This window comes from Diadema setosum, chromosome 18 (assembly GCF_964275005.1).
Source record: "Diadema setosum chromosome 18, eeDiaSeto1, whole genome shotgun sequence".
NCBI lineage: Eukaryota > Metazoa > Echinodermata > Echinoidea > Diadematoida > Diadematidae > Diadema > Diadema setosum.
The window spans coordinates 27,910,097-28,054,275 of NC_092702.1; the positions used below are offsets into that span (position 1 = coordinate 27,910,097).

General features: G+C 38.7%; 5 protein-coding genes across 6 annotated transcripts in view; 2 read left to right on the plus strand and 3 right to left on the minus strand.

The window, feature by feature from the left end:
• The first annotated feature begins 2,318 nt into the window (after positions 1-2,318).
• On the plus strand, positions 2,319-62,311 carry LOC140241760 (high-affinity choline transporter 1-like). The gene is made up of 8 exons (XM_072321510.1): positions 2,319-2,518; positions 49,310-49,423; positions 52,976-53,131; positions 54,975-55,123; positions 55,980-56,105; positions 56,771-56,924; positions 57,858-58,075; positions 61,567-62,311. The coding sequence occupies exons 1-8, from the start codon at positions 2,353-2,355 to the stop codon at positions 62,230-62,232; spliced, it is 1,749 nt and encodes a 582-aa protein (XP_072177611.1). The 5' UTR covers positions 2,319-2,352; the 3' UTR covers positions 62,233-62,311.
• A 13,575-nt stretch (positions 62,312-75,886) lies between these two features.
• On the minus strand, positions 75,887-90,448 carry LOC140241732 (uncharacterized). 2 transcript variants are annotated; one of them, XM_072321480.1, is made up of 7 exons: positions 90,159-90,448; positions 89,366-89,728; positions 88,680-88,844; positions 86,493-86,698; positions 83,114-83,216; positions 79,255-79,526; positions 75,887-78,400 (listed from the first exon to the last, which is right to left on the minus strand). In XM_072321480.1, exons 1-7 carry the CDS (start codon positions 90,304-90,306, stop codon positions 77,540-77,542), a joined length of 2,118 nt encoding a protein of 705 aa, XP_072177581.1. In that variant the 5' UTR covers positions 90,307-90,448; the 3' UTR covers positions 75,887-77,539. The 2 variants fall into 2 exon arrangements, with proteins under 2 accessions (XP_072177581.1, XP_072177580.1); XM_072321479.1 differs by having other exon boundaries at positions 79,255-79,544.
• Positions 90,449-102,733: 12,285 nt separating this feature from the next.
• Positions 102,734-112,663, plus strand: LOC140241425 (alpha-(1,3)-fucosyltransferase 7-like). Its single transcript, XM_072321155.1, has 2 exons — positions 102,734-102,748; positions 110,304-112,663. Exons 1-2 carry the CDS (start codon positions 102,734-102,736, stop codon positions 111,801-111,803), a joined length of 1,515 nt encoding a protein of 504 aa, XP_072177256.1. The 3' UTR covers positions 111,804-112,663.
• Positions 112,664-122,944: 10,281 nt separating this feature from the next.
• LOC140242115 (alpha-(1,3)-fucosyltransferase 7-like) lies at positions 122,945-124,410 on the minus strand. The gene has a single exon (XM_072321878.1). The coding sequence runs from the start codon at positions 124,314-124,316 to the stop codon at positions 123,030-123,032; it is 1,287 nt and encodes a 428-aa protein (XP_072177979.1). The 5' UTR covers positions 124,317-124,410; the 3' UTR covers positions 122,945-123,029.
• Positions 124,411-137,118: 12,708 nt separating this feature from the next.
• The window catches only part of LOC140241426 (uncharacterized), an 8,438-nt gene continuing 1,377 nt past the window's right edge, over positions 137,119-144,179 (minus strand). Inside the window, exons 2-4 of the mRNA XM_072321156.1 lie at positions 143,948-144,179; positions 142,430-142,610; positions 137,119-141,029 (exon numbers count right to left, since the gene is read on the minus strand). The exon at positions 143,948-144,179 is cut by the window's right edge and continues 37 nt beyond it. Of these exons, the coding sequence (XP_072177257.1) occupies positions 140,621-141,029; positions 142,430-142,610; positions 143,948-144,179 (822 nt within the window). The 3' untranslated portion in view covers positions 137,119-140,620. The remainder of the gene's footprint in view (positions 141,030-142,429; positions 142,611-143,947) is intronic.

Consider the following 144,179-nt stretch of genomic DNA (forward strand, 5'->3'; position numbering starts at 1 on the left):
TGCATTGATATAAAACACGTGTATTCTTCGGCACTATAAGTGGGCATAAAAAGAGAAATAAAATACACTTTTTAAGTTGTTAGCCTGACAAAATTGCGAGAAAACAGGCTTTGAAGATTCACCTCTGTCTCAAAGACAATGTCCGAGCGGCGATGCGAGGGGAGAATCACCCATCCGTACAATGGTGCCAATCGATGTTAAGCTCCGCCTCTAGCAACCACATCGCCTTCTGATTGGCTCACTGAGAGAGTCAAATTTCCCGGGCACCTTCCTCGGAGCTCAGCGTATGGAGCCGAAAAACAATGCGTTTCTCTTGGGTTTGTTTACAAGTACGTCTTTCAAGATGGCGAATACCATAATTGCACGTATGGTGCACATGTACATGTGTATGATGCACGCATTATGCAATGGCATCCACACGCCATGACAGTGTGCATGTAACAGGAGCTGCGGTGGCGAATCCACACATTTACAAATCGCGTTTTCATTGTGGTTGATTTGTCTTTATCATTGGCGACCCTTTTGAAGGCAGAACATTGCTAGTGCTGGCAAGGCTCATGCTTCCTGTTTGTTTTGCTTTTACAAGACATGCATATGTTGCTTTGTTCGGTTGTGCTAATTAAATTAAAACAAACAAACAAACAAACAAACAAACAAACACGCAACTTGTTAGTTTGGTTCGATCTTGACGTGTAGTATTTGAATATAATTGGTCACATGTGACCGCTCCTTTCCTCTCATCTACCTTCCATTGAGTCAGTCTGCTGTCATAATTTTTACTACATGTACAAGTAGACAAATTTGAGAATATTGAGTTTTCTTTTTACACGATTATGTCATGCTACATGATTTTTGTTTCACTTCCGTTGTCGAACATTGTGGTAGAATAGTTTGGATAGAAAGCCAAACGAAGAGCACGCACTACAGAGTGAGCGTATAAACCACTGTAGCAAGAACAATGGAGCATGTAATCGTGCACGCGTGGACAAAGCATTCCACAAACGCTGCAACTGGTGTCTCCGAAAGCCGAATTATGTAAATGTATGCGACGCACCAGCCAATCACATGTGAGACCCTGCGCCGTAGCAACACCGGGGATATTGGCGCGGCGTTCGAAAGAAGCTCGAAACTGACGAGTGCGATCCAACATAGGGTGCTTAAAATTCCATTTTCGATAGGAAAAACTTAGTCTTATGCTATAAAATTTAAGTGTAGATGTAGAGAACATATCAAAGATTCTATTTCTGCAAAAAACCTATATCGACAAAAGCAATGGTCAAAATCTTTGTACCGCGCCTAGGAGGGAATTTGCTCTTGCGACTTTTGCCTGAAACCGTTGTCGCGGGTCACATATTATTAAAACACAAAAAGAAATTTTATGTCCATGCCATGATTCAGGTCATGAAATACAGTTTTCCTGGAATTCACAGGAAGTCCTACATATGAATTTTTCTGTAGATGCTTCAGAGGTATTAGTCGGATGCAGTGATAATTGGATAATTCTTTAAACTATTCAAAATGTCTATCCAAGCATTAAAACTAGCCTTCTAGCCCAATTCTATGGAAGAGACTTATAGCCTTTGATCCTGTGGTTACTGTGGTAATGAGCCTTCAGGTACCTCCATGATGGCACTGTATAGTTTCATAAAGTTTGAAAGTTTTTGTATGTGTGTTAAAGGAATCGTATAGTTTTGGTTGAGACCTAATTTCAGGTTTCTAACATTTTTTGGTGAGATAATGAGAAACCTCTTATGAAATATGAAAAAGCACGTAATTTTGAATTCAACGTTTATTTGATGAAAATTGATTTTGAAATGGATGAGATATCAAAAAAAAGATCAATTCTGATAAAGTGTGGGACCCACACTTTATTATGATTGCTTTGTTTTACTTTGTTTTTGAATGTTTCAGACATTCCAAACCTGATTTTCATCATATAAACTTTGAATTTCTCTTCAAATGGTATGTTCTGTACTATATCATAAGTGTTTTCTTGGTATCTCGCAAAAAGTTAAAAGCCCAGTTCTCATCTCCACCAATACTGTACCATCCCTTTAAATTGAAAAGCACCTAAAGCTTCGCAAAGCATTGCTACTACCCAAGAAAAATATCCAGACCATCACACTGTATTTCCTCAACAGACATGTCCAGTGTCATTTTTTTTTTTTTTTGTGCCAGTTATGTTTTAGTGCATTTTGATCAACTTCATGTGCAAATTTTGACCACTGGCAATCTGTATTGGCCTTCTTGCCCACAGACTGACATCACCAGCATTTACTCCACCACTCAAGACAACAAGGAGGTAGAAGGCAGCATCTTTCCACGTCCAGGGAGACTTCATACATTTCCAAGATGGCGGTCCACTGGGGAGGGGTCGTCGCCATAGTGATCTTCTATCTGCTGATCCTGGGTGTAGGCCTATGGGCCGCCAGGAAGGGCAAGGGGAGCAGTGACACTGAAGATGTCATGGTGGCGGGGAGGAATATCGGTGTGGCTGTCGGCATATTTACCATGACAGGTGAGTCATGTACTGAGCCTGGAGTATCAGTGAGAGTTGCTTTTTTTCACTATTTTTCCTTCTTTTTTTGAATATCAAGAAAACTTCTCCATCTGCAGCGCACGCACCTCTACAATAGCCACCTGCTATTGATCCAGCTGCTTCAATGACAACTACATGTACATGTATATATCATGAATGCTTGTATATATGATAGATTAAAGGGGAATGAAACCCAAATATACACATGGATTGAGTGAATGTCAGCAAGAGTCAAAATCTAGTGAACTCTTGATTGCTCTGTACATTTTCATACAAGTGTAATAGCATAACAGGCATACTGCCATGTTTGGAAAGGTAAATTAAGACACAAATACACATAGTTTTGATGCAGAAAAAGAACAGATATTGATAGAATAAACTCTTAATCTTTCGATCAAAGTAATTCTTCTGGCCAGCAAGACACAAATAAACAAGAATTTAGGCCACAACTGCAGACACTCTAGTGCAGATTTGGGGAACTTGATGTACCAGGTTTCCATCTAATATATGAGTTGAGGGTATGGGTTTTAAGACAACTCTGTCGTTCTCATTTCTAAGTGGATTTCATTGACTATCATTGAGATGCATCATGGGAAAAAAATCCTATCACTGTTAATGCAGGGGCCCTCGGTGTTCTGACTTTTTGACCCAGACTGATAATTGAATTGACTTGAATATTTACTTTGCCCGTAAACAAGAGAGGGAATGTGTTTTCAACTGGCATTCAAACAAAGAAAACAAGTAAAAATCATTCAAATAACAGGAGGGCCTACACGCACTTATTTCAAAATTCTTGCAACACCAAAATCAAAATTCACCTCTCAAAATTGTCATCTCTATATCCTTATACACTATGCTGTTCAGTTCTAATAAAATTTTTCTTGTAACGAAACCGCCAGTCCCAAGGCGGGAGTACACTGCACGTAATATACTACAGAGAACATCTGACAAGCATCTTATTGATGCAGAACAAATTGGGGGAAAAACTGCAGGAAACTTCATAACGGATGAAAACAGGGCAGGAAGAAATAATCAGTGCAAATAATGTAAGGTAAGTTGTTGATACAATGAATATGCCATTGCTCCATTGAATACATTTATTTGATAAAACTTTAGTAGCATTTTTCATCAGTGTGGCATTTATGGGAAAGCCCAATATCAATTCATCTGTGTGTTTGTTTGTGTCTTGTTTCCACCTGGTAAAGAGGTTACTCATTTTGGGATGCAGTATGGTCACAATGTGCTCGTGTGTAGACATGTTTGGACCATCATGGAACTGAAATTTCTATTCCTGAATTGATGAATTGTTTGACTGGTCTGATTCCATCAGGAAAGAGGGGCTAATCCAATCAGACCAGTGAAAAGGTCGCACAATGCCCTTTCAACATTCTCACATCAGCAGTAGATGTGAAGTGGGCTGATGTATACCGTCTGCCTCATGGGAGCATTACAACCCATCAGCTTTTCATTGAAAACATTAATGATTAAATCATATTTACAGGGTTCTGCATATCTTTTGGAAAATAGCTTGCTCAGTGCTTTCAAGTTGGTATGGTATCTTGGAAAGGTCATTTAGTTTTTATTTGTCAATTTCTAGGCCTGTTTTTAAGATGATAGTCATGATAGTGACTCATTTTACATACATTATGTATATTACTTGGTGAGTAGAATATTAGTTTTGCATGTCAATGGGCAGGTGTCTATAGTTAGCAGGCCTGCTATATATGACGTTGACATAAATCATTTGTGAAAAGAAAGTGAATCGGCCTACAATGTAGAGACATTTTTATGCATTGTTACAGAAATGCATATGTTTGTGTGCATGTGTGTGTGTGTGTGTGTGTGTGTGTTTGTGTGTGTGTGCATGGAATACAGAGGCCTACATATCTAGGCAAGTTTCTGCCCACCATCAATAACTTGAATCGATTTTCGCAGGACTTTTGGAGCAGGCCCATTTGAGTGCTCTGCATGCGTGCCCTGTTTGATTCACAAAGGAGCAAGTGCAAGAGGGAGAGATAGATAGATAGATAGATAGATAGATAGAGAGAGAGAGGGGGGAACACAAGACAGACATAGATAGAGAAAGAAAGTGGGAGAGTAGAGAGACAGAGCAATGTTAATTTCGTACATCTCTATACAGGGCTGAAGTTGACAGGTTTTTTGTTTACCCAAACACAGTCCCTGAAGGACTGAGGGAAGATCATGTCTGCTGCATTTCCTCGTACTTGGGAATGCAAGCAGACATTCTCTCTGGAATGATGCCATACTAAGCAACACTCAATGTTGTGCTCAGGTTACATGTGCCCGCGCAGTGCCGAGCTCTTCCTCTGCATATTTTTGTCCGTCTATTCAGACAGACAGTGCAGTTGGGTTGGCGCGCATATTTTTTCAGCCTTTTTTCAAGTATTTGTTCAGTTTTTGTGATTAGCGAGTCACCGAATATACCATGCATTTATGCTTTTCTACTGCCTAATAAGACTACTTGCTAGGTCAGTGCTTATGTTGAAATCTGTACACTTTTCGTTTTTGACATTATTCTATAATGTGCAATAGTTTGTGACTCCAGTTGTCAATAATCAGGAGCAATTTAAAATAGAATATATGACCAAAGTGGTGCATTTTGCAAAATTCACAGGCAGTTATCATTTCATGTTTGTTGTTCTTGATAGTATTGTAATTTTAACAAAACAGGAGAAAGACAAGACCAAATAAAATGTTGGTAATCTTCATGGAAACGGGGTAATAAGTGCTACTACAAGTATGTCCTTACTTTTCCATTTGAGGCAAATAGGGACAACTGTCTGATGTAGTGAATAATGATGTATTTGTATATGCGCATCCTGCAGAGAAGTAAAGACAGCGTACATGTGGCCTTCTTCCGGAGAGTACTGTCACCCTGCCTCACGTACCGGTATGCATTATATACCCCAGATCGCAGGACAGGTTGGTTTCTGTGGGAGACCACGCATGTTTCTGCACCGTGGGGAGGAGGAGCTTTTGTTTGTGGGACAAACAGTGGCTAGTCTCCCTCTCTCTGAGATGCAGGCAGGTGATAGTGTTGAGTTACAGTGGGCATGTTTTCTGAGAATCTTTCTGGCAAAATTGAGAATAGGTCTGCCATGACATGTGATCAATACCTACAAGCATTATACTAGTGTCACAGTGTGGCATAGGGCCACCAACACATCCACAGACTGTATGAAAGCCATACTGATGCTTAGGAAAACATGATATGTTCTGAAGGTAAAAACATATTTTAGGTTGAAAAATTGGCAGTCTGCATATGTACAAGTATACATAATCACAAAATAACTCAAAGAAGTAAATAAGATGCTGCATTCTGGGGTAGGATGAATGTATCAGACAGTTGGTGTAGATGAATCAGGTATATGTGCATCTATTTTGGGAGTCAGTGATTCAGGATGTTGTTTATTGCACAAGTTATTTCCAAAGTCATAAAAGTAAAACCCCCATGTATTCAGTATTATGCATGAGAAACACTAAACATGATCTTCAAAATTATTTTTCATGAAAAGCATTCATTTCTTCAACATGTGGCTGACATGTGGTAAGGGTATTATCATCCCCTTTGCCTCCTGAATGATGTCAAGTCAAGTGCTTCTTTACTATGCTAAAAAAAATAGTAGTCACAGGGGTCGCACTTAACTTTTTTTTAAACTAGCCAGGCGGACTACTTAGAATCAATTTTAACACTGAAGAAATATTTTGGCTAGCCAGACGGACTAGTAACTTCAGAATTTTATGATTTTTAGCTAGTCCGTCGTGATTTTGGGTGGCCAATGGCCAGCGGACCATCGCCAATTTCGAACCCTGAGTCAGCACTCAAATTGAAAACATCACATCATGAATAATAGCCATGCTATAAAAAGATGCAGACTTGTGCTAAGTTATGATATAAAGATTCATCAATTGTATTTCTTAGAAGAGAGAATATATCCATGCTGAGATTATCATCACTTTGATTTTAACATTTAAAAAGAATGGCAAACTTTTATGAAACTGGTATCGTAGTAGGTGTGCTACATACAAATCAAGACAAATACAATGGGTGAAAAATGTTCATGTATCATAATGATTCTAATATTTCTTCTTTCATATCCAGCTCAGATCTTTTCATTTTGGACAGCTCTAGAATAATGAGGTGTAACTGATCCTGGGAGTGTCAGATTCATGCCAAACTCAGGATGGGGCTAAGACATTCGGACGTCGTTTCCTGTTGACCAGTTTTGTCCATTTAGCGTTTCTTACATGCGTGCATATCCCCAGGGCAATGTCGCAAGATCGAAGGAAGAATTCTGTATCATGTGACAGCAAATGGACAGACTGCCTCCAACTCCGAGTCTCGGGGACAGTCGGGAGAGATCTTATCCTTTTTACAACTCACTGTCCGCACTAGTAGGCGACTCTTCCCAAGCTGCCAGAACAATTCATCCCCTGCCCGGCAGAAGGGCCCTAAGGCTTGCACGATGAAAAAATTACACACACAAAAAAAGACAGAAATGATGATAGCATTACATAAAAGGGCTTTCAAAACTCTTGTTGAATTATATCACAATCAAAAGTCATATTTTGGGATGAAATTTCATGCTAGGGCCCTTCTGCCATGCAGAAGTGTCGTACTATTTGACAACAGAGTTCATGAATGTGCACATTTGATGAGTACAGCTATTAAGGGCTATCAATTACAAACTCATGGAAACCCCACAGGTTTCGTGGAGATCCTGTGAGAAGACCCCTGAGCATCCGCACAGTGATTTTGGAAGGGAAATTTCTGCAGCGTGGGTCTTTCCCCGTGACATACATGTAGAACCTATAGTCTGAATGTCAGGATAGAAGCTCTGTCTTTATTTTATTGTTACGACCAAAATCACTCTGAGAATGATCGCACAAAAGAAACAATCAACTAATGTTCAGGCGGTTTATGAATAGTGATATTGTGGGTACAGACTCGTAATCGGTTTTCACATCAGTACAATAATGATCAATAAAACAATTATAAATCAGTAGTGGAATCACTTACACGTATCTGATATCAGGTAATCCTTTAATTGAAAAGGTCCAAATGCGATGTTCGGTGCACAAATGAATAATCCTTGACGTGCCGATGAATGACGTAACTCCAGAGGCACAGGTTGCGTTAATCCACAGTATAAATCCGGGGTAAAATCCGCGATATATGTCCACGGTATAATGTTCACAGCCAAAGGTGCAGAATCCAACGTCCAGTTGATATGTTGAATGATGATTCACTTTGTAATGTCCAGCAAGGAATCCAGCCCGTCACAGCTTTGCCGTAACAATGTCCATTGACACTAAAATATGGAGTCTATCTCCAATGTAGGCGTATTAATTCTCTGCAGGCAAAATGTCTCCCAGGCCTTATCTCCACAAACACAGTTTGTATAGCAGGTCAGCAGGTAACACAGGACCGACTATAACAAGTCGCTTCAGAGCCAGAAGTGACGTAACTCTCAGAGCAGTGGTGTTAGGTACTCTGCCTACTGCAGAATTTCTCCAGCTTATATAATACTATCCATTCACCCCTTTCTAGTACATTCTGTAATTTTCTCCAACCTGGGGCCACATACCTGAACATACTAGCAAGTCCAAATTCCAGGAATCCTGGATGACTCACTGCCTAACTATGTGCATAACATCATTGCCAAAATTAACTACCAATCACATTGGGCTACAGGGACAGTGCCTCACTCAGTCAAATATGTAAGCACTTCCTAGAATATTCTGGAATGGGTTAAATCATTCTAGATTGAGTGAGCTATAATGTATTTCCTGCGACATGCATACATGTACTATAGCTACATTTTATACCACGTAGAAAATTCTCCACTGATCTGGTCAGCCTGTATGTACTACAATATCTATATCATATAGAATGTTCTCCATTATTCTGGTCACCCTGTGTACATACACATTAAAACAACCATGCATACAGCCTTGATACATGTACATAACAACTTGTGTGTACATTTGTGACATTATGACTGTTCATGCCTCATGCTGTTTAGATAATTGTCTTGTTTTCACAAGTTCTAAAGGATTCTGTAGCACGAGTAAGTATACTTATAGACTGTACATACCCAAAAACCTTGAGATATACTGTCAGTAAAACTATTCTGTTTTCCATTTCATGAGAAAACTGAAGAAATCAAGAACTCAGTATTCTGTGATATCCCTTTTAATACCTCCATGCACTGAAATAATTTACGTGCGTTCCTTATTGATGCATGATAGTCGATTATCTATAAAAACTCAACAGTAAGAGGCAAGACGTTGGACCTCTTTGTTACTTTCTAACAAAGTGAGACAATGAATTTTGCACATTTTCTACATTTAGACCTCAAATAGGAGCCACATCTATTGTCTCATTTGTGTTGAGGATTAGTGATATAAAATCCCATCATTTCACACCTAGACCAAAGCCAATCCAAACAGTGGTAGAATTGCCATAGCAGATGAATAGAGGGCTGTCTCATGGATGATGGCATGTGTTGAGGCTACACATGGCAGGTTGGTCAATGCTTGGCAAGCAAGGCTGCATCAAGCCATAGCCAAATAATTTTGCCATTGTTTATGCTATCTGCATTGCATATTTGTGAGCCTCGCAGAGTTCACACTTAAATGATAATGATAACGAAAACTTCAGGAAGTGTTTTGAATCATATTCTCATAGATCAGTTGGTCTTGCTTGCTTAGGACAAGCCCCAGCAAAATGAATATGCGTCTCCACCTCATAAACAAGAAGTGCATGCTAGCACAGTGTGGAGTGAGGAAGGTAATGCTAGTAGCATAATTGCATTTGGTATCATGGGGCGGCCACGTTGACGCATGATGCAGTTTGTTTGCCACGGCCAAGAGAAGTAAATGACATTCCCAGTCCGTCCCGATCCTCGGGCGCGGGGTTACCGTGACAATTAGCAATGGAACTCATGAATCTGATTTTCACGATGCACCTCCCGGTAGAGTCCTCGCAAGTGCAGGCAGCATGCAGAAGAACATGCAGCGAACCTGCACCTCGGGGATTGACAGATTCCATGAATAGGAAAATGGGCGGCAAGACTGTTCTTGATATGTGAGCGTCCATCCCCAGCACTGGGAGTCCGTCTCCGTCATACGGGAGCGGGCTAACTACATGCAGATCACTTGACACACATCCAGAGTATTTATTTGCACGAAGTGAGTACCTCCATCTGGAGGCAAACGGGGAGGGTGGGGAGAGGGGATTGCTCCTTTAGGGACCAACGAGCCAAACAGCCTCCCCACTTAGCCGGCCACTGCCTTGGCTCACCTACACCATGTTTGATGAGTCCTACTTGCAGTCTGAGGACACGTTCTGACTTAGAGCTAGAAGAATCATCGCTGCGATAGTGAAGGCTTCGCTGTGAATAGATGTCAGAGGAGAAAAAGGTTCATTGTACACCTTATTCCAAGTGCCACTTGTCCAAGCAGTGACATTGTGCTATCTACGTTATATACATGTACAACAGGCCAATTAGGAGCCACCCAGATGACAACTTTGTGTCAATGTCATTTAGTTTCTAACTTTTATTTCAATTGCAAAAAGGCTTACCCATACTTGTCTTAAAGCTTTGGTTACATGCCAATATTAAATGTACAAACCAAAAGTGGATACTGGTCTTTTTAATGGTCATGGAATCATTATTTTCCTACAAATGGCTAAAAGTTATTAAAGATTCCAGTTTCGTAGTGATGTTAATAAATTCTGCTTTTGATTACAAATGTTCTCCTTGTGACCCCTTTAATTTTGTGAGCATCAGAGACGTTGAATAACTGCCTTTTTATTTCTACCTAAAGATCTTTCAAAATTATTCTAAGGTCTTTTAAAATCTTGTAATATTTTCCACACTTACAAAAGACAACACTTGTATGATGTGATGAGCAAGTGACACTAGCTTTACTGGGTTATATTTATTTAAGTCATTAAAGACATCTGAGACCATTTCATGGAACAGAAATGTATCACATACAAATCAATATATAATACATTATCTTAAGTGCAATACATCATATACAACGAACATACACCTTGCAGGTATCCATAACATTCAACTGCGAAACAAGATGATTTTTTTTTTCTGTCATGCCAAGAAATAGGGTTTGAGGATAAATTCCACCCCCAACTTTTTAAATGATTGAGTGCCAAAACCAACTGTACATCTGAGCGAGACATGAATGATGAGGAGGCATTTAAGTCCACAAACATGTCATCAGGCTCCCATGCTAGAGGTTTGAATGCAGTCATTGATTTGAACTGACTGAATGAGCCAGGCCCTCCTGAATGAGATTATCAAAAATAACTCCCAGATGAGAGCGAGACTGTTACGTACGTACTTGTGTCGTCATAGATGCCGGTTGTGGAATCGGGAAGTGAAATATTCTCCATCAGCGTACCTCCTCTGACTCTCCACGCTTGAGCAGTGACATATCACCACTCCTTATGAAACAGAGTGGAACAGAAAGAAGATAGGCCAAAGTGTAGAATACAGGATAAAAAGAAGAAAAAAAAAAGTTCATAAATGTGCGATGGTATTCTGTACATGGATGACGATGAGGATAAAATCTTTGTATGGTTGAAACAAAGATATGTGTGTATCCTTGTGTAGTCACTGTACACTACCATTTTTTTGATACTTTCTGCCTCCCCCGCAAAGTGTTGCTGGAGGCAACGTGTTTTCAGGGTGTCCATCTGTCTGTCCGTCCGTCCTTCCGTCCTTCCTCTGTCCTTCCTTGGTGGTTCTTTCTGAAGCATGTCAACAATACTTTTTAGGTCATAACTTTAAAGAGGAATTCACCCCAAACAATAATGTGGATTAATCAGAGTAGAGAAATACTAATAGAACATATTAGTAAAGTTTGAGGAACATCACATAATCCATTCAAAAGTTATGATTTTGTTAAGATTTGTTTAAATCAATGTGCTGTCATCACTGAATAAGAAGTGTACAACAGTATGTGATTTAACATTAGTGGAACAATGTAAAAGAAAAAAAAGTGTATATAATGATATCTAAAGAGAATCCTTTTCTACCATAAACACTGAGCTCTTGACTTGCCTCCTTTAAAATGCAGGGGGAATGATATTATCCTGATCATTTTGTAAATAACAAAGAAAGGGAGCTTGTAATATATATCCGGAAAAAAAATATATATCTTCTTTTCTCTTCTTCTTCTTCTTCTTTTTTTTTTTGGCCTTATATCATTGTAGCACTGTGACATCACATATGTAGTAGTTTTCCCATCCAGCAATGACAACACATGGATTTGATAAAAAATGTAAACATTCATAACTTTCAACTTGATCGTTCAATTTTCCTTACTTCATTTCACTGATTGGTGTTAACATATTTCACTGGGTTTGAGATACTGTATATTTAGGAGAATTTAGACAGTTTGTTGTCTTTGTTTTCCTTATTTCATTTTGTTTTGAGAAAATTGGATTGTTAAGACTAGTCAGTAAAATGGTGCTATTTCTGCAGTGAGATAGAAAATAAACTCTCTCTTTTACAGTACCAGTAAGAAAGACTCACATTATGATTTTTAGGAGACCAATTGAATTTCCTACAGTGATATTGGTTTGCGTGTTTCTGCTACATCATTTAATGACAGGATAAATTTGACAGCCATGTCAAAATGTATTTGCCAAATTAAAGAGACGGTCATTGGGTGTCCAAGAAAAAAAAAGAGAAAGTCTGATGTAAGTAGCCAAATTATATGTTCAAATATTCTGCCACAGTTTTGTCCATTATTGCAGCTGCCTCTGTCTCCTTTGTACATGACATTGCTATTTGTCTATTTTTATTTGTGGCAGTCTTGTAAGAATTCAGATCCCTGTTTCTTGTCTGCCGCCTTGTAATGAAATTGATTTGTATGCAGGAGGATATTCGTGCTGACGTGACATGAGCTTGTTTCCTTCGTTAAAGGCAAATAACAAGCTTACCACATGGAGATACATCGTGTCTGGCGAGGCGGTGTGAAACTTGCATCTTTACAGTGCACTGCAAGTACCCGCAAAGGCCTTGTGTAGTCAGAGCTGGTGTTCCCGAATAATGATATGCCGAAATCCCATCCAAATTTGTTCTTCCCCCCCCCCCCCCCCATTGCTGCATCAGTAAAAAACACATTGTGCATGCACAACATTGTGTATTCATAATCTGAAAATAGGTGTCTTATATCTCTCATTCCTCTGAAAAATTTGTACTTATTTCAGTTGTTGGTTATCACAAATTCAAGTGAAAAAAAAAGAGGAAAAAGAAGGTTCTGCCATACTCATAAAGATAACAGCATTTACTAATGTCTGCAAGGTAAGGTTTCTTCAGTGTTCTGTTTAATACTGTAGATTTAAGTATTGGTATTTGTTACCGCTTAGAAACATATACATGAGTTGTGGTGTTTACACATGAAGTGAATTCTGTATGAATGATTGATGTACGTCATTTTATTTCATGAAATATATGTGATCATTCACCATTTTCATGATTTTTTTTTTATTTGTAGATCTAGTGATGATTCATTTGTTGTTGTTGTTTTTTTCTTGAATCTTGCTGAAATATGTATCCCTGTATAGTGCAGGTGTTGCCCCGTCATTCAGTCTGTAAAAATTAATGACTTGATAAAACAGTGAAGTCAGATATTAATACACACACACACACAAAAAAAACCCCAACAAAATCATAAATTCAGAGCAGGAACAGGAAGCAGATTGCTAGAGATCAGGGACTGTGAGAAGATCTCTCGTGACAGATACTGATATATCATGCACCTGCATGCTAGCACATGGAATGTGTCTTTTGGGGGATGGCTTTGATGGTCTGTTATCAGTCGGCACTAATGAAATTGAATGAAGATGTTTATGTGACTGGAGTGTCTTCGGGATGAATTGTAAAGGGTCATCCCAGTTGTATGCCATCCACTGGTGCACAAATCTAGGCAGAAAGATGTGTATATTTGTGTGTTTGTACGTATGTGTACATGTGTCTGTATGTATGTATGTGTGTGTTTATGTTTGAATCTGTGTGTTTATAAGAAATATATATATTGAAGGAGAGAACGGAGACAGATATATTTGAGAGGGAGCTTTCACTGGCAGTCATACACCTCTTATCTGATATGTAAACATTTTGGATGGTGATCACTTATGGAGAGTGGTTTGTTCTTGAAAAGAGAGGGAGAGTCAAGAGAGCCTACTATAAATATGTCACAGAGTGACAGCTTTATAATCCTAGCAAAAGATTACAAGTATTGTTGTTCAGGTTTCTTCTTTTTTTTTTTGTTCTCCCATACTTACTGCATTTTCTTAGGAAAATGAATTATTAAAAAAAGAGACTCCCGTGAGCATTTTCACAGTATTGCTGCTAATGAGAGGATATTTTTAGTTTTGATTATGATAAATGAAGGCTTTGACTTGAATCTATTATCTTAATGAATGGATGTGAAATTTTTGATGATGCTAACTGGTTATGACTTTTCTTAAATTGTACAGTTCCTTGTTTTTGTACTTGCTACATGAACACTTTTGAAGAACTATTTTGGTACAATTTATATCAAATTGGAAGGGGGAAAAATCAAATTTACCACCCACTTGAGAAAGGTAGTGTCTTTAAATTCACTTATTTTTACATCCCGGGGGAACAATGGTATCTTTCTTTACCAAATTTGAAGGTTCACAAAAATATTGTTGAGTAAAGAGAGCGAACCATGCGCAAAATTAGAATCTTGCAGTCGCTACAAATTAGCTTTTCATAACTCAATTTCAACACTTTTTCATCTATAGTTGTTATAGTTGACAGATACTTTGGAAGGGTGGAGTAATAAGAAAAATCATCTTTTTCTCTTGCCTCTCTTGCCGTACCCTTCGTGCCTTCTCAAGTATACACTTCCAACGCAAACAGAGGAAAGTGTAAAATCGATAGCTATCGATTGCAGTCTGTGAGCAAAATCGAGTGGCCGAGAGGTCACGCCAGTCCCCAGCAACCGTTGGGAGTTGCCAGGAGTGTTAAAGAGAGACGTGCACCCAAGGGATGTGGGGGGAAACTTGAGAGGATTGTGGGACGCTCGGTCAGAGTTAGTTCAGAATTTTCATTAGCCCCTGTAATGGGAATTGCCAAAAACCACACGAAAATTGCATCCTCCCATGGAGAGGGAGTTATTTGTCAGGGGAGGAAATAACAAATCCCACAAGGAGAGCAAACTTTGTATATCTCAATTCTGGCTCTCTCCATGGCTGCTTGACCACAAACCAAACTGCGGACAGATCCCAGTGGATGTCAGAAAAACTGCTTTCACTGGGCCTACTGGGTCAAGTGAATGTGTATGTAGCATGTTCTGCCTGGTGTCTACTGGAGAAAAGTCTCGAGTTTTCTCTATATTGTATTCTTTTTAGATTGACACAGTATATACTTCAACTGGTAATACTGATATTGGTTGCATTTGTAAGGTTGCAATATGACAAAGGGCATTTTTAGCAAGCAGCACAACAAAAAGATCATGACTTACCACTCATGTTTTTGCTTTATATATTCCGATCATGAATTGATTGGGAAGTGTGTGCATCATATGCAGTAAAGATAATTGTAAGGTATGTTAGTAGCATGATTTGTGTTATTTTGTTTCATTTTGACAGCATATACGGGTATATCGCTCATGGATCTCCCTTTTCACCAAATCTATGCAAGAATGTCATTGTTGCCATTGATGAAAAACATGGCAACAGTTACCTTATTGCATGAAATCAATCCCCCTCCCACCCTGTTATAACAGCTCAGCTCTGTATTGGATAAGAAGCATGATCACCTTATCATCCTGTTACACAGCACATTTTGAAACATCACAGTGTTTTTGTTTTGTTTTGTTGTTTGTTTCTTTCTAGCTGTTTCATTTTTGTCTTCACCCCAGTAATTTCTTTCCCATTGTGAGCAGCATGCGGTCATAGGTCGCTAAGTGCTGAATGAAGACATGGGGGTTCCTATCCCCGCATGTACAAATGCCACTACTTGGAATGGACTGCATCAATGCATGGACATCAATAAAAGCGATTAATCTCACCCACACGTAGGCCAAAGTAGTTCCCTGTTTATGGATCCTAGGCCCATAAATCATTTGTATTTATTGCATTTGGCTGTTGTGAGAGAATCCTCTCTCTCTCTCTCTGTCGCACACACACACTCTTTCTATCAGCGAAGCTTCATTTGTGGCATGCATATTGCATCACTCAAGACGTTTACTGCACTACCAATGAGCTCTCCGGACTAATTAAAACACATCATAGTAGGAGTCTTTCATGAACCACTCCACTTGCCTCTGTTAGCATCTGCAAACACACAAATATAAACTCACACACAGTTGCTCTCACACCCACAGAGGCACACTCATGTTCACACACACGCACTTACTGAGTAGGCCTCAGTTATCCATGGAAATGTGTTACATAATTTACAAGTTTTCTACTTTTGACTCACCTTAATGCTTTGGCCAGACATTTGGGACAGTAGTTGTTAGGGCACAGGGACACTTATGAGTTTTCTTTTATGCCCTCTTCTAAAAGAAATTTTGATAGAGTCCTTTGAAGACTCACTTGAGACAGCCATTTTAGACGGCAGAGATGATGGTCCGAATCGAAAGTTTCACTTCTGTGAAAGCAAGAAATGTTTGCGCAATTATTATTATTATTATTTTTTTTTTTTTGCGCTTTGCTAGGTAAGATGAATTTGGCACTTTGTTAATCTTATGGACAGTCACAAAAAATGAGCAAGCACTTCAAGTTATGTACCAACACTACCTACACTGCTGCCATGGTGGTTCAGCTCTGTGGCAGCCCATATTATAAGATAAAGGTAGGTGGTCTGCACTATGTGCTAATGGTACTGGCAAATGTGAAGGAAACTTCTAGTAGTAGATAAAGCAAAACAATAAGCAAAGTTTTGCACACATTTTTGTCCACAATGGACTGTTCATGGTTTGGGCTGGCATAGCCACAGTCCATATAGGAGACCAAATGTATTATTTGATCAGTAAAGCAGAAGTGCTTACTGTGGCATTTAAAGCTAAAAAGCAAAGCAAAAGTAAAAACCAAAAACAATGGAGTCATTATATGCTCTACAAAAAGTCGTCATACTGAGTCATAAGTGGCTACCACTTCATAGTTTATATTTGAAGATTCCAAAATGGTTTAGATGCATATGCAGTAATGCACTATTCCATTAACTTCACTTGTTTGCCTTTGTTTGTCAATGGCTTTGTGTACACATTAAGCACAATAATTTATGAGACCTTATCATAGACTTTGTCATGCTAATGGCAATCTAATAAGGTCTTAACTGTAGCATGTCATGTGAATATGAACCAATTCCCATTAACTGTTAAGGGCTTTTTACACTTGTAAATTTTTGCTTAGTCCCGTACCAACGGTGGGGCTAAGGGGGGGGGGGGGGGGCCTTAGCCCCACCGTTGGTACCGGACTTTCCTTAGCCCACTTTCTGTTTACACTTGTTTTTGCCAAAGTGGGCTAGCCCCACCGATAATCCCGTACTATCTGGCCCTGCAAAAAAGCAGGGTTAGCACCGCAATTGCGGTGCCAAGCAAGCGAGTGTAAACAAAATGAAAAAATAATCCGGGGCTAAGCAACAGAGACGAAGTCCGACCCCCGGCCCACTGACCAATCAGAAACAAGGTAATCAATTGCTGCAGGTGCGTGCGTGTACCTGTACAGTGCACAGCGTAATCATGAATATTCATGTGGTTTGGAAAGTACGGGACTAAAAAATACGAGTGTAAAAAGGTCAGTTTTCTCCTTAGCCCAGGACAAGAGCTTAGTACGGGATTTATTGGCGAGTGTAAAAAGCTGAAAAAATTGGTACGGGACTAACGATAGTCCTGGGTCAGAGAAAGTACGGGGTTAAGAAACACAAGTGTAAAAAGGGCTCTAATGTGCCAGGCCCAAAACCCCTAACGTGCCAGAGGTTTTTACCTAACGCCAGAATGTTTCGAAACTTGACTGATAATGAAATTTAAAACCGCCATATCTCTGAAACTATTGACTGTTTTGAATTGCGTTTTACACAACATATATCAAGAAATGTTTGTTCTTTCGTGTCATGTAGTCACTTTGCCTATCTGAACCTGAAATATTGCAGAAATAATTGATACATCAAAAAAATTATTAGAAATGTTTGTGTAGTATGGAAAAAAAGAGTCAGTCGTGTTTTTTCTTCAATAGAACGCTCCCTTGACTCTGTGAGAAAGTTTTAGAGGACCATCTCCTCTTTCAAATGATAACAAAATTGCTTTGTAGAATTGTATGATTCCAAAGATACTAGCAGTATATTTTGTCATGGCAATTTCTCTTTCTGCCTCAGTAATTCATTCCCAAATCTGAGTCCTTTAGTCCCAGTTCCTGTATTTGAAACTAAAGCAATTGTCCCGGGCCCTGGAAGAGTGTCTTGTCCACTTGAGAAGGAAGGACCTACTAATCCTTCTTTTGTCTATTAAAGCGGACCGACCACTGGTGGAGGAGGGGGGTACTCTATTGAAATCGGCAGGCCTTTGTCCGCACACAATTCCTATGCTAGGCGTGGGGACGATTAGTGACGTTCACCAAAACAAAAGGATGAAAGACTTGACCGACGAACGAAAGCTGACCCTCTTTGAGGGACAAAATGAAAGCAGCTTCCCACAGGACAGCATCCAAGTAGAACCGCATAGACAATACACGCAGATTCAATAGCATACACACGCGTGGTTTACCAATGAGACTTTTGATCCATACACATCTCGCAGAGGGTGCGCTCGCTGCGGATTTTCCCGACGCGAAAAAAATACATCTAGCTGAAAAATCATGTATTTACTCAAAATTTTCCAATGTGAGCATGCTCATATTTTAGTGGAAACGATGGCTATGCTAATCAGCTACCAGTACATATCATTGGCAGTTTCTTGGTGTAACACATTACGGTACCACAAGAACTTAAATGATCAATACTTCTCTCGCTCTTCTTAGTCGGCGATCGGCGACCATGGCACGTCAGGACTAAGGTCGCCGTTCGGCGACCATGGCACGTTAAGAGTTAAGAACATTTAAAATGAACATGAAGGAGATGATGTTAGCTCATCACATATTTCTTTAAAAATTGGCATCATAGTCATAAACTTTTAGAATATGATGTCATTGACTGGCAAATATGCTATCTTTTTTTTTCAAAATCTATTGCCTGAAAAAGACATCTTTGCAGATGTATTTGTCTGCTTAATAAATCAGATGGAATTGACTTTAATGGGAGGGATACTTCTTTGGAATAATCCAGTGTCCACACATGCTGCTAGTTCAAAGAAAAAGAAAGTTCTGTCAAGAGTATAAACATGAATTTATGCCTGCTATTGACAAAATCTTCATAGCGATTGCTCTGAGATTGCAGTACTTATGGTGTACCTTTGGGAGGGTCATATTTGCATTTTTGTCACTATCCAACTGAAATTGTGGTATCACAGCTTTATTTTGCACATTTCTTACGAATGTGTCTCTATTTTAAAGCAAAAAATCAACAGTTTCTTCAGATTCAGATTCAATGATATTTATTTTCAGCCAATATAGATACATATTATTACAAGTAACAATATATCAGTTTGAAAATGCTGGGGGCACATCTCTAGAAGTACAAAAAATTTGTGACATGTGTGCCCTTAAACATAAATGAGTATGGCATTCCGTAATGTGCATTATCATAGTAAACAGAAATACAAAACAGAGGAAAGGACAAACAAAGACAAAGACACAGACACAGTCACATGGAAACTGTCTTTTAGCTTAGCAGTCAAACTGACTTGCAGTCCCTTTCTTTTCGCATGACTATCACATGAAAAAAAAACAACAAACAAACAAACAAACAAATAAACAAACCTGTAGAGATCTCAGTATGATGTGAAACTATTGGATTGGTTCATACGGTCCAATAACAAAACCCCCATTGATCTCTCAGCTGGATTTCTTTCTCCAGACTTGGATTCATCCTATAGCTTCACCCAACAGATTTCTCCCACCCTCTGAGACGTTTTCGGAGGAGGTGTTGTTGAACCAAACCGGCCATGATGACATCCAGTGACAAATATATATTGCCGGGATCCTAATGCCATTACTATAATGGAATCATTTTTAATCCTGTGCCCCAGATGAGGCTGCATGGCAGGGGCTGGAGCTGCCTGCACTTCGTGATTGGATACTCCCCTCTAGAATGAATAGGGTTAGCATTAGGATGGGAGGGGGAGGGGAGGGGGGCTGTGTTTGGACATGAAGGTACCACAAAGTTCATCCCAAACAAGTTGATCATATATCACTCCAGAATGAGAAGGAGCCTTAATTGGCAGGCTGTAAGAAGTCCCATCTTTGACATTTTTGGACATCCTGTTTTTAAACAGGTATATTTCTTTCCCTGTTTATTTCCTAAGACCTACCCCCCCCCCCCCAACACACACTTCTTCATCTGTCACTAGGTTTTATGCATCTTTATATTGAAGAGTATGAATCATTTATTGTTACTATGAAAGCAGCCAAAAAAGGCCTGAGCTCATGCATTTTTTTCTTTCACTTTATCTATAGACACTGTTCTCTGTTGCCCAAAGTTATTCAATTTTTATTCAGTTTCGTAACTATAAAGGCAGACAGAAAAAAAAAGTAATATGCAAGTGTCTTGGTGTTCCATTATGAGCCAAAAAGCCACTAATGAAAGTGGAAAAGACAAGGAGTCATGCTAAAATGCGAGCTGATCTGTGTTCAAACTTGTTCCCCATAATAGTAACAGCCAAAACATGAGACCATTAAAGAGTGCTTACAGATGCATGTGTGCAGCACATTCTTTATTGTAGAAATAGTTTTACAGCTGATTTGGTCATAGAATCGTCTTGCATTCTCTGGTGATACTGATTTCTGCTCTATCATTTGAAGATTGAACAATCATCCATGAGGGCATTGTCTGCCCTCTTTCAAAAGCAGAGACATTTCAAACTATGGGGTTACATTGACCCTTCAGAGGGGTATCTCTGGAGATAGTAGAGTAGCAAATATTGATAAATGCCAATTAAAGGGATGGTTTAGTTCTGGTTGAGATAGAGATTCAGGTTTTAACTTTTTGTGAGGTAATTAGAAACTATTTATATGAAATATTAAAAAGCATGTGATTTGGAGAGGAATCAACAGTTCATTTGATGAAAATTGGTTTTGAAATGGCCGAGATATCCAAAAACAAATTGGTCCTAATAAAAGATGGGTCCCACCTTATATTATAAAGACTGTGTTTAACATTGTTGGTTGTTTTTTTTTTTGGGGGGGGGGGATATCTCAGCCACTTCAAAACCAATTTTCATCTTGTAAATATGTAATTCCTCTTAGAATTGTATGCTCTGTAATATTCATATAGGGGGTTTCTAATTATCTTGCAAAAAGTTAAAACTTGAATCCCCATCTCAACCAGAACTATAAAACCATCCCTTCAATGACTGTTATCGACTTTGTGTGATTGACAGACCCCCTTTAAATCACGGTGATAGATTGAACGATACTGTCTTCATAGTTTCATTCAGAATGTAACATGAGTGAGCAAGTTCTACAAGTGGGAGTACCTTTACTCCCCAATGGATGTCAATATTGCTCCTGATGTTGTTGCTTTGGTAATCTAGGCAATCAAGGAGCTCTCACAAACTTGCCCTGTGGCTCGGATCAGAGAGCATGGAGCTATAACCAATGGGTATACATGTAGTTTAACTTGATATTGCTTACAGGACTATGAACGAGAGATTCAAATTAGGAAAATCATACGAAAAAAGGTATCAAAGCAGAGGGAAATATCTCCTGAATCAGATTATCATCATGACTTATTAAAAGATATTTGCGCCATTGAGAAATCACGAGTTAAATCTGATCAATTCACTTCACCGATTTTCTCTCTGGAACAGCCGTCTTTTTCGAGCCCTAAATTATGACGTTACGAAAGGATCAAAAGCCTTTACGAGTGCAGCAGGACATTGAGGCCGCCATTCATAAAGCACATATATCCAGGCGAGCAGATGTAATATCTGGCCTGTTTTTCTTAGCATCGGATTTCTCGGTTGAGCCATTAAAACATCCAATTTTTACCTTATATTGTACGGAAAGACTTTGAGTTTGATGTCGAGGGTGAAATGAGTGATGGCAGTAACAAATGACACTGAGAGCGACAGCAACGAAGTCGAGTAGGTAGAGGAAGCAAGGACAATGCGATGACCGAGCACGGTGATCAGATTTTTTTGTTTTACTTTTAAGTTCATGTTGATATCTGCGTGCTTCACAGCTGCAGCGCGCATTGAACTGTTGTGGCGTGTTTGACACCAAGCACGGTGCAGGCAACAGACCGGGTTTTTTATGCCACCGCCACGAAGTGGTGCCGGAGGCATTATGTTTTCGGGTTGTCCGTCCGTCCGTCCGTAATGAATTTTGTGGACTACGTAATTAAAAAACCTTTTTAGGTATCCTAATGAAACTTGGCATGTATGTGTATTAGGGGGAAGTTGTGCCTATCAACTTTTGGGTTCACATGCTCAAGGTCAAAGGTCAAAAGGTCAAGGTCAAATGCTTAAAATTTCAGTATTTCCCCCATATCTATGCAATGCCTGAAGATATTTTCTTTATACTTAGTGTATACATGTATTACCCAATTAAGATTCTCTGGTGAAAGTTTGGGTCATGAGGTCAAAGGTTAAAGGTCAAAAGGTCAAGTAGAAAAGTTGAAATTTCACTTTTTTCTCTGTATCTTGGAAATAGTTCAAGGTATCTTCATGGAACATAGTATATAAACATGTACTGATGGGCAGTGGTTATCTAGGGAATTTGGGGTTCATGAGGTCAAAGGTCAGGGGTCAAAGGTCAAGGGCAATACTTTAAAATTTTACTATTTCCCTTATGTATGCAATGCCAGCAGGATCATTATTTTGAAACTTGGTGTATGCATGTATAACCCAATAGAGATTCTCTGGAATTTTTTTTTTTTTTTTGCCAAGAAGGTCAAAGGTCAAAAGGTCAAAGATCAAGTGAAAGTGCTGAACTTACTTCTTTCTCCATATCTCGGAAGTGGCTCAAGTTATCTTGAAACTTAGTACGTATTTATGTATATTCTGCCTGACAGTGATTCTCTTATAAATCTTAGGGTCAAAGGCCAGATGAAAATGATAACAATTTACTGTTCAATACAGAAATTGCACTTTTTCTCCATACCTTGAAAATTACTCAATGCATAAACTTATGAAAGGGTCAAAGTCAAGTTAAAGTTCTTAAATCCCCAAATACATGCTCTCCTATTCATCCAATTAAACATAGGTCAAGGAAGTTGAACATTCAACACATTTGTGACAAACATGTCATTTCAATATTTTGCTAATTTTGTGCAAATGTAATCACACATTGTCCACATGTACTAAAGACCTATTAGAAGAATCATGCATTATGGCGGAGGCATACCAGTCGCCATAGCGACATTTCTAGTTGCTGTATGAGGTGAAGCACCCTCCCACAAAAGGGAGATTTTTTTTTTTCAGACCTAAAAATCTCAGGGTTTATGCTGCACATTGTTGATGAAATGGTAGATTTTTGTTTCTATTAAAAGTGTAAGTAGAATAAAGACTAGTACATTCAAGGCAATGAGCGAGTGGAGGATGGGGGGGGGGGGGAATGACCCCTTTCGACTAGAGGGAGTTCTTGCATTTTTATGATCATCATTAAACAGTGCACCCTTTGTGCCATATTGAGAAAATTGTCCATCCTCAAAGAATAGATAATTCATAGCCTCAGTATCCCCAACCCCTCCAACAACATGAGGGAGCTTTTACACTTGAATTGAAATGAAAATAATTATGTCATTTGCACAAAGTTGATGTAATAGTTGATTGTAGGAAATGTTAATCAAAGGGTTATTTAATTTATATCGGGGAAGTGCACGGTGGAAGGTTAGGAATTGCAAATCACCCTCCAATATGAGGGAACTAACTTTTGCATTTTGTAAGTGAAGGATCTGGTGCACACTTTAATTACATACTCGGAAATTTGTCAATCTCAAAAGTGTACAAAGTCTATGGAAAACGGGCTGAGCGAGGGATGTTTTGCATTTTTATGATTGCAATTCAGTGACAAAGAGTATATACTTCAGGCTGAATATTTTGAAAATAATGATTGTACAGGCCATCCTCCCTCCTTCGGGGGGGGGGGGGGGGGGGGAGATGCAGCCTACCCAACCTGTAGGCTGACCCATGTTATGCACATTTAAGGGAAATATTCCACTGGACCTTCTGAGTTGTTGAATCTCTAACGTTATATTGAATTTCTTCGTCTCTTGAAACAGGCTTAAAACAGCAATGTTTTGATAAAACAAAATGGAGGCCATTTTGGGCAACATTTGGTTTTCGGGAAGAACTCGCATGGTTTTATTGGTACTTACGTGCTTCATGATCTCTGAATAAGTAATTCATTGGGTTCCTTATGTCTCAAAGTATATATTTAGACATTTCAATGTGTATCGCGGTTACATAGTTGCAGGGTTATGAGAAAACAGGAAATGGCGGCCATTTGGACACCATTTTTTATTTCTGAAAGTGCTTAAGTGCTTTATGTGTGTTTCAAAATCTTAGAATAAGCATTATATTTGGTTCCTTGTGACTCGATTCATATATTTTGACATTCCAAGTGTGTACAGGGGAAATCTATTTTGTAAAATCATGAGAAAAAAAAATCAGGAAATGGCGGCCATTTTGGACGCCATCTTGGATTATGGTACTTGCGTCCTTCAGCAACTCTTAGTATGTACTTTGTTGAGTTCTTCATCCTTAAAAACATATATTTAGACATTTAAATTTTGTATTTGGGTTACCTGGTTGAAAAGTTACAAGCATTTCCGGAAGTGGCGGCCATTTTGGACGCCATCTTGGATTATGGTACTTGCGTGCGTCAATATCTCTTGAAATGTATTTTATTGAGTTCTTCATGCTTCAAAACGTATAAAGACATTTGAATTTTGTATTTGGGTTCTGTGGTTGGAAAGTGATAAGAATTTCAGGAAATGGCGGCCATTTTGGACACCATCTTGGATTGCGGAAAATGCTCAAGGAGGATTTATGAGGACTTTTAGTATGTTATTCTATACATTTTTCTGGACCTATCCTGAAAAAATCAGCTTGTTACCAAAAAAAATGTCCAGGTTAAAACTAATACGCCTGGACTATATTCAGAATGTCAGTTGAAAGGAACACAGTATAATGGAAGAAGTACAAGCATAAATTGCATATCATGAAAGAGAGTTGAATTTCCCAGCGCATTGTCTCAGTACGTGCAGCTAATAGGCAAGGCAGAGAAATCCTGCACTCCTGAACAACCCAATCCAATTTGTATGCCTCGCTGTATGTCTGGACAGAATGTTATGACATTTCATTTTTCTATTTGAGCATCAAAAAAACAACAACAAAAAAACAAAAAAAACACTGGAACAATCTCTCATTCTGTTCTCAAAAGACACCACATGATTGGAATTCATCCTGCATTCCTGCATGACATTGTCGAACAAGATTTTTCTAACCCTTTTTCTAACTCAAGGAGGGGTAGTTAGGCAGTGACGTCAGTGAACTGAATTTCATCATCATGCAACGCATCGTGATGTTTTAAAGTCCTACTTATTATGCCGTTCCTGCATACTAAATACAGACTCTGATGTAGTACACTGCATAAATCTCATAATAGAAAAAAACCTCGTGAGGAGAAACCTAGAGGAAGGATTTGAAGATATATATTTCATGAAAGCAAAAACAAAGATCACAAAACTGGAAGAAAAGATGTATAAAGGTAAAACATAGTTCCAATATGACTGCAGAAACAGTTAATTTTTGCTCTACAGTGGAAACTTGTGCATGAAAGATCTGTGAAATAAAGCTGTGATAACATAATATCACATGGATAATGATGAAAATATGAAATATTACTCATAATGGTATACTGGAAGTATTGCAATCTCAGACTTTGTCAAAGCATACCCAATCATGGTTGCTACGTGATGTTGTATAATCGATAATTTTTTTAGAATTTTCTGGTTGGAAATATAGAGTGTTATGAACTTCTTACTGGAAGGAAAAGGGGAAAAAGAATCCATATCTGTTTTCGTTCTTTTCAAAAGTATTACATCTTGATCTCTGTGTCTTATTTTCAAGGTTTTGATATTCTGTTTGACTTTTTTTTTTTTAAAGACTGTACATTCTTATTTCTTTTCTGATTGGAAGGGATGGAAAAGAGTAGAGTAATTGGGGACAAAAAGAAAAGTGGAATAGAAAAGGAATACTGTCCACTTAGGATGTTGTGTAGAGACCCCATACCACCCCCCCCCCCCACACACACACACACACCCACACACACACACACATACATACAATCACATAACAGAAGAATGAATAAAATGTCCACAGGTGTGATGATTTAAAGTGCAAAGGTAGGAAAGAGCAAGAATTGGCATATATAATGTAGTGGCAGTGGGAAGCTGGCATCAATGTTCCCCGTTACAAACTCTTGAGCATCTCGAGTAATAGCACTGCTCGTGATGAGCTGCAGTCTCCCGTTGCCTGGCTGCAGGAGTGCTCCTGGAAGAGGGAATTCAATTAGCAGGTGGGAGTGGACAGCATCCTAAGATGTTTGCTTTTTGGGCATTTCTCTCACCTGGTGAAACGAAAGACGTCTGGCTGTACAAACCGCTTCTGTGCTTCTGTGTGTAGGGGTGTGTGTGTGTCTGTCTGTGTGTCTGTGTGCACTTTTTCAATTTCTTTCTTTTCCTGTGATTTTCTATCATTGGATGATAGTTTTCATTTCATGAGAAGCAGTTGCTTTAGAATGGGATGTAGTAGGCAGAGCATCAATGTCATTCTTTTGCTTCCTGATTAGCAGTCTGTGTTTTTAGGTGTACAACAAAGTGGAAAGATATCACTGCCTGGAGGTTTGACAATGAGAAGTGAAAACAGGTGTTTGGTTTCCATTTAATTTCTCTCCATGCCGAAGGTATCTTCCTTTCGCCATGAGATGAACCATTTAAAGTCTCACAGAGATTTCACACTGGCATGTCTTTGCATGCTTTTTACTTGTATTGCTGCATCAAAACTTGAACTGTAATGTTTTAGATAACTTGTGATACATTGTATAGACATTGGACAACATCAGTCACAGCGGACGACTATAATTAACTCCCCCGAAACCCACGAAACGTTTTGAATTTTCAACCGTCGAGGCAGTGCGAATCGGGCGTTCTCATTTTCACCAAAATTTCACCTTCTCATATCTCCGCTATACATTGACCAAAATTGCTCAAACTTTCAGTATCAATGCAAAATCATGATTTCTATCTACATACGAAAAATCATGAGAAACGATTGAGAACTTATTAAGATATTCAACATTTCATGTTTCGCTGTCTCGGAAAACTACCCTCCGATTATTTCCAGACACATCTGGTCGCACCACTTAATATTCATGAAACTTGACATACATATTCATTAGACATGGGCGGACGTTAGCAGGGTGGTGTTCGCTTTGCCGAAGACCTATTTTTGAAGTTACAAGTGAAAATAAATGAGGTATGCTGTCAGAAATCTCAAATTGTATGCGAGCAGCAAATGAGAATAATGACGTCATATTCTAAGAAAAACTGATTTGCTCTTGCGCAATGAATGGACTTTCCCATGCTGCTTCGATCCAGCAAGCTGATTGGTCGATGCAGTGCAGTGTACTGTCACTGCGCGAGATGCGAGGTGGCTGCATGCTGTGGGTGCCTAGTACACTGCACATGCATGCTACGCTGTGAGAGTGGGCTGGGTGGTGTTGATGTTACAGTACATGTAGCAGTGTGCTGCAGGGGACTTCGCCACCTCAAAAACAAGTACTTACGTTATCAGAACTGGCCTACTAAAAAGAAAGTAGCCAAAATGTGAATATACTCCAGATCAGCTATGATACCAGTTGCAAATTCATGACATTGGATTATTCGGACTTTACACAGATTTTACTGCACTAGTAAGTAACATTACAACTACGAATTCCCGGTACGAGTTACGATCGGAGTAAATTTTACTGCAGTGCCGTACGGCACTGAAGCACAGGTGACGTGAGAGCAACAAAGATGTGGGTACGTGGGACTGTACCCTGTCTTCCCGTGCTCGGAACGAAGGTAGAAAGTGCACCTCTTTCGATTATTTCCAGACATATCTGGACGCATGACTTTTCGAATGTGATAGTTAAGAGTTCCGTAAAGAAATACATACTTAGTAACATACTTGAAAGTTTTTTGTTGTTCACGATGTCAAAATGTGAAATTTTAGCAACGATTTTTGACAATTATTTTACGTTTTGAGAGTGAAGTTATGCTCCATTTTGGAATATTTTATCGTCGTTATTTAAAAAATGTAACATAATGGCAGGTTAAAATGAGGTTTTTACTTTTCATAGCCGTTTGGATTATCAAAAAATATGAATAAATAGTAAAGTTACAGCAGTTTTGCTACGATACTTTCCTAGCGGTTTTCGTGCGAAACGTGTTCACTCAAGAGGAAAGCGAGGTCAGGTCAAAATGAAAACAGTGAGTTAATTGCACCCGTCCGCTGCGACTGAACATTTGCATGATCTTGTCAGCTTTATTTAACTCTTGGATAAATTTAATTTGTCTGAATAGTAAAAAGTCAAGCAATATCTTGTCAGTTCAGTGTAGCTCTTAGATGGATTTTAATCAACAGAACAGTTGGTACATTGTTGAAATATCATACACAACACTTCTCCTTTATAGAGACTTTGAAATTTGCTGTCTCCATCAGCAAGTGTGCATTAAGCAGTTTACCAGACTCGTGGATGATTGCAGATTCCCTTCTCTCATCTTTTGTTTGTTATTGTTTTTGAGTTGTGACAAAGGCATGAAGCAAAGTGCAAAACAGTGGTTGATCTCACTTCTGCATGTGGCAGCACTGTTTCAACTCCTGTACAAGTCTGTTGTGCTTTGACTGAGTCAGGAGTGTAACCCATTGAACCAAATTACCGCTCAACTCAAATCTTACTCAACATGAACTCGCTACATATTATCATGAATGCTCAATTACGCACGTTCCTGCATGTTCTCAGTCATTGTGCATGATAAATTCTGCTCAGAGCTCAAGTGTTTAAAGTATCAAAACCAAGTCTAGAATATATAGAGATTTATGACAAAGATCTAGGATTTTTTATGCTTTTATGACTTGCTTTATTCTTCATATTCAGTAAGTGTCTCAATCTGCCAGTTTGGAAAATTGATATTTATATACAATGTATGTTTATCTTTCTGTGATTATGTGCCATTATGAATGTACTAGTCTATGGTGCATGTGTGTGTGTGTGTGTGTTTGTAAGTGCCTTAAAGGACAAGTTCACCTTCATGTACATGTGGATTGAGATAATGCAGCAATATAAGTGGAACACATCAGTGAAAGTTTGAGGAAAATTGGACAATTCGTTCAAAAGTTATGAATTTTTAAAGTTTCTGTGCAGTCACTGTTGGATGAGAAGACTACTGCAGTTGATGATGTCACATGCATACAACGATATAAGGAAAATATAAAGAGAATTCCACAAAATTTCATTTTTTGAAAAAAGTACACATTCCCTCAACTTATAACTGATATATGTTAAGGGTAATATTACTCCCCCTGCCTTCTGAAAGAAGCAAGTCATGTGCTCTTCTATTATGCGAGAAAAGTGAAAATATGTTGAATGTTCTTTATAGTTTCTTTATATGGTTGTACACATATGACATCACAAGCTGGTGTAGTCTTCACATCCAGCTATCGCGTAACTTCCGAAATTCATAACTTTTGAATGGATTGTCCAATTTTCGTCAAACTTTCACCTATATGTGTTCTACTAATATTGCTGCATTCTCACAGTCGTCATGATTATGAAGGTGAACTTGTCCTTTAAATTGTAAATGATTACTTGGGCACAAGCAAGGTAACCATGGATACACAAGACAAGATGTGCTTGGTTAATGAAGAGATGCCAGGGTCTGTTAATAACATATTTTTCATGAATGTCCAAGCTTGTATGGAATAAACATTTTCTGGAGAAAAAATGTATACGTTGTAGAGTCAAGTACATATGACAAGCGCATGGGCTTTTTTTACATTCTGTATACGCTGAATATTTTGTGAGGTTTTTATTTTCGCAAATTTCGTGAGTCAGGTGTTATTCACGAAATTAAAGACACGCGAAAATGTTGACTGTGATCCCGATGTGAATATGATGTAGACGTGTGTACACTTCTCTGTTCAGTACAGGACTCCGCGATCGCAAATTTAACCACTCATGAAATTGTCGGGAATTCCCGATTCGCGAAAATTTAGACTCGCAAAATATATGGCGTATACAGTACCTTTCCGTATGCGCCAAAATTGTGTGGTAGAATACCTTCACATAGTGGATAGTTCCATGTCAGAGGCCTGTAGAAATATGTGTGTGCAGCGGTTATGTAAATGTGTGTGTGTTCTGGAATCAGTGTGTTCAATGCAATAATTTTAACTTTGTTCTAGTTTCAGAAGGGAAATATCTGTTGTTGATTTGAAAACAAAAAAAAGAAAGAAAAAAAGAACACATTGATAGGCATGTGTCCATATGTGGCCTGAATATGCACTCTTTATAATCATGGCCGTGGTCTTGTTATGAGTAACATTAAAGGTAGGGGATACCTTTTACAGACCTCCCAAAATGCAGCAAAACATTAAATATGAACCTCAGGGGACTTGTTTAGGCCACTGCTGAGAAATTTGGAAGTCAACAGTTATCTACAATTTGAATAATGCACAAAACTCAACTGCTCAGTGGTTCTGTGTGTCAGCCACACTTAAGCCCTTTTTGTTGCAGTCTTCTGTATTTTTTTATCTATAAACACAAATCTAAAAGTATAGGAGCTGATGTAATAACATATCGAGTGTGTGGCAAGAATGTATATAGAAATGTTTGTAAGTTTTGAAGAACTTTCTTCACAGAATATACATGATGGACATGCACACATGCAGTGCATGGGTCTGCAAAGGTAGCCTAGTAATGTACTGGAATTTACGGTGAGCCCCGAAAAAAATTCAATTCAAAATCTAACGGTCAATAAAAATGTACTAAATGTTACCTTCCACTTTCAAAACTTTATGGGAGTTTCTAAAATGATACTCTCTTCAACATACCACTGTATTTATACAACTCTTCATTTAAGGCATGCAAATGGGATTCCCTACCTTTAACTGGAGTGCATCGGGGATGAAATATGCTCAGTGCAGGTAGAGAGTACATTATTGGAACTGCACCCTGAGGGCAGCTTTGCCTTTTTACCCTTTTTTCCCCTTTTTTCCAGTAAGCGGAATGTAGCTGAGCGAAATTCCGCATCTGGCAGGGCAAGGAAGTGCGTGCCAAATTAGATGCAAGGGGAGGAAGATCAGATATCGTCATGTACGGTATCATGCTCAAAATGCATCATTTATAACGGAGGGTATGATGTCTCCATCATTTGGGGTTACCGATACGCCCGTCTCGTCTCGATCTCACTGCCGTCTCGATCTCACTGCCGTCTCGCCAATCTTCTGTGGCGGCCCCTTTGCTTTTTTCTTCTTCTTCTTCTTCTTCATCTTCTTCTTCTTCTTCAGTTGTCTACATTTTCTTGGAAAAGAAGACAGTATAGGAAGGAGTAGGAGGCGGCATCATACTTCTGCGGATGATGCTGAATGGAATGGACTGCAACCATTTTGATTACAGATATGAACGTGTGTGGTCGAGTTGGCAATTTCATGTGTATGTTGTTTTCACATCACTTGATAAAAATAGATGCATGGTGTAGAGAAAAGTTCCAAAAGTCTCGGCAGTATTTTCTTTTCCCTGTAATGTCTCTGAGTTCCCAGTAATTTTTATTTCCTGCAAGGAAAGGAGGAAATTGAATTCTTTTTCTATCTTCATACAATAAATGACTATTGGATTTGTTTTCATTGGGTATATGTATGTACTGCTTTCATGTTGAGATTGTACATTTGATATGTCCCCTGTAATGAAAGCTTTCTTCCTTGAGAGAAGATAATTGAAGAATATATGACATATTTTTCCTGATTCCACTTACGTGTAGCACAAACAATGAAAGAATGTCTGTAAACACTTCTTAACCCTCCCCCCCCCCAAAAAAAAAAAAAGAGGAAAGGAGTAATATAATCCTTGCCTTCTGCTAGGAGAAAAACTCAAATAGGTTCATTTATCCATTGAAAATTGATGTATCGGCAGTCTGAATAGGAAGACTACACAAGTCCAAACATCATTTCATTTTGGATAATTGCTCGTTGGGAGCTGCGGCATTTTGCTGTGGAATAATGGGAATAGATTGGAAGTCAATGCCACTTGAGCTTCACAGAGAATATGTAATAATCACAATTGCTCGTGGGATAGATTTGTGGATTTACGGATCAGATAGTGGTCTGTGTAAATGAGGACGTTTGCATTTTCTGCGACATTCATGGTGTTATAAAGTCTTGGTCAGGATTCATTATTATCGTCCATCTCATCTGAGGCAATATTGAAGCAATGGCAAATCAGAACTTTCCAAAATTTATCAAGTAATCACATTGCCTGAGTTATTATACATGTATGCATTTCTGTTCATTATCCCCCACAGTACATTAGCTCGTCCATCTTGCCAAATCTCACATATTTTAATGATAAATTACTTGATTTTAACAATGTGGCTCATGAGTAAAGTGATCCAAACTGATAAGTGATCTGTGATCATTTAGAAAGTAATCATGACTTTGTGTTGATGACCAATTCGGCATCACTTCCCAGGATGGTATATTATGTGTATCAGTGAAGCATTTGTATGTGCTCCATCTATAGCATTCCATCCCCTCAAAAGTTTTCACTTCTGACCTACAATATGATGATTATAGAAAAGGGAAACATAGGTATACCATAATTATGATGGGTATACAGTATGAAATTTGTAATGGAGAACATGGTCTTGTTCCGATGCGGAAGCAGTCTTCTCCACACATCTCGTCTCGACTCCGTGAGGGATGCGTTGCTATATCGGGATTAGCCATGAAATATTGAAAAATGTAAACATGGGGGAGGTGGCTTCACAGGGGGCATTTTGAATCAGGTACCTGTCTGAGAGACTGTCTAACCCATTATGGCGGCTAATGGCGGCCTAAGTCTCAGGATACGGTCGCCGCCTCGTCAAATAATGAATCAAATTACATCCCCATTAGGCGAAAGGGGGCCTGTGTCAAACAAACAGTAGTGTGGCCCCCAAAACCACCTTTTCCCATCTATCTGGGATGAACCAAAATTCTTGCTGCTGCTCAGTAGTGAGGGCACGGTGCACTTGAGTGGTGAAGATTTCTTGGTTACTACTGTATGCATCGTTACTGGCTTTGCTTTCGTAAACCCAAAGTCCTGTGCTGATTTTGCTTCCAAAATCGTCTCCTTGTCCTTATTAAATCGTGTATTGAAAGAAGATTAGATGGAACTACTTACATCGATTGAATCTATACCAAATCAAAGATAGACCTCAAGAATTTACTGATCTGAGAGAGAAATGTTAGCTTTCATCTCGTAATGGATTTTAACAAATTAAATGTTTTTATAATTCTGCAACTGACGTGAAACACATAGGCATCAAAAGAAAAGGGAAGTTTTACTATATGGTATGAAATACTTATGCTAGATTAAGAATATGAAAATAGGTTATTACATACCATACATTAAATAAAAATATACAGCACCAAACTGCAGAATCCTGTTGCTGTTTTATGATGGTTGTGGTCTTAACCAATTGAGCGCTGTCAGTGCAAAGTGTCAGAGAAAACCCCATAGGCCCGAATTCACGAAGATGGTACAAATGAAACCATGGTTTAAACCATGGACAAAAACCATGGAGCGCCAAGTGTTGCACGGAATATTTCGTTACGAAATTGGTTATTTCGTCGATAAAATTACCGTTTCGTTAACGAAATTATCATTTCGTGGACGAAATGTTCATTTAGTTACAAAATGTTGTCATTTCGTAACAAAATAATCATTTCATCGACGAAATGAATGATTTCATAACGAAATATTCCATGCGACACTTGGCGCTCCATGGATTTTGTCCATGGTTTAAACCATGGTTTCATTTGTACCACCTTCGTGAATTCGGGCCATAGTGATGTATACACTATCCACAGTCCCCAACACAGAAAGGCTTAACCCATTGTTTAAGATGACCTGGACGAGTTCTGTTTAAAATGATGTGAAATTTCAGACTCTTCTGCCCCACCTACATATAGGTAGAAATCACTCACAAAACAGGCAAGCGCAAATACAACTTTGTATTGCATAAATCATCCCAGAATGGAGTTTGCAGTATTGTGGGGAGAAAGTTGCCCAATGCAGTTGATGCAGGGTGGAAATCAGCAAACATTAAAAGCCATGTGGTATTATGGCACATGTAGCAAGGTTGTCATGAACCAATACAAAACATGACAATATGTACCCCCCCCCCCCACTTTTTTTGTGCATTTAATTGTACACCCACACTTCTCTGGCTGTAATGGTTCCGATGGCACATATCCTGTGATTATAATTAGCACAAGCTGCTGCAATAGTTCATTGGTATTCTACAGTGATAATTGCTATCACATGTGTTATGTGTGACGGGAAAATCAAAGTCACCTGCCAAGTTGAGCAGGAAAGGCTTTCAAAGTGACCTACTACTAACTGTTTATCCTTGGCTAATTCACTGTATCATGGAGTCATTCGTTTGTTGATACTCCAATCTGGAATAGAGAGGTTATAGTGCACTGAGGTTTATCTCATATGATAAGGAGACCAAGAATGACTGATAATTATGTATTCCCCTTGATAGTATGAAGGAAAAGCAATCCTTTTTTTAAATTTTGTTTGTAATGCTATGTGTCTGTGTAGTCAAAACTGAGAGTTCAAATAATGACGCAATTGTTTTCAACCTTCATTGCTTTTTTACGTTGTCAGACCTGCTTTTTTAACATTGTCAGAACTGGTCTCCCTGGATCTTTAGGAGTCTTTCTGAAAATTCAAAAGGGAGTTGAACCCAAATATGCATGTGGATTGAAATGAATGTGGCAATATTATTTGAACACATTGCAGTGAAATTTTAGGAAATCGGACTATCCGTACAAAAGGTATGAATCTATGAAGTTAAAATGCTGTGATTGCCGAGTAAGAACACTAGAACAGTTTGTGATGTCACTGCAGCACTATGATATAAAGAAAATGTAAGAGAATTCTGCAAAATGTCCTTTTTCTAGAATTATAAATGAGCAATACACCTACCTTTTTAAAAAGCAATGGAAATAATGTTACCCTTAACATATCTCAGTGACCATTCAATTCAATTATATACAAATCAAAGAATGTGTAATTTCAGTTTTTCTTAATTATATTTTGTTGAATTCTCTTTATATTTCTTTTTTATCATTGTTTTGCAATGTCATCACAAATTGTCAAAGTCTCTGTGATCCAGCAGTGGTGGCGCCAAAACTTTAAATATTCATCGCTCTTCAATGGAATGTCTGATTTTCCACAAACTTGCAACGATGTGTTCTTCTATGATGTGGCTGCATGCACTCTATCCACATGTACGTTCTGGGGAAATTTATCCTAAGTTAATAACTCCTCACTCCATGACCAGAGTATCATTTAGCTTCTCTCATACGGAAATTTTTGTCATCTTTTGAGATGTATGTAAAACACATCTGTGAAAGTTGGCAGCCCTGCATTGTTGGTGATCTTTCTTTTTATGATTAAATGTTAATGATTCACTCTTGTGTCTGGATTGATTTAAAGATGATGATTGCAATTATGATGGTAGTGATGATGACAGTGACCATGATGTCCATATTTCAGTTAGGCATGTGATCATGCAATTATGATGATTTTGGTGATGACATCTTTAGCAGTGATATGCTACCCATGTGATGGTGTTGGTGTTCTAATTGTATGGTGATGATGATGAAATATGAATTGCAATATTTACAATGATGTTGATGATGATGCTGATGATGATTATAATGGTGTTAGTCATCTATACGGTTGTAATGGTAGTGATTTTCATTATCACTTTTATCGCAATGGTAACTACTAATATCAATATTAAGAAGAAAGAAAGAGAACTGACAAAAAAAAAACTTGGCTGACAGAATAAAAATATAGCTTCCTTTTTTTAAAAGTTATCTTCTGCTTCAGTCATGAATATTTCTTATAACTTTGAATATTTCCAGAGACTCTTAATCCTTTTTCTGGAGCTATTTGGGTCATTGGGGTAAAGTGTTCTTACATGCATCCCATTTAAGTACAGCAAATGGCTTCTTCAGTCACAAGTTAGAGACCCATGCATTCTCAGTGGCGCTATTCCAGGCTTCCCGTAAACTGATACACCCTCCAATATAGAATGACTTTGGCTTCTTGAGAGATCATTTTTCTCCCGCTTCCGACAAGTGCGCTGCCTCCAACTTCCTGTGTCATCCAGCTTACTCGCTTTCCAGCCAGGATCCGTATGTGTAGGTGCCTGTGTGACGTGCCCATGATCTCTATGACCGATCCTGCTCATCCTCAAATTGGCAATTGGGACCGATTAGTGAGAAAAGGTCACACCTGCTTGGATGATGAGAGCAAGATGAAAGTTGCGTCTGGAGATCCGTAATACTCTCTCTCATCTTTATACGTCATCATCCGCGTGGGCTGAGATACGGTGTGCTGCCTGTGCTCCTGTACAAATGTGCATCTCGCGTGCATCTTGTGGGAGATGCCGCATTCTAGTGTTCTCATTTTTAGTCGCAGAAGAGATCCGCAAAAGCCTGAATGACAGGAAAGTGGGGGCGGACTATGTTATTCACAACCTGCAATAACAATTACAAGTATGAGAGCATTAAAAGATGTTGTGGAAGGCTTGAAAGATGGCAGCATGGATCGACATACATGCAAAAATGTCAATAGGAGGGACTACACCTCCTAGCATCTAGTTCTTGCGATCACAGAATCTGGCTCCTAGAAAGGAAATTTGCCGATCGACGATCACCATAATCTGGAGATCCACAAGAAATAAAATGTGCACACCTTAGATCATTTTCAAGTCCCATGTATTGATATTTCAGATTAGGTTTTGTTTTGGTTTGTTTGTTTTTTTGTCACAAATGAACATCAAACTGCTAAACTTAGAATTCATCTATATTGCAAAAAAAAAAAAAAAAAAAAAATCCATTCTGTTTCTGTCAATATACCTCTCAATGTTAGAATTTGCAGAATGTGATTTTTGAAATGAAAGCCATTTCACAATTTTTCTCTATTATGAGTACACACACACACGTGCACACACACACACGCCCACACAAAGCAGTTGCTTAGGTTATCGGCTAGATACAGGGACAGTCAAATTTCTGCTTTAGAATGTAACATTGTATGCTCTTTCTCTTGTGGGCTCTGAATGGTCTGCTGTGCAACAAAGTGATGAGCTGTTCAAAAATGTATTATATTGTCACCACAAATGACGTGAACTTTATGAACAGACTTTTGCTGACCCAGAAATAAAAGTAGCAAGGTCTCCAGTGAATCCTGGTGTGGGACAGTAGTGATCAGCATATTGTGGCTTTGTGGAAGTTAGGGCACAGTTCAAAAGTACTATATAGTACATAAGTTTGGTGCCAGAAGGTTGCCAACTCTATAGAAGGTGTACAGTGTCATATACCCTCTATCTTTTTAGCAGCAAGCCACTTCGTTGTGGGTCCAGTAAGAGTGTACTCACCTTATGTGCATGATTTGACGACGAACTACCCTAAAGAATGCAAGACTGAATGACTTGAAAAAAATGAAAGCTCAAGATGCCTACCATTGCCATGGTAATCTATTCACAGTGTTGGTGGCATTTTGAAAAACATGGTTCTTGGAGGGTTATTTAATTTTTTTTTTTTTTAATAGAAAAAAAACAGTCAGCAGATTCAGGAAATGAGAAGTGACCCTGGCCTTACGCATCCTTGACATCTTATTTAGCATTTGGTTGAAAACTGCTGCTGGTCTAAACATATTCTATCGTGCAAATTGATTATGATGCTGTCATTGTTGGGAGTTGCAGTGGCTCAGACTCCGAAATGCGACAGTGGGACATGAACCAGCTGTCATTCAAATTAGATCAGGCAACTTCGTCCCTCCGCATAACTCATCAGCTATTATGATGTCGATGAGGATGCGTGGAGTCATAGCTCCTCACGCGATGCGTTGGAACAGATCCCATAATTCCATGCAGCCTGTGCAGAATGGAGTCTTATCAGAGCAAATCGATCAATTAATGATTATATCGCCCTGTACCATGTAGATGTAAATGAAAGCTGATCTCAGAGCTCACAGTATTTTGAAAACACTATCTCAGAGATTGATTGTATCACAGGTTTGTATCCTTTTTACTGATATTTATTGTCATCATCATCCTTTTGCTTCTACCCATTTGTCAAGATGTACAAAGTTAAAATCATACACTCATTCTGCTATAATGGTACATTGCCAGCTCCACCCCCCCCCCCCCCCACTGCCTGTTCCAGCTCTCCGTGTAAGACTTTGTATGATGAATTTGTTAAATGTCTAAAGCTAAATGTGTGTTGTTCTGTTTATGTGAAATATCATTGTAGGTAAGTCTGGCATTGCATTCTGCTATAAAGGCTAGTATTAAAATTATTTTGCAGGAAATACAACCCTTCCTCTCACCTTAAAGTAGAATGCAAGAAACAAGCCAAAAACAAAACTAAAAAAAATCACAAAATTTTACAGATATAAATGTATCAAATTATGAAACATATTTGCGATGTGTATTTTCCTGTCATTTTATTGAACACTGTATCTTGTTTATGTGGAAATATTCACCTTGTGGAAATATTTGCAGCATTTGGAAACTTTTGCACATTTTGTGCGGTATAAAATTGAGTGCAATAATAAAAGCATGCAAATATTTTTGCTTCTCATACACAATGATATTTCATCTCTTTTATTCTGCAGGATTAAAAAAAAATGAAGTTGATTTTACCCTACTGATTGCAAAAAAAAATACAAAAATTTCCGCTTTTACGATGCACAATGTATTTTGTGGGAATAATATTCTGCAAATTGGGATGCGTAGGACAATTTTGCAAGTGGTCAAATTCATGATCAAGAACCACATTCAAGAGAAAAATTTATGTTACAGGAGGCACTTTTTGTGAGAACTGTTTTTAATTTCCTCAATATCTGTTGATGTGTATGAAAGGGTGACACAACATTTCCTCCTGTGACAATTGCTCAAGTCTTATTTTCTCCAAGGACTTTGTAAGGGTTAGGTTGAGAATTGTGATAGGGTTTAGGTTTAGTTTGATGTGAGGGTTAGGATTCGAATTGTGGTTTATGTTTGTGGGAAGAAATTATGTTTGGCTTAGCATGCAGATATTTCGTGGAAGTGATTGTTGCAGGAGCAGATGAAATGGTATGAAGAACAGTTAATACCACAGTAAGAAACGAAGATATACACTTGCTAAAAAGACACAACACCTTATTGGCTGTGACTAGAATTATGACTAGGTCTCATACTGTGAAAGTCGGCAAATGAACAAATGCAAGGCGCCTGCTCCTGGCCTTTTGTACAGTTGGGCTGTTTCCATAAACATGCTGTTGTCACTGTTGATTGTTTGGACAACTCCATCCAATTTCTGACATGCAGACTCATCTACCAATAATCTTCACACGAGTTGTCGCTGCTTTGCCGAAATCCATTTCCCCGTTTGAGGGGGCATGCCCTTCTGAATGCAAGTGTGTGATTAAGGAGCATCAAATGCCCACCGTCATGTTTGCCCTTCTACTTTGTCATCCAGCGTGAGTCGTTGCCACGGTGAAAAGCAAACTCCAGTGTGATGAGATATATTGCATATATATGTAGTTTGCTTCTCCGTTTTTGATGAAGCAAACTAGATCATTTTTTTTGCTTTTCTTTTTTTAAACATTTTTAACGTGTAACTATAAATCATGTGAGAAACTCTGTGTGATAGCTTTTTTCCTCATGAGCAGAGGAGAAATATACTTCAGTAAAAGTTCTAAAGACAAATTCCAAGCAATTTTTTTTTTTTGTAAAAAGGTCATTTTTGCCCATTACGAATCTCCTAAAAAGCAAGACCCAGCACTGCCTTAAAATCCCACAAATCATTTTCCAGCAGACCTCTTAAGTTTAGAAATTAAAGGTACATAGTCCCGGTAGTGTAGAGGGCACTGTTGATGATACTACCGATCACCGTTAGCATTGATACGAAGATTGCCGAAGTTGAGCTGTCATCAAGAGTAAAGCGCGTAGGTGTTGCAAAGTAACGTTGCCTTTGTTGTCTTCTCTGCGTATCACGCAGTCTATAGTAATGCCAGGGTGCGTGCATATGTGCTTCTTATTATGACATCACAAAAGAAGTTTGCTAAAGCTGTCTTCCCCCTCAGCCGAATCATGAGCCGAACTGTGATCGGACCACTGACTACAGTGGATCCGACTTCTTCGGACTCGGGGAAGTAGGCCACAGTGTAAGCGCCAAAGAGGAGTCAATAGCATAGGTCTCTATAGGAAACTTGCGCCGTGCGCCCGTGTACACATTTGACTAAAACACCAGGACCATGCACCTTTAACCCTACCTGAACTTCACCTATTTGGCATTAAACTTCATAAAATTTTATTTATACTAGTTGCAGTTTCTTTAGCATTTATACATAGAGCCAAACTTACAAAGATTGACTGCCATGTTCTATTATGTTCACAATAATTTATTGTGCATCCTAGCAGGATATTGTGTTTCACTTTATTTTACTATATTTGATGTATATTCCTTCATTGAGAAATATGAAAATAAATTGAATTTAATTTAATTGAATATACTGTTATGTATAATCTCTTCAGAGCTTGACCGCCCAATAGCATTGTATTGAGTTGCTATGATGTGATCATGGGATACATACTAATGATTTTGAGCATATTAGAACTAAAGATGTTTTCCAGCTGTTGAGTGACTGTTGGATGGTGACTTGTTTTACAGTTAGATCTAGATTATTTATATTTCATGAATTTCCCCAGCCACTTCATGCTTTTATAGATGTCATGCTATGCCCATTCTCTTGGATAGGCCAGGGTCTGATATCGTCGCTGGGGCGACAAGACCTCGTATCTACAAAATGTCAAATGTTCAGGAGAGCCAAAAAAACATGGCGGCCAAAGCACTGTGGTGAATGGGATAGCCTTTCCTTTGACATGCTGTGGTGGCTTCATTTTTGGGGTAAGACAGTGTGTTTCACTGTAACCCTTCTGCATTCACTGATTCTACTATGAATGGGAAATCTTCCCCTGTAAATGACAAGAGTGAGAGGCATCAATGAGATATACAAATTGGAGAAAATGCACAACTCCTTGCCTGCGACTAGTCCACCTACCACCAAGATGCTCTGAGCTCATTTTTTTTTTTATATGAATAGTTTTACCTTGTATTTACAGGTGAGGGAGTTTGTGATGTTAATTGCAGTCTTTATGCAAAACTTCACACTTAAAGGTTACCAGGATAAAGTACCTGTTCATTAATGACATGAAATGATGACATTTAGAAAACCAGGACATATATTTTTGCAGGAGAACACAGAGACATCAATTTAGAGTATCAATGTCTTAAAGCTTTTATTTCATGGCAGTAATCCACACTTTAGCTGAAAGTTTCTCTTGACAAGTTTCTATAGCTGAATATACAAAGTGTATGTAGATGATGATTTTAGGATCTGAATTTTACTTTGTTGTATCTGAAATTTCATTACAACAGTGTTTGTTATAATGGGAGTGCACTGTTGTTGAAAAACAAACTTCCCCCGTCAAAGAGGGAGCAGTTTTCTTTTTATAGTCATGTGGACAGAGGATGTGGTCAGGAGGTTGTCCAAACACTGAACAGAATGATGCTTTTCCAGTATATATATATGACAGCACTGTAAAGATCAGCTGGTGGGTGGATAGGTACACTTCACTTGACTTAACTTCCTGTCATCATATTGCCCCACCTCCCCCCCCCCCCCCCCCCTCCACCACCACCCACACCTCTCCTAGGCTGAAGTGTTTGCAGAATGAGGATACTGCAGCAGGAGCAATCTCATCCTTTTAGCCTCCCATTCATCGCACGGGACACGACTGCATCGATTCTGGTGCCGAGGAAATCAATACAAGCAGCCTGTGATTATCTGCACGCACAGCCATGAAAACTGTCATAAACTGGGGGAGGGGGAGGGATAGAGGGCTAAGCTGATGGAGGTGAATGGTCCAAAGCAGAAGAATTGAAAAGTAGCAAGTGAAGTAAATAGAATTATAATATGAGCAATCAAGGTAGACAAAGAGGGTTTGGATGAATAAATCATCAGTTTGCAAACATTGAAAAATTTGGAAAGAGAAGGAAAATGAGCAGAGTAGAAGGATGTTCTTAGTGTTTGTAGAATTAGGAGACAAAATTTTTGGGAAGTTTGCAGAGATATGTAGTGTAGCAGCTGTAAGAGTAGAAATTCTTCTGCTGTAGTGATGTAGGAAGAAAAAACTGGGGATGTTAGAGTTTTGTAAATAGAAATATATGTGAGAAACATAATGGCATGGAGATAAATAGCATATATGTTCATATGTCACCTTGCAGTGCAATGTAGTAAAGCATCGATAGGCAGGTTTTTTTAAATGACATAGAATTAAAAAAACAAAACAAGAGATGAATAATACGTGACATAAAGGAGGCTTTACTGTCATCCTGATATTTCTCAGTCGACATCAGAGATAAAGTCAATGTCTGTAGATAAGCATTCTGTTTTCTTAGCTTATGTCCGTATTTAGCATATTTATGCTATAGTTCAATGGGAAACTCATTGACTTGAAAGGTCAGACGTATAGGATGTGTAAACTAGCATTTAGCTTTTTGCCTCAGCTGCCTGCCTGTACTCCAAATACCAAACATTTTCCACGCTCGGGTAGTCAAATCATAGTGTAGGAGCAATTACGCTGTAATGGAGTGGGCAGACTCCTTATCCATCATTCATGAGTCGTGATGATTAGACTCTCACCGGCTGGTGACGCCGCTGTGCCAGTGCAGTCTGCACGATGTGCATGACATGTTTCCGTGGTAACGGGAAGAAGTCAAATATCGGTGGTAGTTAGGGATGGGGGAAAGTTTAAAAACTATGGGTGATTTGTCAAAAAAAAATAAATTACTCATTGATTGGGCAACTGTGAATTGAACAGATTTGATGATGTAATTTAAAGGTCCTGTTTACCTTCGGGAGCAGTGATTTAAAAAATGTTCAAGATATCATATTTGATGCATATGTGTAGGTCAGCTGTATCACAAAACATCCTGCCATATGAAATTTTTGCAGTAAAGCCTAAAATATAAGAAGGCATCACTATTTTTCGCATTAAACGATAACTGTAGATGGTTTAGTCTGAAAACATTTTTACTATAACTATTGTTCACATTTTGTATATTTAACAATACTTAACATCGATTATACTGGTTTAAATTTTTACATTGGTTGTTTCTATCCCTAACTCACATTGTAGAACTATTTTGAAGTGCTATTGCTGGGGTTTTGTTTCATCTGCAAATGGTAAATTATCCCTTTAAGTGATGACATTGGCTTACGTTTGTTCATATTGCAAATGAAATTGCAAATTTTAGACAAAATTTTTGACTAATTAATCCATACAAAAGATTGAAAAGCATCATTGCCTGCTCACCTTTGTCTTAGCTTTATGTGATAAGCCTGTTCTCAACATTATATGAATCAATATATAGTTTTATTTTCAAATTGCCTCTTACTAATAGTGTTCCTTTCTCCTTTGCTGACTTGCGTAGTATCCAAGTGTGCAGATTTTACCAATTGAACCAGAGTACCCAATTATTAAAAGGGGGTAAAAAGGTTAATACAAGTACATTCATGGGACCATCCAATTAACAGGAGTACCCCCATAAACTGTTATCAAATTTTAGGAGACTACTATGTCATAAGCATCTGTACTCTTGTCTTTTTAATGATATTACTAAACATCCATATTAATTTTTTTCATTCAACCATTAATTATTTAGGTCTCCCTATGAGAAAGTCTCTTTCTGAACGGACTCTATTACTGGAATCTGTCTGTCGTCCCATGTGAATTTCTGACACCCATCGAGTGTTCGAATTTTGCTAGACTGCATCAATTTGATTAGACGCAACCACTGGAACAATTGGAAATCATCGGGAAAATTGAGTGTCGGTGAAATCGGCAGCGAAGCGGGAAAGGACATTTCTCTCCGCTGTCATCCTGTGGCAGCAGATGCAGTTGTGGCTACCAATATTGATGCGGAGAGTTTTTTTGGTGCGTGCCATATTTTGGCGGGATGGGGGTGGGGGAGGGAGGGATAGTTGGGAGGGGAGGAGCAAATTACTGCGCTATGAATGGAGTGATTCCACTCTTATAGGTGTTGCAAATGCATTTTACATGAACCACCGTCGTACAAGAAACACTGACATATAAATCTGCCTCCATTGCTTGGAAGTGCGATATTTTCTTGGACTGCTGTTCCATACCTTCCATGGCATGCACTGAATCATGTACATGATAGAGATTGACCAGGGACATTGCATTCATGACAGTCATTTAAACATTTTTTTTCCCCGTATTTCCCTCACCATTTTGTGCAGTCTGATTTAAAAGCAAACTGAATTTGCAATATGCCAGAGTGAAGAGTAGTGTGTACAGATCTAGGTGGCTGACACCTGCAATAAATTTGCAGCCCCATGCAAATGGCGAGTAGCCGAGGTGCAGGTAGAAGAGATCCATGCGACAAGTTTATGTGCCACTGTAGCCTTCTCATCATGTGCCCTTTAAAATGAATGCAGATGATTGCTCTACCTTGTGTGTGCTGAAAATTACCCATAAATCATCACCTACAGTATTCCATGTGAGTGAGCATGATTTTGAAGTGCAATGCAGTGCCTTTAACTTGTACACATTCATTTTTAATTGATGCAGCCACTCTGAATGAAGCCAGAACTTTCATGACTGGAATTTCAGAAAGCTGTCTCTTAAATTGACCTCATTATATATTAACCGAACTTGCAAAGTTTTAAATCAGACTTTGGCAATCTTTATCACTTATTGAGGTAAATATCTTAAATTTAGGCTGTTCAACCTTATTTTATGATGGAAAGATTGTTATATATTTGAACTGTCTTCAATGAATAGTCACATTGATTTAATCTCTCTTGACAGGTTTTAGAAACTGTTTATCATGCAGTAGTTTCATGAGCTCTGCATTAACTCTCATACTTTCAGTTTTTATCAAACATCTCCAGGAAGTTAGAGAATGTTTAAGTGTGCTTCTTTTTTCTTTTCTTTATTTTTTGTTTTCAACAACACTCCCTCTAGTCATGGAAGATATTTTGTGATTTGTGGGAAATTTCATCAGGACAGTAGCTATTGTCAGAGACACCAACACTTCTTCATGACCATGTGTCATTATTTGCTTCATGTGAGATGGGGCTGGATAATATTTCCTCTCACATTTGATTCAAATTTGCATTCTTTCTTACAATTACTTTTTGACCCCATTATGACTAGAGCTATACTAAGTACCTTGCCAGTGGCCTGTTTTTTTTTTTCTTGAATTCACCAAAGGTGATATGTTATGTCTTTGACTAATAGGTGAGGCATTGTTGTGTGGGTTTTTTTTTTTTTTTTGTTGTTGTTGTTTATTTAAACTTTTATTTTCGACAGTGATGCACATTTGCAGAAGCATGCAATGTGGTAAAAGTGTGCATTACACGATGCTTATCAAGTTCAGGTATTGTGCAGCCAAATTTCAGTTGCATTGGTATTATGGATTCACATTGACATTGAAATACAGCAGTAATTTGCGTAGTATTTTGTAATGTGAATGCAAAGATATGGCGAAATACACCACAAAATACTGAGGTATTCAGGGTGTTAACTCAAACTTTGCACAAAATTGCAAGATTTGAGTGTGAATTGTGTCAGGAAATACCACCAATCCTTCAGCGGAGCATTTCTGACATGACCTGACACACTTTGTGTCTTTTCCCGCTGGAGATGCGAATGCACAATGCTTACCGGACGTGAATGAGAACGGTACTATAAGTGAATTACCACTGTATCTATTACAGACTTGGTATTTCGCCAATGAAAACTTGGACTTGGTGACATTGCATGCCAGAAACAAAATAAAAGTTTAATGCCAGCAATATCACCATATACATGACCAAACAGATTCTGCTGTGATTACAGGATATATCGGATATGTTTCATGTTATGTTCACGACATTCACACTTGATGCCATTTCCAATATTATGCCACATTGTACTCATACTGTCATTTTATATCTTCCTTTTTCAATTCCATGCTGTCATTCTCCATTTGTAAATCTCTCCCCAGGGTACCATTTTCCCATTAGATTTGACACTAAGATAGAGACACATAACAAGTACATGTATACTGTATACTCAACATATATAACAAATCTAATTTTTTGGCAAAATGGGACTTCCCAACAATTTCACGAGTGCTTTAATTTGTAGAGTACGATACTGAACAGAGAAGTGTATGTTTGCACGTCCCATTCATGTAGAGATCAGAGCTAATATTTTTGCATATATGTTTTTAAATTTGCAAATAGCACCCGACTCACAAAATTTGCAAAAAATAAAAACCTCGCTTCCCAGAGATTGAAATAGATTGAAGATAAGAATATTGAATGAAATGGATTGAAAATAGGAATATTGAAACACAACAGTATCAATTATGCTTGTGCCATACCGTGATTTTTTTGTGCACAGATTCAACATATCTGTCTGTATCGTATCAAAGGTTAGCTGTGCTGTGGCAAGTCCATATCAAATTTGAGTCAGTTTTTGTTAAAATGTACTTTGATCATCATAACCACAGTATGCACGTGCTGTCTGGCATTATGCCATCACTATTTTGTCTGTATGTAATCGTCTTTCTTTTTTCCTGTTTTTTTTTTTTTTTTTTTTGTCAACCACAGGTCAGTGCCATCAGCAGGCTCAGATACATTGTTATTCAGGAACATTGTGTTCTATCATATTCTCTGAAAGTGTGTCAAATCCATTGTTGTTTTTGTGTTTTTTGACAAAGAAAAGCATTTTACGAAAGTGAAACAAATTTCAATTGACCAGAAGCTATTGTGATACAGTTCCCTTTAGACATGCAAACTTCTGCCATGAGAGTTCTTAACATTTATTTTAGTACACTAACCTGGAATCTCAATCAGAAGCCACTCCATTATACATTCATGCAAAATATACATATGTATGTATATACCAGGTGTCCCCAAAAAAGCGGAACGGTGGATTTTCAGTACCTTGCGTTTCTAAAGTGATATATTTTTTGACATCATTAGAAAGAGCATCTTCCGCAGAAGACAATGATACCAAAATCATTAAATTTGGTTCAGCACTTTTTATTCTACGCCAATTTCTGTAAATGCAGTCATTTTCAAATTTCGCCGGATTTTTGCGTCTCATGAGGTAATAATTTGAGCGTGACACACGATCCATATGGTGAATATTGTGTAAGCCCGGTGAGCCATGTCAACAAATGATACAGCTTTCACAATGGGCGCAATGTGAAAGCTGTACCTTTTGTCGACATGGATCAACGAACTTACAAATTCACCGTATGGAACGCTCGTCGCACCCAAATTATTATCTCATAATCCGGCGAAATTTGAAAATAACTGCATTTACAGAAATTGGCGTAGAATAAAAAGTACTGAACCAAATTTAATGATTTTGGTATCATTGTCTTCTGCGGAAGATGTTCTTTCTAATGACGTCAAAAAATATATCACTTTTAGAACGCAAGGTACTGAAAATCCACCGTTACGCTTTTTTGGGACACCCAGTATACTGTACGTGCGATATTGCAACTATAATGTTTCGTGAGTAGGGATTTTTGTAAGAAAATGCCGCAAGTTTTGTGATTGAGAACCACATTGATGGGATAAGAAATAAGTATTATCAATTTTTAAGAGGAAAACTCATGAACTTGTCAATAACATCCTATCATGTGAGATTTGTTTTCCTTCAGAATGACTCTCTTTCACATAAAAAAGAAAAGAATGTAGATACATGACTATGTCTGCAATGTGAAATACAGTTGTATGATTCTTTTAATCCATTGAGGGCAGGTTGATTTTGCTACAACACGCATTTCCCATGGACACCTACCCGAGTATAGTCAGGACTCGTCTTCAACAGGTTTAACATGTATTCCTTATGAAATGCAAAAGTCCTCCAAATTGTTCCACATGATCTGCATGATTTTCTGAAAACCTCTGTCAAAGCAATCAGCTAATTCTTGCTGCTGTGTTCACAGAGAATCGGGTATTTTGAAAAGTGTTCACTATGATCCTGACATCTTCAGAGAGTGACATAGTGTCAGTATTCTTTATTTTAGAAAACTTTATTTCATGTTCAATCCATATCCTCACATCAGAATCCTTTGTCTACATCCAACATGCCATTCTTAAAACCTGTTCCCTGTCTTAAAATCCCCAAGCTGTTTCACGCACTTGAGATGAGGACGGGAAGTGGCAGAGCCTTAATTTCATTGCGAGTTGCAACCCTATCCCTGAATTTTATTAAAAATCTGTCCATTTTTCCAGTTTTCAAGTTGGAGCGGACAGGGCATTAACCTGATTTGCATCCCTTGAGCATCTCTGTCCTCCCTTCCCCCCCCCCCCCAACAAAAAAAATTGACTCTCTGAGATAATGTAATAGAGCACGAAACAGCACTTGGTACACAGTCAAAATGACACCCTTGGTAGCATTACTAAAATCATTTGCATCATGCAGAGAATCTATTTGGGGCTGAGCATGTGGGCGAGTTCTTGGATCTTATACCAGTTGCCCCCGGAGACATTCTGCTTTCTGTCTTCCTAGCTTGTGCCATATCTTTCCAAGGACAATTTTGCTCTGCAAATGGTATCGTCAGAATTAGGTGTGGAGTATCTCAGCCCATCCAAATTACAGAAATATCATAAGAAGTGGAGTGCAGAGATGATGCTATCGAGTCATGTTTTCTCAGAACTTCAACCTTGTCTTTTAAAGTGCATTGATATTCTCCTTGGTTATAAAAAGCATTCTATAAGCATTATATGCTTTAATATAAAAAAAGAATAATCCATAAGGTCATAGAAAAAAATTGGCGGTTGTATCTCATTGAAATAGAAATCATATGTAAGTTGTGGTGATCAATGTAATTCAACATTCTGTTCTAATAGAGGCACTGTGAATATATATATATATATATATAAACCTCTGTTGACATGTAAAATGTAACGAACATGAAGGCTGTACATGACTTTTCATAATCTTAATGTCATGACTGATTTTAATTGTCCAAGTGTCCATGTTTTTGAGTCAAGAAAGGACCAGTTGGCAGTCAACTTCAGCCCAGAGTTCCTTTCCTTTTCATGCACGGCCATCACACATGGAAATTTTCTCTCACTCCACAGGATGTTGGCCCTGGAAGTTGTTGCTAAACAGCTGTCTTTTTAATAGATGACGAATACATAGTATGTATATTTCTGCTTTGTTTCAGCCACGTGGGTGGGAGGCGGCTACATCAACGGTACAGCTGAATATATCTATACATCCGGTTTCGGGTTGCTGTGGACACAAGCACCATGGGGTTACGCAGCAAGTTTAGTCTTAGGTAGGTGCCTCATCAGCCTATATTTGTGTTGTGCAGCTTCCTATAAACATTCCATGCAGTATGTGTAAAGAATATTTTCCCCTTGTGGTTACAGTTGAAGACAACAACAACAAAAAAGACACATTACCACATAGCATATACACATACCGTAATTTGACCCTGCATCACAAAATCACCAAAAGTTGCCAGACATGGATTTTTAGTTAAGGGTTGATTCTGAAAGAGCAGACTCTGAACTTTAAAATGTCATATAATTTAGTGCAAATGGACTTTTCCAAACCCATCCAGAAAATGGAAAGAAAGTACCCATACTGGAAAAGTGTGTACTGCGAAAAGAGATTTTGAAGTTTAGGGTCTAGTCAAGTGTGTTATTTCACTCAGCTGTGCTCTCTGCATTGAATGGAACAGAGAGCAGGATATAAATCTCCATGGCAACCACTATGAACTGATTATTTAATATCTACACTGAAAGTTTGCACATCAAAGTACATTCCATTTATAACCATTTTTAACTTCCAACATGATAGCATCATTCTTTCAAAAGATATGAGTGGAAAGTGAAAAGTGTTTAAAGGGTTTTTAGTGCTCCGAACCCATAAATCTGAGAAAATCTATGTCAGACCAAAACAAAGTCTTCTAGAAAAAACTGCAAAAACAGGCAGTTCCCCATTTATTTTATGATCCAAAACTTGAAAGATATATTAAAGAAGAGAATTGTTCTTTCAAAAACATGAAATACTAAAAACTGACTAGATTTTCCCTTTTCACCTGTTTTGAGTCCTCACAGAAAATCGCGTCATGCAATTTTCTGTTGGTTTTGTGATGCACGATCACATATTGCCATATGCATTACTGAGAGTACTTTACTGCAATATTTGCTGTTCACTACTTTGTGAATGAAAACATCACAAAGCATTTGCCATGAGTACCAAAGACCAAATATAAATGTGGATCAAATGAAAGCAGCAATATAAACAGAACACAACTGTGAAAGTTTGAGGAAAATCACACAATCAATTCAAAAGTTATGAATTTGGTAAATTTTGGTGCTGTCATCGCTGAATAAGGAGACTACTTCACTTCATGATATTATAATGGATGACAATATGAGAAAATGTACAGAAGATTCAACATATATTTGCTTTTCTAGCATGATGAAAGAGCACTTGACTTGAGTTACAGCTTTCAGAAAGCAGGGGGAATGATTTTACCCTTATCAGTTACAAGTTTATGAAATGTGTACTTATCTGAAAAGTATGATTCTGTAGAATTCTCCTAATATTTTCTTTATATTACTGTCCTAAATGATGTCATGAACTGTAGTGGTCTTCTTATCAAGTTGTGATGGTATAATTCATAACTTTTTAATTGATTGTCCAGTTTCCGTAAAAACTGTCTCTGATTTGTTCGACTAGTATCTAGGTGCCTTCACTCAATCAGCATTAGTATTTGGACTTTGGTTTCCTTTAATTCTATAACTCTCTTAGATCTGATCATGATGAAATTTCTGCCAAGCTCTTTGTTTATTTTTTAATTCTTTTCCTTTAAATCTATACCTCTTTAGATCCAGTCATCTGTTTCTTTAATTCTTTTTTTTTATTCTCTTTAATTTCTATAATCTATTTCCTTAATTTTTTTCCTTTAATTATGTAGATCCGATCATGATAAAATTTCTACCAAGTTGTTTGTTTTTTAAACAGTTAAATTCTTTTCTTTTAATTTTATAACTCTTTATATCCAATCACCTTTTTCTTTAATTCTGTTTATTTTTTTTTAATTCTCTTTGATTTCTGTCATTCATTTCTTTAATCTTTTCCATTAATTCTGTAACTCTCTTTAATGAAATTTAAACCAAGCTGTTTGTTTATTTCACTGTATTTTGAATTCATCTTGAACTTGAGGAGGTGATGAGAGAAATTCAACCAAATGATGTTGATGATGGTGATGGAGATAACAGTGAGAGTGAGTCAGATGATAATCATTCTGATGTCGTCCTGGCAGAGTAAGAGCCTTTCATCATCCGGCAGACATATTTCAAGATCCTGAAAGGCATCAGGCAAATTGCTCAGAATTGGTTAATCCCCCAGAGAGGAATCCTGTGAAATATGGGTTGTTGGGGTAATTTTCCACTCAATCTGCCATTCTCCCATCTACTGTCATCCCAGGCGAATGCACAATGCACGGGGGACTCGTGGAAGCGCTGTGGCACTCATCTGACTAGCTCTGTGTTCGTGTATATATTCAAATGTCTTGGCAGTGACAAGTGTTTGGGTGAACACATTAGCGCCCACAGTCCAAGATATATAAATATTGGCTGATTCTGGCAAAGTCCTGTGATATCAAGTCTCAGAAGAAGTTGAAAAGGGCAGGCATTGATTAGCATCTTGAAAAATCATAACAAATTCCAAGGGTATTATGACTCCATCAAAGACTGATAAGAGGGATTGATGTGTAAGAGAGAAGGGAAGATGCTTCTCAAGGGTGTCACAAATGGCAATTTCCTAGAATATTCACACATCTCCCCCCCCCCCCCCCCATGGTATGCAGAGTTGATGGGTTTTGTTGCTGTTGTGGTTTTGCTTTTGTTTTTGTTTTTGTCTTTTTTTTAAGGGGGTTGTTTATCAGTGTTTCTACACTCAGCAAAAAAAGAAAGTAAATGCTTTTTGAAGTTTAGATTTCTCATTGATTATTTGGCTGAAAGCTAATGTATTTCATTGAAGGTAATTTAATTGGCTATCAACCTGGTAGGTCAACAAAAAGGGAAACTTAACGCATGAGTGAACACCATTGTTTTTCTCTTCAAGGGCACAAAAGTAAAAATTGCAAAACTGAACAAGTTGTCATTCATGCGTATGCGCTCTTCCATAGAACAATAAGAACAAACAACAAATTTCACACAAGAAGAAACATGAATTAAGTCGCAAAAACAAACCTTTGATCTCTATGATATCTTTAACGCCTAAAAGACCAATGAAGGCGAAAAGTAATGGAGGAAAATAAAGCATCTTATGTCAAGTCTAAATTCAAATGAGATAAAAGAAGAAGTAATAATTAGTAAAATGGAACAAATTTGAGGTTTTTTTTTCAAATTAGGAACTTGTAAATAATGTTTAGTTCTTGAAATTGTCACAAGGAGTTTAAATCACTAGTTTAAAAGAAATAAAGAAATTCTGCTCATTCAACCATCTTTATGCTTTTTTGTTCCCTATGTCATTTGAAGTTTGACTTGATAGAAAATTCTTAAAATTCTATATCATGTTTTACAGTACATTGTATTTTGTGCTTTCATTAAAGGAGAGGATACTTCTCAAGCAGCATTACTATCATATAACTAAGATGGTTGTTTTGAGGACCCCCCCACCACCAACCCACTGTACGCCAGGATTATTCTGTTCATATATACTTGTCATAGTTCTGTGGTTATGGTTGGACATTGGTGTGCATACAAGTTTCTGTGCTGTCACCAATTGTGTTCAAGTCTAGCATCTCTTTCAGTTAAAAGCATCCTTAAAGGTCCTCATTGAATCTCACTCTCTCTATCTCTGTATTCAGGTGGTCTTCTTTTCGCCAAGCAGATGCGTTCCCAGGGCTACGTGACAATGCTGGACCCCTTCCAGCTGAAGTACGGCTCTCGGATGGGAGGACTCCTGTTCCTGCCTGCCCTCATGGGGGAGCTCTTCTGGTCTGCCGCCATCCTCTCGTCGCTCGGTGAGTTAGAGATCGTAATTTCCATCTGCCAAGTCAATTATTCATACAGTGATGAGCTTATCAGAAGATATGTGCCCATATCACAACTACATTACTTCTAGTCAGTGGTGACTCTCGCCTAATGCAGTGCACATTTTGTCTTTTACGATTGCGAGGATGATGATGCAAAGTCATTTTACATCCGAAAATTGGATGTTCGTCTGTGATTGCTGTCTGAGCAGCTAATGGCAGATTAGTTTCATCGTCTGTTCGTCATAGGGTTCAGCATTGTTGTATCCCCAGACATTTGTGGAATTACACAAAAAGAAAAAAAGCAAACAATAGCAGTATATCCGGAACAAAGCTAGATTTGCAGCACTAGAATGGTTTGGATGTGAAATTGATTAGGCATCATCACATTTGTCATACCAGTGATGATCTCTCAAGGCAGTTATGTAAATTAAGCCAGAATTGGGTGGTAGTAGTACCTTTGCATGCAAAATTCCTTTTCCATCCATTAGTGTTCTGTTTCATCAGACTCTCCTTCTCCGGAATACACGTTCCCAAGAAACACTGATCATTCTTTTGTTCACCTACCATCTTCCTTGGTTATGGATTCCACCAGCCGGGGTTGTTTTGCTGAGAATGTTTCAGGTTTATAGCACACCTGACCCCCGCAGCACATTTGTACCGAGTCACCAGATCACCTCTAAATGGTTGCGTGATCACATGACTGGCTTTGAGAGTGGATACCATGTCACATGACATTCTCATGTAGCCATTAGCAAAGGAACTGCTATGTCCATATTACATTTCACTCATTGAGTCCTCAAGGATAAATTTGCAGCAAAAATTATCTTGTTGCTTTCGTCAATTTGGCACCCCAGAGTATCATTGCATACAACATTTTATATTGGATGGAAATTAGATTTAGTTGAGTAACTATGTTGAATCTGCACAAAATAAAAGGACATTTACATGTATTTGCCAATTTCAACAAGCAATGTGAACTTTAACTGCTAATGTTTTGCCTATTTGAGAATCATTTGTAAATTTAGCAAATAAGTGGCTTTGGAAATTCTAAAAGTGAACGGGCAAATATAAGTTATACAGGAACAGTAGAAGGCTGAAATTAAATTATATGTTTTCTTTTTTTATTGTACCTCATGAAATGCTACCAATGAAAAGTAGAATTTATGAGCATAGTGAGCACCAAATGAAGGAAATATGGTTGTGGGATTTTATGAATTAAAGGAAAGAACTTGCACAATGTGTTACCAGAAATAGTTGGTAATCAATGTAAGCAACATAATTGAGCTTCAGTATCGTGAAAATTAGACTTTGCTATTCATGTATGATACCTCATACCAGCCCTTAGGGTATGATAATTTCACAGTATTGCGAGCACTTCCCTTTTACATTTTATTGATGTCATTGGGTATAGGCCCTACTCTACATTTTGGATTTATCTTTTCCCCTGATTCTTGTCTTATCAGCAAACAGAAAGTATGGGAGCATGAACTTGGTCCTTCAAATAACTGAAATCAGTTTATTGCAAACAGTTTCAGCACACTGAATACAGGTTAAGCTGTGATTAGAAACGTAGGATAAAGTCATTTTTGCACTGCCAACTTATCTTCTACAGAGCTTGCTCAAGCAGCACTCATAATTTTCATTTAAAGTATTTTCTTGTATCGCATTCATCTTTTTATCTTTCTGTGGTGGAGTATTCCTCCAAAATGAAGCATCTGAGTGTGTAGGGGATTGTATGGTACTCAAGATTAAAGTTTTGTTTCCATGAAATTAAGGTATATTTGAACTTGAAGTCTGACTTGATTCGTTCTCACTTTTTACTCAATTACAGGTGCAACAATAAGTGTCATTCTGGAGCTGAACATAGAAATATCCGTCATCATCTCTGCCTGCATTGCTGCATTCTACACATTCTTTGGTGGTCTATACTCTGTAGCTTACACAGATGTTATACAGCTCATTTGCATATTTTTTGGACTGGTAAGAACTACTGACATGGAAGAGAATTTCGTGAGGTCACCGCATTTTTTTATATTTTCCTTTGCCACTTTGTTTTTGTCCCCTGTATCTCTGAAAGAGAATCATGGAGGGGCCAGCCAACCATGTGATGTAGAATTTGAAGATACAAAAGCTACTCTCTGTGTGGGCTTGAAGCGTCAAGTTTGTTCACAGCTAACATATTCTGGAATGACTTGTGCAACCTTTCCAGTATTGTTGCTGTGATGACCAAAATAAAGGTCTTTGTGAAAATAGTGTGAAGTTAAGTCAAAAATTACTTTAAAAAGTTATGAATTGTTATAGAAATTTCTTACTTTGCTCTCAGGCTCTATTTACTATACATTATTTGAATATAATTGCAGGTTATGTACATTCAGTTGTCATGGCAACATGATTTCTCTCAAGTGATTGGCCATGGCCTACCTATTGTCAGCCAGATTTGTGCACAGTACAAAAGGGGTTTGTAATAGTGAGTTTAATAGTCATGTTGGAAACATCACCTAGGAAGCCAAGATGAGAGCTACTAAAGGGGAATGTACCCAAAAAATTTTTTTTTTTCTGATTTACCCCATAATTACCCCAAATATTAGAACACATGAGTGAATTTTGAGAACAATCAGACAGTCTTGTTTGTTTCCGTTTTTTTTTAAGGCATTAATTTCAAAGCTCTGGTTAAATCCGTGTTAAGTCATTGCTGGACAAAGACTACAGCCTTTTGTGATGTCACAGTTGTGGAACAGCATCAAGAAGATGTATTGAGAATTCCTCAGTTCCCTCAAAGAAAGATTGAAAAAGATTGAAAGATTGATCTTTCTTTCTTTATCTTCTCTTCATCCAGTGGCTCTGTATCCCTTTTGCAATGACCAATGACGTAGTGCTGCCAATCGCCAATACCTCCAGTGAGTGGATAGGGACTTGGGATGCCAAATATGCAGGAGTGTGGTTCGATTATGCGCTATTACTGGTGAGTATAGATTCAATAGTTTTCTATGTAAGAACCTCTATTATTGGCATTAAAACTTGATGTCGGGCCAAAGAATGTATTTTTAGTGGCCCAATCGAGCAACTAAGATTCAAAATGGATTGTTAGTTTTGCTTTTATTTGGGGCTACCAAAACTTCATATCTGAAGATTTAAGTAGCCCGGATGGGCCACCAGACATAAAAGTTAATGTCGAGCTCTGCCATAGGCCTCCATCATTCGTTGCATTCTTGTAAATGATCTAACAGCCTGTTGAAAAGCATCCTTTTTTAAGGACACTAGAGCCATGTGCCCTCTATTCCATCTTGCTGCCTTTACTTCCCCTTACTTCTCCAAAGCAAAGTGTATTTAAATCTTTTTCCTTTATACATGCTAATTGTACCTATGTTTTTCTAACATTATATATCTTGCCTTCTCCTTAATTTTCATCACCTCTCCTAGCAACCCAACATTGTGCATCACACTACTTTGATCAAGATCTCGATGATGACTAGTAGGAGTCATAAAAAACTTTCTATGTGTCTATGTAGGCATTTATGATGCATGATGCAGCTACCCCAATAGAGTGTGTGTTGTTTCCACACGAATACTTCACCTGACTTTTTTACCATGTGGTGGTGCTCTGCCACAACCATCTCATACTCACAGATGTTTGGCGGTATACCCTGGCAAGTGTACTTCCAGCGCGTCCTTTCTTCCAAGAGCGCAGAGCGTGCCCAGGCTCTTTCCTACATCGCTGCCGTCGGCTGCCTGGTCATGGCGATCCCGCCCATCCTCATCGGAGCCATCGGCTACAGTGCTGGTAGGGATCCGTAATGTACCCCGCCCGCTGGTCCTTTCCCCCAACGCTTCTAATGCCACAAGCTGCACGTTAAATAAAGATTAGAATGTCATAACTAGTGCATGTAGAGGAAGGTGATGCAATGAAGACATCTGGCGTAAATTTAGCAACAAAAATCAAGGCAAAACTGCTTTATTATGAAGGCTGCTGCTCACATATAGTTGCATTCATTAGCTCTGTTTTGACAACTTAACTATAAATGACCAAAGTCTGTAGAGAGCAATATATCAGGCATCAGCTTTTTGAGCACAGCCTGTGTGAAATGATATAATGTGTATTTGCCTGTAAACATAGCACCATACATCATATGACTCTGGTGGTAAAAATGTCAACAGCGCCCTCATGATAGCTAAATAGAATAAGGTTTAAAGTAAGAAAAATTTACTTTCACATTTGATACAAAAGAAAGATACAATAACTGATAAAGAAGGAATCCTGATAAGGTTCAAAGGTAACAATACATATTTAAAGAAAATAATTGGAAAAATAGGATAATATCATATGTGGGGGACAAACGTAAGCCAAAGTCTTATCCAGTGCTCGTCCCAAGAAAGGTTCAAAATGTAATTCTTACTGAAAAATTACAAATGACATGAAAAACATCACAAAAGGAGGAGGTATATGAATGCACATGTTTTCCTTTGAATGTATTTTTGAAGCATGACAAAGAGGAGCATCCTCATTCCACAGCTTATGATCAAAATATCTAATTGTTGTGTGAAAAAAAATCATAATTAATACTAGGGAAATGAATGTGATATCTCGAAGGAGGCTGTACCAATTAAGTAAGGCACTTTTCAGTGGCGTGTTACATTTGACATTAATGATCAGTGACATTTCTCTCTTTCTCCCCCTCGTTTTGTTCTGTTTTTTCTTTCTACCTTGGTGATGTAGACTGGTCCAAAACAAAGCTAGACCTGAACAAGACCAACCCAGTGACGGAACCAGCACTGATCCTGCCTCTGGTGGTCCAGTACCTGACGCCTCCTGCCGTTTCCTTCATTGGTCTCGGGGCCGTCTCCGCCGCGGTCATGTCCTCCGCCGACTCCTCCATCCTATCAGCCAGCTCGATGTTTGTCAGAAATGTCTACAAGCTCGTCTTCAGGCAATCTGTGAGTGTTCCAGTCGACCACTGATTGGAGGAGGGATTAGTTTATCGTCTTCTTTCTCTCTTTCCATGCTAGTCCTCTGCTCCGATGGATGCAACAGGCAATGTGGTCTCCTGGTTGTCTGTCCGTCCATCTGTCCCTTCATCCATGTGCTCAAAATCTTGCTCACATGATTTAAAGGCATTATTTGCCATTTGCAGATGAAGCAAAATCCAGCTTTAGTGCTTCAAAATAGTTCTAGAATATGAGTTAGTGATAGAAACAACGAATGTACAAATGTTAACCAGTATAATCAATGTTTAGTACTGTTGAATATGCAAAATGTGATCAATAGTTATGACAAGACTGTTTCTAGACCAAACCGTCTACAGTTATGGTTTATTAAGAAAAGATAGTGACATCTACTTAGAGTTTATGCTTTATTGAGAAATATCTGTATGGTAGGATGCTTTGTGATATGACTGTCCTACACATATGCATCAAATGTGATAACTCGAACATATTTTAAATCACTGCTCCCAATGGTAAACAGTACCTTTAAGAAAAACCCTTCCAGTGAAGTTTTATTCTACCAGGCCCCGGAATGCTTCACGAGGTGTAGCTATATTTATTGCAGTCAGGGCAAAAAAATCTCTAAATCACCAAGTTCACTAGACTTCGGCTGAAAATTAAATTTTCTAACCCAAATGCAGAATTTCCAATGATGCTATTACAGTGCTCACCCGTTAATCGGAACCGCTTTAGTGGGAACCCCGCTTATGTGCAACAAAACTTGATGCAACAAAATATTCATGTGTTATTTCCATCGCTTTATCGGAACCATGAACCGCTTTATCGGGACAAATCTGGCTGGAACACTTCCATTGTCCGTGTATTAATGTCTAAAAGTAATAAATAAATCCTCAGAAGAAATTACAGGGATTTAATTTCCTTACCAGAAGGATTATTTTCTCACTAGTTCCCGATATATTATATCGACTGCAAAGTAGAGGCAGTCTTATTGAGTGTCATATTGTCGTGCGTCGCCAGCTGCTGCTCATGTACTTACACTGTAATCGTGTCCACTGATCTCACCAGCCAGCCCTCGTGCATGCTGCCTATCATGCTCTCACCAACTCGTGTGTGACTGTGTGTGTGCCACACCAACACACGCCACACACACACTGTGTGTGCGTGCCAACACATGTAGTGCACTGTAGTCCCAAAGTCGGGTTGCGTCTTATACACGGGTACATATAAACACGGAACTTAACGGTATTTATTTTCAACTCTGATAGAGGGTTATTTTGTGGATCAAATGAATGGAGATTTGTTCCGATAATGCATTTGCCAAAATTGTGAGACTGCCGAGCCATGTCCTTTCTTCTTGCCGTTTTGGGTCTGCGTGTCGTAGCGTGCGGGTATTTGACACTGTGTCGGGTTTGACAATCGTGCATGGTTTAATGTAATGCCCACATACTTGGCTTCATGTTGTGTGGTTTGCACGGGCTAATACCAGCCATTGCTTAAGCGGAAGCACCGCTTAAATGGGAGGGAAACTTGTCTCCCGACCCCTCCTGATGAAGCGGTGAGCACTGTATTTTGTACTGATTGTTGGCATCATAGTAGTGTTAAGACGCAGGAAATTAAACTGCAGCAGACACACCATGAATGTGCAGTGAACAGGTCTCTTTATTCGTCATTGTCGAGGAACAGCCTCTGTTCAACAAGCAAACGAAAAGCATTGCAAATTCAATCGGGGTGAGATGAACGCATCTCTCTCCATCTATACACAAGAAAAGGTTATGATCAAAACCATCCAGTCTAGCCAGTGTAACAACATTAAAAAAAGATGTGTTTCAAATCATTCACTACTGTCTCCCTTAAAGCAATCAGAACTCGCTTTATAAAGAAGGAAACCATGCAGTTCTCCGTATCTACACACAGCATTGACCTACATTACACCTGTATATGTATTCAAAGTCACACCTCATATTTCTAATAGCCCTCAGGACTACCACTTCCAGTAATACCTGTGATTTGCATCGCTGAATACCAATCATGATAAATGACATACATTCTGTACTGTACCAAGCAATTATCCCCTGCATACTTTGCTGCAGTATGATGCATTAATTGCTACTTCATCCCTACTTCTTCCACACAAGAACCAGTACAAGCAATTCACATTCAAAAAAAAAAAAAAAAGGAAACAAGTGCACAGACAACCATGCATTTAGTCATATACACTCCCCTATCAAATGAAAGATCTAACACCATTTCTAACGACACATAGCCGACTAACATGAGCAGTATATATAATGGCATATTATGCAACCGAACAATTAACCATCTGGCCCCTTTGGCATACGAGCTGAGCTTAGAGTGCTATTAAAATGACTTTATAACATTATGTGTCCTGTGTCATATCCATCCAGTGAGTGCTAGCTCAAACCATTTGTGCATCAATTGTCCCAATTTATACACAATGACTGACATCAGTGTACATTCATCTCAGTGTCACTCACCAGTCCTGCATGTACCTCTCAGCGTTTACTTAGCACCATGCCGATCCCTGCCACAGAGCAACTTGTCGCGTTACAAATGGACAACTGTGAAATCTGCCTTTAGACACCACATAAGGTCGCTCAAATGCAGTCTTTGTCTCAAGAAAGTCTTGACCACCTGGTCATTGCATTGTTCCACACAACCAGTTGTTCTTGGGTGTGCAGTGTGTGTCTTGAAACAGTGCATTCACAATACATACATACACACATTTATCTGTGTCCCCAACTGTCTGAGGCCAACGCCAAGTTCATGTAACAATGTGAAGGAAAAAAAAAAACCAAAGTGTTAGTCTATGATACTAGACCCCAGTATCTTGTCAACTTTACACCACTACAGTAGTGAAAGGTTGACAGTCAAGGTTGCAGTTCATTGTAACTTTTCTAAAACCCATATTCCAACCAGAAGTTTGTGCTTCTGAATTTATCTGATAATGATTTTGTGGTGTGAAAAAAAAAGGATAGAAAATAATTTATTTAAAAAAATGACAGGGATGAAAGGTGTTCAAGAGTTTATTTATTTATTTCCATCGTCAAAAAGAAAAAAAAAAGGAAAAAAAGGAAAAAGTTGACATGATCCAAAGTCATACAATTTTTTTTTTTCATTTCTCGTACACTCGTCTGATAAAGGGATTTTTTTTTTTAGATACAATATAAAGTGTATACACGAAGGTGTTGGCTCATTATTACATTTTTTTTTTTACACAACTTCTGTTAGGAAAGTCCTTTAATCATGTTTTTGAATGTTTTATGGTAAAAGTAAAATGGAAGATTTGTCAAGGGCAGTATTGCCACTTTGTCTCTGTAATTATATGGAAAATAATCAATGACAGTGTCACTCTGTAGTAAAGCTGCATCTCTAGATGAATTTATAGATAGGTAAGTGATTACCAGTAGTCTCACTCAGATTTGAATAACAGCATCTCTCCTGCATATATTTCTTCCACTCAGGCGACCGAGTATGAACTTCTCTGGGTCCTTCGCATCTCCATCATTGTTATCACTGCCCTGGCCTTGGCACTGGGTCTCACCATCAAGTCCGTCTACGCCCTCTGGTTCCTTTGCTCGGACTTTGTCTACGTCATACTCTTCCCGCAGCTCTTCTGTGTGGTGTACTTTACGAACTGCAACACGTACGGCTCGCTATTGGGGTACATTGTTGGCCTCTTCCTGAGGCTGGGAGGGGGCGAGGCCACCCTGAAGATTCCCACATTCATCAAGTATCCGATGTACAATGACGTCGACGGCCAGCTCTTCCCCTTCCGCACGTTCTCCATGTCCCTATCGTTCCTGACGATAATCCTGGTCTCTTACCTCACCAACTTCCTCTTCCTGAAGGGCCACCTGCAGCGGAAGTACGACATCTTCCAGTGCGTGGTCAACCTGCAGGAGCTGCACCGTGAAAAGTACGACACTGTGGACAATGAGAACCTGCAGCTGAAGGCCATGCAGCCGCCCAACCCCGTGGACGGGATCCAGCCCGGTGCCATGCCCGAGCTCCAGCGTGAGAAGCTGCTGGACATTGGTCGCAGCATCATCCCGGAGTCGATATCCAAGGAGCCGCTGAAGGACTCGGCGGAAGAGGAGTCCCCGCAGACGCCTGACTCACCCAAATAACAGAACTGATAGACTAGATAGAGCCAGAGAGGGAAAGATTGATTGCTTTTTCAACAAGCAGTCAAAAGATGTTTTTGTAGTAAAGGGTTGTGTGCATGTGGGAATGTAAACATTCGTTGATCAAGTTACCCATGCAGTGGAGCATAATTATGTATGCCCCATATTGGTAATGGATACATTTGGATGGTGTAATCATATCCCCATGAATTGTTTCTGAAGAATAAGGCCCCCTTTTTTATCTCATCATTCAGTCCAGGGGCCGCGGAACGGGGGGGGGGGGGGGGGGGGGGGGGGGGGGGGGGGCTGTATCCCCCCCCCCCCACACACACACTTTTGGATCGTGGAAAAAAAAAGAAAGAAAGGGGAAAAATCGGGGGAAATCGGGGGATTTTAAAAACGCAAAAGCTCCGTCGAGTGGGGGGGGGGGGGGCATCCCCCTCCCACACCCTCCCCCTCTACCTCATTAGACTTTGTACATACACACACGTGATGCGCACGTGGAATAAGAGCTAAATGCCGTGATTTTGCTATCAACACTTTCCTGAAAAAAGTCCAGATTATTTCCATAAATATTTTTTTTTTTTGGGGGGGGGGGCAACTAGAAAAAAATCCAACTATTGCACCAAGTTTGCACCAGATTGCTGAATTTAAGGTCTGAAAATGTGAAATCACCTTTGTGTGAGAGGAGAAATATCCCTTTTGTATATACACCCTCATGAGCATGCCTTTTTTGTTTGATTGCTTAACAGACAATGTTCATGAAATTAATTTTAACAATAGATTAATACAAGAAGTTTATTTAAATGCTACCATTTTATAGGCAAATTGTTCAATAATAATCCACATCAAAATATCCTGCCACCTTAAACAAGTGGGGCCGTTTCAAGTATAAAAGACGGAAAAACATGCATCAAATTGCACCATTTACAACATCAAAATGCAAAAAGTTCTCACCGTGGGAGGGGGAACACCCCCCCCCTGTTCCCTCCGCTCGCTCGGGCTCAGTCGCTTCGCTCCCTCGCATAGTAACGACCGGCCTCCCAATATATTTGAAGTCGATAAAAGACGCAAAAAGATGCATCAAATTGCACCATTTACAACATCAAAATGTAAAAAAAGTTCTCCCGTGGGAGGGGGAACATCCCCCTCCCACCCCCCGTTCCCTACGCTCGGGCTCGGGCATAGTAACCGCCGTCCCTCCCAAGATCACAAGATCATTATCGGGGGGGGGGGGGTTGACCTTGATACACCCCCCCCCCCCTGCTGCGCAGCCCCCCCAAACTGAAAAACGTTCCGCGGCCCCTGCAGTCATTTGCTTGCTATGAGTTTTGTCTTTTGTTTCAATCACGTCCAGCCTCTTGTTTGCTGCCCTAGGGTGGGGATTTACTGGTGAGTCACCTGACATGGAGAGCGGCAGACAAAGTATCATGTGAGTGTCAAGGTCACATGACACGATTATTGCTATCATCCACAGCAGAGCAGAATCTGACCAAACTATGCAGCCCTGTACTATTTTTACAGGTGGAAGCCATTTTTTTTTCTCTCCTTTCTACTTTTCTTTTGCCAGTAAAATATCAACATCTCACTTAAAGAGACAGTTTGGATTGGATAACAGAAGACACAATTCCTAATGGAAAATGGAAGGGTACCATCTGGTGTGGGGTAGAAACTTGCAACACACTGACACTTGCTGATACCTTTGGTAGGACATTCTTGTCACCACCCAGCACTGTGAAGCTTTCGGTGCTGCACCAAAGAACCTGAAGGGTTGCTGACGCGACAGACTGACCTCCAGATATCATGCAGGAGTACCTTCTTGAGGACAGGATATTGACCGTAAAGGACGAGCGTGTGTCCTACACTCCCCCTTTCAAGGACTTTACAAAGGAAACTTCGTATCTATGCAGATTTGTGTGAAATTAGTGAGGAAAAAAGTGCTTATGTTTGTATAGAGTTCTTCTATACAGTCCAGCGAAAGTCTAGAATACTTAAAGGGATGGTACAGTATTGGTGGAGATGAGAATTGGGCTTTTAACTTTTTGTGAGATACCAAGAAAACACTTATGAAATAGTACAGAGCATACCATTTGAAGAGGAATTCAAAGTTTATTTGATGAAAATCGGGTTTGGCGCGAGTGAAACATCCAAAAACAAAGTAAAACAAAGCGATCGTACAAAAGTGTGGGTCCCACACTTAGAATTGCTCTGTTTTGGATATCTCAGCCATTTCAAAACCAATTTTCATCAAATAAACGTTGAATTTCTCATGGAATTACATGCTCTTTCATATTTTGTAAGAGGTTTCTCATTATCTCACCAAAAAATGTTAGAAACCTGAAATTAGTTCTCAACCAAAACTATACGATTCCTTTAATATCCACCTAAGATTTTCATGCATCTTACATACTACTCTTATTCGTTGTCAGTTTCATCTCTCTAATGACTGAAAGACAAAGGAAAAGTGAATGAATTTGCTAAACTCTGGTAAGTGCTGTGTGACTTTGCATTAACCAAATAGATTGAAATGTTGATCCACATGAAAAGTTGGAATATGTTGGCACATCGATCTGCCCAGGCACCATAGCACAGTGTGACTCGCTCTGGATTGGTCCGTTTTATTAAGACAGAATGAACGTAATATTCCCTCGTTTCTTTGCTGTATAATAAATCATTGTTAGAAGAATTGATTGTGTGAGATTTTTTTTTTTTTTTTTTTTTTTTTGTGCTGTCCGATTCATTTGTAATTCATTCATTGACAATGTAGACCTGTAGGCCCAGTTTCACTAAGGATTCATAACATGAACAACCTCTAATGACAGTAACATCTATGTGAACATGTTGACTACTGCTTAAATAGTCTGCACGTGGCAAGTTGTTATTCTTTGCCCATCAGGCTTTTACTAAAAGAAGCATTCAACAATGACTTGGAAGCTATTCCAGTAGATTAGGCTTGTGTTGGCAAAGATACTAAGGGTTGTAATGAAAAAGTTGTGTGGAAAAAAAAAGAAATGGAATGTGCCCCGCATGCAGATTGACAGAGAAAATAGACTTAGGGCAAATGATAGATGTTTCTAAGTGTGAGTTTTTGCTTCAAATGTTTAAAGGGTGTGTACAGTTCTGGTCGAGGTGAGGATTTAGCTTTTAACGTTTTGTGAGATATTCAGAAACCACTCTATGAGATGTCAAAGAGCATGCAGTTCTAAGGGGTATCAAAAGTTTATTCGATGAAAATCGGTTTTGAAATGGCTGAGATATCCAAAAACAAGGTGAAACAAAGAGATACGAATAAAGTTGGGGCATGTCGCCTTTTATTATTAGCACTTTTTTTGATATCTCAGCCATTTGAAAACCAATTTTCATCAAATAAACGTTGAATCCTTCTTAAAATTACATGTTCTTTTATATTTCATAAGAGGCTTTTCATTATCTCACTTAGGAATGTTCAAAACATGAATCCTTACCTCAGCCAGTACTGTACAGTCCCTTTAAGACAAACAAATATAAATTAGAAAGGTCTCGGCAAAAGTTGAAAGAGAGGCATACAGGTTTGGCTGATGCTGTTTGCTATGCTATTAAAAAGTAAGTTTAAAGACTGTTTTAGCCTTTGATAAATGCCAAATTTTTTGAATCGTCATTGCCCTCAAACTATGTGAGATGGATTTGTGGCAAAAGATGCCACTAGTACTAGAGAGAGGGACATTGAACATTCCTTCCACAAGCTGCACCATAGTCCCACAGGCAGTGATTGGTGTATGCTCTATTCTCAGCAGTTACACAGATGTCAAGTGAGCAGATCTTCCTTTCCAGTGGATGAGGGAGTAGTAGATAGTTCAACTGTAGGTTTGTACAAACTACATGCAACAGAATAGCAGTGGAGGTATATATTTTGTACAGATGCCAATGTTCTATATATAGTGATTTTTCTCCAGAGGTATATTCAGTAATCTCTATGGAGAATCTTATTCTGTGCACGAAAAGAAAAAGCACAAAAATAACACGAAAAATTGTAGCTATTTATATTACCTGCAAGTGGTGTGTGAAAAGTCAACCCTGTGGAAATTTCCAAAATATGTATCGCAAAAGTGTCTGAATATGCAAAAGAGATGTTACAATTACAATGTTGCTTGGTATGTAATGGAGTTAATCATCCAGAAAGTTTGATGTAAAAGGCAATAATTGTAAAATGTATATATTGATTTGTAGATGACGTAGCTGTAAGGTGTATAGATATCAGCTCCTCGTCTTGTCAGAAGTGTGCCGCGTCACAAAATGTTGCCTATTTTCTGAAAATCTATTGATTTTGTCATGGATTGGGATGTAGGCTATCAAAAAGAAAAAAAGAAATCTTTCAAAGTGGCAATGTGATGCAATTTCAAAAATTGTTTCTCTGCTCTTTGTATGTGACAAGGTTTTGGTATTGTTTCTTAGACTGCTCTTTAATCCACAAATGTCAGTCTGTATTCTACGTGGTTGATATTTTGTCTTTCTGTACAAAAGATTTTGCACTTGTTTATGATGTGAGTGGCAATCATCCGTTGTGGGACTGTATGTCTTTCGTCAGCAGTACACAGGCAAAAGAAAAGTGCAGTGCAGAGGTATAGGTAACTCAAAATGTGCAACTCATTTTTTTTTTTTGAGATGGCTTAGACTTAGCTGATATTCTTCAGTATGTGGTAAATCTTGCTCATGCACCGTTTCTGTGACGTGTGAGAGTGTACGCATGTGTTTGTCTTGGCATGGTTCTGATAAGCTACGTTAGCGTCATGTTTGCGTGTCAAACTGTGAAGTTGTTACTCCCAGTGTCGAGACAGACCACGTATCGCCAAACTGAATCCTTATATGTCTACCTCTCCTGTTGTCTGTTTTTGATACAAGCAGTGGCATATCAGTGTCATGCCTTTAATTTGAGATAGTGATGATGATGTACCTCTTCTAAGTGTTGCTGTCTTTCCTCCCCATAGATATAATTAGGAAGGAGATATGGAAAGGCAAAATATGATGTAAAATGGAAGATATATGAATGTAGCATTAAATGTGATATAGCATACTAGCATGTTTCTTCAAAAACAACCACATAGTTTCACAATAAATAAAAAGAATAAAAACAAAATCTAGAACTTTTATGGTGGACTGGAAGAAAATTAGATGTCAAACTTTCAATGTCAAACACAATCATAGTCTTTGTTCTTCGGCCAAATCACCCCAGATTAATTTGCTCTAACTTTCTGAGACCTTATCAAGTAACATGGTAACGGGTAACGGCCATAATGCCCCCCCCCCCTCGATGAATTCCGCGACCATTCCGGCGCGCAAAATTTTGGGACCGCGCCGTTCACTGACTTTTTAATTTCAAGTCTCGCGCAACTTTTGAGAACAAATTTGTCGCGCACGGGCATACCGTTCCGAAGCCATGCCCCTTCAAAAAACTTTCGTCAACCCCAAAATTGCTCAAAAACGTGATTTTGTGTACAAAGTCGATACAAATTGTGTTTTTTCAATTAATTCATATAAAGATTCATATTTTTTATTTTAATGGCTGAAATCAATTTATTTTAGTATAATTATGCTTCAAAAAATGTGTATCACAAATTCTGCTGAAAAAACAAAAACAAAAGTTTGAAAAAACAAGAAAATACATAAAGAATTGATAAAACAATAAAAAACAAGAAATTAATTTTGATACAGAAAATTCTTTTATGCACAAATGTTCGGAATGTCACTAGAAATATTTACACCAAAAATCAGCCTTCCATAAGCTTTTATAAGCCAATTACAGATGAAAAGGAGTTTTTTTGCACATATTTGCATAATTAATTGATTTAAGATAGAAAATGCAAATTTTTTGAAAATTTAACTTAACAGTCTTGTAGATTACATCCGGCTTTATGTTCATGCAAAATTTTGCGGTGATCGCATGATCAACGGCCAAGATCTGAAGGGGGGCCATAATGCCCCCAGGAATTCAAGCTCGCTAAATAGCCCAGGTATTATAAGTTAGGGTTGAGTGTTGGCCCATTAGTGCATCATTACCTCAAACCCTGATGGATGTGACGTTGGTGCGAAGTAAACACATTTCATGCCGTTCTGCTTCCTATCTGACCAAAATGAATTCAATTTTACAGCTCCTATCTCTGAGTTAGCATGTATTGAGAAGGAATCCGTGTGATAAATCAAGTAATCTTTTTATACATACATATATGTAGATTAAATTGATTATTTATATCAGAATGGTTGTTTCAAAATTAGCAATTATTTGCAATTGATTGCAACTTTCTTGCAACGGGGCCCGGTTCTTGTAACCATCGACCATGATTGCATAAATTTGCAGATGCCCTCTAGAGTCAGTGTGCAGTCAGTTTTTAAAACTACGAATTGTAAATGCCTGATGGTAAGGTATAGCTGCATGGTTCATTCTTTCAAGTGTATGGCACACTGTGCCTGGTTGATACCATTTGCTGACTATTGCTCGTCACCTGGGGTGAACCACGAGGGGTCAGTATCATTTGCCCGCTTTCTTGTTTGGTTCACTGCTGCTATCCATCTGCTATTCTACATGTTTAAAGCTAATTAAAATGTTCGTAAGTAACTCGTCACGTGTTTGAAAAGATTTCATGCATCCCAAGGCAAACATGTGTACATGCTTTGTTCATGATTTACTGCTACGGACATTCCACATTGGAAAAAAGTATGGTTTGTGAGTTTTGTCAGATTTTTACCTCCATGTGAGACTTATTTCTCGAGTAAATCGGTGATAAAAATCATGAAGTTATGGTCTCTTCCTGTTCCAAATCAACAAATGCATCGCTTAGCATAGGAGATACAGATACACACTACTAACACTGTTGTCTTGCTTTTATGTCTAACTGGAAAAAGGAAATATTTCTGAGAGAGAGAAAAAAAATGTTCCCTTTCCCTGGGAACTTTGAAGAATATTGGTAATAACAGTGTCAATAGCAAGAGAATCGCGCCCTAATGTCTGTGCCATTTTACGTCATTTGTTAAGATTAAGATTGGTGTGGGTGCTTTGTATGAACTGGTGATAATTGTGTGCAGTACTTACATTTTTTCTGTGTAGCTTTACTTTTTCTTTATTTTGTATTCTGTGTAAAATATGTACTGCTCCACATATTTTGTTTGATAGAAGTTGTCATATTCGTGAATGATTTTATGGGCTTATATTACGAGATCGTGTCCCATAATGGAAATGCATCAATGAAATAATGAAATCCTGTAGGGCTCAATTATGTACAAATGTTTAGAAAAAAAAATGATTAAATGTCAACCATTCCCAAATATTTTCTTGATCAGGTGTTGTTTACTAAGTCTTGCAAAGTCTATGACTGATGGACATTTATGGAAATGTTCCCAGATGAATGGCTTATTAGAGTACAGTATGATGCACACCAGGTTTGATTGCATGCAGGTTGTGTTGTTTCGTTTTTTTTTGTTTTTGTTTTGTTGTTGTTGTTGTTGTTGTTGTTGTTGTTTTTGTTGTTGATGATCATGAGTGTGCATGGCCATATTGGTGTAAGCTCTCCTAAGTTTCAAAATTGTTCAGTAGTATGTGATACTGGGTACCAGACTGCCAATTGTCAGCGCTGACTCATAATGGGATCCAATAGAAAAGATGTTAAAACATAATATTGCTTTAATATTGTCTTAAATGTTTTCCAGTGCTTGTAGCAGGCATCTAGTGAAATCAAAAGTGTCTATTCTGTGAGTTTTTACAAGTTAAAACCAGGGTTGGAAGGTATTGGGTGAATTTGCAGCAGAAATAATAATCACATTATCACTAGATTGGCACCTCGGGGGCATTTCATGAAACGTTTTGTCTGACATATTGGTCGGACAAATTTACTCTCAGCCAATCAGATGCAAGGATTTCAGTAGCTTATAACAGTTTGTCAGAAAATTATCCGACCAAACGCTTCATGAAATACCGGCCAGAATTTATTGTATTTGAGAAAGATTAGATTAATTAAACTGGTTTGATTTGTTGTTTCTGTGCAAGAACAGAAAATGTACAACAAACTGCCTTATTTGAGGGAGAAGCAAGAAGCAAGAATTTATGTGTTGCCATTTTAAGAAGCAGATATAGATTCAACATTTCCAAGGCTTTTGGAAATTTTGCATTTGAAAAGAAAGTGAATAACGAAGAACTCAAATGGAAAGAATTTCCACCTTATTATGAAACACTGTCGATGCATTAAAAAAATAGGATTAAAAGATTATAGCATTAAACCACAAAAATCTAGTTTGTAGGGCTTTATGGCTCAAAACGCCCTAATTATACAGTGGAGGATCCATAAGGGGCGCACCGGCAGCACGCCACTCTTTATTTTTGTCAAAACAAAAGAAATAAGAAAAAATGGGGGCGTGTGCGCACCCCCCTCCAATTTTGTATAGGCGCCTCCCCTTTATGGAATTCCTGGATCTGCCCCTGTAATATAATGTTTGCTTCCTTGATAAAAATTTTCCGTATTTGTTTCTTATGCATATAAGCCAAATTAACTGTAAGGATAGGGGTATTGACCGATTCTGTGACGCGCTATGTGTATTTTTGGCATGGGCGCAGCCATAGTGGGTGTATCAGCCGACCCCCCCCCCCCCCCTCCGCACTCCCCCACCCCTCTCCCTACATTAGCACGCGCGCAGAATGAAAAACTGCTTTAGCCAATAGGCGTCTCGTACTGAGTGCGCGAATGCTTGCTAGTGCGCGAACCTTTGTTACAAGTGCGCGATAAACATGTTGCCCGGGGGTGGGGGAGAGCAGGGGGGGTCGGCTGATACACCCACTATGGCTGCGCCCTGTGCCGTAAAATGTCTGCTGCCCTCAACGAACCCGAATCGGTCAATAGTATACACGTAAATTTCTTGCAATCGGAAAATATTTTCACGGGCACACAACAGTGCGTGTGTGTGCACGTGTGTGTGTGTGTGTGTGTGTGTGCGTGTGTGTGTGTGTGTGTGTGTGTGTAAATATTTTCAGAGCCTTGTGCAGAAATCAGGGAGACTTTGAATTCAAGTCCAGTGCCAGTCCGTGCTGAAGTTAATATAGGGGAAAAGAATGAAATCAAGCTAACATTTCATCAAAATCGGGCGCAAGATGAAAATCGTGGGGTTTTAAAGTTTCTCTATTAACAGTGACATAGGTATCAACCACAACACGCAAATCAGAAGAATCGATAGTGTTGTTGGATCCATCTCTGCCGTTCCAGCAACAGCGATATTTTCCATTCCGTTTAGACAAGGGTGGTTTGGCGGATTAATAACAAAACAGAACTAAACAAAAAAAAACAAAAAAAAACGCATGACGGGCAACTTTCCAGTGACCATGCAGTTCATTGCAAGGCCACATTCTGGAAACATAGGCCTACATGGAAAATTTCCTTGTCCCGCCCCGTATACGGGAACCTTGAAGCACGTCGGATCGGAGGACGTTGTGGTTCATTGATTTTGACTCGAACGGCGTCCTTGCCCTTACGGGATTTGTTCCACTATACGTTTGATGAAAGTTCGCGTAGAATAGTGCTATGGCCCGTCTGGATCGAACTCCTTGAAATGAGATTATCTGCCATGGTTTATTTCTTTAAGCCTCTTACCTGAGAGTAGTCCACTTCCTGGACTGTATTCGTAGTGTGCCCGTGTGTGTACGGACGTACGTTGATGGTGTCTGTATGTACACTGTATTACACAATTCACCCCTCCTGATTTTTTTCGGGAGTACCAATTGGTGGAGTGTCGCAATCAGCGGTTGGGCGCATTGGGTGGGTGCCGAGTGTGTGGGGACTGCGGATGATAAAAATCGTCCAGTATCTGGACTAACCTGAGATCGAAAAAGAAGCAACATAGAAAATATGAGATGATTATCAGTCTCCATTTTCAGTGAGAGCCGGGGCTTGTCCCTATTGTTTTGGGCAACGGTCAGGGGTGACCCAAGCAGGAAATAATTCCATGGAGGAATCATGGTCAACGAGCTGAAACCACTGTCGATTTTACTACGTTCAGTCGCTAAATCTAGCTGTAAGGTTTAACAACCCAGGTCGAAAAACCAGTTGGCAACTGGTACTGGTACCAGTTGATTCCAGTAAAGGCAATTGGTTTCAATATGGAAATTGGAATGAATGACTAGAAATCAACTGGTAATCATTCAACTGGTATCAACTGGTATTCGTCCAACTGGAATCAACTGGTATCAACTGGAATCAACTGGGATCCAGTTGACAAAATTAATTTGGTGTTGAATTATTTGGTGTATGGGTGTTTGGTGTTAGGACATTGTTAATAATCATTATCTAACCTAACATAATCCTACAGCTAGTCTTAAAGCCTATACCTACAACTACATTTAGGCTTAGCCTACATCCTAGACCTAGTTACTACCAGGGATGTTTCATTCATATATATAGGGCTATATTGCTGTAATGACTTAGGACATGGTTACCAAGTATATTAAACCTTTATTATAAAAATATGAAAATACCTCATCAGAGGGACAAGTTGAAATTGTGAATATCACGGCAATAATATTAGATGAATTTCTAATGCTTTTCACACATTTCTGTGTTTATTCAAATCATAAAAAAGATAAATTTAACAATATTTCTCATTTTCACGAAGATGATTTGAATAGCTTATGAATATTCACAAGCAAAAGAACCAGTAAAAACCAATAGAAACCAACTGGTATCAACTGGTATTAGAATTTCAATGATTAAGTGGGTGTTAGTACGGAATAAAGTTATAAGCAAGTCCAGTCTGTTACATGGGTATCAAATTGTGTAAACTAATTTGCACACACACCGAAACACACACACGTGCGCACACACGCACGCACACACACACACACACACAAACACGCACAAACTGGTCAAAATACAGTCTGTCAGTTGAAGTGTCAACTGATCTTAATTGGTTCAAGTTTCATTCAGTTGAAGCCATTAAGAGTCCAAGTTCAATCACATCAAATGTTTTGTTTGTGTTTTGTTTACTTTTTAATTTAATGTTAAGTTTTAAGTTTTGTTAATCCTTTAATTCAGTTTTAATTGATGAACTAATGGAATTCAAAAAGTAGATTTCAGCTTGTGTCAACTGGTACACCTGAATGAGATATGAACTGGTATCAACTGGTACCAGTAGACTTGTACTGGTTTCAACTGGTAAGCAGTGCAATCAACTGGTATAAAACTGGTACCATTAAGACTTCAACTGGTACCAGTAGAATTGTGCTGGTTTCAACTGGTAAGCAGTGCAACCAACTGGTATAAACTGGTACCAGTAAGACTTCAACTGGTACAAGTATACTTGTACTGGTTCCAACTGGTAAGCAGTGCAACTTGAACTGGTATAAACTGGTACCAGTAAGACATCAACTGGTACCGGTAGACTTGTACTGGTTTCAACTGGTAAGCAGTGCAACTTCAACTGGTATAAACTGGTACCAGTAAGACTTCAACTGGTACCAGTAGACTTGTACTGGTTTCAACTGGTAAGCAGTGCAACTTCAACTGGTATAAACTGGTACCAGTAAGACTACAACTGGTACCAGTAGACTTGTACTGGTTTCAACTGGTAAGCAGTGCAACTTCAACTAGTATAAACTGGTACCAGTAAGACTTCAACTGGTAAGCAGTGCAACTTCAACTGGTATAAACTGGTACCAGTAAGACTACAACTGGTACCAGTAGACTTGTACTGGTTTCAACTGGTAAGCAGTGCAACTTCAACTGGCATAAACTGGTACCAGTATGATTAAACTGGTATCAACTGGTACCAGTACATCTTCAACTGGTATCAACTGGTTTCAGTTAGAATTGCTTATTTTGTTACTGGAAATTTGGAGCTACCTTCTGATTTCAACTGGTACCAGTTGAAACCAGTTAAGACCAGTTAAAACCAGTAAAGACCAGTTGAAAATGCTTACTGGTTTCTACTGGTTTCTACTGGTTTTTCGACCTGGGAAGGGAGGTGGGATCTCTTCCCACCTCCCTGCATGGTTTAACTCGACTTTTGTAAGGATCATGCAGTCAGGTTTGATTCTCTTGGCAATATTTATCCCTTTCATTGGCTACCTGTTGTGTTGGTACTTTTGAACATTGAGCTAGTATAGCTCCATGGTTTGAAGTCGATGGTAATAGCAATTGTTGCAGGTTTAGTCCTCTGGCAGTCTGGTAAATTAAGGCTAGGAGCGAGACACGATGTCCAGAGCGCTCATTTTCTCAAGGTGTACCCAACATACAATATTGTTTCTTGGTTCACTTTAGGCGTACGTGGAAGGCTGGTTTACAAGGTAAATAACCAATAGGTTATTTACCTTGTATTAGCGGTTACAGCTCGTTATTCCGAAGGTTCGTTATTCCGAAGGCTCTTTATTCCTAAGATTCGTTATTCCGAAGGTTCATTGTTCCGAATTTCATTTTCGGATTAACCAATCTTCGGAATAACGAACCTTCGGAATAACGCCACAAATTTTCGGATTAACGAACCCTTTTTCATTTTCGGATTAACGAACCTCTAGGTATAGGGAATTTGCGTGTTTCGGATTAACGACCCTTCGGAATAACGAACCTTCGGAACAGCGAACCTTCGGAATAACGAACAGCACCCGTATTAGCACAGGCTCGACAAGTAGCATTCGATTTTTGTTTAAACCGCTATCTATAGCAAACATTTATCCCACACATAGACCAATATGCTTGCGGCATTTGCAACTAAAATCTAATCAAATTGAGACAAGTTGTATTATTGACTATAAAATTCATTTTAGAATGGATGAAATAACGTTCTGCATGAGACAAAGCGAAAGAGAGACGATTTCCTCCAACCCTCTTGTCCGAAATATAACATCTTCGCTGTGGTTCTATCGAAGACGAAAAGCCATCGCAGATTTGAACAGACTACAGCGACCAAATAGACGACAGCTATTAAAACTGCCAGCACTGGCCAAGCAAAACTTTTATTGTCTAAACTGCAAGTCGTAAAACCCCTTGCCGTAAAAGACACTGATGATTCTGTCGCTTTGAGAACAAAAATAAAGACAAAACAAAAACAAATTGACTAGCTTGCATGGCCGGCAATCGATCGCAGCTCAGGCTCGCTTTAGTATGTTAATTTCGTAAATACTTTCCTCTTCTTTTAATCTCATCCTAGTTTGCTGGAGCTGCCTTCTAAGTCGAGTTACTCTTGATTTACATGCAGTTTTTGTCCACGAGGAGACTGCAAAATACGAGCTTGGCTTTTCGGCACGAGCACGTCTCCATTTCCTGCAACTTTAATTTTAATTCAGTATCATCTGCAAGGAGTTAGTGATGCGTAGTATTGTTAATTTCACGTACCGGTATTATCTTCTTCAACCTATATGGCAAAAACTCATCAAATTGATTTATTTCTCGTGTGTGACTAGATCATCAAGTGTGTTGGCATGCTACGTCACTTATTTTTTTATTAATTGTGCGAGAGTAAATGCAGGTGAAGCTAATATGTAATCAAACAAGATTAAATTTAAAGTGTGGTCGATATCAGAATCTTACTGCACATCCTCTCAGTTAACCGTCACCGTCACAGGGTCAGGAATTTGAAACTCCAGGAGAGAAGAAAATATTCAGCATCTCACAACTTCAGCTGACACGTATAGAAACCACGAAGAAAATGTCTGTTGAATGCTATAGATTTATTTGTTTGTAGTTCTCTATATTATTCCAATCTTAATCCAGTACAGTTTTAGAAATTTGTCGTGCACGTGTAGAAAATATATTGTTAAACCACAATAAAGCAACGTGCCAGGACAGGACACCCCGAATCTAGTAAACGGAAATTACTATGATAATGTACAATGTATTATCATCATGCGTCAACACGCAACCTCGTATCAGCCACAGAAACATGTACACATCCCAGCTCTGCTTGATATAACACACACTGTTCCCAATGTTTTTGGACACGTTTATTACATTTCACACAGCATTCTGTATTTTAAAACGCACCTGAAGTATTAATTTCCTTTTGATATAACTTCCATGTGGTATATTAAGTTCTAGTCGTTACCATATACATGACGGGTATTTTCAGGCAAGTTTGACTCAGGTTGTACATGGTAACAAAGAAAGTCCCCCATCCTAGCAAGTATGTTTTTGTTTTTGTTTTAAACACATGGTTTGTGGTCTCATTATTTCAAAATCTTCAAGATAGCACTTATCAGCTTACGCATCATGATTATATTTTGACTAAATTTTATTCCGGAGTTGAATGAAAAGACATGATTTTACATGTAATAGGATCTACAAGTTACCGAAGATTTGTATCGGTTGGGGATGATCAAAAGCAGATGTCATAGGCCTTTACCATACACCCTTTAGCATTTGTCGGTAAGCTTTTATCAAATCCTGTGGACTTTTTCAAGCAAAATGTGATCACTTGGCCTGAGAAAGTCCACAGGTGTGAATGAAAGCTTGCCCCACAAACTGCTTAAGGTTGGTAGAAGCCTATCTTCTGTTGTATCTATTAGTTGCTTCAGGATAATGTCTTTGGACAATAAGGGGCGGGGTCATCCCACGAGACCGACACCTACGTGTCTATACAGCTCACGAATTCGACACTGGAAAAAAGGGTCCATGAGTCATACAGCCCACGAGGCATACAGCCCATGAGTTTGACACTAAGCAAATAAGGTCTATGAGTTCAACAGTCTCGTGGGTCTTATTTGCTTAAGTGTCGAACTCAAAGGCTGTAGGACTCGTGGGCTGTATGATTCGTGGGTGTCGAACTCGTGACGCGCACCCTAAGGGGCAGGTTCAACTTTTTTTTTTCTTGATCAAGAGTCCAAAGGAAATAGAATAAAGTTTTTCCCTCCTGTTTTTAAAGTTATTTTTTGTAATCTCGTGGTCTGTATCAATGTTCTTTACTACGTTCACATGGTTATTGATGATTAATTATATAAACCATTTACGTATTATATCGACTAACATGATTTGTCCTACATGTAACTAAGATGTTTAAACTGCATATGGTCACAGTTTTGTTCAAATTCTTCCTCGCTCTGGTGCTTCCCAAATTACCCCCTCCTGATACCCGGGGATCAACTTCGTAATACATGTACAGTGTACCCATGAGTCATGCGACCGAATATTTCACTCAGTGATTTTGCACAAGTATAAATACAAGCAATATTTCGCTAACATTGTATTTACATCAGCAATCACTCGTAGACACACTCAGACACACACGGATATGTCACCAGGAGAACACTGCACGGCATGCTTCCCGCGTTGCCATGGTGACAACATTCATCTATTTTCTTTAGTCACTCCTTTTAGTAGACTTGTGTTCCAGCCTGCGCAAATTCTGTCGGTTGCACGACTGTCTGAGCGATGGGCTGAGACGTGGAATCGACAGAGGCGCCACCAGGCTGATCGATAAATTCGGAATGAAGCGGCTGGATCGGAGGACTGTAGTAGATCACCGGACTTGTCGTCTGTTGGGCAACTGGGGCAACGAATTGCTGTGGCAGTGGCTGCGGGTTGGCTGGCTGGGGCGCTTGCTGCTGCTGCTGTGTTGGATTAATCATAGCGTGAGAGGAAGACTTTGGCCCGGGCACGTTGATACCCCGCTGTGTGAGCAGGTTCTCGATTCTATTCAAGTTAGCGAAGAAGCCATCCAGTAAGCGATCAAGATGCTGATGTCGGTGGTTTGATCTTCTCTGGAACGACCTGCCGCTAGTCGTGCCAGGGCTCCGAACAAATCGACCGTGAGGCATTGCGTATGACGAACCCCTGCTGCGATGCGCCTCGTGGTGCGCGTAGTCACGGAAATGAGACGCGTACGTTGCCGACTCGTTCATTTCTCCGCGAGTGCGTGCACCGCGAGACCCGAAGAAAGAGCCTCTCGGTTGCCACGGTTTCACATCCGAGCGTTGGGATGCAGGATGATACGGTGTCTGTATGTGCGTTGCTGGTATAACACCAGGGTTGCTGTAAACGACTTTATTGACGAATTGCATTTGCTCTGACGAGGTCATTAGCTGCCCCGGGACCACACCTTCGATGGCTGCTGTGCTCATCACATGCCGCTCGTTGAGGAGCTCGTTGTTCCTCTGCTGCCAGTCGATCACGTTCTGCTGCGTGCGTTTTGCGTGGTCGTTGGTAATCGCCATGCTCTGTTGCACTAGAGCATTCTTGGGGACATAGAAAACAAAATGAATTACGTAGGACCTATGTCATTATTATGCTCTTGTCCGTCTTTGACTAGGGACTCTTAAAACACAAATAAAAATGGTCAAAATGATTAAAGATTGGTGCTAACATTGACGAGAGGAAGATCAAACAAAGAGAGCCCTGTTTGATTTAATATTCCAGGTATTTGTTCAAACAATTACAGACTGATTTTTTAACATCAACATGTGACATAAAGAATGTTGTTGCGAAGTTACAAGTACAGGTGCACCTTCCCCCGTACTGACTTCACAATTGGAACAGTCCGAAATTCACTCGTGAAGTCTTTGTTCAGAAAACTGGGAGAAATCTGGGGCCGTTATCGCTAACACACTACTACCCCCCCCCCACACACACACACACATAAACACACGGTCACAATAGAAAGGAAACGCACGCAATACGCATGAACAGACTGAATATCGTTTACACTCTCTCTTGAATTGAATTGAACTGAATTGCATTGCACTGCATTGCACTGCATTGAATTGAATTGAATTGAATTGAATTTAATTGAATTTAATTTAATTTAATTGAACTGAACTGAATTGAATTGAATTGAATTAAATCAAATTGAATTAAATTAAATTGAATTGAACTGATTTGATTTGAATTGAATTGAATTGAATTTAGGAAAATATCTTATTCTACACAAAATAATTACTTTTTGAATGTGCTTTCCACAAGCATTACATCCTATGCTTTTGGTATATTGTACCATGTCAGAGCATGTTACAGAGTACGTGGAAACTAGAGTAAGGGGCTAATAGTTTCTCAAAGAGGAACAAATAAAAGTGGACTCAGAAGTAACTTTTACCTTTGCCCGCTGTTCTTCTACCAGAAGGTGGCGGAGGCGCCGCTCGCGGGACTTGGCCTCATGCACCTCGTTCGTCACGTGACACAGATGTTGGCCGGCGCTGTCGATGCAGGCCTGCCATTGGTTGACCTGCGCGCCCAGCGCTCCCTGGTTGTCGATGGCCACCTGCAGTGCGCGCTGGAGCTTCTCGTTCTCCGAGCGCAACACCTCCAGCCTGCTCTCGTATTTCCGCATCTGCTCGGTGGTCAGCGGTAGGTTATGGTCGTCAGGGGCTGTGGTTGGCAGCCATGCTTAAAGATAATATAAAGTTTTGGTATTACCTTAAAAGTTTCCCTGAATTTCCTTGTCTTAGTTTGTGTTTCAGGTTAAAGTACCTTTCATATAACTAACACTGTGAGACTTACTCGCCCCAAAGTGCTCTCATATCTTAGTAATCATGCAATAATGGTTTCGTACCAGAGCCGCCGCCGTACGGCGGCGGCGAGGTACACGTATTGTGCGAAACCATTATTGCATGATAACTGCTACCAGCAGCGTGCAGCCCCATACGCATACTGTGTAGCTAACTGCGACCAGCAGCCCCATACGCATAGGTAAATAGGGCTTCGCATTGTAGCTTACAGGCTCATGACAGATATAGTATCGCGGGTAAATATCAACTTAAAATCCAAAAATTTCTTCAATTTAGGGCTTTTTACACTTGTGTTTCTTAACCCCGGACTTTCTCTGACCCAGGACTATCGTTAGTCCCGTACCAATTTTTCAGCTTTTTACACTCGCCAATTAGTCCCGTACTATCTCTTGTCCGGGTCTAAGGAGAAAACTGACCTTTTTACACTCGTATTTCTTAGCCCCGGACTTTCCAAACCACATGAATATTCATAATTACGCTGTGTACTGTACACGCACCGGCAGCACTTGATTACCTCGTTTCTGATTGGTCAGTGAGGGTCGGACTTCGTCTCCGTCGCTTAGCCCAGGATTATTTTTTCGTTCTGTTTACACTCACTTGCTTGGCACCGCAATTGCGGTGCTAACCCCTGCTATTTTGCAGGGCCAGATAGTACCGTACTATCGGTGGGGCTAGCCCACTTTGGCAAAAACGAGTGTAAACAGAAAGTGGGCTAAGGATAGTCCCGTACCAACGGTGGGGCTAAGGCCCCCCCCCCCCCCCCCCCCTTAGCCCCACCGTTGGTCCGGGGCTAAGCAAAAATTTACAAGTGTAAAAAGCCCTTTTGAAGACTTACCAGTTAAGTTGAAGTATTGAAAACAAGCTTTGGGCAACGTTTGGTTTTGCCAATAGTCCCTTTCTGTTCGAATTGATGACTGAATGTGACTCGGTCGAGAGGACCTTGGGAGAGCTACACTGAATTGACGGCCAGCGCATGCGCACACAAACATCTTATTCGTTCATGGATTTGAAATTGTTCGCATGTGATGTGTGCGTATGCGCTGGCCGTAGTAATCAGTGTATGTAGCTCTCCCAAGGTCCTCTCGACAGAGTCACATTCAGTCATCAATTCGAATAGAAAGGGACTATTGATAGCAGAACCAAACGTTGCCCGAAGCCTGTTTTCAAGACTTCAACTTAATTGGTAAGTCTTCAAATTGAAGAATTTTGTGGATTTTAAGTTGATATTTACCCGCGATACTAAATCTGTCATGATCCTGAATGCTACAATGCGAAGCCCCATTACGCTATGCGTATGGGGCTGCTGGTCGCTATGCGTACGGGGCTGCTGGTCGCAGTTAATTGCATGATTAAATGAGAGCACTTTGGGGCGAGTAAGTCTCACAGTGTTAGTTATATGATAGATACTTTATCCTGAAACACGGAAATTAAGGGAAATTTTTGAGGTACCAAAACTTTTTATTATCTTTAACGCAAATAGGACAATTACAGCTAATCGTTAAAACCATTTCAATAGTGATTACAGAGTAATGGTTATTTTCACGTAAATCAGGGCCCCGTTTCATAAAAAGTTGACATGATAGCAACTCTTGCTGAAATGGCAATTGTCATGACAGCGACAAGAATCCAGCTTCCCGATTGGCTGTTGCTATTGGAAATTGCCATTCCAGCAAGACTTGCCATCCTAACATCTTTTATGAAATGGGGCCCTGGATATCCCATAGACATCAGACAGAGCAGGAATGTCAACAAAAAGAAAAAAAAAAGAATGACAGAATCATTTGAACAAGAGCGTAGTGAACCAAACTCTATACGGCATACGCAATCAAAATTGTTCTCAGTAAGAGACCGATTATTTTCCATAGAAATTTCAAGAAGAGATATTTCTGTAGATACATGACGATACAATAATCTGGTCGTCCAGGTAATCCATGTAGGGCCTATGGATATCATAAATAGGCAGTCTTGATTAAAGCTGGATGTCGTGAACTTTTTGACACTTCTGTTCTCCTACTTTGCGCTTTTTAAAATCATTCACCGATTACATAATGAGTTGCTGGAGTGTCCATGAATTTATAACGTTCGAATTATAATCCTCTCTAGATACAGGACCCCCCCCCCCACCCCCACGACAGAGTAGATGTGTGACATTAGTGATACTGCTTTAAGTCCAGTCGGAGAAAAAGAAAATCGCCTTTCAAACATTTTGAATGCTATATGTCGGCTATAGATGACAACCTCACTCTGAATCGGTGACTAAAATCAAGCTGGCCTTGATGATGACAAGGTGCCATGTTTTCTGTTGCTAATTGATTGACTGTCACTTTGTCAATCCCTCTCCACGCTCACTCCACCATGTCCACAAAGGGCATTGCCTGCCAGCAGAAGACACTTGCTTTGGCTTTGACGGGGAAATTTTGTTGCCGAATATTGCGAAAATTATAGTAACCGGTATAACCTGAGCAGAATTAGAGGTACAGTTGCAAAGATTTGTCAGTTGGAGAGAGAAAAAAACTAGGAACCTAAAGAATGTGTTCCCAATGCAAGAATTAATTGACATTACTACTACCTATAAACAAACAACAATGCAGATGACAAACACAAGTACTGAAATGAAAAAATGATTTTTTTTTTTTTTTGGCTCTTACACGTTTTGAAACACAAACAATGAGAGGTAGAAAATTGCAGCAGAAAACCTTAGAAAATGATCAGGATTTTGACACATGGATTATGAGGGCATGTGAGTAAATGTCCATTTCATTCCGTTGTAATTCGAATCCTCGTTCTGTTTATTTTTTTTTTCTCTCTAATCACTGTTTATAGTTGTTTCAGTTCTTAAAGCAGACCTCCGAATGATTTTCAGACTTTTACATTTGAGCAACTATAAATTGATTATACTGCATGTATGGGTACAGAGTTTCAGAATGTATCAGTGATTGGGATGAGGAATATAAGAAAAAAAAATTCAAAATTGATAACAAATCACAGTGAACAAGCATGATGACATGACAGCTTCACCATAAGAATGCATGAGTGGGAGCTCAAACACGTAGAACAAGAGAAGAAAGCATGCATGTAAATTCTACTCAGGTGAACGTGTTATGCAAGCGGTAGTGTAATGGAATTACATTGTTGTCCATTTTCTGAAATATGTAAGCCTCCTGTGTCATTAACCTTGTTCAGTGTACTTTGTTCTGGGTTTTTCAAAATATTGGTTTCTCTTCTCAGGGACAACACTGAATTCCACAAATCTATACATGAAACTGTCACTACATGTATGTGGAATCATGAAAATCGTCTGGACTTTCCCCTTTAATTTAAAGGAAGTTTTAAAGTTTATTTCTGTTGAGATGTGAGTATATCAAAATGTTCTAATTGGGAAAAAAAACCTCGGTTTTGGAGACTTCCCTTAACTTTGTTTCATACGCATGCTCTTAGGAGTCTTACTGTTGATATCGTTGCTCATCAGTCCGTTGCCATCAGTCCCCCATCCGATGTCCGTGGGTGATAGCTTGATTGCAGACTTTAGACGGAAATTCTGTAGCGGGATCTGTTCCATTGAACGAAAGAAAGAGATAGGTCAATGATGATGATAATGATGATGATGATGATGATGATGATAATAATAATAATATTAATAATGATAATAATAATAATAATGATAATAATAATAATGATAAGAAGAAGAAGAAGAAGAAGAAGAAGAAGAAGAAGAAGAAGAAGAAAAAGTACATTTATAATGCGCCGTATCTATATATCATTACTGATACTCTCGGCGCATGAGAGCCTGTAAGATGCAACACATGCTCTGTACACATTTACAGCTAATACAACCCTTCAAAATCAATCCAATCCATATCTGATATTACATAAAATTAAACTGCAATTGAACAAATACGATTTGAGGAGAGTCTTAAAATGAGAGTGTTAACATATATAGATGGATAGATAGATAAGAAAGGTAGATAGATAGATAGATAGATAGATAGATAAATAAATAGATAGATACACATATACATACATACATACATACATATAATATACACACTTAAAAAATAGAGGTAGAGAGAAAGAGAAAGAGGTAGATGAAGAGTAAAATTAAACTTACAACTTTCACTATGACGTTGTTTTAAAATATAGTGGTAATAGAATACTATTAATATGTTTCTATTATAGTAGAAGCAAAGTGTTAGCACTTGGAAAGTAATAGCAGTAGTAGTATACAGCAGTATAGTGATGGTAGTAGTGGTAGCAGTTACTTATGTAGTACATTGTAGTAGTAACAGTAGTAGTAGTAGTCGTATAGTAGTAGCAGTAGTAGTAGTAGTAGTAGTAGTAGTATAGTAGTAGTAGTAGTAGTAGTAGAGTAGTAGTAGTAGTAGTAGTAGTACAGTAAGTAGCGTAGCAGTAGCTGCAGCAGCAGCAGTATAGTAGCAGCAGTTGTAGCAATAGTAGCCGTTTAAGTACTAAGTGGTAATAAATCGGTGAAATATGTTAACAAATATAATACATGTATTACAGTCGACATCAGTCTTACACTCTCAACTCATTTTCTGGCGCATTATTTAGCTGTGTAGGTATACTGATATAGTAGAATTTTTGTAATTGTTTGCTTGTTTTTGTTTGTCGAGAGTTTCATCGTTTCATCATAAGTGGGAGCGTACCTAAACATAATAACTATAATGTATTACTAGCACGTGTTGCCCAGTGCCTAACACCCCCCCCCCCCCCCGGGGGGGGGGGGGGGGGCTGTAACAACGGAGTATAAAAGTCGCGTTTAGAGCATCTAAAAACAAATTCCTATAGGGAATTAAACATAGTAAAAAGTCCCTGCGAAGGACTAGGATCATAACTAAATGAAAACTATTTATTTTGCTAAGTACGGGCAGCGCTCCGGAATGTATTTTCACGTCTGAACAATTGAATTTTGCGTTACGCTATTATTGACTAAAAAATAACAGAAGTCACATTTTGTCGTACAATATCTTTTCATAAACATTTATTTATACATATTTGCTTTGGTGATCCACTTTCACTTTGCCATTTGGTTTTAGTCTTAAAATGTATTCTTTAAATGCTTAAACGTCATCGCATTGTTAGAGCAATGAAAAATATTCTTATATTGCTAGAAAGTCTAGAAGAAAAGGAAAAACTAAAGGGTATGTTTCAGGGGGCACATTAATAAGTCGAAGGACGCGAGGCTACCATATACACTGAATTTTAAGTGTAAGTGCCGAAAATTTCGCATTTTTCAGTTATGAAATTGACAACCTTTAGACGAGAAAAGTGCCTTTATTGTTCATTTTGGTCTTTAAATAATTGATTAATTATCTGTTACCTTTCAGGTGGCACCCCCCCCCCCAGGTTTTCTCAGGTAGAATCGTATTCTTTTCCTTGACAGGAATATACAAAGGCAGTGAGAACTGGACCAAGGAATGGTTATTTCAAGATTGGCTTTCCTTTTTCATAGCCATGTGTACTTCGAGGAATGCGGAGAAAAAGACCACAGTTCCCTCCTTTTTATTGTGTTGTTTGTGTTTCATAATTTGCTCGCGCTCGTTTGTCTGTGTGTTTAATGTGAAAGTGATTTTAGTGGTAGGGGGTTATTGTTGGAGGGTTGTTGAAGTGGATTTTCCCATCAAAGCTCTCGTACAAATTACATTGACGTTTGTTTATCACTAGGTTCAGGGGAGGATCCAGGAATTCCGTAAAGGGGAGGCGCCTTTACAAAATTAGGGGGGGGGGGCACACGCCCCCCCCCCCATTTTCCTTTTTATTTCTTTTGTTTTATTTAAAAAAATTAATAAGAGGGGGCTCGCGCCCGATGCGCCCCCTTCTGGATCCGCCATTGAGGTTGGTTCTTAGCGGGCATAACATTCGATCAAAATAAAGGAAAACGATAAAGTATTTTCTGCTAGTGTAAGAGTGCTGGTTTTATGTGTCGGTAGCGTGGTGTGCACTCTTAACTATAGTATGTGATGTCAAGCCACAGTCGAACATTAGTCCATGCAGGAGACAAGTTGGTGGTAGTTCCAAGATATACAATTGTTAAAGATCAGGAACAGTAAGTTGAACATTACAATGGTCCAGAATTCAAGGATGATGACTAATGAGTACTAAATAGAAAGAATGTTGTTCACTCCTTCTTGGCACATGACCGAACAGAGTCGGGGCCGGAGTAAGATTGCCTCCTCAACTCCAGGAGCACAAAATATATATCAGCAGGGATAGGAGAGGGTCTTTGATGTGGGGATTATAGTTTCATTGAACAGTACTGAGTAAGGGACTGGCTGTGGGAATTGTAAACACAGTTAGTCTTAATTTACTTAAACTTGATTGGGGACAAAGAGAAGGATTAACTATTGAGTAGAGATTAACCAAAGTAATAACAAAGATGGTTGGGTTCTGAATGGAAGTTTAATTGGAGGTTTGATGGTCTTGTTAATAAAAGGATAGGAGACTATAAAACTGGGAAGTTTACACAGGGTTTTGGATTGAGCTGATCTTATATTTAGACAGAGTGATTGGGCAGGAAATGGGGATAAATTCTTAACCCGGTCAATCAAGAAACACTTATATTCTACATAAGGTTTGTTCTCTTTTATGATTAAATAAATGATTCACTAAAGTAAATGAAGTCCCAATTTCTCCATCGTTTACACTAGTATGGGATAATGTTTATTTGTGCTTCATTTATAAGCTAATACCCGATCTGTATGACTCCTTTGCACCCCATTCCTATTTTCCCTCAAATAAAAAAAGGATAAACAGTCTGATGGACGTCGTCCTTATACCAGCCTTTTGCTGCAGAGACGCTGGGGCTTACCAAGTTCCCCACGTGGTCGGTCACCGCCCCGACGCCCATGTTTTCCAGCGAGCGAACAAGGATCTCCACCATGCCGTCCATGCGCTTGTTCCTTTCTCCCAGCCACGAGGAAAGACCCCGGAGTCGGGCCAGGCGACGTACTATCGAATCGTGCCACACCTTGGCCTCAAGGAGAGCGGCGTCGTCGTCATTTTCTTTTTGTGGAGCTAAAAAAGAATAGTGAGAGAAGACATGATAGGCATTTCACTGGGGTTTTTTTTTCTCATCCATCCATTCATTCATTCATCCATCCATCCATCCATTCTTTCGACCAGTCATTCAGTCACTCACTTCCCCATCACTGTATTCATTTATACGCTCAATTTACAATCTATTCGGTGTACTGACCCATTCATTCATTCATTCATTCTTTCTTTCTTTCATTCATTCGATTGATTGATTGATTCATTCATTCATTCATTCATTCATTCATTCATTCATTCATTCATTCATTCATTCATTCATTCATGACTCGACAAGCCATACATTTCATAGTCGTGTATAGGACCTACTCGGTTTGCGTCAATCAAGAATAATTATAGTTGATGGAACTGTAACGCTGTTACCGATCTTCTTCTTTTTTTTAAATCATCATCAAAATTTTCTGACTGTTTTCTATGTCACGCCTTAATTTCAACAATACCTGTTGCCATCTAAAATATAATGATACATTTTTCTCCTCATTTCTTTCCATTTAATGCTGAGATTAATGTACTTCAAAATGTAAAGGCCCGGTCCCATGGCCGACGGACACAAAGCGTATGCAGAAAGGACACAGCGGACGAGCAAAATTTCGGGGATGGCTTCATCCGCTTTCATCCGCTCCAGAAATTGACAAAATTGGCGAAAATTGGCGGTAACAGAACGGAAATAGAACGGACGTGGGTAGTATGTAGCGGGAATGTTAAACGGATGTCCATCGGAAGCCTAGCGGATGAAAGCGGATGGAAGGGGATGACAGCTCCGAAGGGGTTACCAGAGATAATTGCGAAACGGACGCATAGCAGAAAAAGCGGATGCAGAGTGGATGCAGAGCGGATGCAGAGCGGATACAGGGGGGGGGGAGATGCTTTCGAAATGCTTTATATACGAGATGCATACGCTTACATCCTTTCTATTAACGTGCTATTAACTATGTAAAGACGTTCCACGTACCATATCTTTCCTCCCTCTTTCCGTTTTTAGCTGCAGCGGATGTGAGTTGCGAGGATGCCCAGAGGATGCAGAGAGGATGCAGCGGACGTTTAAGGGATGCCGCACGGACATACAACGTTTGTTGCTCGTATCTCGCGGATTTACATCGTACACAGCGGAAAGTTCATCCGTTCTAAAAGTTTTAAGCAGCTTAAAACTTTTTGCGCGAATGAAATCACAGTGGACGGATGCTCGATGGATAGAGCGGATGAAACACGTATGCGATGGGTACACAGCGGATTCGTAGCGTTTTCCAACGGATGGCAAGATTTTTTGTACGCTTTACATCCTCTTTGCATCCGTAAGTGCAGTGGGACCGGGCCTTAACTAAACATCTATCGGGTCATGTTCGTTATTCCGAAGGTTCGTTATCCCGAAGATTTGTTATAAAAAAAAAACAAAAAAAAAAACAAAAAAAACAAAAAAAAAACACGCAAATTCCCTATATCTAGATATTCGTTATCCGAAAATGAGAAAGGGTTCTTAATTCCCATTCAATACATGTGGCATTATTCCGAAGGTTCGTTAATCCGAAAATAAAATAAGATTCGTTATTCCGAAGTTTTGTTTATCCAAAAATGAATTAGCATTCGTTATTCTAAAGGTTCATTAGTCCAGAAACGAACAGACGGTGCATAAAGGCCTACTACGAACCTTCGGAATTACAAACCCTATAGGGGCGTATATTTTCAGATTCATGAACTTTCGAAATAGCAAAACTTATTTCATTTTCGGTTTAACGAACCTTCGAAATAAAGAATCTTCGGAATAACTAATCGTAACTCATCTATCGATAGGAATGGTTGTGACTCGCAATTCGAAAGGCGGTTGAATCGTAATGTCATGTGAATCCAGCGTTTTAGTTGATCCGTTGATTCTTTCTCTATTATTTTACTTCCCTTGGTGATCATTGAAATCGGTCGACCATTTCTCAGGCACTGGTAAATGTATTACCCTTCATTGTCATCTGCGTCGCAATGGCATTGTTCTCGACGCTGGTAGCGGGCTCCGTTGGAGAGGCTGCAGCTCCTTCTTCCGTGCCGTCGCGAAAGGTTGGGTTGGTTGCCTCCTTGGTCTCGTCTCCATCATGTGTGGCTGTTTCCAAGGTGGCATCCGGCTCTACCGAGGCACAGAGTGCAACAGCGATGTCTTCATTACAGTTTTCCGAGGAAGTTGATATCGAAGGTGTGTTTGAACCTTAAACCCACATCAAGACTTTGATACGCAGGCACATTTTCACGCACACACACACCTACACACACACACACACACACACACACACAAATGTACACGCACCTTTTTTGTTTTTTAATAATCTTCATGTGCTTTCTTTAATTTTACATGATCGAAATATTCATTTTGAATGAAACAATATACAATCAGCAATGTTTGATCAACTAAAAAAAATCACACGCACACACACATACAAGCACACACTCAGGGTAAACGCACAAAGAGTTGAAACTATAATTGATGAAATGATTATTCATTAACAAACAAAGCAAAACATGAACAATGCTCTAGAAAATTTGGAGAACTACAAGCTATATATATAGGTATATATAGGGCAACTGCTTAACTAACCTTACGGGGTATAGGGGTCACGAAATTTACCTAGTTAAGGTGGATGCAAAACTCACCTTTCTTGGTCTCTTCACTCTCTGTCGTCTTGTTTTCCGTTTCCTCTCGATACTTGCGAGATTCGAAGGCATTCTTGACGTTAGCGGCAAACACATCCGGCCCTCTAAGACTGGCCACTTGGTCCTCGATGTACGGCGAGGGAAGAGCGATATTATCTGGTCGCACGGGTCCGAATACTACCGCAGCAGCGGTAAACTCCACTTGCGTCGATGCTGATGACGAGTTGGCGGTCGTGGCCGTGGTTGATGACGGTTCGATGGCCAGGATTGTTCCTTCGATAGGGACGACTGAGTTCAGCTCCTTGCTCTTCGGGGCAGCAGCATTGGTGTCGGAGTCGACTTCCGACTCGTCGTTATTGCGAGCTGTGGAATCGGTTGCGAGATCAATTACTAAAGTAATTTCCAACTGGCATTAAAAAGGATGGGCAGCGATTATACCTAAACGGGTTAGTTTGGGGTTTATCGTTAGTTTCTTTCTTATTTCCTCATCAATTTGTTTTTGTGCTTGTTATGGTTGTTTTTGCTGTAGGTTCTAAATCTTTCTAGTTGCAGCTGCTGGCTGACGTTGTGATCATTTTTAAGTAAGTGCCGGCAAAGAAATTACCATCCAAATTCAAACAGGAAATGATTGTTCCATGTAGGCCTATGCACTGTTGCTTCTAAAGTTTTTCTGTATGAAGTGTGGGTTTAAAAAAAAACAATCCAAAATTTAATTAGAGCTACATAATGAGCCCCATCACGCGTTAACCGATCACCGTCATGCAATTTCGAAAATATTTCCAAGTGTGCTTACCTCTGATGATGTTTGTAGCGCCCAGTGGTGATGCAGTGCTCTCTGCAGATTCCTCTTCGAGGGTTCTCTGTTCCTCCTCCGTTTGACCGTCATCTTGATCATCGACAATGTGAAGAGAGTCGGGCAAAATTTCTTGATTTGAAGACATGATTATTTTCTAACGCCTCTTGAAGAAGATACGTAGCGTCAGTGCGAAGATCCCAATGTAGAAAAGGATGTAGACGACGTAATAAAGTTGACTATTCAGGAAAACTGGTGAGAGCTCTGTCATCGGGCGAGATGTTGGATGATAAATATTAATAATGATGATTCTTACTGTGTCATGGCTTATTGTGTGTAAACAAAAGATGCAAACGCGCTTCCAGGCACGCTGTTATGTTTTGGTGCGCGTCGATAGGGAAACGGTAACTTGCGCGCGTGTATTGAGTGACATCATACAGGAATGTGCGCTCGTCTACCTATTAGCAGAGCGTACACGCTCTGCCTACAGTATTAGTATCGATCTGGGTCCCGTTGCATAAAACTTTTTTCGCAACCTTAAAAAATTCAGGGGTGGTATTCTGAGGTCGTAATTAAGTCTGTAATTAACTTCGTGATTAAGTCGTGAAGTTAATAGGCCCTTAATCATGGGCAAAATCGGTATTCTGAGGACGTAATTAAGGTATGATTAAGTCCCCTGTAATTATCTTAGGTCCCTCCCATCTAACTGTTATTCCATCCAATCAGACGCGTTGTTAGAAGCCAAAATGATGATTACACGCGCAAATATGCCCTCAATGCGCGCTCCTGCACGCCCCCTGTAATTACAACCCAAGAGCTCCGTGCGCACACTCCGGTATTTGATTACAACCCCTCGCCTACGCACGCGAAGATCTCAACCTCTTTGCTCACATAAAATGACAAAATTCCTCGAAGATCGGCTATATTTCTTTTTTCTCTGAATTCTACGGATACCATGATAACAAGATTCAACTGCTCCTCGGTTACCGAAGACGGTAAGCATCGTTGTGGTAGAGAAAACACGATGTAATGCGTGGTATCGGAGTAGTTAATGACACTCTTTGGTATCATTAAGTTTTCCATTAACTTTCATACTTAATTACACCCTCAGAATACCGATTCGTAATTAACTATGTGATTAAGTCCTCTCAGAGGTGCACGCGCATTGATACGCGCAAACGCGTAGGTCCTTCCCGCCAAGACACTTGTTGCTATGGTAGTTAATATATCCCCTACTTAATCATGCTCTCAGAATACCAATTCGGTAATTAAGTGCTAATCAGACACTTAATTAGCTCTCAGAATACGGCCCCTGGTTGGGATTTGCCCAACCTGAATTTTTTAAGGTTGCTAATCTTAGAATGTAAAATCCGTTGCATAAAAACTCTGGTTGGGAGCTTCCAACCGGAATTTTGTGATTTCAACCGGAAAAAAATCCGGTTGGAGTTTTATGAACGGGCCCCTGCTTTGTGAACTTCTTGTAGTTTACATACCTCCAGTGCAGTCAGACCGCAACACCCTGAAAAACCTTCTCAATTATCGTACGCGTATGCATGGACCTTGAGGACATGAATACGTAATGAGCTGGAAGACCATATTTTTAGAGTCCCTGTAAATCAAAACGACATTACCAATCTTCCTGATTAATACATCGATAAAAAGCTGAAAAGTTGTACTTTAATGACATCCGACTAATTGAAAGGTTGTGACATATAAAATATACTGAGCAAGGAAAGTATAAAACATAAAATTTGCATATTTTTCATTTTTCTTAGGGGGTACATTAGAACAATGAAATAAACGTGGACCAAAATCGAAGAGGTATGAAATGAAAGAGGAAATATCATACTATGGAAATATGATGACTTCATGTGGACTGATTATTGGAACGGGTCAGGTGATCGAATAAATCATTGCGTTGTACAGTTAATTTTTGACGAGATTTCAGTTTGCCGCGAATACGCGTTTCTGATTGGTTAATTCCCTCTGAGTGGAGAGTTGAAACAGTTGGTCAGCGCGGAAGGACAGTAAACGTGTGCTGTACATACAGTAATACTCTGTGTGTAGATAAAAGTGTAGGACCCTGAGTGTGTGTGTGCGCGCGCACGATGTATGTATACGCGCTCGGGGTAAGATCTCCACGTCAACAACAAGAACAACACTCCACTCTGATCGACAGCTCAACTTTGGCTTGGACTTTGTTTGCTCAGATAGCAGTTTACTGTTGCATTAATGAATGGCTCATTATTAATCAATAATCAAAGATCTAAAACTTATTGTGCACACATAGTTCTTTGGGGATCTCTATTGTGAATTACAATAATTATTCCATCTAATTCCACTGTATACATCGCTGAGTAATTTAACTAATGATACCCTGAGAGCACATGATCATGCATGTATCTCAAATTGCCACTCCACGATTTTCACTCGACGAGACTTTCAATTTTTATAGTTTTCTAAGCGAGGGACCAATTCAGTTCTTACTGAGCTACTATAACAAGAATCTCTAGAATGTTGGATATCAGTAATAAGTTGATTCAACTTTGGAACGGGTCGGGTGATCAATAAATAGAAAGCCTTGTCATAATATGTTCTAGGATCGTTTTAAAAAATGTCAGTAGGATGCGGTGATAAGAATAACGGTATCATAAGTTCATTTCACATGATATAAGCATTAAAAGGTCTGATTAATATCAAATATTCACAAATCATGTCAATTAGTCACGGAGAGTAGATCTTCATGTCGTCAATAAATGAATCTCGTAGACCATGCACTTTGTCTCTGAATTATCTCGCAAAATCTCGGGTGTTGAGAAGGACATGCGCAAAAACCTGCACGTACGATAAATTTTTGATTTGAGCTCATTAACAGCAGCGTTGCGGTCTGACTGAGTGATTTAATTCGTCATTTATTTGTTTTTCCGCTATTCACACAGGACTCAAGGAGAATTACACATACAGCAAACTATTAGGGCCTACACACAAACTATGTAATACTATGAGTTATTTGATACAACAAACCGCAGACACTTTTTAGTGGCAAAATTCGTACAATGATAATGTTTCGCGTTTGATTTATTTCTTTCAGTATAGTGTACTCTGTGATCTTTCGTTTTACTACATACATTTCACATTTGAGAACACTGAAATGGAATATAACAATTGAGCCTTTTTATTTGTTTATTTTGTTAGCATTATCTCTATTTGAAAACCAGTAAGCTTTGCTGATACCTTTTGACATTTCTTCTTCCGCTTCACATGTTTTGCATCAAGATCATGTTATTTTTTTTTTCTGATTGCGTATATTTTCTCCACATTCTTAGTTATTTTATATCATTATTCTATGATATATACGTACACACACACACACACATGTATATATATATATATATATATACATCGTTTTGTAAATAAACATCAGTATGAACTACTTTACTGATTGTATGATAATACATTGTAGTGAATGTATACCCTATAAAATACCCCATAAAAATGACAAATATTGCTGTCGAATTATTGCTGCTTCTCAAAATTGATGTTTACATAGTTTTCATTGTTTCTTGTTTTGTCACCTCGATATCCCAGACGTTTTCGTTCGCTGCCTAACTCTGGATGAGAGATGCTTCTTTTAAAATCCATCTTTGCATGTCTTCATGGTCCCTTCATGGTCTAGCTGATAATGCTACGTGCAATCATGCCGAACTCTTTGCACTGTATCACTACTGTCAAACCTGTCAGCGACCACCTGTCTAAAGCGGCCACCTGTCGTATCGAATCACCACTGAAAACAATTCCGCTCCGAGAGAAAAAAGCATGTTAAAGAACCTGTCTAATAGCGGCCACCTGTCTACAACGGCCACTTTTTTCATCTCCCATCATGGGTTGCAGCATAGGCAGGTTTGACAGTACAATAGGCAAAAGTACAGTAACCTGTAAATCGGATAGAATTTGGAATGGAGGTCTCATGGGTGTGGGTCACAACTTCATCTATTGCTGGGCAAGGAACTGTGACGATACTTAGTGCAGTCACTTAGTCATCAAGATAATGATTCTTATACAGCTATTCATGATTAATGATCATGTATCATAATTTTTTCAAGTAACTTTAAATTGGTCGCATATTCAGCCAGTCGTAACAGTAGCAATTTAGAGGTTCACAGCGAAGTTGACTTCAAAATTAATGTCCATTTCACGTCACTCTTGACATAAAATTGGTGCTCAGTTCTCCTCATTATTAATTTCATACATAGACTAATCCCTCTTAGAAAACAGTAACATAAAATAGCAAATCGGGGCGGTCATTTGCTTCTACCAGGAAGTTTAAAACCGTTGACACTTCACGGTCAGAAGGGATTATAGGCCTATCGCGCGGGTCTTGGTGTATACAGAATAGATGGGAAAGGCATAGCCGTGCATAGAGCACGCATGGTACGGGTCCTGCACCAAAGACCAGGACCCCGTTTCATTAGAATAAAAAACAAGACGTCATTATAACCCTTTTTGTTGGAATAGCAACTTTTGTTACCAACAGCCAATCAGGATATCTGTTGTTATCATGACAGTTGACATTTCAGAAAGAGCCATTATCATTTTGATTTTTTTTTTTTATTATTGTTAAATGGGACCCGGGACGGAATTTTCGCGATCTTTGATGACAGCATCATGGTCACAGTAAAGGAGTCATTGACTTGATAGATTGTCACTTTTTAGATGTCTGATTTCGCTCAATGTTTATCCTTAAGTTTCATTATCCTATATAGGAGCATATTGTGGATGTCATAGTATGACTGAAATGGTTATTTCACGTGCAGCGAGTAAATGTTTTGCGCAATGCCATAGACCCTCGTGACCTGCTCACTGCATGGCGGGTTATTTAAGCAGATTTTTGTTATAGTTATTTTATCATGCTTCTTGTACCCATTGCTTCATGTACTGAAGTTCTTAATTTCATTGATCTTCGAATATTCAGAAAAAAGGTTATCGTCACCCATTCGTTGTCGTCAAAATAAAACCCCTTGATATACCAGACTTCATGTATCCTGACCTCAGCAAGTATAGAATTTCGTGAACATTGGGTAATCCAGGATAGTACCACGATGCGAAGCAATTCACGAATAAGCATTGATGGAAATTGAGAGCATTGGTTGTGAAGCAAGAAAACTACCTTTAAGGAAGATGCAAACAGTGAAGAGTCATTGTGCAGTGCCTCAGTTAGGCAAACATGCGCCGGGGGTAACGTCAACGAGATTAAAGTATGCTTTGTTTCCTCGCTAAATCTGTTTGCTGAATCTGCAGCCAAATGCAACCCTCCTGGCTCATCAATCGAAAATGGTCTAATGTAAAAGTCATCGCACATCCAGTGCTAAATGATATCCCCCTCATGACACCGAGCGTATACAATACTGAAAATCGACGGAATTGCATTCAAGCAAAAGAAGATAGAATTTCGTCGTTTCTTGAGGACTGTCGGGAATTCAAAAATCGCTGCAATTATGAGTAGATACCAGGTAAGATCTCTGTTTCAATAAAGGCTTTCTTTCTTATTTTCCAGCGATTGAAAGAAACTCTCTCAAAATCACTCAAAACGATCTGGTATCTTCCAATGTGCCCAATTCAATTAACACCATGCTCAAGCTGGACTTAAATAGACGGGGTAAAATCGGACAATATTTCACATAATAGACTGATATATAGAGGCTGCATATTTAGGCCTAAAAGTAAGGTTGGAGGTGCATGGACTTGAAAGTTTCGCGTGTTTTCATGGGGCAGTGATATCATTTAATTTAACTCAATTCAATTCAATTCAGTGCAATTCAGTTCAATTCAATTCAATTCAGTTACACTAAAAAAAAAATACTCATATCAACAAAAACAGACAAATTGTGTGAGATGGGAAGATGTAGTATTATATCCAGAAGTCTTCCATCTCTATGTATAAAGCTTCATCCCAATTCTCTTTTTTAATCTTTTTATCTTGTTTTTGGAGGGGGCTGTCGACAAAGTAAAGGACTTTCGCGATGAATAATGTCTTGAAATAACTTTTCAGCAAAAAAGCATACACTTCTATTATGTTTTGTGAATAACTAATGGGCGATTCTAGACGCGATATCATCATTGCAAAGCATAAAGTATAGCTTTGATGTATGACTCATGCTTTATACGAATCTTTAAGCGTGGTGAAAGCATGTAAAACTTTGTAGCATTTAAGGTATTCATGTCTCATAAAGTTACGTTATGCCATCTTGTGGCTTTTGATCAAGGAGCAGTTCGAAGAAGGTATAAGTAAATATCGCAGTACGAGTGTAATGTTATTCATCAATAAATGAACTTTGAGACAAAAGTTCAACAGGATTGTTCGCCTTGTTTTACTCTATTGATTAAAGTTGATTTTAGTATAGGGTTGAATTGCAGTTTAAACTTGAGGAGCCTAAATTTGGCCGCAGAAGACTTGCGGTGTTTTTAACCACATAGATGTGTTTTGTTTGTTTGTTTATTTGATGGTTGTTTTTTTTTTTGGGGGGGGGGATAATTTCATTTTTTTTTTTTTTTTTTTTTTTTTTGGTTGTCCGGTTCTACGTGCTGTTAGACGGAATTTTCGTCCATCGGATTTCTCGTGAATTGTCTGTATCTTTGTTTATTCATGCATTGTGCGTCGTTTTTGTTTTTGACTGAAATTTGTATGTTGTTGCTGTTGTTGTTTGTATAGTCTCTTTTTTTTTGCGCTGTCCTTATACAATAGGGGAAGTTATTTTGAGCCCCGGTTCGATACATTTCCTCCTACGAATTCGAGGTGCCCTCCCAACCTAAACTGTTACTTTGTGTCTTCCTTGTATCCAATGTGGAGCAAAGAATGCATGATTGTGCGTGGATGAACATTTTCGTGATGTACACAAATGAAACGAAATGCAACTCCCTCGCATATTTTGGTATTGTCTCATTCTCTTGATAGGTTGCAAAAGTGTTAGGCCTATCTAGCTCTCAGAGTTTTGTCGTTTCATATTTTAACAACATTATAGTTTGCCCGACCTCAGTGATGAATGCTCACTTCAACCCTAAACAAACATTGGGAACATGGAGAATGAAATGATTTGAAATCAACACCAGTGTTGATTACGCGACTCATTTTCCCTTTTATTTCTTTTATTTATCATTATTATCATTATGTTTTGTGCTGCTGGCAAAAAAAAAGGGGGGGGGTCCGCAGAGCCCTCTGAACACCCCCCCCCCCCCCCCCCCCAGTTACGGGCCTGCTTTCAGTTGGCACTTATAAGATTTCTGTGGTATGCGGAAAAAGGACGGAACCTATATGTGTGAACTACCCATTCTTTTCCAACCTATATCAACCCCACTTAATATGTCTCCAAATAAATGAACGCATTTTCGTTTCTGTCTGGAGTTGAACTTTCTAATACGACCTGATTGTGATGTGGCTGTCCTTGCGGATAATCGCGAGCTAGAAATGATGGCAATGACAATAGCGATTACAAGTTAATAGCAGCGTTTGATTTTATTTGTCTGTACGTGGTCGTTAAAGAACAATGAATGCTTGTAAGTCAGCAACCATGACTGGCGACCGACTGGTCAAAATCCCACCAGAAGTACAAGTACTAAGGTGCCTTGGCAGATTACATTGTGCAGGAAAACAGCGGCGCCGCCATTCAGCGGTCCTTTGAGGGTACTCAAGCGTATTCCCGCATTGGCCCGCTCTCCGGCTTTTCCTTTCAAAACGCCGCTAGGGATTTGCAAACCCTTTTATGAATAGCAAACTCCTTGTTGTGACGAACAACTTTTTTTAGAACAACGCCTTCTCGTGGCAGCGTCTAATAGTGTCTTTGAACAGTATGCTGGAACACAGAACTCTACACACAGTGTTAGTTGTGAAGTTTAGAGTTCTGAACCCTGTAGGTAGCACAAAACAGAAAATGATAAAACGCTGGCACCTCATAGGTTCGTCTCACCTCTGCAATTTGCATACTGAATGCAGGTTCACATGGCCCATATCAGGAAGATGAAACTTAAAGCATGTGATTTAACAATATGCTTTCAATGTTTGTATGAGTGTATCTTATCTTCTAAATAATAACGATGTATATTTTCGATCATTATTGCCATGCACAAACATGGAATATATTTCAATCAGGGCTTTTTATGATGGTTTGACAGTAGAAATTTTAATCAATTTGTCGTAACATGTGTGTATGTGTGTGTGTGCGTGCGCACGCGCGCACGCGTGTGTTTGTGTGTTACTTTATTTTTATTTTTATTCCTTTTGCTGTTATCAGTGATTTATGTATTACAACACATGCAACCAGTAGTGACAGTAATGACGCATAGAAGTCAGGGAGTTTGGGCCTGCACGGGCAAGAGTGTTTGTTTGTTTGTTTGTTTGTTTGTTTTTTTGTGTGTGTTTTTTGTTGTTGTTGTTGTTTTTGTTTTTTTTTTTTTTGCTATTAGGCACATTCATGGTGTACAATAACACGTCAATTAATGAAACTGAAGTTTCCAAACTACACGAATGTCTATTTTCCATGTTTATTAAATCTGTTTAAAATGTATTAAATACAGATGTCGAATTGTGTCAAAATAATTATAATTTTGTTACTGGACCCCATCGATATAAGCCCTGCTTTACACGTGTCCGTGACCTTTCATTGCTATACTTTTTTCCGATATGATTGCGTGCATATTTTTGTTTGCATGTCTATACGGACGTTTCTTTTTTGATGAACGGATGCATACAATTGAATTGAATGTGCATTGCAAATGCATGCAGGCCTTTGGATATGTTGTGTGTGTATTGTGTTCACTTGTCTGTCATTTTTTGCTATTAAAGACAAATCAGTTGAACGTCCTTCTATATTTGTTCTCCAGCATAGCGATGCTGAGGAAGCTCGGCAGTTGATGTGCATACTGCTATCTTGATGACATCCAGCTGTTTTTGTAACATTATATGAATTATGATATATATATATATATATATATATATATATATATATATATATATATATGAGTATGTGTGTGTGTGTGTGTGTGTGTGTGCGTGTGTGTGTGTGTGTGTCTGTGTGTGTGTGTGTGTGTGTGTGTGTATTTACTCGCGGTTTGTCTCTCATTAGGTATGCCGGCATTGTTGCCCGGTGTATAGTTTTGTATGATCTTAGATTCCACGATTTATTTTTTTCCTCCATGATCGCGCTATGACTTTTTATAATTAGTATCTCTCGAAATCCTCCCAATCTGCCTAGCTCCTTTTTTTCACCATCGTAATTCTATTATCATAAACTCTCAAGACTCCAAACTACAAGTATCATATCGCGGAAATTATTTCAATCAATATTTCCTTTGAACAATAAAAACGTCAATCTTGTGTTGTTAAAACACCCAATGTCAGAAGATAATTTCAAATCCATACCAGCTGTCGAACTATCATTCGACTTTGAATATCAACACGGCAGTTTAATATTAAACATCCATAGATCCTCGTCACGCACGCGTGTATGGATACACACTATAGAATGGCGTTACCAGTCGTTTTCTTTTTATCGTTTTTATGGCAAAGCGGTTGTATTTTGTGTACGAAATGTATGTACGAAATTATTACAAGAGAATAAAAATATACTGCCGATGTAGAAAATGAACAACAACATCAAACATACCTGCATTGAACGTGACGGATGCAGGCACTAATTTCGCCTTGCAAACATTTACACATTTAAACCAGCATGTCTCAGCGAAGTCATAATACCGGTATACAGTTTGTACATTTTATGCTGCATGCTTAGCATCTACCGACATTTGAATCCGACTCTCTCGGTCAGCTAACGAACAGATGTATATTGCGTGACTATTATAGAATGTTAAAATGTACATGTCAAGTATCTATCAATTCATGAATCTATGTGCTTATTTATTTATCTATTTGTTTATTTGTTTGTTTATCTATTTGTTCATCTATTTATTTATCTATTTGTTTATTTGTTTGTTTATCTATTTGTTCATCTATTTATTTATCTATTTATCTATTCATTTAGTTATTCATTCAAACGCTAATCCAGGAAGAAAGAAAATATTAGCAGTTGCGTTCATCGAAGTCCTATGTGAACATAATATTTCGGGCAGTCAGAGGCTGCAGCCAAAAGATAGTGATAGAGAAGGCTGCAACCAAACGATTGGGAAAGCGTGATGTAAAGAGTGCAAAGGGCTACTGCAAAATGATCAAAAGGGCTGCGAGATTATGACTGAAAAGGCCGCAGCCAAACCCACCAAAGGGCCGCGGGAAGAGCGCAATAGGGTATAGAATGTAATGCCAACCAAATGCCTATAGAATTCGGCATAATTATACAAAATAGGTGGTACAGGTACAATAGATTTCAGAAACCCCGACCTGTCCATAGTGAGATCTCCGATCCCATCATTATGTCCGGAGAAGATGGACACTAAGGTCTTCCGCGATGGGCACCGTGAGTCGATCATTGCTCATTGTCTTTCCAAAAACAACCTTTGTTGTGATAGCGGCAACGGAGGCTGAAACTGCGTGATTGGTGGTCAGCTCCGTGTTGCATTTCCAGCAACATGCAGATTAGTTCACAACATCTATAGAGAAGTAAGTTCAATAAATGAGTTAAAGTTTCATACCCTGATATTGTATTTGCATTGATTCCCTGTCTTTTATCGTTGCGGAAGGTGACGTATTTTTTGTTTGGGGGGGGGGGGGGCTACGGTTTGTAATCTATTTTTGATACTGCCGCCATCCAAACGACTGAAAGAATTAACGCTGGATGAGCTTTAATAGGTTGCCTTTAAATAGTATCATACTGTACTTATTATTAACATAACATAACATAACATGTTTTTCATTATAACTTGTTACAATGCGCGCGTGTGTGTGTGTGTGTGTTTGGGGCACATGGGGCAATATCCCTGAAAACCTCACACAAAATAATGAAACAAAAAAGATTTATCAATTTGCAGTTACCCAAGCGCGCGCGCACACACACACACACACACATACACATACACATCTAAAGTAATAAAGTATCTTGTTGTAAAGTATCTAGAGTGCAAAAGTCTAACCGGATACCAGTCGACACAATCGCAATTCCTTCAGTCTTCAATAGATTACCGCGCCCTCTACACAAGAGTGTCTTTAACTATCATTAAACTATTAGTAATACAACACTAACATTCTTCCGGTGAAAACGCAGTGTCATCTCACTGATGACTTTATCCCCTTCCAAGCCGGCCACACATCCCACAAAAGGCCGAAACAATTCATTGCTCTCCTCTACACCCTCTCCAGCTCGTCCAGAACAAAGGCAAAAACGCAATTATTTTCGTATCCCAATAGCCGATTCTAATTTGTTGTCCTAGATCTCGAGAGATTTGTAGCTTTCTTTGTAACTGTCCTGAATATTAAAGCAATTAAGGGTAAATTGCAGGGCACAACCACCGCAGCCAAGGGAGAGATAAATCGTGATTGATACACCGTAGCTTTATTCCTGGGGGGGGGGGGGGACTGAATTACATCCTTATACTGATGGTAATAAGCCAGTTCGTAATTAGCTCATGTGCACGTTGGTACAAATGACCTTTCTTTTTGCTCAGGTGTTCAGGCACTTCACTCGTATTCAAAGCAACATAATGCCTACCGGTCATTTTGCCAGGCGTAACAATGTGGAATTCGTGATAAACAAAAATGATCTCGCATAGTGAGCCCGGGCCCCGTTTCATAAAAGATGTTAGGATGTCAACTCTTGCTGGAATGGCAACTTCCCATGGCAACAGCCAATCAGGAAGCTGCATTCTTGTCGTTACCATGACAATTGCCATTCCAGCAAGAGTTGTTATCATATCAACTTTTTATGACATGGGGCCCCGCTAGGTGACCAGAATGGTCCGTCAAAAACCCTCGGGGAAGTATCCATTTCTTTGTTTTGTATTGAATGCATTAAAATACATTATGTTTTTATTGGTATTGCCAAATACCAGGTTTGCTGTCAGGTGGATGTACAGGCAAGTATCATTTACAAGCATTGCATGAATAAACATTATATGACAGATGCTTATCTCAGCGAATTTAAAAACCATCATGCGTGTTGGTACGAATGACCTTTTTTCTGCTCATGCGCAAAGTAGAACTACGAACTGGCTTATTCATTGATGTCAATGAAGATAAACAACATGATTATAACCAGATTTAATAATAGCAATAATGACTTCATACTTCATAAGGTTATAGCTATCGAATCGATGTATGCATGCCGGTAAGCGATGGTGGGGGGGACGGGGGAAGGGCTCTCATCACTCGCAAAATCTGTCTGATGTTGAGCTTGGCGATATGATGTTATTAAGCCCTCCTTACCCTATATACTAATTTGAAAGGATGATATTTGTTTGAGGTGAGGATTCAGCTTTGAACTTTTTTTCTGAGAAACTTAGAAACCACGCTATGACATGACAGTATTGTTAAAGAGTATACAAATCTAAGAAGAATTCAAAGTTTGTTGGATGAAAATCTGTTTGAAATTGCTGACATATGAAAAAAAAAACCCGGAGTAAAACAAAGCGATCCTAATATGGAGGACAGTAAGGTGAGTCCAAACATTTTATTAGGATCGCTTTATATTTCATAACTCAGCCATTTTAAGGGCAGTATTTGTCAAATAAACTTATATTTCTCTTAGAATCTATTTCTCTGAAAAAAAAAATAACAATCATCGAAATATGTTGGAAACCTGAAGCCCCTACCTCAACCGAAACTGTACCATCCCTTATAGTCCATGGGCCAGGCCAGATATTGGTACCATCTGAGGTGGCAAAACCTTTTTGGTGTCATTTTGTTTGTCGGGCATAGATATGCTTATCAAGCTATGATAGCATTTCCAAATGAGTAGCTTAGTCCTAATAAATGAATTTTTAACCCGTTTGGTTTCACTGTTATATCCCTTTACTTCTGAATCGAAACTAACCGCTATAGAAAGAAGAGCACTGTCTTCTGTATGTCCACAGGTGTTCTGTTGTTGTTGTTGTTGTTATTTGAATTTATTTGACGTTTATCATTCCTCGAGGAATATTTACGCCAAATCTATATTCATAAAATTTCTATAAATTTCCAAATTTTACCCTATATTATTTTCATTTTATTGCAAATAATTCAAAATTAATATATCATATCAAATCAAATAAATCTCCCTCACTGGCCTCGGTTTCTATAGCGGTTAGCCTCGATTCAGAAGTATAGGGATATAAAAACGAGACCAAACTGGTTAAAAATTCATTTATTAGGACTAAGCTAAATCATTTGGAAATGCTATCATAGCTTGATAAGCATATCTATGCCCAACAAACAAAATGACACCAAAAAGGTATTGCCACCTGAGATGGTACCAATAACCAATTTTTCGCCTCTTGGCCCATGGACTTTAAGCAGTTGACATAAGGATAGAGAAAGCAAATCCTCTCCTTATCTCTCCCTTGCCCCCGTCCCTGTCCCCCCCCCCCCCCCCCCCCCCCACACACACACACATACACCCTTACAAAATATTCCGGTACATCTAGTGGTGATAAACTGCTTGAACAACAGACAAACAAAATTCTCTGTCAAGACCTACAAGTATTCTTTTGAAAGTTCACCTTCCGAGCGTGTCGTCTACAAAGACGTTGCGTCATTAGCAGACGCGCATTGTTATGCAGGGCAAATATTTGCCCTGGATGGTGGTTTGAATAAAGAAGCAACGATATGTCAGGAAGAATACAGACTTTGTTGGCCTCTTGTAATGTGTCAGGGCAACAATCGAGAGTGTAGGCACAAACTTTCTTCTTCTTCTTTTTTTGTCAATCTTTTATTTTTCTTTCTTTTTCATATAAACAATAATATACCAATGAGATTAAATCACGAAGTACAGTGTTGATACTGCCAGGGAAGCATTATTGGTTGTGTATAGGAAGGTAGAAAAGAAAACAATCATGTAAAATACAACCAACAACACAAACCCAAACAAATACATTCTACAGACTGCCGAACAGAATAATAAGAAATAAGTTCAATGATATTACAGTATATTCTTCACTTACATTCCCTAAATATTTAACTCTTCCCATTTCAGTAACCCTATTTTACAAGTTTTAGTCACACACTGCACACATCCACACACACACATAATACAAGTCACATGCGCTTACAGCCTATTACACGGCACATTTCTTCTTGTCCTTTTTATGTATACCTTATAAAGTGTTCCTGGTATACATTGCCATTCCAGTCAATCTTTCCTTATAGTGGTCATCTCCTTCATCTATATTTTTGTTTTAGTATGATAAAATGTATTGTGACGATACTGTATGAAAGAATTCATTAAGATGAAGTTAACAAAAAATGTAAGCGCAGAAATTGCTGTACAAATAGTTTACTCACAAGTTCACAACGTCAAAATTGTATTGTATTTGATGCTATTTTGGTGTTCTTATCTTTTAGGGAAATACATAAAAATAAACAACAAAGGACAAACAAGTAAAAAAAAAAATACATGACGCTCTCCAGTAGAACCACCATACAAACTTACTGAAAAGAATGTGTACAATGTAATGTAAAAGCAACAGAAATAATATAAAGTTACACATTCACGTTGTATTCAAGAAACTATGGTCTTCCTGTTACAGTCTCAGAATATTTGAAGACACATGTTAGTTCTCTCAACCCCCAGAGCTAATGACCAAAGCCACAGTTCTGTCGTTAAATCGTTTATCACGGATAATCCACCTAGCAGCGTCCTCAAAATAAGGAATTGTATACCAAACGCTTTGGTTCACTCTTTAACAATTGATTTTACTATAGGATATACTAAACAGAAAGGATTACTGAACGAGTAGGTTGCGGTTGACTTGTTTTAGGTACATTCTCTTTCGACCGCTTTCTCTTCTTAAAGGGGCTGGCTAGTGAACTGGGGGTGGTATTCTGAACACCGTTTTATCTCTGTTGTAACTTGTGTTGTAACTTGTGTTGTAAGTCTGTGAGTTACAACACCGCTAAAACAGTTGTAAATCGGTATTCTGCAAACTGTTTTAACGGTGTTGTAAGTCATGATAACCACGCCCATCGCAATAATCATATCCAATAGGAAATATTGTTAGAAGTAGCATCTAAAAAATTTCAACCAATAAGATTGCTCCCTTGGGCAAATGCGCCTTGCTTAACTCTGCGCGTTGCAACAAGCGCTCATTCTCTGGCGTGGGCACAAATAGGACAATGGCATGCGCAGATAAAGAGAGCCAGAGATAAAATAAAGTTACAACAGAAGCTTGATCATTACCGGTATGCATTCTTACCGGTTTTGACGTATAGTTGGTGCGGTAGGGGATTCGCAAAGCTATCTCAGATTGAGTCTTTTTATTTGAAATTTTGTTTGAAAAAATAAGAAGATATCTGGCGTTCATAAGAGGAACCCAAATTTCATGGTTTGTGGGGAACTTGACGCTTCTAAATTAAGTTAAGCCCTTTGCAATGCCATGTTATTATTATTATTGTTATTATTGTTGTTGTTGCTGTTGTTGTTGTCACTATCTTCACAAGATATCTCTTGGAGATCATTATCACGTCAAGTTCCATCATGGAACCTTAGACTTCTAATACTTTTCTCAGGATTCGCGTCATTCCCAGCAATAAATATTTTTGAAACACCCAAAGGTACTGATAATGAATTCTTATTGGTGAAGACAGTGAAATCATATAAAAACTGTTTGATATTTTGAAAGATATTTTTTAAATGAATATTGCTTGAAACAAACTGCCGACGGTGCTGGTAACCTTTCTGTTCATGTGTTTGTGTTTTCATCTATGTGCATAATTATGCTACGCGTATGTACCTGTAATGTTACTGTTTCCAAATTTTGTATTGTGGAATGAGTTTACATTTTGTCAAACTGCTATCTTTTGCCTTTCTGTACATAAATTGTTTTTATTTTTTGTATATCTTTTTTATTTTCAACTCGCATACCACAATATTGACTTAATGAATTATCTCACTATCTAACATAAGTTAGAGCGAAAGTTACAACGGAGTTAAAACACCTTCCATCCTGTTTTATCTCAGAAGCATAAATTTGCACGGGGCATGGCTTACAACAGAAGATAAAACAGTTTTCAGAATACCGTGTAATCTAATGGGTGTTCAGGTTTGCGCCCACTGTTACGCGCGTGCGCATACCCTAAGACAATGGTATGCGCAGGCAAAGAGTGCGCAAGATAAAACACAAGTTACAACAGAAGTCACAACAGAGATAAAACGGTGTTCAGAATACCAATTTGTTACAACAGACTTACAACAGAGATAAAACAGTCTCAGAATACCACCCCTGGGGTGGTATTCTGAACACTGTTTTATCTCTGTTGTAACTTGTGTTGTAACTTGTGTTGTAAGTCTGTGAGTTACAACACCGCTAAAACAGTTGTAAATCGGTATTCTGAAAACTGTTTTAACGGTGTTGTAAGTCATGATAACCACGCCCATCGCAATAATCATATCCAATAGGAAATATTGTTAGAAGTAGGATCTAAGACATTTCAACCAATGAGATTGCTCCCTTGGGCAAATGCGCCTTGCTTAACTCTGCGCGTTTTAACAAGCGCTCATTCTCTGGCGTGCGCACAAATAGGACAATGGCATGCGCAGGTAAAGAGAGCCAGAGATAGAATAAAAGTTACAACAGAAGCTTGATCATTATGCCTTCTTACCGGTTTTGACGTATAGTTGGTGCGGTAGGGGATTCGCAAAGCTATCTCAGACTGAGTCTTTTTATTTGAAATTTTGTTAAAAAAATAAGATATCTGGCGTTCATAAGAGGAACCCAAATTTCATGGTTTGTGGGGAACTTGACGCTTCTAAATCAAGTTAAGCCCTTGCAATGCCATGTTATTATTATTATTGTTGTTGTTGTTGTCACTATCTTCACAAGATATCTCTTGGAGATCAATATCACGTCAAGTTCCAACATGGAACCTTAGACTTCTAATACTTTTCTCAGGATTCGCGCCATCCCCAGCAATGAATATTTTTGAAACACCCAAGGGTACTGATAATGAATTCTTATTGGTGATGATAGTGAAATCATATAAAAAAACTGTTTGATATTTTGAAAGATATTTTTGAAATGAATAGTGCTTAAAACAAACTACCGACGGTGCCGGTAACCTTTCTGTTCATGTGTTTGTGTTTTCATCTATGCGCATAATAATTATGCTACGCGTATGTACCAGGGGTGGTATTCTGAGACTGTTTTATCTCTGTTGTAAGTCTGTTGTAACAAATTGGTATTCTGAACACCGTTTTATCTCTGTTGTAACTTCTGTTGTAACTTGTGTTTTATCTTGCGCACTCTTTGCCTGCGCATACCATTGTCTTAGGGTATGCGCACGCGCGTAACAGTGGGCGCAAACCTGAACACCCATTAGATTACACGGTATTCTGAAAACTGCTTTATCTTCTGTTGTAAGCCATGCCCCGTGCAAATTTATGCTTCTGAGATAAAACAGGATGGAAGGTGTTTTAACTCCGTTGTAACTTTCGCTCTAACTTATGTTAGATAGTGAGATAATTCATTAAGTCAATATTGTGGTATGCGAGTTCAAAATAAAAAAGATATACAAAAAATAAAAACAATTTATGTACAGAAAGGCAAAAGATAGCAGTTTGACAAAATGTAAACTCATTCCACAATACAAAATTTGGAAACAGTAACATTACAGGTACATACGCGTAGCATAATTATGCACATAGATGAAAACACAACACATGAACAGAAAGGTTACCAGCACCGTCGGCAGTTTGTTTTAAGCAATATTCATTTAAAAAATATCTTTCAAAATATCAAACAGTTTTTATATGATTTCACTGTCTTCACCAATAAGAATTCATTATCAGTACATTTGGGTGTTTCAAAAATATTTATTGCTGGGAATGACGCGAATCCTGAGAAAAGTATTAGAAGTCTAAGGTTCCATGATGGAACTTGACGTGATAATGATCTCCAAGAGATATCTTGTGAAGATAGTGACAACAACAACAGCAACAACAACAATAATAACAATAATAATAATAACATGGCATTGCAAAGGGCTTAACTTAATTTAGAAGCGTCAAGTTCCCCACAAACCATGAAATTTGGGTTCCTCTTATGAACGCCAGATATCTTCTTATTTTTTTAAACAAAATTTCAAATAAAAAGACTCAATCTGAGATAGCTTTGCGAATCCCCTACCGCACCAATTATACGTCAAAACCGGTAAGAAGGCGTACCGGTAATGATCAAGCTTCTGTTGTAACTTTATTTTATCTCTGGCTCTCTTTATCTGCGCATGCCATTGTCCTATTTGTGCGCACGCCAGAGAATGAGCGCTTGTTGCAACGCGCAGAGTTAAGCAAGGCGCATTTGCCCAAGGGAGCAATCTTATTGGTTGAAATTTTTTAGATGCTACTTCTAACAATATTTCCTATTGGATATGATTATTGCGATGGGCGTGGTTATCATGACTTACAACACCGTTAAAACAGTTTGCAGAATACCGATTTACAACTGTTTTAGCGGTGTTGTAACTCACAGACTTACAACACAAGTTACAACACAAGTTACAACAGAGATAAAACGGTGTTCAGAATACCACCCCTGTAATGTTACTGTTACCAAATTTTGTATTGTGAATGAGTTTACATTTTGTCAAACTGCTATCTTTTGCCTTTCTGTACAAACAAAATGTTTTTATTTTTTGTATATCTTTTTTACTTTGAACTCGCATACCACAATATTGAGTTAATGAATTATCTCACTATCTAACATAAGTTAAAGCGAAAGTTACAACGGAGTTAAAACACCTTCCACCCTGTTTTATGTCAGAAGCATAAATTTGCACATGGCATGACTTACAACAGAAGATAAAACAGTTTTCAGAATACCGTGTAATCTAATGGGTGTTCAGGTTTGCGCCCACTGTTACGCGCGTGCGCATACCCTAAGACAATGGTATGCGCAGGCAAAGTGTGCGCAAGATAAAACACAAGTTACAACAGAAGTTACAACAGAAGTTACAACAGAGATAAAACGGTGTTCAGAATACCGATTTGTTACAACAGACTTACAACAGAGATAAAACAGTCTCAGAATACCACCCCAGATCAGTGGGAATCAGTGGGAATGCTGGGGGATGATTGACGGGGCGATCGTTAATTACCCGTTAACGATCGCCCTGACACTGTACAGGCATGCTAACCTGGAAACATTAAACTGCACATTACTTGAATATGAGGCCATTCTGAAGCAAATCATTTTCACACAACAATGTACTCTTAAATGAATCCCACAAGGATTGGAACAATCATCCCCCAACATTCTCACCGATTCCTACTGATCAGTTACTAGCCATCCCCTTTAATCACAGATTTTCCATAATAGATGATTGGACTGTCCGTCGATAACGATATTGATTAAAACAATCCATTTAGACGAATATCAAATTTGAAAAGATGGATCCTCACATAGCTCTACGGGCTAATTTGGCGGGAACTACGGAAGATACACATTATGGCACAGAAAAAGCTTGGACTGCAGTGACGAAAAGAAGTTTACCATTCCTGGCAGCTGCTTTCTTTTCTTGAGCGCCTCACTTGCGCTCATGACCTGCAACATCAGCGGCTTCATGGACACTATATTACTCTTCCACCCAGAAGAGCTAGAACCAAGGAGGTACACCGAGTACCTCCTTGGTAAAACCAGATTCATGTAGACCCAGGGGCTGCAAACCTTGTAAAGTTTCGGCTCTCACGCCATTATATTCTTAAAGTTGAGATTAGGCCACCAAAACTATATATGCCATTTGTTTATCTCTCAATATGGGATTTGAAATACAGCTGTAGCTTTACAGTAATAGCTTTAGTCTTCTAGCTACAGGACTCCTTGACTGGCCGTAACTTACAATTTTTATATCCGTAAATCTCACGTCAGCTATTCATGTAGCTAGTAGTTCATATCTGTATGGTTCTACAACGTCCGTCGATGTACATCCCCTCTATCGATGTTTTCTTTCTTTTCTGTCTTCTCACTGGTATATCATCTCATCCTATTCCCTTAATCTCTGTTGTTGATGATGTTTCTTTTCAGGCCTACCACCGTTACAGCTTTATCGTGACGTGCGTGCTGGTCCTGGGCGTGGTCGTCTCCCTCTGGAGTACTCCAGAGTGCCATTACTACCCCTCCACCAGGACTCGACTGGACCTCTTTCATGAGATGCAGACCAGCATACAAATATCCGACTCCATCCGCGAGACAATGGAACGCTACGACGATGATGTAGATGATGACACTACTACTGAAGTCAATAAAGTTGTCAAGACAACAACCAGTCGTCATGACGACGACAGAATAGTTGTAGCTGACACCGAGAGGTATCTTCATGACATGGATGACTTTGTTGTAAGAGTTCTGGATGAGGAGGAGGAGGAGGAGAAGAAGGAGGAGGAAAAGGAAGAGCAGGAAGAAATGGTGGTGACAAAATGTGTAAAAAGGATGCACATTTTTAGTGATATGGAACTCATAAAGCATGTCCCGGAATTGAAACATTACACTGGTCTTTTTAAGGTTAGCACCGAGCCCGAATTTGAATCGGACGTCGAGTGCTTTTCTCGAGGCTATGACTGCGATTTGAAACTGACACTGGGAGCCAACATAAGCATGATCAAAGGGAAAGATGCGGTAGTTTTTGGCATGATGGGTACACAGTTCCGGAGGAATTCTCTCTTAGACAAACTGCTGGAACTTGAACCCGAGCCAGGACAGACGTGGATCTACTTCAGCACAGAGAGTCCCCTCCGCATCGTGAGGTGGACAGAGACTCTGGAATTCGCTCGCCTGAAGTATCATTTGCTCATGACGTACGACTCGCGATCCGATATCCACATCCCCTTCGGCTACTACCGACCTTTCAATGACTCGGAAGATGCCCCATCGGATTCAGACTTTCAGGAGTCGTCGTTCTATAACCGTACTGGGCTGATATCCTGGGTGGCGAGCAACTGCAAGGGCGTGTTTTGGCCACGGAATTCTCTCATTTCCAAACTTTTGCAGATCATGCCGCTAGACGACTACGGGGCATGCGGGCACAAGGAGTGTCTGCCAAAGAGATCTGAGTACTGTAACAAACTGCTGGCTCGCTACAGGTTTTACCTAGCCACCCCGAACTCGGAGTGTTATGATTACATCACGGAGAAGTTCTGGTTGAATTCGCTGACGTCCGGCGTTGTGCCCGTTGTCTTCGGCACGCGCAAAGAAAACTATCTGCAGGTGGCGCCGCCAAATTCCTTCGTGCATGCCGCCGACTTCGAGACTCTTCAAGATCTTGCGGACTACCTCAATCGGGTCGCCAATGACGATGAACTCTATCGGAAATATTACAAGTGGAGGAAAACAGGAGAGGTGGTTCTGACATTTCCCACACTTCCAGGCGTTTTCTGCAGAGCGATACCATATTTACATCCGGTTCGTCATAGGGAGGTCAAGTACATAGGGGATTCCCCGTGGTATACTGGATGCAGAGAGCTGCCCGACAGACACACAATCAAGGTCATCCACAGGGAGCTTGCTGATTGGACAATTTGGAGATGATTGAAAATTCCTGGTTGGAGGGGAATGCAACTTAATGCGTTTTATACGTGAATAAAGTAAAATGTCATATCTTCCGAACTAATTGGCAATATGTGAATTATTCATAGACTGAACACAATCATTGATGGTACCTTAATAAATAACAATTCAACTGTAATTACAGTAAAAATATGCCAAGCAAATAAAATATTTGATAATGAGTTTATTTTTAGATAATAGTACACAAAAACGGATGGTATTATGACAATGATGGTGGTACATAATATTGTATTAACAACGACTTCTTATCTGGACGACTCTGGAACGTCATCGTGCTTGCACTGTATCTCGAAATGTGTACGTTTATGGTCATTTTCTGTGCCATGTTGTTTTATTACAAGTTCATCTTTTTATCTTTTATCGAGTGAACAAGTGCGCTGCTCGTAATTTGATTTCAGAAACATCTCCATGTCCTTTTCTTATCTCTTTTTGTCCTTTCTGCAAGTCAGATTCAACTGACTCTTCTATAGATTATCAAAGAGATAGCATAAAAACCGTCATTCCATGTATCAGAACACAGATGGTTCATTCTTGTTTTGAAAGTCAGAATGATAGGATCTTCTTAGAATGGAAGATAAGCATGGTTACGTTTTGACATCAAAATATTATAAGGACCTTGAATATAGAAGGAAGGAGTCATAGCCTATCAGAAGTGTTTTTTTTTTTTTTAGTCTTAATTCGTTTACGGATGTCAATTTTAGATATATTGCATCTTCGTTTTTAATAAATAAAGCCTGCCTGAAATCATACAATTCATAAGCCTGCTTTACTGATTCATTAGGATTTAAAGGTAATCCAATCAGGAATGACCAACCAACGATCTGCTCTATCCATACACCTTTGCATACTCAATAGATGCATTTCGATACTTGGAATCTGGTTTATTTTATTTATTTATTTATTCAGTTTTATTTAAAAAAGAAAGAACAGGGTAGTCACGTTCAGGGCCCAAGGGCCTGCTTTTCAAGTGAGCCCTGTTACAAATAGTACATATTGCGAGTAAAAATCACATAATACAACAGCAACAAAAAAGAAAGCAAACGAACACATAGAAACAAGCAAGATGTGATATCTACATAAGTAAAAAAGACACAAAAATTAACAAATTAAAAGTAAAAAACAGCAGGAGATTACCATATGCAAAAATAAAATAAATTATGTTACCAGAATGTACAAAAATAATGGCCAAAAAGTGATATGGCAACGAGTAAAAAGTACACTTTCACACTTTGTTCAGAAAATTGAAATATTGCAGGTAGGTTTACATAGTGTAACGCAAACAAAAAGAAAAGAGAAGAAAAAAGTAATCGAAACAAACATATGAAAAGTAAAAGAAAAATGTGAGAAAATAGAGATGCGTTATCATACACAGATATAGATGCAAGGATTAAAAAAAAAAAAAATGTAGCGCATATTAAAATAGTACCAAAGGCAAGATCAGAAATCATATCATAATGTACTAAAAACAATGAGCATTGAGAAACATAATGATACAGAAATAAATGCATACTAATATGTATAAACTCTTAATTGCTCATCATTTTAACATATCAAAAATCTGAGTTTATATTTGTTGATCGAATTTGTCTTTTAAACCTTTCGAGGCAGTTTGACGATTGAATAAAACTGGGAAGATTGTTGAAAAGAGAGCAAGCGAAGAAGGAAAATGTACGTTTTTTGTATTCTGTTTTAGGCATGGGGATGAACAATGGGCAAGATAAGGCATATCGAGTTTCGTACGTGATTTGACGCCTTGTAGCCATAGGACATAAGTATGATGGGGCTAATCCGTTCAAGACTTTATATACAGCTACGCAGTACTGATACTCAATGCGTTTTTGTACACTTTGCCACCTCAATCTATTCAACAAGTTGTGAACGGGAGAATAATAGTCTGCCTGCATTACGAGTCGGGCAGCTTTGTTTTGGACCCTTTGTAATTTGACCAAGTTAGTCTTGGTGCATGTGCCCCAAACAGTACAACAGTAGTCTATGTTTGGCAATACCAGTGAGAAGTATAGTTGCGCAGCCATTTTCATGGTAATACAAGACCGAATGCGCCGAATACAAGCTAATGTGCAGGCCGTCTTTTTTATGATACGTTCAATGTGAAGTGACCAATCTAGACTGTCTGTGATAATTACTCCAAGATATTTGATATCACTGACAATATCCAGATACTGACCATCAAATTCTAAACTCATATCTAAACCATTTCTTTTCCTTTTCGAAGCAAATATCATAACTTTTGTTTTTTCACCATTAACCCTCATTCCGTTGTTCTGAAACCAGGAAGAAAGAGTGTTTAAATCTTTTTGCAGCGAGGCCTGAATTGTACGAACATCCTTAGAAGAGTTGAAAATGGCTGTGTCATCGGCATACAGAGAAATTCTCGTCTTATCATGAAATTGCAATCTACATATGTCGTTGATATATACACAAAAAAGAAGCGGCCCAAGGATAGAGCCTTGAGGTAGGTACACCGGATAACATTGGAAGGAGCCCACTCATTACACCTCTGAAAGACACACATTGTTGTCTATTTTTTATATATGAGGCAAACCACGTAAGTTCGTTGCCCTGAACACCATAATACGGTAGTTTTTCTAGCAGACCTTCATGCGGTATGATATCGAATGCTTTTTTAAGATCTAGAAATACAGCGCCGGTGATTAACCCTTTGTCTAAACAGTCCAAAATGGAGTCGCAAATTTCTGTCAGACATGTAGTTGTAGAATGTCCTGGACGAAATCCAGATTGTCTCTCAGATAACAGGTGTTGCCTGTGTAAATAATCATATAATTGCTTTTGAACAGCTTTTTCAAGGATTTTTGAAACGATAGGCAGAATTGATATAGGTCTGAAATTCGACATCTCAGTTGAGTTTTTGGACTTTGGAATAGGAATGATTTTCGCACGTTTAAAATCATTGGGTACGTCACCAGTTTGTAATGAACAGTTAAACAAAAGAGCCAAAGGTTTTGCTAGAAAATGAGATCCACATTTGAGAAGTCTTGGGTGAATATCATCAAGTCCTATACTCTTCTTACAATTGATTTTATCCAGCTCTTTCTGTACAAAATTTGTTGTTATCTCATCAAAAGTAAACCTTGAATCTACGGTTGCTAGTGTACACATCTTATTCACATCAATTGGGGGCAAGTTGTTATTCATGCTCCCTATACGACAAAAGAGAGCATTAAAGTCGTTTGCCAGCTTTACACGGTCAGTGACAATTTCTCCATCTACAGTGATGCTATTATCTTGAACCTGTTTTTTGTTAGGTAGAAGGTTGTTTAAAACTTTCCAGGACTTATTGGGGTTATTACAGGTTTCAGACAGTCTGCTTAGAAAGTATCTCTTGCGTAACTTCTTATTGAGGTTGTTAGCCTTGTTGCGAGCCACCCGGTATCGTTCCCAGTAGTAGTTTTCTTTTGTTCGATCAAATTTTTGCTTATTGTAATCACATTCTCTCGCAAGCTGGAGGTAATCATCATTAATCCAGGGCGCTCCCCTAACCTTTTTCCTGACCGATATAAATGGGGCGTGTTTATCACTTAGTTTTATGAACAATGCATGAAATTTTTGCCACATAGAGTCTACTCCAAGATTTTCTACCAGAACATCTTCCCACTTGATTGCTGCTAAGTCGGACAAAAAGGCATTTTCATCAAAGGATCGAAAGGAACGAAACGTAAATACCTGGGGCTTCGTTTTTTGTGGTAAGGCTTTGTATACCAGAAAGATGAGTGAATGGTCACTCAGACCAAGAGATTGAACTCCAGATGGGAGCGGCCCCATATCTTTAGGTATGCAAATCAGGTCTATTAAAGTTGAGCTGTGGGGAGATATACGAGTCGGCTTTGTAATTATTTGAAACATGGCCTGTGCATTACACAAATCATTCATTTTACGAGAAAGATGATTAGAAGTCAGCATATTGCAATTAAAGTCACCAATGATTATTATATCATCAGTAAAGTTGTGGATCTTGTCAATACAATCTTCTAAATATTCAAAAAAAGCGTTATCATTTCCGGGTTTACGATATACCACTCCTATTATAAGTGGCCTTTTACATGTCATACGTATTTCAATCCACAAAATTTCAACGTTATCACATTCTAAATCGCTTCTTCTTAAATGAATAATCTCTTCTCTGATATAACATGCAACACCTCCACCTAATTGGCCCCTATCTTTCCTTTCTATTTTATAACCGTCAATTGATATTATATTGGAGTGGATACCATCATCAAGCCAAGTTTCCGATAACGACATGATGTCGTACGGATTTTGTTGTAAGAATTGAAGCAAATCGTCTGTCTTATTTCTTAAACTTCTGATATTAAGATGTGCAATTTTCATACCTTTGTATTTTGGGAAATTGAGAGAATGCATGACACAAAAACACACACACAAAAACAAAATAGAACACGTAAGATGAACAGAAGAAACCCTATATCCTGGGTACTCTTATAAAATACACGTTAGAGTTCAAAAGTTCAAAATGGAATGCTCACTTAACGACTTTGTGGAGATGGCTTTCCCTCGTGATGGTAACTCGTTCGCCGCTCGGTGTTTTGACAAGGATCCTACCATCCTGCGTCCAGAGTTTGTGGGTTCCCTTTTTCAGGCTCCTTTTCAGTTTCCAAAACAGCCGCGATCGCTCTTTCGTGAGGTTTTCGTTGATGTAGATGTTGCTCATTCCTTTCTTTCGCAGATCGAATCTTGAGCTGTAGACCCTCTCTCTCATGCGATAGCTGGTAAATTTCACTATGATGTGCCGATTGCGTTTTGCCCTTTTGTTGTCGTTGCTGCCACTTTTCTCGAGGACGGGACCCAGACGATGACTTCTGTCGATGTCGCTGCTCGTGATGTCGATTCCTAGGCCGTCTTTGCATATGTCGAGGATGACGTCGTCGGTGCACTCGTTGCTGCTCTCCTCTATACCGGCGAATATCAAGCAATTTCGCCGCGAGTACTGCTCTGCCTCGTCCATGTCAGCCTGCAGGTCCTGCACTTTTTGTGAAAGCGAGGAAATCTGGGTGTCTCGGCTTTCGATGTCAAACAGCAGCGATTCCTTTAATTCCTTGCAGAATGTATCGTAGAAGGTGGACATGAGCTGGGTTTCGATGGATTTCACCAGTTTCGAGACAAATTTGTCGTCAGCAAGTAGCTTCTCGATAGCATTTTGGATAGCTGTGGAAAGGTTGTCGAGAGCTCCTTCCATTGCTGTGTTGTCCGTTGTGCAAGGCTCATGAAGCGGTTTCTCAGGTGCATGTCTCGGGGATCCGTCGGCCTTGTTGGAAGCATTGCCTCGTCTGGGTCTTTCGGTTTGCATGTAATAGTACTTTGTTCATGTTGGGCAAGGCTATCGGGCAAGGCCCGGTAAAGTTTTCTATGGATTTCCATGGAACAACCTTTTTCAGAAAGGTGTGTTTGATGCATGACATTAGGATATATCAGTATAAGCCGGTCTATCAAGCTTAGATAATTCTGTAAAACTGTATATAAGCTCGCTTGCTGTGTATGCTAGCAGTGCATGGGAAGGAAATTTTGACTGTTTAACTGTCATCGAATTGATCACCATCAACCAATAATCATAACAATGATAATAATAATAATAATAATAATAATAATAATAATAATAATAATAATAATGATAATAATAATAATAATAAATATAGAAAATTAATATAGAGCTTAAAGGGGCATTCCAGACGATTTTCATAATTTCATATCATGTAGTACATAAATCGACAGCTCCATGTCTAGATTTGTGGAATTCATTGTGGTCCTTGAGCAGAGAAACATATACTCTGAAAAATCCTAAACAAATTAAACTGAACAGTGTTGCTGACATTGGAGCCTCACAATGTAGCAGTGTACTAAGTAATTCCATTACAATACCACTTACTTAACAAGTTCACCTGTGCAAAATGTATACATGCTATCTTCTTTTGATCTGCTTCCTTGAGCCCCAACTTATGCATTCTTATGATGAGGCTGCCGTGTCATCATCCTTGTTCATTGCAAGTTGTTGTAAATTTTGGAAACGTTATTATTTCTCAAACAGATCACTATAGATTTTGAAATTCTATACTCAGTGTATCTAATTTATAGTTGTTGAAATGTAAAAGTCTGAAAATCATTTGGAGGTCTCCCTCAAGACAAACATGTTTCAAAGCGCTTTACGATTAACAAAGAAAGAACAAACACATAAATCAACCACGAATACAAAATAATTCACAATACAATAAACATCAAAATAGTATTTTGACTATCTGCATCTGACCAACCTTTACATTTGTAAATATATGCATCATATTCAGATCAGAATGTATTGTGACTTTGCAAGAGCGCGTCTAAACTCACCTCACAGACGGACCGCTATTTTCAAGGAAAATTTCATTGATATATCTTACACACATTTGAATGGACAACTTAGAAAAGAGTGCACTCTGTTCCCACCCTTATACACGAAAAATACAAATCTTTCATTTGGCCCAACAGTATTCGTAATATTGGAGTCCCCGTCCCGTCTTATTGTCAACCATAAATGTCATACACACAGCAATCTTTTTACGTTTTATTCTATCATCCTCATCAATTCCGCTTTTCTTATCATTATTCTTTTAAAGCACCATTTTGAACACTCCTTTTTATTGCAGTTACTTAACTTGCTCTGCATAATTATTATCTCTATAAGCACCTAAATGAACGGTATAGTATCGGTTAAGATGACTTTTTGCGAGATACTTAGAAACCACTTATGAAATAATTTAAAAAAGTTCAAAGTTTAATGAAAATCGGTTCTGAGATGACTGAGATATCACAAACAAAGTAAAACAAACCGATCCTGATAAAAGCCCACCTTTATTAGGATGGCTTCGTTTTGGATATCTCAGTTATTTTAAAACCAATTTTCATCGAATAAACTTTAAATTCCTCTTAGAATTATATGCTCTTTCATATTTCATAAGAGGTCTCTCATTATCTCAAAGAACGTCATCACTAAACTTCGGAAACCTGAAGCCCCATTATCTCAACAGAAACTATACCAACCCTTTAAGTCGTGATAAGGCGTGACCACCGCATAGGTTTGAAAGACAGAAGAGAAGAGATCAAAGAATAGCATGTCGCATACCTGTGTTAGTCCCAAGTGGAATTACTTTTTTCAACTCATGAGCCCATGTTAATACGAGGAAAGTTCTCCGTGTCAACCTCACAAGCAGATAGTGTTTACCCATCACCTTAGTTCGTTGCGAGGCTTCTCCGCGCAAACAGTGCGAGGAGGCACACTGCCTATCGTATATTTAAATAAGGAATCTTACATCTGACGAAGATTCTGCCTGGAGCGAAAGCTCAGACCTCTTTTGACTCCATAAGTAAATACAATGTACGGAATTAAAAGAGTCCAGAAACGTGGTCACGCAAGTCTCGTAGTAATGTACAATTTGTGTTCAGTTTTATTTTGATGTCCGAACTTTCAAAAAGAAACACAGAAAGAAAGAATGATCTTTACCGTCGCTCTTAATATATTATGACAGAGAAAGGTGTAACTTTTGACCGCAACCTTTATATCTTCTTTTTCTTCTTCTCTGTGCTTTATGCGGTCAGGTCATGTTACTCAATGACAGTGTAAATTCAAATGTTACGGAGCTGTTGGTCTACAAAGTACTAGTATTTTGCTTGCTTTGCTTGTTTTTGTCATGCGTGTGTAACTACAAATCCGCCAAAGGGCTAATTGGGAAAGCAACCGTGGGGCTGTGAATATGATTTTCTTGCTTTTATGAAAGGATAATGAAAGGATAAAAGATAAACCCCACATTATTTAAAATAACATAATACGAACAGGCAAACAAACAGCATCAAGTACCGTGTTAAATCCTTGCCAAATAAATATCCATCCGGGAAAGAATTTACATAATTTTCCGACTTGGTTAGTCTTTCTAGAGTTCTGCGATGTCGATTTTAGCCAGAATTACTAAAATCAGAAAAGGTGTGGATTTTGAAAGTGGATGTCTTTTCACCATACTGTGATTACGACCACAATGACAAATCAATATCGAAGAATGTAACTATAGACTGTATCCATTAGGCTAGGAAATCGAATAGGTCCTAACATACCCCCCCCCCTCCCCCCGCCCATCAGTAATGGTCTTTAACTTTAATTCTCTTAAGGCTCCTAAAGCAAATTTGACTTCGCAAAGAACCATCGATACGAGTCATTACAACTCTACTGAGCGATTTCAAACAAACTATCTTTTCTTTTGATTTCATGTAGAAATGAAATAGGTATTTTTCGTATGGGAGCTTGGTTTGAGACTTATATGAGGCCAAAGTATACCATTACCGAATCTTATGTGATGTACATTTATTGATTGTTTGTAACCTACATCACTGTTTGGGGGAAACGTGGTAATTTTGGATTCCTTAAATGTCTGATATTTTTCAGTACAGTTTGTAGTCATGAAATGTTCAACAAATTTTTTGTTTGGTCGTGTTTTATCATTTACAGTAGGCCCTATTACACTTGCACACGGAGTGAACTTTCACTTAGAGATGCGCTCTTTTTGCACTCTTATTGTTCAAAAGATAAAACCAAACTACAAAAGCATGTTCAACGCTACTGTTCAGTTTCATACATCCGTATAGGCTAATATTTTTGTATCAAAGAGCGTACTTATATAGTGTACAGTACAGACACCTTTATATGATTCAGATATGATCAGATTCTCGAACTTGATGTGAAGCATGCCGTCATCATGACGTCTTAACGTGGGATACTGACACAGAATCATCCAATCTCACGTACACACACACACACATACACACACACACGCACAAATATTTAATATCATATATGCACACACCATTACTAATGATCACGAATGTGTATAGAAAATGCACGTTTCGCCAAACAGCGGTGTCACCTGTGCTACCATGCAGTGTAACTTTTTCTGAAACTTCTGAAAAGAAAATATTGTTTCGTATTCAGCAGTGTAGCGTTAACGCTAAACAACTTTCACAAGTCGGGTTTCACTCTCGACGCAAAAACAAATCCCCATGACTGTTACAAAGTTGCAGAGCTTGCTTCAAGCAGGATTTGCTCTACCTTTTCGTGGGCAGGACTTCGGTTTTGCGAAGTGGTAAAATTGTAATATGGACTCGGAGGTGAACATATCTTGTATATATCCCTCAATGTCATCTGGAAGTAATGTCCTCACAAAGTGGGCGTGTCCAAAGTGTGTACAATGTATTCAAATGGAGGGTAAAATGTTGAAGATGACATCGTTCATACAAAGGAAACATAAAGAGAAATTCACGTACTGTGTTAACATATTTTTTTTTAAACTAGCATAATAAAAGAACACTGGACTTATCTCTTCCAGAGAGCATGGGAAACACTAACATACATTGTACTATGACAGTAACAAGACGAACGAATGTGTTCTTTTCGTTGAAAGTGAGATTTTGTGGAATGTTCTTAATAACATTTCTTTACATCGCTGCCTTATACCGTGGCAACACGAATTGCAATCTTCTTATCAAGCGATGACTTCACATGGATTTAGTCAAAATTTTACAATTGTATAAATTTTGAATGGATTGTCTCATTTTCCTCAAACATGACTGACGTGTACTACGAATATTTCTGCATTCACTGAAAACCACATTTGTATTTAGGATAACTTCCGTTCAAGTGCACTTCATTTCGTGTTATCAAGATGAAGACGTTGTTATTCATAGACACGAATACACTCTAGACGTATGTTAACAATGCCAATCCGCAGAGCGGCATTTATTGCAGATCCATTATCACATAGGAATGAACAGAATAAATACCACATAAAAATAAGTACATTGTATGTTCATATCCCCAATACCAGAAAAAACACGTACAGCATAACATCTCTTTGAGTTTTACTAGGTTAAGCACAACATTATAGATGCAACGTGCTATTTCTGGGGGAATGTTCCATGCTTTATCACTCTCACTGCGTTTCTGATCTTGAGCCATCATGTCAGCGTGTCTCGATCGGTGCTGCGAGTTTCCTGTCTCGGGCTCTAACACCCCCATTCCACATATGGCAATACCTCAAAAAGACCGTTGAAAAACCCTAAAAATTGACAGATATCTCAATGATCTTTCCACGAACTTTCAGTGATCTCCGAGGTCTTTCATGATTCCTTTGTGATCTCTCAGTGAATTTCATGATGTCTATAGTTTCCAATAAATTTTGTAGTATTTCCGTAGTCTTTAATGAAAACGGTCTTTCAGTGGTTCATTCAGCGATCTCTCAGTGGGCGCTCAAGGGTCTTACTATAGTCGTTCAATAATCTTTCAACAGTTTCTCCTAATATTATAATATAATAACAATAATAATAATAATAATAATAATAATAATAATAATTATTATTATTATTATTATTATTACTATTATTATTATTATTATTATTATTATTATTATTATTATTATTAATATCATTATTATATCAATACATGCAACAGTAAAATAAATGCATCCACAGAATACCACCATGTTACGATAATCATGTTGAACCTATTATGTTTCAGTATTTCTCACGGAGCCAAATCCGATTTATTTGATTTTAATATTTGACGTATCATTTAAATTTCAGCTGGTTCTGCAATATGACGAAGTATAGATACGCACTCCGTTATTCCACATTTATCGTACATGTACTTAGATATTAATCTTTTCGTTATAAACTGACAAAGGCTTTGTTAATTTTGGCATGAAATATAACGTTTTATATGTGCATTTATAACTGATTGCCCATTACTAGGCATGTACAGCATACAGATACACTTACAAATAATTAAGTATCACAAATTAGTAAAGGACGTGCCTTTCACATGATGTAAGTTTGCTTTTTTTTCCTCTCTTTTTTTTTTAACAAAGAGTCAACATCGGCATGGACAGGCTAGTCAACAGAGTATAATGTTGTGTTCTCGTGGTGTATACATTTTCGCGAAGGCTGACTAGCAGGGTAATTGTATCACTTGCTTATCTATTTCCGCTCCATGAGGATGATAATAACATCAGGTTAAAATCATTGCACGTATTATAAAGTAAATTGAGATTTTAATCATTATCTAATCACTAATCGATGATATAACAGTGAGAATAATTTCTAATTTGAGGCCCATATATCTCACCGCCACACCGTCCAGTTTTCTAGAAACATTAATTCATTCTCTTCATCTTTCGTTAGATCAAACGTCCTCCTATCAACGGGAAGTCGACAACCATTAAACCACGGTGAGTCACTGAGATATTTGAATGGGATCCTCCTGCGCTGGACCTTCATAAAGGGTATTGCTTGGCAAAATACACTGGGTCGGGTGGGGTACGTGAGAACGACCTCTCCCTGTTTTTTCCATTCGTAGAATTTCCTGTACTTGTCGTCATCCGCGTCCAGCATCTTGAGGTAGGCAGCCAGCTCGTCGAAACTCCCAAAATCGGCGGCATGGATGAAGGAATTAGGTGGGGCTAACTTCTCGTAGGTTTCTTTCTTCGAGCCAAGCACAACGGGGACCGCACCGTAGGTGAGCGACTGGAGCCAAAACTTTTCCGTAATATACTCTTTGCACTCCGTATTAGGAATGGACAGAATAAACTTGTACGATGCCAAGAGCTTGTTGCATACGTCCGACCGTTTCGGAAGACACTCGCTTCGGCCGCACCTGCCGTAGTCATCAAGAGGGAGGAGCTCTTTCATGTGCCGCACGAAACTTACTCTAGGCCAGAACCCCCGACAGTTGCTCGCCATCCACGATATGAGTCCTTTCCGGTTGGCCGCCGGATCTTCGAGAACTGCTGGCTCAGTGCCGACGTCCCCGAACACATCTTGTGTGGGTGAAGCTTTATTTGATGTGTTGAAGGGGCGGTAGTAGCCAAACGGTAACACGATATCTGAGTCGGAGTCGTAGGTCATTAGCAAGTGATATTTTAGCCGGCCCAGATTCAGGTCAGCGGTCCATCTCATTACCCGTAGCGGACTCTCTGTACTAAAGTAAATCCAGTATTGCCCTGGCTCGGGAATGCGATTTACCAGTTCTCTCAGCTGTTTGCCTCCCTCTCCACGAAACTGTGTCGGAACCAAGCCGAAGACCACCGCATCTTTCCCCTTGAGCATGTCGACCTCGTCTCCCATCGTCAGGCTGATATCGCAATCGTAGCCCATGGACATGCAATCGACGCCCGTTTCGTTCAGAGGTAGTGTACTCTTGATGAAGAGGTCCATGTAGTGGCTGATTTCAGGGATATGTTTCATGACGCTGAAGGTGCCAAAGATGTGCACCTTCTTCACACAGCCCGTGTTCTTGCGGATGAGGGCTTGGTACTCACTGGAGTTGGTAGCTATGATGGCGTACCTGCTACTCCGATGGGCTGGAGTTGTCCACATTGCTGTAAGAATACCAAGGACTGTCACTGTCATGAGACCAGCCACCACCAAGATATTGTAGAACTGGAAAGGGAAAACAAGAGAGAGCAAAAAACAAATTAAAGGAATTTGCGAATCACTATTTATATTTTGATAGTCTCTATTTGAAAAGGACCATTATTAAGCCATCATTTTAGTCACCACATTAATTAAAGAAAACCCACTCTAAATAACACAAATAAAATGGATCAGAAAATGCAGCGAATTGAGACCGGAACTGACATGCGCTCGCAGTTACATATGACAGTACAACAATACAGCACACTACCTCTTTTTGTGGTGTCACGGATTCTTGTGTTTCGAAAGTACCATTTCAGAAGAGGGATGAGATACATATATCTATGCATACTGAGTAGTTTGATGAGTACTCTATTTATGATAATATGACTTATGGCTTTATGATTAAAGGTCCTGTTTACATGTGGAAGCAGTGATTTTAGAAATGTTCAAGATATCACGTTTGATGCTTATGTGTAGGTCAGTTGTATCACAAAACATTCTACCATACAAAATTTTCGCAATAAAGCCTAAAATATCAGGAGATATCACTATTTTTCTCAATTAACCATAACTGTAGACGGTTTAGTCTGGAAACATTCTTATTATCACTTTTATTCACATTTTGTATATATTTAACAATACTTACATCGATTTTACTCAATCAAATTTTTACATTGGTTGTTTCAATCCATAACTCACATTTTAGAACTATTTTAGAGCACCAAAGCTGGGATTTTGTTTCATCTGCAAATGGTGAATTACGTCTTTAATGAGAGGTAAGATGATACGTAAGGGTGAAATTCATTTGTGAATAATGAGGTATAAAAGTATATCAAGCTTTCCGCTCCTCTGTGATTTTGCTCGAGGAAGTATGTAGGCTTCTACAATGATAAGAGCTGCCAACATTTCAGTTGGAAAAAAAAAAACCGAAACAAAACATAATAGAAGAAAAATAATAAAAACACGCAAAGACAGATAGCTCAGTACAATATATATATATATATATATATATATATATATATATATATACATATGTTTATTATTGTCATTATCATTAGGTCGAAATCTGATGAAAACCAAGGAAGTTGTGACATTTTGAAGTTTTGCTAATTTTTCATGAAACATGCGTTCTTGAACGATCAATATAAATACGCAAATGGCAAAGTGAGCATGTCATACTCTCACAACTTACTAGTACAGTTTGTACAAACAATTTTGAAATTTTCAGTTTTTCATTCAAAATGCAATTGTGCCCGATGCTCAAATCCTGGTATGTCCAACTAATCACTATTCTGAAGTTATTCAACCAGGAATAATAACATTTTAAGTTCTTTTCCGTTTTGCGAGCAGTCATCTCGTATACCAGAAACCGCTGAAATAAACTATCAACGGACTCTTGAAATGTGATTCGACTCTCCTCGAAGAGGAATAGACAAAATTATGTAAAGAAACATGCGGGACGAAACTACTTCTACTACTACTACTACTACTACTACTACTACTACTACTACTACACTATACAGCTATAATAGAAGTCAGAGAGAATCTTCGTCGAATGCGCAGCGCCGATCATCATCAGAGCGCAACTTTTGGCGTCGATACATTTGACGTGCTCTAGATGTAGTATCATTTTGTGGTGATCTCCCCGCTTTGTTATGGTCGAGTTGTGAGCAAGCGCGCCGGAACACTTCTGTTTTGTTTTGTTTTTTTTTTTTTGTTTTTGTTTGTTTGTTTGTTGTTTGTTTTTGTTTTTGTTTTTGTTTTGTTTTTTTTTTGGGGGGGGTGGGGGGGGGGGGGGCAAAATCTCAACGGGGGCACATTAAATGTGACGATGTGAGATCCTCGGCGCGGGAGCGAAGCGAGCGACCGGGGGTGTGGAAAGGGAGATACCCCCCACTGTAGGGAGCTTTTGTAAAACAGGGTACAAAAGTCGCGTTTATAGACCATTTAAAAGCAAATTTTTAAGGAATTAAACAGTGAAAAATAATCAGTGCGAAGGACTATGATTATTCCATACGGGAGTACATAATAATGTGAAAGCGTGATATCCTCGGCTAGGGAGCGAAGCGACCGAGCGGGGGGAGGGTGTGGGAGGGGGGACGGTAGGGACTTTTTGTAAAAACAGAGTATAAAAGTCGCGTTTATAGAACATTTAAAAGCAAATTTCTAGGGAATTAACATATTGAAGAAAAAAAATCAGTTGGAAGGACTATGATCTTGACATACGGGGGTATATTATGTGATGGAGTGAGATCCTCGTCGAGGGAGCGAAGCGACCGAGCGGGGAAGGGTGTGGGAGGGGGATACCCCCTCCCACAGTAGGGACTTTTTGTAAAAACAGAGTATAAAAGTCGCTTCTTATAGAGCATTTTAAATTAAATTTCTGAGGAATTAAATAAAGTAAAAGAAATCACTGCGAAAAAAGCTTAAACGTGATCGCATCGTTCGAACAATAAAAAATATTCTTATACTGCTAGAAAGCAAAGAAGAAAATGAAAAATGTAAGGTTTACTAAAGGTATGTTTCAGCGGGCACACTCGAGGACACGAGGCTACCATCTAAACTTACACTAAATTTACTCATAAGTTACTATTAGTGTATAGATACAATAATGTATGTTGTTAGTGTATTATAATCTTCGTCCCGTTAGGGGCGAAAATTTTTGCTTTTTCAGTTTATATATGAAATTACAATATTTAGACAAGAATATGCCTTTATTGTTAATTTTGGTCTTTAAATCAGTGATTAATTATTTGTTACAGGGGGCAAAAACTCGTTTTGCCCCCCCCCCCCCCCCCCCAACATTTTGTATGGGGGGGGGGCGGACAAGTGCCTACATTACTATTAGCATAAAACGTTAACATACACACACACGGTTTATGTAAAGTATTGTTTGTTGTAGCTCGTCCATAATCAAACCGTGTTAATCCCGGCTAATGCCTGATTCATGAATATGATTTGCATATGACTGTGTACCTTAATCGATTATTATCACAAAACTTGCGCTATATTCAATATCGTGGTATTATTAACTGCACCATAGTGTTCTGCACCACAATGTTCACTTACTGGTTGGTTTTTGATACCGAACGCGACCATACTTGCAATGAACATCGGCGACTGCTGGAAGTCATTGGTGATTATACCGCTGAGTCCAGAACATCTCATTGACTGTTTTCTCTCACGTCAATGAATTCCCCTCCACCACCGTGGTCACACACGATTTTCTTTTGTGATTTTCACGGCGCCTAAACGGAACACGTATAATAATTCTCCCACGGCGCTGAGTCTCTCACAGCACGGTATTGCTTGTGGGACGTGGCTGTCTTCTGTAGCGGTGAAGACAACACCGAAGCCAGTGACTGATTCAATCAGTCCTACAACGACGGCCCAAGGCCTTGGCCATACCTGTTCATGCTTGCTCTGCCAGCAGTACGTATCGAACGCTCGCCTTTACAGTAAGAGGAAGCCGCTGGTCAACCCCTTGCAATGCGTGTCATTTTATCAATGAATTGATTCTATCAGTTCTGCATGACCCTTCACAGATAGTGTTCGGTGGAGCATGAAAAAGGAGGGATGACGTAACACCGTTATGGAGCGGGAAAGTGAAGAGCGATGTAATGAACTAATTAGCTATGTGTGTATTGTTGTGGGGCCAAATTATGGGAGACACGATTTCTGAGACCCTTGTTTTCTTCTTTTTCATTCTTATCAGTGAGGGAAAAAAGAGAAAAGAACTGGTTTAAGAAGCTACCACAGAACAGCCCTAAATAATGGTGTTTAAGTTACAGTTGACAAGTTAACTAGTACTGCGTCAGTTAACGTGTTTAGTATATATATTATTATGATAAAGTTGTAACAGAAGAGAGAGAGAGAGAAGGGAGCACATTTTACGAGTCCCTCTAAGGACTTTCATAGTCCCGCTTACTCTTACATACCCCTTAGTTACAGTTTGCCTTAATTTAAATACGAGAGAGTCACGAAATTTTGAATTTTAAATGACCATATTGGGGATGTTAACTACTATCTGTAATTTGTTTTCAACTCTCGAGTGATACTATTTAAGGGCGGTTTTCTTCATGAATGTATTTGTTGTGAATTTAAAGTGCTCATAAGGTATCAAAATAATTGTTATAGTTGATTATTTTACTTATACGCCTTGTGGTAAGTACTGAGGTACGTTTTCATAATGGTAGATATCAGTATTTTTTTCTCAAAGTGGGCTATGGCTTGTAAGCTTACAGTGAATAGCAGCAAAATATTGCAAATTTAAGGCAGTTCTAGGGGGAAAAGGAAAAGCATACTACATGATTTACTATAGGAAGCTCGCACTACAGGTCTGCAGGACTGTTTAGTATCGGATGGGTTTAGGAGTTGGCCTGAAGTGAAAAATTCGAGGGCTTCGCATAATAGGTAGCTTTAGATTTTGACGCGCGGACGTTTGAGACGACGAGTGCGCTGGACGTTCTCCTCTCCCCTGCGTCGCGTTGAAAAGTAGCTTTAGATAACGCTGGGACGCAACGTATAAAAAATAAAATCGCGCCCCCATGATCGGTGCATGAAGTAGTTCTCTACGTTGCAAACTGTGCGGACGTAAAAATAGCCCAGTACGCGTAGTGAAAAACTCAGGCGACGCAAGCTATAGAAATAGATCGACTTGACGCGCGCTTTTGCGCACGCTCAGAACATGTTTTTTTCCCTCTGAACATCCGCGCGTCTAAAATCTAAAGCTCCCTCATTCATCATCATCATCATCATCATCATCATCAAAATCATTATCATTATATCAAATATATTGAAGAATGAATACACTGTACCATTCAACGTGAATAGGTTTTGATGTGGCACTGGTAATTAATTATTGCAGTGTTTAACCTTATATAAAAACAAACTTTAAATGTTTTGGCTCTTTGAATCAAAGGTTCTTAGAAAGCCATATAAATAACTTTATCAGGCACAAAATCCTATGCAACTGCTAATTCCTTGTGCAAAAAAAAAAAATAATAAAACAAAGAGATTGGATCAAGATCTGTCTTGTCGCAAGTGCCTATACCGTATAGCATTACGAACGATAGAAGTATTATTGTCCCTTGACCATTGTGTTGCAGTAATAGCATTAATTCCAATTGTCATTTATATTGATTTGATTACCAGCCGCACGATCTAAAGTTATAAATTTCTGCATTAGCACCAGCTATAGGCATGGAGACTGTATTCACAATAGTATATCCACATGTCTGTGTGTGTGCCGGGGGGGGGGGGGGGAGGTCATCGGCAAAGCGTACAAAATAGATGAGGCTCTGGTAATTAGTGTCGTTATCCTATAAGGTAAGTAAAAATAAAATAGAAATGATCCTATCAAGAATGATGCCTATAGGAGTATCCCCATTACATGTGAAAGGCTAAAAACTGTAGTCCTTGAACAAAGACAGTCCTTACCCTCGAATTTCATCTGTAATGAGTGAAATTTGAAGTACAGCCTGATGTATACGATTAGTTACTTGTGGCCAGTATATATCAAAAGCTTTGATCAGATCAAAGAATTATCAGGTTGTATTGTCCTTAGACATTTACAGACGATTTTATCGAATATAATATAAGGGACTATTGTAGATGCGCCAAATCTGCCGAGTGGGGTCTTATGTGGGTTTTTTTTTTTTTGGGGGGGGGGGTGGAGGTGGGGGGGGGGGCAGAGGCTTAAATCATATTGATTTGGAGTTTAATTCTATATCCTTCCTCATGTGAAAATTACTTGCATCCAATTAAAACGTAGGTCCGTGTGGTTCCTATATTATAAAATTGAAAATTGCAAACATAATGGCAGCTTTTTTTGGGGGTGGGGGAAGGAAAAGCATACTACATGATTTACTAGGTCGTTCGCACCATAGGTCAGCTCAGTAGTATCGGTAGGGGGTTAGCCTGTGAAAGCGAAAAATTCGAGAGCTTCGCATAATATATTGAAGAATGAATCCACTGTACCATTCAACGTGAATAGGTTTTGATGTGGCATTGGTAATTAATTATTGCAGTGTTTAACAATATATAAAAACAAAACTTTGAATGTTGTCACTTTTTAAAACAAAGCTTCTTAGAAAGCCATATAATAATAGATAGCTTCATCAGGCACAATCATGCAAGTGCTAATTCCTTGTGCAAGGAAAAAAAAAAGATTGTAGCAAAATCTGTCTTGGCGCAAGTGCCTATGTAGAGAATTTCAATAGAAGTACCATTGTCCCTGGACCAACGTTGTGTTTCAGTAATAGCATTTAATTCCAATACCTTTGAGATTGTTGTGTAACGTAAACATGCATTCCACGTAAGACCATTATCAGTGATCACACTGCGCCAAGAAACTTTAGACTATTAGTTAGTTAGTTTTAGCTATTGTAAGAATTAGTGATCTTGATATTGGTTTGATTACCAGCCGCACGATCTATTTTGTTATAAATTTCTTGCATTAGCACCAGCCAGGCAAAGACTGTATTCACAATAATGTATCCACATTACTGTGTGTGTGTGTGGGGGGGGGGGGGAATCGGCAAAGTATACAAATAGCCAGAGAGATGAGGCTCTGATAAAGAAGGTCGTTATCCTATAAAATAAGGTATATAAAAATAAAAGCCAAAATGATCCCCATATCGAGAATGATGCCTATATAGACGTGTCCCCATTACATGTTATGAAGGTTAGAAACTGTAACATTGTTGTCTATGCATCAGACATCCTGGAACAAAGACAGCCCTTGCCCTCAAATTTCATCTGTAATGAGTGAAATTTGAATCACAGCCTATTGTATGATTAGTTACTGGTATCCAGTATATATCAAACGCTTTGATCAGATCAAAGAATCAAGTTGCATTGTCCTTAGCCATTTCCCAGGCGATTTTATCGAATATATTGTAGAAGCGCCAAATCTGCCGAGTGTGGTCTTATCTGTAAAATCGTATCAATATGAAGTCGAATTCTATATCCTTTCTCATGTGGCCCTCTGAATTCCTTTGCATTCAATTAAAACGTAGGTTTGTGTTGTTCCTATATAAGGAGAAGAAATGGTCACGTGACAAGACCTTTTGAAAGTATTTATGTGTAGCGCCGATACCTTTGCATCAGATTATGACCTATCAGGGAGCGGGGTAACAAACTTTTGATTTTACTTGCCAAAAATATACCACCCATTCCTGGCATTGATTTGAAACCCTGCATAATGCGCGTGGTGCCAAATTTGGGTTGAATACAGTATACTTATAAAATGTTCTTCATGTAGCCTACTCCATTATTTGCATAACGAGCGAGGCATAAAACATTTCTTGTCGCCTGAGAATGAAATAAATTGTTTTGACTTCAATAGAATACAACAGTGGTCATGACCAATTGTAGCAACTAATCCAGCTCATGCACACAAAGAAGAAAAAAACAAAATGGGTGGTATTGTGATTTGTGATAGTTGTATGTTGCTTGTATATAGGCCTACATTGTACATCGTTTCACAACAGGGGCTTCGATTCCCCCTCCCATAATTCCCGAGATGTGTCAAATTTTCTGGTCTTTTCTTTTCAATCAAAAAAAAAGAAAGAAATTGTCAAAATATTTCAATTATAAAAAGGCAAAATCTCTATCGCGTGGGAATAAAAGGCACGTATCTGTTACAGTAGTCGATTTCTTACCGATTGATATCTCGTATAACCGATGGGCATGATTGCTACACACGTCTTTATGGCAGATCGATACATAAAGAAATTATTATGTCCTTCTTGAGATGATGACGAATTCGCTGGTTCTCTCTAGCTCAACCTTCCATGTTCCCTGCTCACACCTGTAAATAGAATAACACAAATCATTACGAAAAATATTTATTGAAAAATAGAAGAAGAAATAAGCTATAAGCGCCTGTTAAGATCTATTAGGTTTGGTAATATATGAAACAGAATCCTTCCACTAAATACGCTTCATTTAGAGGCTGGACGAACCTATCATTTCTTATTTGTGTATGTATGTATGTATGTATGTATATATGTATGTATGTATGTATGTATGTATGTATGTATGTATTTATTTATTTATTTATTTATTTATTTATTTATTTATTTATTTATTTATTTATTTATTTATTTATTTATTTATCTATTTATTTAATTATTTTTTTATTTATCTATTTATTCATCATTAGTTATCTATCTATCTATTAGTTAGTCTCGGGGTTTCAGAAAGCAATGAAAACTGTCAAGTAGTGAAACACTAGCTTTTGAGTTTGATCAGAAAACCACCAATGGATATTGGAGGACCGAATTAGACCCGAACAAGTTGGTTTATCAGATATTATAACAGCATAAACGATAATAATAATAACGTTAATACCAATAACAAAAATTAAAGAAAAGGATGCTGAACTACGAAACACGGTAAATATATAGACATTGAATCAATCGTGTATTTTGGACAAAATTTGTTTAGTCTTACATTCTTAAAGGTACTGTACAGTTCTGGTTGAGGTGAGGATTTAGCTTTTAACGTTTTGCGAGATATTCAGAAACCACTCTATGAGATGTAAAAGAGCATGCAATTCTAAGGGGTATCAAAAGTGTATTTGATGAAAATCGGTTTTGAAATGGCTGATATATCCAAAAACAAGGTGAAACAAAGAGATCCTAATAAAAGGCGTGGCCTGTCGCCTTTTATTATTATCACTTTTTTGGATATCTCAGCCATTTGAAAACCAATTTTCATCAAATAAACATTGAATCCTTCTTAGAATTACATAATTTTTCATATTTCATAAGAGGTCTCTCATTATCTAACTTAGGAATGTTATAAACCTGAATCCCCACCTCAACCGGTACTGTACAGTCCCTTCAACAAATGAGCCTATTATCACGATATACAGTAGTAAAGGGCGTAAGCATACCTTCAGCGTACTCGAGTATATGAAGGGCACCAACTTCCTGAATATCTCACCTCACACACCCGTAGACGTATTCCCAAACATGCGAACTTCTCCTGGCCCTCTCACTGCCCTTACACCGGTCTTTCTACCATCCAAGATAATGGAAAGTCTGAGTGGGTGCAAGAACGACCGGAGTTTTTATTTCAAGATAAAAGCGGTAAGCTTTGCACGCTTTGAGGAGTACATCGATTAGCCAATTTGAGTACAGTGATGTGAATCACACTAATACCAGTAGTTGCGTTCGTGCGTGAAGGTAGATATATTTTATCAAGCGTATCCTCCTTCTCTATCCCTCCCTCTCTCGTCCTTTCTTTCTCTCTTTTTTTTTTCTTTCTCTCTCTCTCTATCTATCTCACACACACACGCACGCACTCACGCACACACACACACACACACATAGGAATTTTAAAACCAGTTTCGAGAAACGTACGGCGGAAGTCATGAAATATAAAAGGGATGGTACAGTTTCGGTTGAGATGAAGCTTAAGATGATGATTTTATATATATATATATATATATATATATATATATATATATATATATATATATATATATATATATAAAATTATATATACATACATATATATATATACATACATACATATATATATTTTTTTTTGAGATAATGAGAACTCTTTTTGAAATATCAAAGAGCATATAACATTCGAAGGAGAATTCAAAGTTTATTTGCTGAAAATTGGTTTTAAAATGGCTCAGATATGCAAAACAAGCGATGCTGACAAAAGGCGGGACCTACCTTTTATCATGATCGCTTTGTTTTACCTTGTTTTTGGATATCTCGTCCATTCAAAACCGATTTTTGTCAACTGAACTTTGAATTCCTGCTAGAACTGGATGTTTTTTTTAACATTACATGGAGTAGTTTCTAAGTACCTTACAAAGTGTTTAAAGCTGAATCCTCACCTCAAACAATACTCAAGGGGGTACATTAGTGCCCCTACCATTTTTCATAAGCCACTCTTACCCCTTGATCCAATTTTAAGCAAGTTTTATTATTACAAACATTTGATATATAATTTAGTTATGTTCGATATTGCTGATTACCATGACAACCGTAAACTGCCAACCATATCGGTCAGATTTTGCATATTTTCTGTTCCAAATTGCAGTTAACAGTATAATAGTGGATGAAAAGGGTGTTTCTTGGTTGTAATTTGCTGAAGGACCAAAATATGAAGTAATTACGTTGTGAATGATCCTGAAGTGGTCTTCTGATTATTGCCATTATTTTTTTTTTTATGTGACATAGGCATCAAACAGTAGATATGATAGACACAATTGAAAATACAGTATATTCCAAAGGCTACTCTCTTATTTTGTGTCAGTTTGAATCTTTACACAAGTTTGACATGTAGAATCATTTCTATATCATATTATCAATCTGCAAACTCGAAACCCATAAAACATACATACATAATCAATTTACACTTTCAGTATCTCAAAATTTGTTTATCTCTATAATCTGAAAGTGCACAGTGGCATGAAATTTGAAATTTGGTTGTTTCATTTTTTAAATCAATTCTTTTGTTCATGTTTAGTTCTATATTTCTTCAGCACTCTTGATTTTGTTTTCATAATCTAATTTTGTTTTATCACCACAGCACACTCAGACAATTTTGCATAGTCACAGTGTCATACAGGGTGGCCCAAAAAGAACAAAACACCTACGATCTTTAATTTCAGCAAAATTGTTGCAAAGAAGTCATTATTTTGCATACAATTGGAAAGTCCATTCTCTTTCCAATAGAATGACACCAAATTCTTTAATTATGGGTGATGCGTTATGATTTTAGGACCATTTTTGTAAACCCTTGCAATTTTCAAAATGTGATCCACATATTGTGAACGCTACTGGTTCTATGGCAAGCCAAAATTCTCGCATTAACCAAAATTATAAGAAGTTGGTGCTATTCTATTGAAAAAACAATGGCCTTTCCAGTAGTATGCAAAATAATGACATATTTGCAACGATATTGCTAAAATTAAAGATCTTAGGTGTTCCATTCTTTCTGGGGCACCCTGTATTTTAGAAGACCTGTTCAAAAATGATGAATTCTTGAGCACACACTTACACACACACACACACACACACACACACACACACACACACACAAAGATATCTCCCTAAATCCTTTGAGAAAAAAAAAGAATGTGAGTCTGTCTGCACATGTTAAGAGTCAACCTAATACAACTCTTATGCCAGCATGGTTCATTTTTACACTATTGCACATAAAACATAACATTGTGATGACAAGTTATAGGATGCCAAGTTAAATGTTTTTGCTTCTTCTTAAGCCGAAAACTTATTTCTTGACATGCTTTTTGGATCAAACATTTAAAGACACAACTAACATACACCAGGATTATCAGATCAGAGTAGCATCCTAGTATGCGATCTGATTTCACCATTTCTCTTTAATATGTGCAGCATCAAAGCCTTGTCCAAAGGCTCCTTATGAAGCAGACTGTCATAAGTGCTATACACACTCTGTGAAGCTTTCAAACCTCTTATTCTCATCAGCAAGTATTCTTTCCCCTTGACTCAAATACAATTAAACTCTTACACACCTAAATATCAGCATTTTTCAAACATTTATTTGCAAGTACTTCAGATGTTGGACACTTTCATAAATATAATTTGTATTTTTCCCCTTTGAAAACACCCACTACATTGTACATTAATGAAATCTTTTCTATTTGCATTCCTTCTTTCACACCTTAAGTGAATGTCTGTGAAATCACTTGCATAAAAGTAAAGCACAACAAATTTTTTCAAATACAAAGTGGGGCTACGGTATACTTCCAGAGAGTAAACAATGGAAGCTATGTAAGTTGCAATGGGCTTAACAAATGGCAAGATATGACATATAACACTGAAAAGTATAGAACTCATTATTTCCTGTGACAGAGACAAAAGCAAACATAAAAACAAAAGAAATATATATGTTTGTTCAAGTCCAGCTTCATGCTAGTCAAGCTTCCTAACAGGCCATGAAATTTGTGTGTGTATGTGTGTGTGTGTGTGTGTGTGTGTGTGAATGTGTTATGAAAACAGTAATATCAGGATATTGTAATGGTTCACTTTAAAGGACAAGTTCACCTTCATAAACATAAGGATTGAGAGAATGCAGCAATATTAGTAGAACACATCAGTGAAAGTTTGAGGAAAATTGGACAATCGATGCAAAAGTTATGAATTTTTAAAATTGTTGTGTTGGAACCGCTGGATGAGGAGACTACTACAGCTTGTGAGTCATATGCGTACAACAGTATAAAGAAAATGTAAAGAAAATTCAACATATTTTCACTTTTTTCGCATAATAGAAGAGCACTTGACTTGCCTCTTTCTAAAGGCAGGGGGAATGATATTACCCCTAACATATGTCGGTAACGAGTCAAGGGAACATGTACTTTTTTCAAAAGATGAAATTTTGTGAAATTCTCTTTGTATTTTCCTTATATTGTTGTATGCATGTGACATCTAAGTTATTCACACAATGCAGTAGTCTTCTCATCCAGTGGTTACTGCATTAAAACTTCAAAAATTCATAACTTTTGAACAGATTGTCCGATTTTCCTCAAACTTTCAATGATGTGTTCTGCTAATATTGCTACATTTTCTCAATCCTTATGTTTATGAAGGTGAACTTGTCCTTTAAGTTGTTGATATCACTTTCAGTGACATTCCTCACTACATATAATTTATAATTGCTAACATTTGCAAAATGCAGCCAAAATAAACACCCCCCCCCCAAAAAAAAAAAAAAATAATAATAATAATAATAATAAAAATAAATAAATAAATAAAATCAAACCAAAAAAAAAAAACCAAAAGAAAAAACAAATACAAAGAGTCAAGAAAAGCACTTATCTGCCATTATAATGACTATGGACATGTAGATTAAGATGAAAGAGTAGTTTAGACTAAAATTTATGAAAGGATTTACCAGTAAGTGTTTGAAATATTCGAAACATTAGATGGTATAATATTTCTTGCTGCCCTATTCTCTAATACATAACCCTGGTCTTCTTGAACCCAAACATGCATGAATCAGATAATTTGATCATCTGTTTCATTTTTACAATTTTATCTAAACAAAACAGTTATATGACCTTTATGGTGGAAATTCTTTGCTTTGTACAATCATTCAACTCACAACATAAATCTTACATCAGTGGAGTCAGCAACTGATCAAAAAATAAAGAGAGAAGTGTTAGATCTTGAATCTCATTTCATCGGCACAAACAGAACTGTGCACTGTCTGAAAGACTATGATAGTACATTCAGCTTTGAACTGTAACAGAGTTGAGTAGTAAACAGCATTATCTTTTTACAGAGCTCTGATACCTACATAATCATGCAATTTACATACATTACCACAAGTTTTCAGTGAACATTCTGAGATCTTGTCCATAATGCCCTAACACCATAATTCCTTTCAGGTATTCATGGTCAAATTATCCACGACACAGAAAGTCCAGTGACTTACTGATCAGACTAATCTACACAAGTAACAATATGCAGTCAACCATTCTCAACCAAATAGGTTTACATTACTCTTATGCTACTACATAAATATCCAAAGAAAAGCAGCATAAGAATAATGCAGCCAGTTCCGATTCTGTCACCTTTGTGCAATCGGTCAACTAAGTCTGAACATTCATATCAATTATCCACATCAACGACAAAAAAAAGTATCATTCAGCATATAATTTATCACACATTCCCTGAGCCACAGCTGATCATAAAATCAAAGATTCATACTAACTTTGTCACATTCTTTCAAGAGACATGACAGCGACAAGACCTCGTATATGAAATTTTGGTGAAAATGACGTTTTTAGATTAATGGTCAGATAATCAGTTAGGTGATGTCCTGTCCAAATCCTAGCTGTCTTACCAAAAAATGAAGCCACAAAGGCATGTCAAAGGAAAGGCTCTCCCATTTGATATAGTGCTTTGGCTGCCATATTTTTTTTGCTCTCCTGAACATTTGACATTTTGTAGATACGAGGTCTTGTCGCCCCAGCAACGATATATACATAGGCTGGCCACACAAGCTCCATCCTATGACTAGTCGCACTTTCAAGGGGAGGGGGGCAGGGTGGGTGACTTTTTAGTGAAGCAAACAATGCAGGTTAAATGTTACAAACAGAACATCTTTAAGTTACCATGTGGCCATCACAAAAATTTGACATGCCCCTTCAGCACTGTGTAAAGAAGGACTGACTGAGGGTAGAAACATTACGACTTTTCCACCGGAGGAGGCAAAAAGTTTCAAGATGGAGGTAAGAGACGTATATCCACCTGGCAGGAAAGTAATGTATGGTAAAGACACAAATTTCACACAACAAAAGTCCTATCCACTGCATGGATTAGTCAGGGTGCCCTGAATGTACCTTAAACTTACTAAGTCACACAATCTCTGCTGAGCAGTGCTCAATTTAATTAAGCTGCTCCTTACATCCGATTTATATATATGCATTGAAAATGATTGGTCATCTGGATTTTTGCGCTGCGCAGAATGACAAAATCTATTCAACTGATTGCATAAAATGTAAATCATCATTCAATAGGTTTGCATTGTTTCGCATTTGATTTCAAATGTGGAAATGTTTTCTCATGGGAGAACATTACAGGATGTTCTGTCTATGGGCCAAACATAACAAAATGTTAAAGTATCATGGGATCATGTTCATCAAAATGCTCGATGATATATGACAAAACCTCGTGATATATATGAGTGCGTCACAGAAACATCACAACTACGTACAGGGCCTTTGCTTGTCAACAAGCCCTGTGCCACTACTCATTGGGTCATCATGAATGAATTTATAATATATCTGCACCTATGGGAGAGAGTTTGTCACATGGAATAGCACAGCACTGACTTGCAAACTTTGTTCATGCATATGATGTACTGCAATCATCTTGCCCTTGCTCAGAGACTAAGCATCTGAAGTGAAATGTCATAGCACATAGAAAGAACCATGTCTATTTCAGGTCATATTATACTTCCTTCATATAATTTACAAATATACTTTGCCTTGAGAGATTCTGATTATAACTATGGGCAGAGGCAATTATTCACTGAGGGGGGCAGCACCGAAGTGAAAAGTTCTTTTGGAGGCACTGAGGCCTATAGTTTTTACCAGAAATTAGAACTTAGGTAAAGTATATTTGTTTAATTTTTTGGATCAAAAATGTAAACATAAAGGGAAAAAGGGGAAAAATGCGAGGTGAGAAGTCGTGTGGTGGATGCATTGTTGTGAAGGGACCCTACAATGACCCTATGAATCAGCCCACAATGTCAGAACTGCTTTGTGATGTTACAATTGTTTTGTTCGAAAATGTTACATTTCAGAGAGTGATGGTACGAAGCAGTGCGCAATGTCAGAATTGCTTTGTGACGTCACAATTGTTTTGTTAGAAATTGTTAAATTTCACAGAGTGACAGTATGACACAGTGCACAATGTCAGAATTGCTTTGTGATGTCATAATTGTTTTGTTAGAAATTGATACGTTTCACAAAGCTGCGCACAATTTCAGAATTGCTTTGTGACATCACTTTGCAAATAGTATACTATTTGGAAATGGTATACATTTTTGATCGAAAACATATTGCGAATTATATCACTGTTCTATGAATTTTTCACAAATCATCACACCAAAGTGCAAATTAGAAAGCTGACCAGGAAACAATGCTTTTTAGCTCTATGTGGACTGCAGCATTTTCTTGACAGGTCTTGAAAATCCATGAGGAATGGGAACTGCTCATATTTGTAGCAGCATGTGTCAAACCCCAGTAGCAGAACACAGTACTGAAAATACAACACTTGATGCAGCATGGGCATACCACAGATCCTCTTTAACACTTGTTGAATTAAAGTCGTCCCAAGTCCACTGCATTAGTTCTTAGGTGGATGGTCATCTCTGTTCAACTAGAAGCCTCGTATAGATGCAAGAATGTAAGGTTCGAAAAGGGAACCACATTGACCAAAGTGTATGGTTCTGCCATCCAGAGGAACACAGCCAACTTATTCCATTGGAAAATCATGTTCTAGGCAGCCAAATGTTCAAAGTTTTCCTTATGTGTCAAAGTTTGCTCAAATTTTCACAGATCTTCATTTGTGTCACCACTTTCATCAAAAATGTGAGCTGAAACCCTTTTCATCGAGTCCAACTTGGGAGATTTTCCTATAATTTTCTGTGACAAAAGAAATAAAGCGCAAAGAGCCAACTGACAACTTGGGGCATGAGTGTCGTCCCATACAGGTATGCATATTTTCCTAGTAATAACTCCATGGTATCAATGCTGGTGGGGGTACACAGCATCAAAATGGTCCGGTCAGCCATGCATTGACCTCTGACGGTGAAGGGCTGGGTTTCAGCTTGCCCCCATCTGACCCCCTCCGTCCTCCTCCTCCTCCATCTGTACTGTCCACTGACACCATCTGGCCACTCATCCCAGGCCCTGCACGCGTCTCCACCGAAGCACCGCCTCTACTCTCAAATCTGGTGCCCGAGAGCCCCGCTCGCTCTATTGCCCGCGAGAGGCCCCACGGGGCAGAACCAGCCCCAGCAGGGTTGCTCTTCTGCACTCCCGTTGCTGGTTCCACTGGATAGCAGACTGTCTCTGGGAGGGGGCGGTAGTACGGTCCAAAACCAAAGAGGCGTCGAGGCTCTGGATGGACCACTGTGCAGTCTGGTTTCACACCTTTCTGGCTCTGGCTGTTCTTGACGCTGAAAGAAGGCAGTAAAAGGTCTCAGGTCACAGGTCACTACTCATAGTAGGACATACAGCAGGTTCCAATCTTGAAAAGTAAGGAGACTATCATTCTTACTACCATATTGTTGATGATTATAGGAGTCTTCTCTAGTCTCATTTTAAAAAAAAAATAAAAAAAAATAAAAAAATTGCATTCTTTCTTCTTTTTTTCAAACCAGCACCATAACACAAAATGAATGTACAGTGCATTCCCATTATAATGAACACAGTCATAACAAATTCTAGTTACAACGAAGTAAAAATTCAGGCTGCAACATCATCCGCTCTATGTTTTTTTTTTTTTTATTGCTTGTTTGTTCGGTTATAACGAGTTTTCGATAAAATGAAAGAAAACTGCTGGTCCCGAGGACTTCATTATAACGGGAGTCACTGTAACCTCGAACCCAGAAAGCATCATCATAATGTGTATTAACATGGGCTTGAATCTGAATACCTTCTCTATCTGTCTAAACTGATGTCAACAGAAGCTAATTACTTTTCTCTATCCTTTAGAATGTGACAACTTGACATTCTGAGATAGGTTGAATGCAGCAGACCCATTAATGTGACAACTTGACATTCTGAGATAGGTTGAATGCAGCAGACCCATTAATGTGACAACTTGACATTCCGAGATAGGTTGACTGCAGCAGACCCATTAATGTGACAACTTGACATTCTGAGATAGGTTGAACGCAGCAGACCCATTAATGCGACAACTTGACATTCTGAGATAGGTTGAATGCAGCAGACCCATTAATGTGACAACTTGACATTCTGAGATAGGTTGAATGCAGCAGACCCATTATTTGTTTGGTAATCATGTCCACAACTATTCAGCATATAGAAGTCAAAATTTTTTCACTGAGATCTCATTCTGCAGGTGATGAATGAATTTCTTTGCACCTCAGAATGCTTTAAGTAGTATGATGGCTTCCCATTAATCTTCTCCACAAATGTAATTATTTCCTATGAAGTATTGTACAGGGTATATCAAGTCATGCATCATACTTTTGCAAAGAAAATTCACAGCACTCATTTTCTACCTTCTATCAGGATCACTCTCATTCTGTTCCTTGCAAACATTGCATTCAGTGGCCTCCCAAGGGAAATACAGAAGTGGTCTGCACAGACAGGTAGGAGGCAGGATTTGTTTTGATTGCATAAAGTCTGTCACAGATATCATATGCATTCCCCCCCCCCCCAACACAAATTGTCTACCACAGAAATGAAAGAGTGCACAGGTGTTTTGCCTTTGGTTTCATCTGTTAAAACTTTGATTGCCCCCCCCCCCCCCCCCCCCCACCACCCTTGAAAAGGGGATTAAAGCAGGTTGCTGCGCATCTAAAATTTCTGTCCCTGGCAATCTTATTACCTTTTTCCATCATTACTTGAGGGATTGTTGAGCTTGGTTCCAAGATGACCTCCTGTCCCCTGCGATGCCGATAGTGATGCTAACTTGTCAGCTGACTGCCCTGCTGCATGGTCTGGTGACCCAGGTCCAACCATTGGACCCTTCATGGAGTCCATGAACGACTGAGGTATATAGCGAGATTCTGCAGATTCCCCACACAGAATGGATAAGAAAAGAATATTGAATTGCAGGCACAAGGAAAAAGTAAAATCTTGTGGGCATACCATGTCTTCATATGAAAGTCTCAATGGATGCTGTTGGAACTGAAGGATATACAAATATATCAACAGTATTTCAAAGTACTTTGCAATTCACTAGCTATTCAAAGTATCTTGGCAAAGACACTTCATTTGTACTTCAAATTTTGGCATTTTTTGTTTTGTTTTGTGTCTTGTGGGGGTGTGCCTACATGAATACGCCTCAGTTTCATGCCTGCTAACCCCTGCAGATCAAGAAAAAACTAGAAATGCTGTTATGGCGACTGATATGCCTCAACCACATCTCATTAATTGGTCTGTAGCACATCTTGATACGTCGAGACAACATTTCACATGATTGGTAAAAAATTGAAATGACATGTTTGAAAGTTTGATGGCATAACTCTAAATCAATGTGTTTACTGCTTATACCTTCCTTGAACCACAATTCCTTTGGATGGCTGGATTGTTTCAGGGAACAAATTCTCAAGAGAATCATTGTCGGGCAGTACATGCATAAATATTAAGTTTCACAAGGACAACTTGAGCCATTTCAAAGATATGGAGGGAAATTTAAAAAAAAAAGCAAATTGTCTTTGACCTTGAGCATGTGTACCCAAACCTTAATGGGCACAAATTCTTCCACTCATACATACACATGCCAAGTTTCATTTGGATACCTCGATGGTTCTCTAGTTACGCTGCCTACAAAATTAATTATGGGTGGATGGATGGACAGACAACCCGAAAGACATAATGCCTTCAGCAACACTTCATAGCGGAGGCATAAAAATTACTAATGCAGTAGAAAATGTTTTTCTTCTAAAAAAAAGAATATATATATTTTCTTACTTAGGATGAAGACAGAACATTATCATGGATTATGCTACACCAGCGCACACATGTTGGCAGTTCTGCACTTTGAACATCAACAGAGCTCAAATAACAGAAGCACTTAGCTGTCAGTATTCTCTTCACATGATATCTTGTATAAAAATATTACATGATAACTTATTCAGGTGTACAATTTACCCACTGCTTTCTTTTCCTATTTGCCAATACTACAAGCACAATCAATGGCAGTTCTCAGAAGGTGACAAAATAAAGCTGAATGAAACTAATAATTATGCCAACAGTCATGAGCATTGTCAGCTTCAGGCATGCAAAACAGCAAGAATGCCACAATGATAACAAGACTACTGTATAAAAACAATCACTGATCGGGCAAATTCTGCCATGCAAATTTTAGTCAGCAAATCACATGAGAGGATAGACTACTCACCTCCTGAACGAATCTCAGCTGGTCCCATTTGGCTACCCGGCCTGCCGGACATTGCTTCTGGCATTGTAAAAGGTGCTGAGCTACCCGTTGGGCCAGTATCATCAGCCGGTGGCTTGGGTATGTTGCTGGTGGTTCCCATGGCGATAACCTGACCATCTTTGACCTGCATCAAGGCTGGAGACTGTTTGGCACCGCTGCCAGCTTTGGATGTGGTGGCCGCGGATGCATCATT

Excerpts from the sequence above, each read along its gene's own strand:
- LOC140241760 (XM_072321510.1), top strand. The coding sequence starts at position 2,353 with ATGGCGGTCCACTGGGGAGGGGTCGTCGCCATAGTGATCTTCTATCTG. Across the intron at positions 56,106-56,770 it reads TCGATTATGCGCTATTACTG|ATGTTTGGCGGTATACCCTG; the intron begins GTGAGTATAGAT and ends TCATACTCACAG. Across the intron at positions 56,925-57,857 it reads AGCCATCGGCTACAGTGCTG|ACTGGTCCAAAACAAAGCTA; the intron begins GTAGGGATCCGT and ends TTGGTGATGTAG.
- LOC140242115 (XM_072321878.1), bottom strand. The coding sequence starts at position 124,316 with ATGACAGTGACAGTCCTTGGTATTCTTACAGCAATGTGGACAACTCCA.
- LOC140241732 (XM_072321479.1), bottom strand. The coding sequence starts at position 90,306 with ATGTCTTCAAATCAAGAAATTTTGCCCGACTCTCTTCACATTGTCGAT. Across the intron at positions 88,845-89,365 it reads GAGTGAAGAGACCAAGAAAG|AGCCGGATGCCACCTTGGAA; the intron begins GTGAGTTTTGCA and ends GTGCCTCGGTAG. Across the intron at positions 78,401-79,254 it reads TAGAAGAACAGCGGGCAAAG|AATGCTCTAGTGCAACAGAG; the intron begins GTAAAAGTTACT and ends TATGTCCCCAAG.